At 39.2% G+C, this 144,179-nt stretch overlaps 2 protein-coding genes across 4 annotated transcripts; one reads left to right on the forward strand and one right to left on the reverse strand.

Annotated features, from left to right (window-relative positions):
- The first annotated feature begins 17,532 nt into the window (after positions 1-17,532).
- LOC124803000 (DDRGK domain-containing protein 1) lies at positions 17,533-41,738 on the forward strand. The gene is made up of 6 exons (XM_047264108.1): positions 17,533-17,777; positions 17,850-17,951; positions 24,219-24,355; positions 33,102-33,365; positions 35,084-35,189; positions 41,515-41,738. Exons 1-6 carry the CDS (start codon positions 17,684-17,686, stop codon positions 41,691-41,693), a joined length of 882 nt encoding a protein of 293 aa, XP_047120064.1. The 5' UTR covers positions 17,533-17,683; the 3' UTR covers positions 41,694-41,738.
- Positions 41,739-51,960: 10,222 nt separating this feature from the next.
- Positions 51,961-119,998, reverse strand: LOC124800765 (pre-mRNA-splicing factor Slu7). Of its 3 annotated transcripts, none has more exons than XM_047263021.1 (11): positions 119,861-119,998; positions 116,756-116,900; positions 116,395-116,580; positions 111,045-111,156; positions 81,863-82,053; positions 68,788-69,011; positions 66,780-67,086; positions 66,362-66,490; positions 66,141-66,272; positions 61,980-62,120; positions 51,961-52,297 (listed from the first exon to the last, which is right to left on the reverse strand). In XM_047263021.1, exons 2-11 carry the CDS (start codon positions 116,879-116,881, stop codon positions 52,121-52,123), a joined length of 1,725 nt encoding a protein of 574 aa, XP_047118977.1. In that variant the 5' UTR covers positions 116,882-116,900; positions 119,861-119,998; the 3' UTR covers positions 51,961-52,120. The 3 variants fall into 3 exon arrangements, with proteins under 3 accessions (XP_047118977.1, XP_047118979.1, XP_047118978.1); XM_047263023.1 differs by lacking the exon at positions 119,861-119,998 and adding an exon at positions 119,520-119,787; XM_047263022.1 differs by lacking the exon at positions 119,861-119,998 and adding an exon at positions 118,797-119,787.
- Positions 119,999-144,179: the final 24,181 nt, after the last annotated feature.

Below are 144,179 nucleotides of genomic sequence, written 5' to 3' on the forward strand. Positions count from 1 at the left end.
TATTATTATTTGACACAGTCTTATAGAATTTAAGTGACTTACCTTGCACTTTAATGATGACTTTATACAAATTTTCGTCTTTTTTCTAGAAATGCACTTTCTGTACAGGATATTAATTGGAACGAAAAGAGAGAAGGCGCCAAGCACGACCAAATAAGCATACAGCGTAGCAGCTTCCTACTTATACCGTTGAAATCAGCATTCCTGATTCGTCTTGTTTGTAGGCAGAATTTAATTTTAATTTATGCCTTCAATGCTTTTACCATTCCCAATCTCTTTAGACATGTAACAAATACAATGAAATTTTCATTAGTTCCTTGTAACAATAATGTGAATCATTTGTCTCAAAATTTTTTATCTCAACAAGAGAAAGGTATGTTCATTTTTCGCTCGGGGCCGTCCTTTAAAGTGTCGCCATTGAATAGGGATGTGGAAATGGATTAATAATTGCTTTAATAATTGGAAAAACTGATTGAAAGGAATAGTCGAAAAAAGTCTGAAGGTAATTTATGAATCTGTGCATGACCTTGGGTGAACTTTAACTGATACCAGTATCAACAGACCTTTAATATCATTACATTCTAGGTCAATAAAAATAATTTACCTTACATACTGCTGCTTCCAGCAGTGTTCCGTACCACATAATAACCACAACCATTGAAACTCTCGATCTGTTACATGAAGCACAATACTTTTAGTATAGGTAAACTAAGTTCAATAGGTGCCTATCATGTCTGAGTCATAACTTTTACATTAATTCTATTGTGTTTAGTCTTGAGTGTAACAATGTCGATGCAAGAACACTCCTCCAAATACGGTGTGAATTATTCTTGTTTGCACTGAACATCTTGAAGCAGGGTCTCGGTGGCGAGTGAAATATTAAACAGATAGGATTTGAACTTATAACCATGCGAATAAATATTCCTTTTCTAATAACTTTTTATAATACTTTTAATGAACAGTTGAAATACACATTTTTAACAATGCTGGTATGATGAATCCAAGTGTATGCCATACGCCACGACTTCCTGAAACAAAAGGGTGAAAACGCATAAATTAATAAATTGAAGAGCATATATCTTACTTTGTTTCATACAGATATTTTACGATGTATAGAAACATTATTCTTGCCACAAAACAAATCGTTAATTTACCTTTGGCGGTGTCTGTGGTTTATAGCTCATTCACTTTACATATAGCCTAAATATAAGAAAAGAAAGAAAAATAATATGATTCAATACCTACTGAATAAAAGCACTGTTCCATCAACAATGGATTAACATTATATTTAGAGGTATTTTTATGTCGCTGCTGTTTTAAATCACTAGGGGGATTTTGAATGTTTTTAACTGTTATCTGTGAAACACTTTTGCAATATAATTTCTAGAGTGAGAGATGAGAATATTAGCGTCATTTCTGGTACTGTGGCTATGGACATATTTATTTTGTCTTAGATCCCTTGTTTGGTTTAAATGATTTTCATTTGCAAACAGGATACACTCATATCACTCATATAAGTAATGGGTTGGCAGGCTCCCTATTTTCAGCTGAATGAAGTGTGGACAACATGTTTCCACTTTCTTTAAGTCGCAAATTGCCCTGACGCTTTTTTCTACATCTTAAAAATTTTTATCCATGCTGTGGCGACTTATAGTCGACTCACAGTAAACACCAACAGTATGGAACAGAATGCCAGGTGACATCAAATGGTTGAGTGTTCACACTATAGTCTGTTTACAATGTGCTGAACAAGAGCTCCATAGTTATGAGTTGTCAAGCTGGGCCACTTTGGGGTTTTATGTTCTGCCACTACCAACATTGGCGATCTAACAATAAATTATTAGCATGTGCTGTAGCCCTTATAAGGCGATTGCCATGTTGTGCCATACCAAACCAATATGCACATGTGTAGCGCCACAACTGTGTGAGGAAAGCGCAGCTTGTTCCCCCCACATTTCCACTCTCATAGTGGTTACAGGAACTTGGGGTCTATCAACCTGATAAACACTTCATACTAATCTACTAATGCCTGCAAAGACCTCCTTCACACCTAAGTGAACGTGCAACAGTGAACGAGAATTCTCTCTGCTAAAATGCTGGGTGCACATGTGCAAACGGTATTCGGTCGACTGGGGGTCGAATTGGTAGGTGTTTGCTTGTGACCCGTTGGTTGTAGGTTCCTCAGCGAACCATTAAAGATAGTTCACATCCTGTCCACTTCGAGCTAGCAGTACACAAAGTTTTCGTCTGCTACTTTGTCTGCTTTTGTTGTTGTTGACATGAATTGCATGAGTGATGGAATGGCCTGATGAGAACATAGATCGAAGAGATCCACCACACAGATGCTGAAGTAAAAGAAATATGATCAGTAGAAATTTGCTGAAGTAGTAATACATCCAACAGAGAATTCATTACATGCTTCAATCAGGCTGGAATGGACTGGGTAACCACAAGCTTCATAATTATTTTTGTTAAGAAGTTTCTTGAAAGTAAACAAGTCAAAATACATGTCTATTATGTTGATTAAAATTAAAAATACAGTGAAATGGGGTGTATAGGAACACGGGACGAATAGGAACATTTTATAAGGAAAAGTTTTAAATTTTTTAGGGCCTTTTTAATTTGAAAGTGTCTTGTACTGTTTCCTGACCTGATATGCTGCCAAAATCATTGTTTTCTGAGGTTACAGAGATTGTTTGAATGTTGAAGTACTGAAGTATTGAAAAATTATGCTGTTTTAAGCAGAAAACAAATAAGCAAAACTTCTTTCAGATACAGGAAGTTTGAAGATAAGTGAATAAATGCGTTAGAGAAAACATTTATAATGCTTACCAAAACATTATGTACATGTGATGACGAAAACAGTGGTCAACATAAACTTTATAGTTCGCAGAAAATGAAATAAATAGGGCGAACAAGAACACTCAAAAAATATACTTAAGAAGGCACAGAAACATACAAAAGCAGGTTAAAAATTTATTTTATGTAAAATTTAAAGTTGTTCATATTCGCTTAAATTTTTTCCTCGGATTCATACCATGCCAAGAATCTACCAACCTGATGGAATGGGGAAAATTCATAGAAAATATCCTGGGGATCTTATTTCCAAGGTCATAAATGAAACTGGGAATGGTTTATCGTAAAGAAAGATGCTCAAAGAAATATACACCAACAACTGTGCCATAGAGGCACTTTAAATGTACTAGCACACAAAGTCCTGCTAAAAAAAATGGTTTCTAAAGGTGGACAAACTATTTTGAGCGCCAAGGTAGAAAAGCATTTAGTGGACAGCCTTAAAACATGCTCTGCTTGGGGTTATCCCTTAGATACTTACCATCTTAAGTGCATTATTGAAGCTTATCTGGACAGCAAAGGTATCATTATCAAGAAATTCAAGGACAATATGCCAGGTTATGAATTTGCCCTAGGCTTTCTCAAATGTCACAGAACATCAAGTGAACTCAGGCTGCTGTCTCTCAGGAAAATGTAGGAAGCTATTTTGCTAAGTTAGTAGAGGCTTAATAAATGTGTCTGGCTCACAAGTTGACAGAGAACAGATTTTAAATGGCCAGACAATGAAGCCTTGTGTGGTATTAGAAAATTTGGTGAAATAGGTGTGGTGAAACATCCTAAAATATTAGGAATGGGACTTATCAAATTTCATGTTACTTTTCTTGACTGGTAACTGTTAAAACTAGAGGAAGTTGGTATTTAATTAAAGCTTAAGCCTTTGTTTGACCATATATCTTTAAATTCACCATTGTAAATTAGTTTTTTTAAAAATGCCTTAAGTGTTCATATTTGTCAGAGTTAAAATAGATTAGAAGTACACAGATAACTAAATGTCTGCTCCTACTGACCCTGGCATTGGGCTGAATGGGAACACTATTTTATTAAATTATTTTACATAAACCTCTCCATGGAATCACTTTGTTATTGTGGCATAGAAATACCTTAAATACATATATTTTAAAAATTAAAAGGCAACAAAACATAAATGATACGAAATTGCTTGTTCCATGTAGTTCTGTAATTCCCAGGTTGAGAGAGCTTCACACTTTTTAATCAGGGGATGGGTAGTATCTATTATTCGTTGTAAAATATAACGATCACATAGCAATGTTCTGCGAACATGCAGAGTCATCTCTGTTGCTTCCCATAGAAGGGGGGTAGTGGGGGAAGAAAGTATAGCATAGGATTTCATACTGCTGTATATCCAGCAGTCCTAGGAACTTTTTATCAGTGTTGTGGTAGACCATGCATCTGTAATCTATACCAGACTGTATAAAAGTGCAGTATAAAGTAAGCAGAATATTGGGGTGAGCTCCCCACCTTATCTTTGTCACTGATCTCATAACATTTATTCATTTTCGCATACACTGGAGACTTTTTTATGAGGGCCATAACTCATTCTTGAATGAAATATAATGCCAAGAAATCTAGCCTGGAATGTCTTAAACTGTTTAAAGAGATGGGTTGAGTTTGTTTTTTGAAATGCACAATTGCCGATTTTTCTGGAGAAATCTTTAAGCTGAAACCCATCGAGTAAGTCGATTGCCTCTGCTCACACACCATCTTATCCAGACTGTTGGTTTACACATAAATACAGCTATCATTTACATACTAGAGGTTTTTCATTGGCAGAGAAATAATTCTCTCAGGCTCATTAGTATCAGGTGCAAATACTATTGGGCTGAGTGCAGCTCCTTGTCGGAGACCAGTTGTAAGAATATGTGGTGCTTTTAATTTATTCTGAAAGCAATCTCTTATGCTTCTTTTGGCAAGAAGAGTGTTATTTCTGTAAATCAGCTGAGTTGGACTTCAGATGGTTTCCAACTTCTTTAGCAACACAGCTGTGTGAAAATTATCGTAGTCTCCAACAATGCCAAGAAATGTAGTTATAACATTCTCTTTTTCTTGTTGCTGTGTCATAGATATCAGAGGTTAAGATATTTAAATTACCAGTTACTCTCTTGAATTTTTAAACTCAAACTGACGTGATCTCAGAAACTTATTTGATTCCAACCACATTCCAAATGATATTTGCAATGCAGGAATAGTAAGAAATTGGTCTGTATGATGTGGCTTTCTCTTCATCCTTGTATGCTTGCAGTCTAGGTATGACTATCTGAGTTCTCCAACTCTCTATAAGATCATCAGCCATCCATATTTGGTTAAAATGTGTAAACGTTTTTCTTCATGCTATATTAAGGATATTTTCTGTCATTTGATAGCGTATTCTATTCTTACTGAGTGCCGAATTTGCCGCCTTTTTATGTTTCATCTGTTAATTGTATGAAAGTAGTAATATGAGAGGGTGTCTTATACCTTTGATATGAGGTTCGAATTGGGTGCTTGGCTTCAGCTGTGAAAACTGGTGATATTAAGTTCACAAATTCTTCAAGCCTTGTATTATTTAATAGCTGATTACTACTTGAGTTCTTGTTTCAGAAAAACGTTTACTTCCTCCATACTTCAGCTATACTAAAATTATTATTAAAGGATTCTGAAAAATTGTTCCAGCTGCTCCTCTGACGTTCTTTTAACATAAAAACTTTTTCCCAAGAAATCATGAGTTTGACACACTGTTCTGATCCATTCTGTTGAGGGCCTTTGTGAATGCTGTCTTCTGAAATTCATTGTGGAATGTTTCAATGTTCCATTATGTCCTGTACTGTTCGTCAAGTGTTAATCGACGATTAATAGCACAACAGTTGAGGAGATTGACATCCGAACAACAGAAAAAGATGGCGCAGATGGAATCCCACAACAAACTATTACAAGTTAAGATGAAAGAGACTGAACATGCAAAAAATACAAAATTGGAAAACACAACATCTTTTGTAGCGATTCTGAGAACTATGACATTCCCAAATTTGTCAGGTCTGAGGATGTTAATCTATAATCTTTTTTGAGAGAAGTTGTGTAAATTATTTTTCTTGTAAAATATAAATGACGTAATGAAAGCTAATTAACTTTTGCGTAACCACTAAGAACATTCCTTACTACGCAGTTTAATAAATAACCACCAAGATACTTCATTTTGAAATTCAAAATAATTATCTTGAACTGGTATATGAGTCGCCAGATGCCTGATAATGAAATGTGGATTGGTACAGAAATTGCATTATTTATAATGGTGTCTTACCTAGAGATTCTAGTTCACAGTTTCCCAAGCAAAAAATCAAACTCTTGCTGTGAAGTTCTTCTCAAATTTACAAACAGATCGTCGCTGTCACTTTGTATTTCTTGCTTATAGTACCTTTTTTTATTTAGATACCATTTCAGCAATGGTCAACTTTGTGTTTTCCTTTTCGTCACGTTTCTCACCACATTTGTGGCCCATGACGCCAACAGAACTTGTTGTTCCATTCTGAGTTACTACATACTAACAAAGTCGACATCTTGTTCCATGCCTCTTACACTTGACTGCACCTCATGGATTCCACTGAGTAATTTTTATTGCCAGTGTTTCCAGTGCCTTAGCTGACAAACAGTACTAAAATCTGAAATATGTGTGATAATGCATGCTTCCTTGCTTAATGTCGTATCTCTAGACATGCCACAACAACAGCCACCATTGACTGACCTACTGTTAGACTTGATGCAAGATTCAGACCCATCTACTCCAGTCGTGAATTCAGTGCTCGGTTAGCATTCATTACAACCGACCCTTTGACAATCATGACACCCACAACAGCTGCAACCCAAGCCTCAGTTAACAGCAGGACTATCTTGCACAATACAAGTCATCAGCTTTCACACCACATGAATGCCATTATGGGATCCACAGCCATGCTGTGAGTGATTCAGCACATCTCCTCTATCATACTGTTTTCCACTACTCCTGTACTACAACAATGTATGGCTCATTCAGCGCTTTGAGGGCTTGCCTCAAAACACAGACCACCACCATTTTGTCTGCAACAGCTGGCCCTGTGGATTGCATCAGCAATTTGGACGACACCTCAAAGTTTGTGACGTTGATCTGCCATCTAACTGAGCAGGCTGACATTGTCAGTGACGTCATATTCATGCTCCTCGTTCACAACAAATATGCCGTGGCCAAACCCGCCTTGCTTCAATACCTATATCGCAAACTGGTACAACAGTTTCTCCAAGGAATCTACAGTGAACAACTAGTAGATAAAATCTCATCTCAGCTGTGGTGCTGGCTATGAACATTATTGGACGTGAATCTCATGTCAGATACCATATTCTGGATGCTTTGGATTGTTAAACTGACTCCACCACTGTAACTTGAAACAATCCCATGTGAAACAGATCTGCTGCACAGAAAGTTCAGCCTCATGGATAGGTTATGCACCATACTACAGCATAGACGATGCACTAATTGCAAAGACATCACCCCTGATGAATGTTAGAACTCCGTTGACTGCCTCACATATCAGACCAACACAATCGGAGCCAATGACAACTGACAGTGACTTTACCCCACCTCCAACCTGGTCACCGACCTGCAGGCTGCAAATGACACCACTTTCACAGTTGAAGACACTACACCAATCACCATCATTGCCTTAAGGTCACAGCTTCCCTGGCAGGGCGCCCATCCATTAGTTTGCATGGAAGGCTAGACCGGAAGTATGGAGTATTTTTAATATTTTGGAAGAACAAATAGCGACTTGTAAGTAGCTGTAAAATAGTTCCAGTTCCAACCGTATCAAAAACCTACTTAACCAGACTTTCAAAGAATTTTTTTGAAGGAAAAACACCAGAGACGGTTGTGGGAAGCGAGTTGTAGCCCCCTGGCCACCGGATATGGTCGCCATTGTCTGATTATATCATGCCCAGTTCAGCAATGCGCCATGCAACTGCTGGTCTCCTGTGATTTCCCAAACTTCAAAAACGGCTCATCATCACCGCATTGGCTCATGTTGAGATATCAAGTTTCCATCACACGTCATTCTTTTTTATTGCATAGCTGACAGACCAATGATTGTAAAAGGAATATTGTTTTTGTTCTTCGATGGACAAAATTGAGTTTGATATATTTTTGTATTGTTTCTGAATCAATATTTTCTATTGTGAAGTCAGATTGTAACAAATCATATTCACTAAGAATGTAACTGCTGAGGACTAGCTGTTGCTTCAAATTGTATTCAGTCCTCTATAGTGTGTGTTCAAATCTTATTGTGTCCAATGTTAACACTACATGAAGTTGATTAGTTACCTTTCTCAGATTGTTGTACTCACAACAAGCATGCTTTTCTTCACAATGTTATGTGTACAATAATGACTGATATCTTTTACTTGTGAATGTGTGTGTAAGGGCACAGCTTTTTCGTTTCCACAGGAAGAAATTGCTATAGCTGATAATTCAAGAAGAAGCCAAAAGAAAGTAAAGAAAACAAAACGTGCTGATCAAAGCAAAGAAGAATGATGTGAGTAACTTGCTGCGTAAACGTTTTGGAGGAGCAATAGGACATTTAGGTTGCTATGCTAATATCATCAGTTCATTTGCCATGGTATCTGGCAGTGTGGAAAAAGTCAGTATAATAGCCAGTGGTTTCTTGGAAGAAGGTAGAAGATAAACCAAATTTGAAGAGAAACTAATAGAATGACCATCCTGAATATTCTGTCAATCAAAACGTTTAACCAGAAGATTTAGATTTTGCATTAACAGTGTTGTTTAATAATATCTAAAATAAGCATTTATATAATACACTATCTTGTTAAAGGATTATAGCAGAGAGACATTGTGAACTGCACACTTAAATTGGAAGGCACACACAGAAAATGTTGTGGGGAAGGCTAACCAAAGACTGTATTTTATTTGCAGGACACTTAGAAAATGTAACAGATCTACTAAGGAGACTGCATACACTACACTTGTCCATCCTCTTTTAGAATACTGCTACACAGTGTGAAATCCTTACCAGATAGGATTGACAGAGTACATCGAAAAAGTTCAAAGAAGGGCAGCACATTTTGTATTATCGCGAAATAGGAGACAGAGTGTCACTGAAATGGTACAGGATTTGGGATGGACATCATTAAAATAAAGGCGTTTCTCGTTGAGGAGCAATATTCTCAAGAAATTCCAATCACCAACTTTCTCCTCTGAATGCGAAAATATTTTTTTGATGCCTACCTACATAGGGAGAAACGATCACCATGATAAAATAAGGGAAATCAGAGCTTGTACAGAAAGATATAGGTGTTAATTCTGTCCATGCTCTATACAAGATTGGAATAATAGAGAATTTTGAAGATGGTTCGATGAACCCTGTGCTAGACACATAAATGTGATTTGCAGAGTATCCATTAGGATGAAGATGCATGTCTAAATGGTTAATGTGTATATTTTTGTTGTATAACAGCATAGTTTTCAATAATAACATGTTAGTTTGATATAAATTTTATTAAAGTCCAATTGGCAGCAATAAGGACGTTATGAACTCTCTATATATTAGAATGTTTGATTTTTGGTAAATGGTAATGTTATTCTATGGAAATGAGCGTTTGGTGTCATTGGGCGTGAGGCCCCTTACGGGGCAGATCTGGCCGCCTTGGTGCAGGTCTTATTACATTCGACACCCCATTGGGCGACCTGCGCGCCTGATGGGGTTGAAATGATGATGAAGACAACACAACACCCAGTCCCTGAGCAGAGAAAATCCCCGACCCAGCCGGGAATCGAACCCGGGCCCATAGGATGGCAATCAGTCACGCTGACCACTCAGCTATTGGGGTGGAAATGTTATTCTACAGTAATATCAAAATAATTGATTGGTTATGTATTTACCTTATTAATGGTTTTAATAGTCCAGTAGTGTCCTGTATCGCAGCTGAGCACTACATAACTGGTCACTCACATCTGACCACAGTCTCCATGACTGGGGACACCAATGTAATTTGGTTTTATTGCATGGTGCTCTGTATTAATAAAGAAGTGTTACTCTGTATTATTCCGCTTATGTTTGAGCTACATCTCCCTACACCAATTAGGGAAATGCACCACAAATGCATAAAAAAATTACCAGGTAGAAAAGTGCATGCACAACCGACTGCTCGTACAATGAGCCAACCTATAGTGTCGAGAGAATGCACACTAATGTACACTAATTTTTGCATAAATGCTTTTATTTCCATGCATCTGTATTTGCGCACTAAGAAAGTGACATCATGTGGTCATACCTTAAGATGTCTCTTTTATTTCATAGATACATATAGGTTTTGATATATTTATTTTATTATAGTGTTTTTAAAACAAAAAACTTAACATCATTTGTTGTACTTGTGTTGATGTTTGTAGTTCGAACATTCTTCTCTTGTGGACATTTCATTCTATTAAATTCATCTTATGTATTTCCCATAAAGATTTCTTTAAAATATTCTTTTCTTGGTGCAGGTGAGCACTTGTAATTTCTCTACATCTACATCTATACTCCAGAAACCACTGTGAGGTGCATGGCACAGTTAAGTCCCATTATACCAGTTATTAGGCTTTCCTCCTTTTCCATTCACATATGGAGCACAGGAAGAATGATTGTTTGAATGCCTCTCTGCATACAGTAATTATTCTAATCTTATCCTTACAACCCCTATACGAGTGATAAGCAGGAGGTTGTAAAATATCCCTAGAGTAATCATTTAAGGCCAATTCTGGAAACTTTGTTGGTAGACTTTCTTGGGATAGTTTATGTCTATCTTCAAGAATCTGTTCAGTTAACTTTCTTTAGAATCTCTGTGAGGCTCTCCCATAGATTAAACAAACCTGTGAGCATTCGTGCTGCCCTTCTCTGAATACATTCAATATCTCTGGTATAAATCCAACACTCTTGAGCAACATTTTAGAACTGGTCACAGGAGTGATTTGTAAGCAGTTTCTTTACTAGGCTTGTTAGACTTCCCAATATTCTACCAGTAAACCAAATTCTACCACTTGCTTCACCCACCACTGAACCTTTGTGATCATTCCACTTCATATCCTGCAAAAAGTTACACCCAGGCCGATTCCAATAGTGAATCATTGATATTATAGTCATAGGTTAATACGTTTTTCGTTTTGTGAAGTGCAATTTCTGAACCTTTAGAACAAGTTTCCAATCTCTGCACCACATTGAAATCTTGTCAAGATCTGACTGAATACTTACGTAGCTTCTCTCAGATAGTATTTCATTACAGATAACTGCATGATCTGCAAAAAGCGTGATTTTACCATTAATATTGTCTGTAAGGTCATTAATACACAACATGGACAGCAAGGGTCCCAACATACTTCCCTTGGGCACACATGAAGTTACTTCTACATCTGACACTGACTCTCTATCCATTGAGTGAGGTGGTGCAGAGGTTAGCACACTGGACTCGCATTTGGGAGGAATACGGTTCAAACCAACATCTGGCCATCCTGATTAAGGTTTTCCGTAATTTCCATGAATCGCTTCATTCAACTGTCAGGATGATTCCTTTGAAAGGGCACAGCCAACTTCCCTTCCCGTCGTTCCCTAATCTGACGGGACCAATGACCTTGCTGTTTGGTTCCCTCCCCCAAATCAACCAACTAATCAACCAACCTCTCCATCCAAGATAACATTCTATATCGTTGCCTTGATTCAAAGTTTTCAGTATGTCATGTGAGAAAAGTGCGAGTTGGGTTTCACGTGATTGGTGTTTTCGAAATCTATGCTTGTGGGCATTGAGGAGGTCATTCTGTTCAAGATTTCTCACTGTGTTCGAGCTCAGAATATGTTCTAAGATTCTACAATAAATCGATGACAAGGATAATGGACGGTAATTTGTGGATCACTTCAACTACCCTTCTTGTAAATAGGTGTGACCTGTGCCTTTTTCAAGAACTGAGCACGCTTTTTTGTTTGAGGGATCTACGGTAGATTATAGCTAGAAGAGGGGCTTATTCATTTCCGTGCAGGATCTGACAGCTATTGCATCAGTTCCTGGAGCTGTGTTCAATTTTAACAATTCAACTGTTTCTCTACACCACTGGAACTAATACTTGTTTCATTGATCTTTTCAGCGGTACAAGGATTAAACTGGGGCACAACTTCTGGGTTTTCGTTTGTAAAGGAACATTTGATAACGGAGCTAAGCATTTCAGCTTTTGCTTTACTACCCTCAGTTTGAGTTCCTGTCTCATTCGCTAGCTACTGGACACTTACTTTGGTGTCACAAACAGCCTTTACATGTGACCAGGATTTCTTTGGGTTCTATTTAAGATCTCTTGACAATATCCTGCTACAGCAGTCATTGAAGGTATCACAAATTGCTCTCTTCACAACTAGATGCGTTTCATTCAGCATCTCTCTTTCTTTAGCATACGCTTTGTTTCACACCTATTATGCAGTAAGCTTTGTTTTCTTAGAAGTTTCTTTACAGTGACTGTATACCATAGTAGTTCCCTCCCATTATGAACTGTTGTACTGGCTACATATCTATGAAGTGCATGGTCAACTATTGTTTTAAACTTGAGCCACAGTTCCTCTATATGCTCCTGACCTGTGCTGAAAGCTTCAGGTTCCTCACTGAGACATGATGCTACAGATTTTTTATCTAGTCTACTGAACATATATATCTTTCTGCTTGTTTTAGCTGTCCTTTATACTTTCTAATCATTGTTACAACAAATGTGTCATGGTCACTGATACCAGTTTCGATATGGACATCCTCAAAGAGGTCAGGTCTATTTGTTGCCATTAGATCGAAACTATCTGTTCTATGTAGTTTTCAGAAAAGGCATTTAGTATTGTTTCAGAGGATGTCTTATCATGCCCACCATTGACAAAACTGTAACTTTCCCAGTTCATTGTTAGATGATTAAAGCCTCCACCAATCATTACAGTATGATTGGGGAACTTATGGACAAGTGAAGTGAGGTTTTCTCTAGTTTTCGGTTACATCAGGAGATGAGTCTGGTGGCTAACAGGAGGACCCAATTACTGAGACTGGGTCTTGCCCAAACAATCTCCATGCAGCTGCAACTTCTGTCTCGGTAGATCTGAGTTTCTTGTCTACTGCGATGAATACATCACCTCCATTTCCCATTTGCCTATCCTTTGGATATACGCTTAAATTTTCCCCAAAAATCTCATTGCTATAAATTTCAGGTATCAGCCAGCTTTCAGTACCTAGCGTTTTGTGAGCTTCATTGCTTTTCATGAGCACTTCAAACTCTGCCACTTTTTTGCAAACGCTTCAGCAGTTTACCATTAGGATTTTAATACTATCACCTGTTGAAGGCATTTCTTTCTATCTTACAGTGATACTTCTGGGTGTCTTACAGCTATCGTTACCTGAACTGGATGGAGTGTTACCTAATCTAAAAAAAACCCTTGTATGCATCCCACTCACAGTCAGGTACCTGAGTAGCAGCACCATATGTGTACTGCACACCTGACCTATGTAGGAGAAATTTACAGTTCTCAACCCTGTGGCGTAAGTCCAGGAAGTTGCAGCCTAGCTTGTCACAAAGCCTTCACAGTCTCTGGTTCAGTCCTTCTCAGTCCCTGTTAGTTAATATTAATGTATGTCTATTGTTACTTTAACTCTTATTGAATTACACATGTTTAAAATATTTATATTTGTGGAAATATGTTCATGTCACATGTAAAGCTGCAGCATCCTACCATCATCAGCTTTGGAGGCCATGTGCTTACAATCCAAAATTGTACAGGCACTGTATTCAAGATGGTGCACATTGAAATAGGTCACATAGCTCTAAATAAAAGTGTGCAGATTTTAGCTCAAGAGCTCACAAACGTTAGTGAACAGAGTATGATTCATAATATCCTTAAAACGAAAATGAATTTCTTCTAGGAAATATTTAGGAGCGTCAAATATGCTAATAATAGTATTGTTGAAAGTGGACAAAGTGTCGTTCTAAAAGTAAATGAGCGAGTAAACTACTTTTGAATACTTTAGCAGCTCTATTCTTGTTTCAAGTAGAAGTCAGATATAATCATGCAATGTGACATGGCAGTGTGCTGTAAGTTACAAATAATACTCAGATACCTCTTTATTTTCACTGTAATATGCTTACTGTTTTCCTAAAAGTACTATTTCTAAGTTTTTATGTAAAATTCTGGCTGATTTTTGTCATACCCAGAAACTACATCACAAAGTAAGGCTTTTATTTCAACAGTTGCACTTTGTTTCCATTTTTAAAGTAAGACAAGGTTGTGAAGGGTCACAGATGCTGTGAATATAATGCTTCCATTACTTAATTTTGCTACCCATCTTCTTGCTGCTGTGCAGAAGAGTCCTCATTCAGTAATCGCTGCAATAGAAACACTATTATGTACTTATATGGGAATTAAATCAGGTGAAGACTAACTTTAAACCTCTAAAGGTACTATTACATTTTCTGTTTGCTATTTCTCATAACATTTACGCTTGCTGACTAAAGTAAAAACTTATTATCAATATACTGAAATTAAAATACCTTTACAACATTGAGTGCTTGGAAAGACATGATGAAAATTTTTCTGCTGCACTAGGATTTGAAGCTAGAACATGCCTTACGTGGAGACATTGAGGAGTTTGGAATCTTGAATAGACAAAGAATTGAGGAACTGTAGTGCCATGCAGTGAACAAATCCTGCAAAGGAAAGATCTGAGTTTGAATCCCAGGCAAGAATCAATATACTCAACAGCTCAAACGCAAATAAAAGATGGAATAAGTGTCCTGGCCGTTACACAGTGTTTGTATATTAACTAAAAGAAAATTACAAGTGTAATAAAGTTCACTGATGACAAAGTTTCTACATGCAGACAATTCTGTCTCTGTTGTAGACCAGCTTAACCTCTAGTTGATAATGAAGTGACCTCAAGTTTTTCATGAATTTGGGACTACAGTGCACACACACTTGGCGTTACCAAAGGTGGATAGGATTTCTTTGTCTCTTTTAAAACCGACACCTCTAGTGAGAATCAAACCCAGATGCTAAGTAATAAGACCTACCATCGATCCAACAGATCACTGAACTCCACATGTTACTTGGTAATGATTTTGACATAATGCAAATGTGCCACTCTGAATGAGCATTCTGACTCCCTGTTTCCCTAGAGCGGATTACAGTCATTTTCTTGTCTGGTCGAATCGCCTTTAAATAGCTGCCTCTGCTACCCAATATGTTCATTGAGTCTGATTTCATAATCACTGAAATAAAACCACATAACAGACATCGATATAGTTGTCTTCTAGTTGAGGTAACCCGCTCAACTAAAATGTTCTGCAGTGCAAAAGAAAACCTGTGTTACTGAACCGATTTTTCGGCAATTTAGTAAACCACACCTCATCTGTGTGTTTACAGTATCAACCTGTTAGAGGCTCAGAGATAAATTACTTCATTTTCTTATCCGCCAGTAGTAGCAAAACCACTGAAATAAACATTGCCGAGAAAGAGCTCCTAGCTGCCTGTCCTGATCAGAACATTTTCTGTTGCATTGGCTTATGGTCGCCTGACACAAGCTGGCATCAGCCCAAGTTATCATGTTGCATTGAAGCTTGACCCTGTGATCGACAGCAGACGTTTCTTCTCTCACATTGGCTAGCACAAGATTATTTAATATTGTAGCTTAATTTTCAGACCCAAATATTTTCGACAAACTGAATATACGCAACGCTGTAACAACGTTATAGCCTCACACAGCATATAAGTATGGAACCTACAATTGAGGCCAAAATTTATCTGGAGAAAACAGTTATGTGCATAAGTTCATAACTTCGTGGCTATTTTGTTTGGTGCATTGTTATGCGAGTTGTTAAAAGTGTATTTATGAATCATCATTCTTCATTTGAGGTTCTAATATTGTTCTTGCATCGACATCTTGAACATAGCACATTTGAAGGTTATGGGTAGCATTGTTTATGAGTTAGAAATAGGAGTATTACATAGAAGCGTTGTTCGCCACATTTAGAAAGCCCAACAGCTGAAACTCTGTTGCTTAAGATATGAAGTGCTGTTCCCCATAAGACTTGAACCTAGAATCAATGCAGCCTGTACTTTACAGCGCAAGGACGTTTCCACAGACATAGCGACCAACTGCATCATTCAGTGCTCCATCATTGTCTTAGTGATGAATAAGATATATAATTTGCAATTAAAATGAAGTTAGAACCGAATATAGCCAAGAAAAGAAGCACATTGGAGAGGAGTACAGACACACAATAATGTTGGCCGGTGAGTGTACTATGTTCAATGATTTCAAGGTGAATATTCCCATCCAACATTATGTCTCCTCACAACATAACACCTGGACACCAAAACTATCATGTTCGACAATGTTCCTGGTTGTGTTAAGTGTTTGTTCTCACCTACTGTCATATTAAGGTATGTCTAGCAATGTTAAACTTGATATACCTAAATTCTCATGTAATAAATGCTCATATAAGATTATATAATTTTACTTAACTTGTCTTATGTTACTAGTAAACTACATGCACAATATGTAAGTAAAGGATTAAATAAGATATCAATTAAAATCAAATCACTGAGGCATATCTGTCACTTTAAAATTCACCGTGCAATGTATAGGCTGATTAACAACTCACAGAACGAAACGGAATATGAAGTCAAAACATTCTACAATGTGGAGACGAAAAGGAAAGATAGTTTTGACATTGACATCGATTGAGAGAGACTGTGCTGTCATCTGATGACATCGGAAGTTAACCTGTTTTCGCTGCGCTCACTTAAGTTTTAATAGTTCATTTTATGCTTTTGCGTCTACTTAGTCTTTATTTTATTATTTTGCTTTGTTTTCTTGACAGATTGCAAATGCTACATGACGACTTGAATATTATTTCCATTGTTTGATGTTTCATAAGAGTGTCCAGATATCAAAAAACGAAAAATGATTTACGTTTTACAATAACTGAACAGCTCTGATGCTTATATTACGTATAAATAAGAACGTAAAATGACGAAGCAATTTTCATCAAGTAACCTTTTATTCAGTCAAAAAATCAGCTCTGCTGGAGAAGAAAAAAAATAATGCATAAGGCCATATACATTCGCTGATAGATATTGTTTTGTGTGTTTACATTTATACATTTTCACTAGCAAACAAATGTTGATGTGTTGAAATGTTGTTTCATTTCTCGCATTTACCATAAAAAATGTTCTAGAACATCTGTTATGAAGTTTAATTTGGCTATTAATAAATCTTATCGTTGCTTTTTCCTTAATTCCGAAATTTTAGTCACTTTTCTGAATGAAGAGTGGTCTCTCAGAACATATTTTCACTGTTCGGTATTGAGGTAAGCGAGGTCATGTCGAGTTGTTTTTCCGCGTGAATGTTTTAATGTTTGCCGATGACATCGCCTGACAGTCCGTTCCATTGACAAGTTGTGTGAATCGTCCTGAAATCTAGAAACACTAGACTGATAAGCATGCGTGTCAGACCCTTTTCATGTGACGTATGTGATTTACTGCCGGAGTGAAAATTTATTCACACAAATGAGAGTTTACATGCATGCGCAATTGGTCACTCATCGCGCTACGATTTGCCTGCACAGATATTGTTTGTGGAGTATCTACGTTCTTCAAAGTTCATCGTTCCACCTCAAGGAAGAATGTGTATTTTGTATTAGCATGTTGTGCTGTCGTTGACAGGGAAGGTTATGTTGTTTTGGAAGGAATGCGAAAAAAATATCTTGTTTGCAATTCGTTAGCGTTTACCCCCCGAACGAAAGAAAATGGACATTGTTATTTTGTTGACAATTGCATCTGGGCTTGTTATACTGCTAATAGCCCTTGCTTTATTAAAGCAGAAGAAAGTTGTACAAGATGGTACGTAAACAATACTGTTAACAGCTTAGTATCACACTTCGAAATCAGTTAAAAAATATTTTGATACAACAGAACCCAGGGTTAGAGCAGCCGGCAACCAGAGAGTTCAAGACAGACGTTTGCCGCGAAGAGCAGTAGCAGCAAGAGCGCGCCTGAGAGCCAGGGGAGAAGCAGGTAAACATTATTAACGTCATTTCGAAAAATTGTTGTTTGGGCATTTCATGAAGTAGTTTTATCAGCGTAACGGAATGTGTTTTCCAATAACTGTACGAAAATAACGTACTGACAGGGAACCTACGTCACAGTCCGTGATATGAGGATATAGGCCGAATTGTTTTCTGAATGCGATTTTTTTTTTTAAATCGTGGAACCACACTGTCAATTTTTCTTAATGCGTTCCCAAATGTGGGCTTCACTGCCACAGCACAAATGTAATACCGTAGTTACTTTTTTAAAATCGTGTCGCTTATAAAGGCGAGCATTTATCATCTTATGATTAATGTAAAGGAGAAACTAGAGGGTTTATTCACAGCCAAACGAAAGCACTGAAAGATCAGGGTTTACACTGAGGTGATAAGTCATGGGATCCCGCTAATATTGTGTCTGACGACCTTTTGGGGGTGTAGTTAGCAGTTTGATGTGGCAGTACTCAACAAATTATTAGAAGTCCCCTGCAGCAATATTGACCCATAATGCCTGTATATGAGTTCATAATTGCGAAAATGTTGCCGGGGCAGGATTTTGTTCACAAATCGACCTCTCGATTATGTACCATAAATATTAAGTGGAATTAAAGTCAGGCAGTCTGGGTGGCCAAATCATTCGCTCAAATTGTACAGAATATTCTTCAAACCAGTCATGAACAAATGTGGGCCAGTGACACGTAGTTAGCCATTAAAATTCCATCATTGTTTGGAATCATGAAGTCCATGAATAGCTGCAAATGGTCTCAGAGTAGCCAAACATAACCATTTCCAGTCAATGATCAGTTAAATTGGCGAGAGGACCCAGTCCATTCCGTGTAAATGCAACCCACACCATTATGGAGTCATCTCTATCTTGCACAGTGCCTTGTTGACAGCTTGGGTCCATGGCTTCGTGGGGTCTGCACTACATCCGAACCCTACTATGAGCTATTGGCAAATGAAGGCCATGGTTTTCCAGTCGTCTAGGGTCCAACTGATAGCGTCACAAGCCTAGGAGACTCGCTGCAAGCGATGTTGTGCTGTTAGCAAAGGCACTCGCATTGGTCATCTGTTAGCATGGCCCACATTTCTCTAACATATAGATTAATTGTACAACCCACAGTGATTTCTATAGCTATTTCATGCAGCGTTGCATGTCTTTTAGTGCTGACAACTCTACGCAAATGCTGCTGCTCTTATTAAGTGAATGTCTGTGGTGAGAGGTAACGCCTGAGATTTGGTGTTCTCGGCACACTCTTGACACATTCCGGAGTGGAATGTCCCATGTGTCTAGCTCCATCTACTATACCGGATTCAAAGTCTGTTAATGTCATGCAGTCATAATCACATTGGACTCCTTTTCAAATGATCCTCCCAGAACAAGTGACAATTCCATTAATGCACTGCCGTTTTAAGGGCAATACCATTGTCATCTATATATGGGCATTACAGAAGCGGCCGATTCCACACATCTGCTTTGCCCCATGACATCGTCATTATGGCAGAAACGACTACTTCCAGCGATACAAAATGACAGGGGCATCACTACATACACATGCCAACAAACATGAACAAAAATAAAAATGGTACGAATATGTCTCACTCCAAAAATAAAATGAAACCAGTGAACTGTTGTGTAATCTTGGGGCTTTGGGGTAGGGACAAGCTAAATATACAGCAATACAAAAACACAGCACCATCCCAAAATAACAAATATCTAAAAAAATGTAAAATACAGGTTCCACTATACTAACAAAACAACAGGAATCGGACATTTTCCTTGACCTATGTAGCTCAACCGCAGCTATCAGTACCAAAAAACCAACACCTACCACCCCAAAAAGTGGCATTGGACATTTTCTGTGACCTACATTTATCTCAGCTGCAGCTATCAATACAAAAAAATCAATACCCACAATTCTGAAAAGTGGAACCAAAACCTCAAGTATTGAAAGGCCCAGATACCCCATATGTACTACGTCAATTAAAACACAACCGACCTACCGTAAATATACAATAAACATCACAATCACTGTAGAATAAAACCAAAACAATAATTACTTACCAGCAAAAGCCTCAGCGTCCAGTGCGCACGCGTGCACACACACACACACACACACACACACACACACACACACACACACACACACACACACACACTCTCTCTCTCTCTCTCTCTCTCTCTCTCTCTCTCTCTCTCTCTCTCTCTGTGTGTGTGTGTGTGTGTGTGTGTGTGTGTGTGTGTGTGTGTGTGTGTGTGTGTGTGTGTGTGTGACAACACCACATATATGAGCCAGAACTCTTCTCAACCTTCATGGTGTTGTCACAAATGTGACACCTAACATATTCAGCAATAAGACCGAACATCTGCAGGAACTGTATGATAGACATCATATCATCCCTCATCTTAGAACATAATGATACACTTGTGATGTCACTATGATATCCATATCTAACAAATAAGCAATAAGAAAAATTTGGACTTACTTTGCGCTTCAAACACCAAACTAATCAGAGCCAGCAAAAATGTCAAACACACAAACGAAACAAAAAACCCGTAATAGCTCAATGAAAACACTTCCACAGCCCACATTACCAAACCAACTACCTAAACTCAAAACCACATTAGCACAATGACAACAAAAATTCAAATTAACCAAATACCGCGTGTTAAACTCGGCACATTCACCACTAGTAGTTACATCACACACACCACCACCATTTCCCAGATGGGTGGAAATCGGTCACTTCTGTTGACCCTATATATGTGCATACCAGTATTGCTATCCCAAGACTTTTGTTACCTCAGTGTATGTAGCTTAAACCAAAACTTCTACTGAATATTGCTGCAAACATAAATAAATAAAATTATAAATAAAAACAGACCAAATCATTTCAACTGATTATTGACATATAATTATTAATCTGTTTAACTATTTGTGTGTTTTGACTAGCACTTCTGATTAGATTTGCACTTCTCTTCTTTACAGTCAGGAGATATGACCAGCCAGTGTTCATTTAGTGGAGGGTGTAGTATCTACTTATGTCCATTTTTTCCTATAAATAACTTTCCTTTGACACATCACTTAGTTCCAGTTCGCTGCACACTTATACCGGATGAATTGTATGACTACCTGCCAATTCTTCAAATGTAACTCTTTCAAGATCTTTTTCTGTTATCTGGCCAGGTCTTCATGCCATTATTTTACTAGCACAAGAAACATTCCTGATAAGAACCTGTATCGTTAACCGCACAAGGGGGTTGTGCACGACTCAGTGCTAATGGTACTCATGAAGGACGCACCAAGGGTGGTAAACTCACTCTCTCTCTCTCTCTCTCTCTCTCTCTCTCTCACTCTCTCTCTCTCTCTCTCACACACACACACACACACACACACACCACACACACAGAGAGAGAGAGAGAGAGAGAAGAGAGAGAGAGAGAGAGAGAGAGAGAGAGACGAGAGAGGGGGAGAGAGAGAGAGAGAGAGAGAGAGAGTGTAGTTGGTTCCAAGGATAACCACCTTTTGCGAGGTTTTGTTAATAAACGCGAATTTGTCACAGGTGACATTGTGATGAAAGTCCAATGTCTCTGCAAGAAATTTTGGTGTGTTTTGATGTAGGTGATTGTTTTGACTTAGATGATGCAAATTGCCTGTTATGTGAATCCTAGAACAGACATGGTGCCTTGCACAAAAAGTTATTCATATATTCTACCAGTATTGTAAAAGATTTGGTTATCAGTATGCTACCATGCATTTAATTTTTCCTGCAAAGTAACTTCAGCCAGGGATTCTTTAATCTAGCATTTTTCACATAATCACCGTCGACAATGATTTGACATCCACTGTTGGGTAAATGCCTCCTCCAGACTTTCCCATGCTTGAAAATTTTCAACTGTGTGCCTCATGTTTTTCCTGCCTCATCCTTCTCAGCAGCAGCAGCAGATTTAGTGGTTAGGGATGTTCCATTTCCTTATAAATAGCCAAATCAAAATTGGGTAACAGATGCACAAGTGAAACATATATAATGGCAATCGCCCTTAATTTATCTAATTTTTGAACAATGTTGTATAAAATTGGCATTATGGAAGCGTCCAATTCCACTCATCTGATTTGACCATGACTTCATAGAGATCATGGACACTTCCAGCATATGCAATATAGGGGCCATAACGTCACTGCATACACAAGGGGGGGGGGGGGGGCATGAGAATATTTCACTCCTGCAATAAAATGAACTAACAGGACAACCACAGGAAGTAGGGGGTGTAGGATGGGGTCAAGCTAAATACATGACAACATGAAAATATGAACACCACCACCATCCCAAAAAAAAAAAAATTATCCACAAAATCAAACACAAAAAAAAATGTCAAAATATGTCATAATGCTACGAACCATAAAAACCACAGGAATATTACATTTCACTTGACTTATATAGCCCAAATGAAGCACTCAATACCAAACAGCCAAGACAGAAAGCTCCAAAATGTGGTGTTGCAAATTTCACTTGACCTTATAGCTCAAATTAAATCATTGTAGCTAGAACTCGAACACAATTCAAAAATCCTGTATCATAAATTTCACATAACTTACATAGCTCAAACGAACCCAACAGTACCAAAACCCACATGCAATCAAAAACCTAAAACTTCCAGATTCACTGGCCGAAGTAAATAAAAAAAAGCACAAAGCAAACAAACCATAAATAAAAGCACACACACAAACACCAACAAAATCCTGCAAACAATCCCAACTCCCTCTCCCTTTTTAACCAACCACAACCCACCTAATACCACTCAAGAAAAGAAATCTCAGAAACCGCACCAATAATCCCACCAACCGACTCAACTAAACTCTCAACGCTTGGCCTATACATGCTCCCCACTAATTGGAAGAGCACCTCTTCCACTTCCCTATAACAGATTCGATGCCCCCCTCCCCGAAGTCCCCTCTATTGTATTTGTACAAGCCCAAGTGCCGTAATTCTTAAACTCAATACTATGGTTCACTACCAAATGATCAAAACCTTGCAAGATGAAAAAGAATCACTCATGACAGTACTTCCATCCTCAACTTATTCATCTGTCAACCACACCAGCAACCTCTTAGTTCGACTTTGCAATACCTGAAAAACACAATTTGAAAACCCACCGTCATAAACCAGCACAAAAACCACCCCTCCCATTTTCCTTTTTCCAGACTGCAACTTTTCGATTTCCATTGCCACCCATGTGCACAAAGACGTGAAGATGAACAATAACCGAAATAATTTGCATGTAAAACAATCTCCCTGATGGCCAATCTAGATCTGTTGAACCAGGTAAAATATTGTCATGGTGTCGCTGCCACATATGCGGACTCCGGGTCAGAGAGGCTGGGTCTCTTGTCAACTTCATAAGCTCATTACAAACACGGCATCTCATGTAGTCTGCAATCAAGCCAAACCCCTGCAAAAACCTTATTGCCATCATCATATCACTGCCCAGCACAGCCTGGAGTGAGTGACTATTATGTTTCTCTATCATGTCCATTGCTTACAAAAAACAAGAAAACACTCTTAAACTTTGGTCTATAAGAAACGCACAACACAAATCATACCTAACACGCTCATATGCATAAACTTCCGAAACAGTAAATCAAAGTAACTCACTGGCCAACAGAGCACACTCCTCCAACAACTATGTCACAGAATTATTACACAAAGTCAAATGACCGAATACCACACATAACACAAACAAGAGCACGCTACCAGATACTACTACACGCCATCTACAAACATGACCCAACTCAAAAACACTGTGCCACAATGATGTAACACAAGACAAGTCACTTAAGTCACAGGCCAAAGCTGAAGGGTGGAGTTGGGCACCTCTGTTGACCCAAAAAATTCTACTTGTACATTCCACAAACTGTCATATGGTATGTGATGGGTATACTTCTGGTACCTCTCTCATTTACATTAATGTTAGCAGTTAATGGATAAGGTTTTTTTTTTTAATGAAGTGCTGTTTTTTTTTCAGTTGAGTGATCTATACTCTTCTAGTTGTTATTGTTTTGTATTATTAGCTTCTAAGACCAAAATAATCAATTTGCAGAGACTTAAATTTTATTTCTTTTTTCATGAAAGTGTTCGATAATAGTATTACGAAGCATCTCATTGCCCATTAACAATTTATGCATCTACTTAATTCATTTATTTTATGGTGATAACTTCAGTTTCTTGTGTGACATTTTGGCATTATTTCTTTCAGCTGTACACGATGACTCTGAAGCTGAAGATGAGCCTGTACAAGATACAGCTGAAAGTTTGGACTTGGGTGATGCAAAAGTTGGTGCAAAAAAGAGGGCAAAACTGGAAGCAAAAGCTGAACGCAAGGCTCAGAGGGAGGTTTGTGTTGTTCATGCTGTTCTTAGCACTTGAAAAGTCAGGCATCCCCAAAACCTAACCCAAAACCTAAATGTAAACATTCAAGTGAGAAATGGGGAATACACTATAGCCCTGCACGTGTTGCTACCATAGCAGCTGTGAAAACAAGAAGAGAATAATTATAGTGTTACAGGTACATTTAAACTGCCATTCTCCCTGGCTTTCATATATGAAGTTGGAATGGGAGGAAATTGTAACATATGTTTTAATGGGATGTACCCTTCTCCTTGCACTTCAGAGTTTTGCAGAGGTCAGAGGAGGATGGAGTCTTCTCTATACACATCCTTGTTTTTTATCCCATAGAGCACAATTGAGTAGTTTCAAGGTTCAGCATGTGATTGCTAGTTGGTTCTAGTGTAAAAAGAGGGCTCTAAAAATTAGTTATCAGTGACTGGAACTTCCTGGCAGATTAGAACTTTGCCTTTCGCGGGCAAGTGCTCTACTGAATGAGCTACCCAAGCACGGCTCACAAAAATGGTTCAAATGCCTCTGAGCACTATGGGACTTAACTTCTGAGGTCATCAGTCCCTGAGAGCTTAGAACTACTTAAACCTAACTAACCTAAGGACATCACACACATCCAAGCCCGAGGCAGGATTCGAACCTGCGACCGTAGGGGCCACAACCTGTCTTCACAGCTTCAATTCTGCCAGTATCTCGTCTCCTATCTTCCAAACTTCACAGAAGCTCTCCTGCGAGCCTTGCAGAACAAGCACTCCTGGAAAAAAGGATATTGCGGAAACATGGCTTAGCCACAGCCTGGTTGTTTCCAGAATGAAATTTTTACTCTGCAGTGGAATGTGTGCTGATATGAAACTTCCTGGCAGATTAAAACTGCGTGCCGGAATTAGAATCAAACTCTGGACCCCTGCCATAAGTCATGCTTAGATAGCTCAGTTGGTAGAGCACTTGCTCATGAAAGGCCAAGATCCCAAGTTCAAGTCTTGATCTGGCACATACCGTATTTACTCGAATCTAAGCCGCACCTGAAAAATGAGACTCGAAATCAAGGAAAAAAATATTTCCCTAATCTAAACCGCACCTGAAATTTGAGACTCGAAATTCAGGAGGAGAGAAAAGTTTTAGGCCGCACCTCCAAATCGAAACAAAGTTGGTTCATTTTAATATGAGACACAATTTAGGTCGAATGAATGACGATACAGCTACAGTAGTTTGGTTCGAGTCGTAAGCTTAGCAGTTAAGCTTTACCAGGTAGTCATTGCTATGCGTCAGGCACTCCGTCGGTATTTATACGGGTACCCTTCCTTTTTCACGTGCTTCGTCTGGTTTGAATCGATTGCTTATTTTTCTTTGATCTGATAAGTGCCGTTCTCTTTGTTATAGGTGTTACGTCACACTAAGCTGAAAATGCATTACTGTACTGTGTTGTGCATTGTTTCTCACATGATGATAATGAGTGTTTACGGCCTGTCGCTGCTCATGGCACGGCTTGCTTTTGTGCGCGCTACCGCCCCTTACAATTAAAAAAAAGAGAGAGAGAGGAATTGTCTCAGTAGCGAAACAATGACAAGAGACTGCTATTTGTTGTTACTTACACTGCTGCTTTCTTTGATAATGATCAACAAGAACCAAATAATAGACTGCGTATGATAGAAGATGTTCTGAACGAGAGTTTAGCAAAAATTTTTCTCCGTTTGAAAATCTTTTTAGACGCCTCTTTAGTACATTACATTCTCCACAGAAATTAGTCATCTTAGATTTAAAAATCTAGTCAATTGCCGTGCTTCATTTCTGACTGTATCACTATTAGGCATAAGAATAATACGAATATAAACATGACATGATACGTATATTGTTCCGCGTTTGTTGTTGTCTCACTCTAGTTTCGTAGTTTATTAGGCAGACAGGATTTAAATGAGATAGCAGCAACCACGAAAGAATACATGGCAAAATGTTTATATTCGTATTATTCTTGTGGTGAAGAGAATACTGCATGAGAATCACAATTCATAAAAGTTCCTGTCAACAACCATCTCTTCTCTCAGGTAGGAAAAAATTCAGAATGTAGAGTTGGCCATATTGACAAAAACCCCAAACAGTCTTGCCAGTCGGATTTTCGTAGTACATTGAAATGCTGCTATATTCGAAGATGAACAATACGGAATTTGTATTTACTTCGCTGGATAATGTACGAAAATTCACTGGTCAAAACTCGGGGCGGAGGAAAAAGTTCGTCTTCCATTTTTTTTTTAAAATTTATTTACTACGCAGAGGTTTTGGCGCCAGTATTTATCTTTGTGCCTGCAAAGCAAGCCTGTGTAGCGCTACATATATTCGATGGCAGAAGTTAGTTGTGGCGGGCCCTACGAACATTTTTCAGAACTTCCGCTTACTTTGCACTCGATTCTAAGCCGCAGGCGGTTTTTTGGATTACAAAAACCGGAAAAAAGTGCGGCTTAGATTCAAGTAAATACGGTAGTTTTAATCTGCCAGGATATTTAATATCGGTGCACACTCTGCTGCAGAGTGAAAATTTAATTCTATCATTGGCTGGCTGATTGTCTTCAATAGCCTTGTTGGGGATGTCATTTTAATCCTTTAAGTGACAAAATGTATTGCATAACAATGAAACACATATCAGCATATATTTGTTGGGAATAGTAATGAATAAAACTGCTCAATTTATTATTTATTTCTAAGTCCACCATGAGGTATAGGGTGGCAAACATTCATAGCAAAGAACTGGGTGAAAAAAATATGTATGATAGTTCCAGTGGCACATACATTTATCAGTGTCACTTGAAGGGTTGAGTGCACTAAGAACTTCGCTGTGTTGATTAACTTCATAAGAAATCCTAATGTAATAGGATTCCTTAGTTTTTAATGGAATCTTTTAACCCAGTTTCTGTTGAAGAATGAGGATGGTGATGTAATCAGAAATTTTAGTAGCAGTGTTTATTGTGCTTGCTGTTAGGTGTGACAGGACTTGTGTTCCATCACCTTTAGTCTGTTCAGTTACTTAAGGATTGATACTTTGGCAGGAGTAGGTGGAGGTGCAGAACAGTTGCCAGGTCTCGTACAGAACACATGCCTAATCTTTCTTTTCATTTAACTCTCTCAAACTTGTAAATTATTCAGAAGTACAAATATGGAACTGGCAATTTTATTTATGGTAAAAAATTATTAAGATGATATACAGACAGTTACAAAAATGTTTTCTGGCATTGTTACTGAAATTTTGACATGTGGGGAAACTTATTTGTTCTTGAAGTTAGGTAGGGTCAAGAGCAATATTCAGTACTAAACTTTGGCTTTTAACTGTGACATTATGTTAATGGATGCTGTGGCAGCACCTTTTGGTGCATATTTTCAGTTTAGTGTCAAGTTGGCAAAGCTGACAAATGTGAAATAAAAATCCTGGTTGTGGTAACAGACTGATCTCTAGCATAGCCCTTTTGAAACAGTCACCACAGATATCATGCTTGGTCATCATGTTAAGTACAATGTTTGTTGCATGTTTCCTATGTCACTGATTCAAGCCAACAACTTTAATTAACTATTCATTTTTCCATTAGTTGAATGCTTTATGCAAACATGATGCTAAATAGTTTTTATCTACTCAAAACTGGAACTAAAATGACAATTCCAGTTAAATGTGGTGCACACTGGTCTACTCACAAATCAAGTACTAAGTGATCACCTGTGTTGTTTTATTATGAGAAAGAGACTCTTATGTTTATTGTGGTGATGTAATGTATTTGCAGTTAGTTTCTGATAATGGCCTCTTTATTAAACTGTCAGAACAGGCCAAGAGAATGATATTGAACTTTTCCACTCATAACTTTCAACAAACCTGCATGTGGCAGTGTTCATTACCACACAACAAATAAAATAATTCATGAACTGTAAAAATTGAAACAAACAAAATATTGCCTACAATGAATGATTCCTTATGACAAAAATATTAGGCAGACTATGTGCTTGTGCTGATGAATTGTACCTAATCAATTACATACTGATCGTAATATTATCTTGTGATGTGCTATGTACTAAAAACAACACTGACACTTTGTTTGGAGACATTGTAAAGGAAAATTCTCATGTGAAAATGTAATCACAACCTCGGACTGGAGTATATATTACAAGAAATGGCGGAGAGCAAGAAACAAATTCTGAACAGTTTGGAAAGCTTTCACTGATAAGAGCACATCACTTGTTTTTTTTGCTTCTCATTGGTTACAAATAAAACTTTCCTTCCATTATTTTCTAGAAACTGACTAGTTGCCAGCATATGGGCAGTAGAGGAACAGAATTCTTATCAGCACTTCCAGTATTCTTGACTTAAACACAATTTTTACTTGCTAAATCAAATCTCTTTTTTGTACATCGAATTGTTGCATTGCAATAAGGTTTAACTTGCATCTCAAAGGTGGTGTTGCTCTGTATCATATAGTGCTTGCATTAATTTGAGGAACTGAATGTTGTCAAGCAGAGTTTGCTTTATAAGTGGAAGTTATGCCACAAAGTAGAACCTGTAGTGACTCGGCAATTACACATTAAGGGAGCTTACAGAGAAACAGAGGGAAGAAGTGAACAATCTTGATACTGTGATTTAGAAGTTTAATTTCCTCTTAAATAATTATTTTGACAGAACATCTGGTAATTTTCAGACAGTGTTAACTTGGTTGTAGGCTCCAACTGAACCATTATTGTCTGTAAAAAGCTGCATTTACTTGCTGTTGTAAGAGATTTTGATTAGTAGCCTACAACCAGAAAAATTTGAGGCAGCAGTGATGTGGGCACTGAGTGCTGAGTAGGCTGCTGCTTAGCACTTGGCAGATGCCATTCGGTATTATGGTCATGGTCTAGTGTTTAGCGTTGCTGCTTTCAGAACATGGGGTCATCGGTTTGATTCCTGGCTAGGTCGGAAATTTTCTTTGCTTGGGGACTGGATATTTGTGTTGTCCTAATCATCTCATCATTGATGTGTGAGCCACCACAGTGATGTGAGATAGAAAAACTTGCACTATATCGCTGAACAACAGCGGATGGGGTCTCCTGGTCAGTAATGCCACGCAGTCATTTCATTTTCATTTACCTTGATGCCCACATTGTTGCTGCCTCAAATTTTTCTGTTGATGTCTACTGATTGAAATGTCTCACAAAGTAAGTAAATGTGATTGAGACTTTTTTTTAGAACACTATATAGCAATCTCTGCAGTTCCATGGGCAAAATGTCTAAACTATTGAACTATTACTGTCCTTTGTTGAAGGCTGATGAAAATAAGTTGAAATCAATTTCTACAATATTTTTATACCATTTTAAAAAGCATTTAAACTGCTTCGTTACCGTGAGTCATAAACCACACGGCACTCAAGAGGTGGGTGGAAGCCAGCAACCCAGCAAAAAAATATGTTGATTGTGCACAACATTTTTTGAGTCTTCACATTTATTAATCTTGAAATGAGTAGCATAATAACTGGAAAACACTAGGCAATATTTCTAGAAAATTGGAAAAAAAGTGACATGAGGCCTGGGACAGAACTGCCCTAAGACGTGCTTTGGCAGTGTAAAAACAGAGTGAGTCCGATATGAATTCATGGAACAACTACGCTATTCACCAGATTTGTGGCTAGATAATATTTTGATTCCAATGAAGAGGTTATGAGCATAATAGATGGGTATTTTCTAGTTCTTCTGGAATCACCCATAAAGGATAGAATCAGTAGATAAACATTGGCCAGTTTTCATTAAAAGGGCAGCAGTGGGAGACTAGTAAGGAAAAAGATCAAAGTTTTCAAAATGTGCTCCTTTCTAGTAAGCTGGAAAATAGCTAAAGTCAACAAGGACATTGGGGAAATGTAGAATTAGTTCTGGAACACCCTCTGAGGGTTGCAGTAGGAGTGGATTTAATATCTACTAACATATAACAGCTTGCTGAGAGCTGTACCAATGGAAGGTGCTGTGGAGGAACATGAACAACAGCATAGGAATGCCTGGACAAAAGTACATTGACCATATTATAAGGACAAGGATGCAGCAGCTGCTACCAGCAAGAGACATTGGTTGCAGAAAGGGACCACTGGCAAAGATGTATAGCAAGTAAACACAAGTATTAAATACTCAAGTAGCTTGAGAAGTAAGACTAGATACACAAACTGATATTTTCCTGGCGTATTTTTAACTTGTTGAATTCTTGGATGTAGGTATCCATCCAGGTCACATCACAAGTTTTGCACAACATTTTGACAGACTTGTTGCCATCTTCAGGAGGTTTCAGATGTTCAGATGACTGCTGTGCTGCTAGGGTCAGTGTCCTATGTATCACTTTGCTCCTCCTGCTATCTGTGCAATTACTGCAGTGGATGTGGGAGTGTTAACAACCCCTTGCAACTGCAACCCTTGTCTCCATGCTACTGCAACCAGGTGCTTACCTCACTATACGAGAACGCATCCCTTTTTGTCAACTCAATGCAGGTTCCCACACCTGACATAGTTTGTCCATTATCTTCATTAATTAGATGATCTTTGAGACTGAAGGGTGATTGAAATTAATCATACAATCCAAAAAGTAGGAAGATCACCTAAGTATCTTGATTTTGTTGCAGACTGTAACCTGGCAAATTTTTGTTATGTTAGCCACAGTGATTGAGTGGTCTGGTATAATTCAGTGTGGCATCTAAGTCAATGGCACTTCTCTTCTACCATGTGCTTACAGTTTCCCCAATGTATTCCTTGCCTCATTGCCAGGGAATTGGGAGGCCCTCTGGTTTGGGAAGTGGAAACCAGAAGGCAAGATGGGGGGAAGGGCGGGAGGGGGCATTGTGTGCAGAAAGCCTTCACAAACTGATCTGTACCTACAGGTTTCCATTAGCCACATTTACTCCCAGTGTGACGGCATTTATGATCACTTGTTCAAAGGGCTTGATCCATCTGCAACGAAGACAGCTGTCCAATTGAGCTGAGGCACATGGAGACAACTTTCCAAAGAAATGGGGATACCAACCAGCAGATAAGAGCAGCAGGAAGAAAAAGAGAAGCACAAATCATTGGCATGCATCCTGTTTGTCAGCAGTACCTCTAGTAAAATCAGCAGAATTTTGGTGCGACGCAATGCTAAATGTGTATTTTTCCCACCCCTGAAACTGTGATACCATAGTGTTCAGTAAAGGATGATCTCACCGTGAAACTGGTGGTGCCAAAATCTTGGAGGGGGAGGGGGGATACATGTATTAAACATTGTATCGTTCCAAGATACTGCTGATTTCTAGAGGTATTGCCAACGGACAGGATGCACACTAATGATTTGTGGTTGTGCATGTGTTCAGACAGAGTACCTACACAGCAGCAAGAAGAAAAGGGTAGCACAAATCACTGGAATGCATTCCATTTCTCAGCAATACCTCCAGAAAAACCAGCAGAATGTTGGACTGACACAATTTCAGATGCAGTTTTTGCTCACCTCTTGAAGCCTTGACACAACTAGATTCAGTAAAGAATGGTCCAGGCCTTTGCAAACCAGGGGTGTGCCAAATTCCATACCAAAATAGCAAGGCATTCATTTAAAAACTTTACGCGGTAGAAGAGATGTGCCACAAACATAAGACCACACTGAATTATAGCAGACCAACCATAGTATAAACATTGGCCATGCTACAGATTACATCAAAATCAAGATACTTGCTCAATCTTCCCCTCATAAGATTGTGTGGTTTGAGCCCATTGACATTATGGTCAAAGATGTTCTAATTAACAAAGATAACAGCCTATAACTGAGTTAGGCATGGAACTCTGCACTGAGCCGACACAAAGCATAGTATTATGATACAGTGATTTGGCAGTGTCGGGGGGGGGGGGGGGGGGTGGCGGCGGCGGCACATCAACTCCCCCATAGCCCAATGCAGCAGCTGCACAGACAGCAACAGGTGTGGAGTGATCAAGCAGTAACAGCCAATGTATACAGCATGCTGACCTGAGTGGGGTGGTGTTCATCAGGTACCACCTGAAGATGGCATCAAGTCAGTTTGCTGAAATACCATGGAGAAGTTATGATGTGACTCAGGACGACTCTATGGAATTCTACAAATAAGACTGACATGTCCATTTAAATAACTGACATGCAGAGGAAAAATAGTCATCTATAAAGACTTGTGGTCTGCTCAGTTTTAAATTATAGTGATGGCAATAACTGCAGCAGGAGGCTTGTAAACAGATCCTCATGTTGATCTCGTGAGTAATTGATAACTGCCCCTTTCCAAGTTCACTCTATGTATGCAGGACATTCAGTAACTAATGCAACACATTTTCTCCCCTGAAAGCAGGTGGTGTTATTCAGGATTCCAATATACCATATTATTCAACACTCTTTTGGCCACAAATACCCTGTTTTTCAACATAATCTCCATTCAGTACGATGGCCTTATATTGGACTCAGTATCTTGCTGCATCAATAATCTCCCCATCTCTACGTATAGTGCGCCACATATTGGAACTTCATGAAACTACAGGCTGTATTCCACGATGTTCCACAATAAATTCTGCATTTTTTCAATCAAAATTGGCTGAGGAAAATGTGTTGCATTACTTATTGAACATCCCTTGTATGTTGCTGCACTTCTGTTTTCAAGCTGAATTCGAAAACTTAATTTCAAATCATTTAGGTGTAGCTGAAATAACGAGGGTAATTAATATTTGTAGTGAGCAGTTTATCTATGATTCCTAACATGAATTTTATTTGACTCCCAGGCAGAAGAACGAGAACGTGAGGAACGAAAGCGCCGCCAGGAACAGAGTGAAGCTGAAAGACAAAAAGAAGAAGAACGTGCTGCCTTAGAACAGAAACAAAAAGAAGAAGCTGAGAGACGTGCTCTTGAGGAAAAGGAACGTCAGGAGCATGAGGAATATCTAAAAATGAAAGCAGCATTCAGTGTTGAGGAGGAGGGCTTTGATGAAAATGCTGAAACTGAGGGCGAATCAAATCTGCTTCAGGAATTTGTTGAGCATATTAAAGTATGTTAAAAAATAAATGTTATGTTATTTAAGTTTGTTGCATATAATGTAGGCTTTTAGCATTACCTGTCATGTTCATACAAGGATTGTGTGTCTTGTCCATTCAAAGTGAGGTGGCACAGTGTTCATACTTATGTTCATGTGGATCGTGGTTTAAAACAATGAAGACAAATGATATCAACCAGAAGAGATACAGCTGATTTCCTTCCCCCATTTTTGTCCTGTCTGAGCTTGTATTCCAGCTCTAATGACATCATTAGTGATGGAATTTTCCTTTCTTTCTGTCATATTGGAATATTTTTCCCTTACCGAGCGAGGTGGCGCAGTGGTTAGCACACTGGACTCGCATTCGGGAGGACGACGGTTCAATCCCGTCTCCAGCCATCCTGATTTAGGTTTTCCGTGATTTCCCTAAATCGTTTCAGGCAAATGCCGGGATGGTTCCATTGAAAGGGCACGGCCGATTTCCTTCCCCATCCTTCCCTAACCCGAGCTTGCGCTCCGTCTCTAATGACCTCGTTGTCGACAGGACGTTAAACAACACTAACCTAACCTATTTTTCCCTTGTGAATGGGAAGGCAATTTAGATTCTTTCTTTCCATACTACAGTCTTTTTTTCCTCAAATTCTCACCCTCTGAATATTTTTGCACTTGTTCATTATCCTTAAATGCAATATTTATTCTTTGAGAACAATAAAAAAATGAAGTACTTGCAGCTAACTCGCAGTTCAGGTTTTATGCATTTATTGTTTTATGGAGATTTAGTTCTTGGTTTCACTGTGCCATTTGATCAAAATAGCAGCAGTACTTTCAGGGGCTACTGCTGATTTGTGTGACTGACACATCCTCAACAACTGTTCTGTGCCCAGTTATTTTTTGGGTCCCTTGTACAGTTTGGCATGTGATCGTCATCCACCAATTTATAAGCTTCTTTCTCACTTTGTGTGCAGTGGTGACAACTGTCATAACAACTCCCACCAAGCGGTGAAATGTTCTCATCTCAGCTGCATTTTATCTTCATTCTCCTTAGCAGTGTAACATTCAGAGCTATGTATCACGCTCAAAGGAAACCATTTCAACTGAAATCTTTTTCTTCATCCTGTTGATTTGACATATTCCTCTTGTCCACTGTTTAGTGCTGAAATGCTACCAAGATGCTTGAATTTTGCCCAACTTGCGTACACAAAGCAAGGTTGCACTGTCGCTAGTAGACAGCCATCAAGATTTACTTTTTTTGTGATTTTCCCCAAATCTCTCCAGGAAAATGCTGGGATGGCGGCTTTGAAAGGGCCTAGCCAATTTGCTTCTCCATATGTGTCTCTAATTTCCTTCTTGTTTACCACACTCCGAATCCTATTTTGCTTGGGATTCTAGGATCTCAGTGCATCCCACTGAATTGTAAACAGGAGATGGGCTGCGTGTCGCCCCCCCCCTCCCTCGCCGTACTCTCTCTCTCTCTCTCTCTCTCTCTCTCTCTCTCTCTCTCTCTCTCTCTCTCTCTGCGCCCCCTTCCCTCTCCAGGAATTCCAGGAATTGCAGAATGGTTAGGTTCAGTTCGACTATATTTTCGTCTATGTACATACCACTGCTAATAGCTCTTTTCTTGGTGCCTCTGTGCACCGCAGTGTCAGTTACTCGTCACCTGGGGAATGATTTATGCTCTTATAGGTCACTATGCTTAACTAATTGCTCAATTTTTCTCACTGTTTTATTTACAGAACATGAAGGTGGTGGTTCTGGAAGATTTGGCTGCAACATTTAAGCTCAAGACACAAAATGTTATTGACAGGATACAAGAACTTCAAGCTGAAGGAACTCTTACAGGTAAGAATGCAGGACAGTTGACTATCATGTTTCTGTATGTATTTCAAAATATATATCTAAAAACAAATATGATGTAACTTACCAAACGAAAGCGTTTGTATGTTGATACACACAAACAAACACACACACATACAAAATTCAAGCTTTCACAACCCACGGTTGCTTCATCAGGAAAGAGGGAAGGAGAGGGAAAGACGAAAGGATGGGTTTTAAGGGAGAGGGTAAGGAGTCATTCCAATCCCGGGAGCGGAAAGACTTACCTTAGGGGGGAAAAAAAGGACAGGTATACACTTGCGCGCGCGCGCGCGCGCGCTAACACACACACACACACACACACACACACACACGCACACGCACACGCACACAGAGTTTGGACAGAGATGTCAGTCGAGGCGGAAGTACAAAGGCAAAGATGTTGTTGAATGAGCGGCGGCAACTTGAAATTAGCGGAGGTTGAGGCCTGGTGGGTAACGGGAAGAGGGGATATATTGAAGGGCAAGTATCCCGGTAACCCGCACAGTGTAACACTGTGCCAAGATGTGCTGGCTGTGCACCAAGGCATGTTTAGCCGCAGGGTGATCCTCATTACCAACAAACACTGTCTGCCTGTGTCCATTCATGCGAATGGACAGTTTGTTGCTGGTCATTCCCACATAGAAAGCTTCACAGTGTAGGCAGGTCAGTTGGTAAATCACGTGGGTGCTTTCACACGTGGCTCTGCCTTTGATCGTGTACACCTTCCGTGTTACAGGACTGGAGATCCATCCTTCATGAAATCCTCCCCACTCCACCAAGAGTGTCTTTCCGCCGTCCACCTAACCTTCGTAACCTCTTAGTTCATCCCTATGAAATCCCCAAACCACCTTCCCTACCCTCTGGCTCCTACCCTTGTAACTGCCCCGAGTGTAAAACATGTCCCATGCACCCTCCCACCACCACCTACTCCAGTCCTGTAACCCGGAAGGTGTACACGATCAAAGGCAGAGCCACGTGTGAAAGCACCCAAGTGATTTACCAACTGACCTGCCTACACTGTGAAGCTTTCTATGTGGGAATGACCAGCAACAAATTGTCCATTCACATGAATGGTCACAGGCAGACAGTGTTTGTTGGTAATGAGGATCACCCTGTGGCTAAACTTGCCTTGGTGCACGGCCAGCACATATTGGCACAGTGTTACATCATCCGCGTTATCTGGATACTTCCCACTAACAGCAACCTATCAGAACTCCGGAGATGGGAAATTGCCCTTCAATATATATCCTCTTTTCCCGTTACCCACTAGGCCTCGACCTTCGCTAATTTCAAGTTGCCGCCACTCATACCTCACCTGTCATTCAACATCATCTTTGCCTCTGTACTTCCGACTCGACTGACATCTCTGCCCAAACTCTTTGCCTTTACATATGTCTGCTTGTGTCTGTATATGTGCGGATGGATGTGTATGTGTGTGTGCGCGCGAGTGTATACCTGTCCTTTTTTCCCCCCTAAGGTAAGTCTTTCCGCTCCCGGGATTGGAATGACTCCTTACCCTCTCCCTTAAAACCCACATCCTTTCGTCTTTCCCTCTCCTTCCCTCTTTCCTGATGAAGCAACTGTGGGTTGTGAAAGCTTGAATTTTGTATGTGTGTTTGTTTGTCTATCAACATACCAACGCTTTCGTTTGGTAAGTTACATCATCTTTGTTTTTAGATATATTTTTCCCATGTGGAATGTTTCCCTCTATTATATTTCAAAGTATAAATCTATGAGAAAAATAGTTTTTAAGCTAGTGATTAAATATTGTGAATTTAATGTTATGGTGATGTGAGTTTAGGTGGTCAAAGAAAACCTTGAACTTTTCCCTCCCACGGGGCCGTACAACAAAGGTGTCATCCATGTACCTAAAAAAGCATTTCATTCGTCTGGGACCAATGTATGTGCCTCCTCTTCAAATCTTTCCTTAAAGAAATTGGCCACCACTAATGAGAGAGGGCTGCCCATTGCCAACCCTTCGGTTTGCTCGTAGAATTGACCCGCTTATAGGAAATATGTCAAGGTCAATATGTGCCTGAATAAGTCCAGGAGAGCACCGTTGAACTTTTCTCCAATCAGCTCAAGTGAATCATTCAGTGGTATGCGGGTAAATTGGGGGACCAAGTTGAAACTGACTGTACTTTCACAGTCTGTGATCTGTAGCTGCCAGAGGCGTTGTAGAAAATCCTCAGAAATCCCAGACTTGGGGGTGGGGGGGGGGGGAGATTGTTAAGCTGCTAAGGACTAAAGCACCAGTACCACAAAGACTTCGTGACGTACCTAAGGTACACGAGGAAGGGGTTCCTCTGTGTCCAGTGGTCAGAAACATTGGCATAGCCACCTACCTCGCTGCTCAACACCTTAAAAAGGTGTTCTTGCCATATGTGGGGAAGTGTGCCCATCACATTCGCAACTTGCAGGATTTCCTACAGCACCTCAGACATCTACAGATCATGGACTCTGACATTATGGTCAGTTTTTGATGTGGTCTCCCTGTTCACCTGTGTACCACTGAATGATTCACATGAACTGATTAGAGAAAAGTTTGATGGTGCTCTCCTGGACTTACCGTATTTACTCGAATCTAAGCCGCACTTTTTTTCCGCTTTTTGTAATCAAAAAAACCGCCTGCGGCTTAGAATCGAGTGCAAAGTAAGCGGAAGTTCTGAAAAATGTTGGTAGGTGCCGCCACAACCAACTTCTGCCATCGAATACAATAGAGGTGGGCGAACTGAAACACATAACTGTTTCGAAACAAATGAAACAATACAATGTAATGTTTCGAAACGCTGTTTCGAAACAGTGAAACAGTTTGTGTTTTGTAATAGTACTGGAGGCAGGAACAAACTGCAGAAACAACGGATACGCTACTGGGATTCCCAAATTTCGTTAGTATGGATAATATGTACCCGGCCTGCTAATATTCATGCGCACATTGTGGAGAATAGGCACATTGACTATAGCCTCATGAAGAAAGCGACATAATTCGAAAAAATAACGAAATGTAAGAGAAAAAAATTTTTGTCCCTCAAGGTGTTTCAAATCATTACTATAAATCCACCATGCTTCCCAGCCCTTCCCGTTCACCATTATATCATCAATGATCCGTCAATCACATTGCCTGAAAGTACATCCAATTTACGTATGTGTCTAAAAATTGCCACACTACGCCTTTTCTAATTCAAAATGTTGTAGGTTTACTTGATTTTTTTTAATGTGATTACTGTACGTGAACAGAGAAGCATATTTTATAGGAGATGTGTAATTTAACTGAATGTTTTTCACACTTTTATTATTTTGAATGCGAATAGTGTGCTTTATTTTATTGTTTGTTAGTGTTTATAAAGCATATATTACGCTATTTCGGAATAGAGAAGTCAATTAGAAACAAAACTTTATTTTCGGAAATCTTAAGCATCATGCTGTTGTGTGTCAAAAAGATTTCGACACTCTTGAAAGAGTTTGATGAAGTAGTATATTAAATGTATTTCCGTATCTGTGCCGTGCCCGAATCTCGTCCGAGACAAAGCGAAATGAAGCATCACTGATTCAATACAGTTAGTCCGTCCAAGCACAAGTGGACTGAAACAGCGTTATTTTGAAACAACGATACAGTTTCTGTGGCTGGCTCGAGATCGAATCTGATCCCGTTATCCGACACAGTGCGGAATGAAACACCACTGTTTCGAAACAGTGAAACATAGCAGTTTCGAAACAGTGAAACAGTTCCACGTATCGATACACTGTATCAAAACATAGAAACAGTGGCCAAGTCTAGAATACATGTAGCGCTACAACAGGCATGTTTTGCAGGCACAAAGATAAATACTGGCGCCAAAACCAGTAAATAAATTTAAAAAAAAGGTGGAAAACGAGCTTTTTTCTCTGACCCGAGTTTCGACCACTGCACTTTCATACATTATCCAACGAAGTAAATAGAAATTTCGTATAGTTCATCTTCTAGCAGCAGTTCAATGTAGTACGAAAATCCGACTGGCAAGACTGTTTGGGATGTTTGTCAATATGGGAAACTCTACGTCCTGAATTTTTTCCTACCTGTGAGAAGAGATGGTTGCTACTAGGAACTTTTATGAATTGTGAATCACATGCAGTATTCTCTTCACCATAAGAATAATACGAATATAAACATTTTGCCATGTATTCTTTCGTGTTTTCTGCTGTCTCATTTAAATCCTGTGTGCCTAATAAACTACGAAACTAGAGCGAGACAACAGCAAACGCGGAAGAATACACATATCATGTCATGTTTATATTCGTATTATTCTTCTGCCTAATAGTGATATAGTCAGAAATGAAGCACGGCAATTGACTAGATTTTTAAATCTAAGATGACTCTAATTTCTGTGCAGAATATAATGTACTACAAGAGGCGTCTGCAAAGATTTTCAAACGGAGAAAAATGTTCGCTAAACTCTCATTCAGAACATCTTCCATCATATGCAGTCTATTATTTGGTTCTTGTTGATCATTATCAAAGAAAGCAGCAGTGTAAGTAACAGCGCACAAGAGCAAGCCATGCCGCGATTGGCGACAGGCCGTAAACACTCATTATCAGAATGCGACAAACAATGCATGACACAGTACAGTAATGCATTTTCAGCTTAGAGTGACGTAAACACATAATGGCACTTATCAGATCAAAGAAAAATAAGCAATCAATTCAAACCAGACGAAGCACGTGAAAAAGGAAGGGTACCCGTATAAATACAGACGGAGCGCCTGACGCATAGCAATGGCTACCTGGTTAAGCTTAACTGCTAAGCTTACGACTCGAACCAAACTACTGTAGCTGTATCGTCATTCATTCGACCTAAATTGTGTCTCATATTAAAATGAACCAACTTTGTTTCGATTTGGAGGTGCGGCCTAAAACTTTTATCTCCCCTTGAATTTCGAGTCTCAAAATTTCAGGTGCGGCTTAGAATCGGGAAACTTTTTTTCCTTGATTTCCAGTCTCATTTTTCTGGTGCGGCTTAGATTCGAGTGCGGCTTAGATTCGAGTAAATACGGTATTCAGGTACATATTGACCTTGACACACTTCCTATATGGGAGTCAATTCTATGAGCAAACGGAAGGAGTGGCAATAGGCAACCCTCTCTCACTGGTGGTGATGGTGGCCAATCACTTTATTATGGAAAGGTTTGAAGAGGAGACACTTACATTGGCCCCTTATCAACCAAAATGCTTTTTTAGGTACGTGAATGACATCTTTGTCATGACACCATGGGAGGGAAAAGCTCAATGTTTTCTTGGACCACCTAAACTCACACCACCCTACGTTAAATATACAGTGAACTGGAGAAGGATGGACTACTCCCTTTCCTGGATGTACTAGGCAGATAGTACCTTCAGTCACAGTGTGTATCACAAACCCACTCACACTGACTTGTACCTGCAAACCAGTAGCTGCCACCATTAGGCACAGAAAAATGGTGGACTCAGAACTCTGGTTCACTGGGCATGAACTCTGTCAGATTCTCATAATTTGGTGACAGAGATAGAGCATCTACAATCTGTGTTCTACCAAAATGGATGATCTTTTGAGATGTTCAAAAGGCACTGTGCCCTGTTTCCCCATCCGAGGTTCCTGAAGTACAAGAAAAAATACGGAAGGCTGCATGTTTGGCATGTCAGAGCGATATCCACCAAAATCAGCACAATTCTACTGGAACATAACACCGGAATCACGTTCCTTTCATCCACCAAGACTGTTTGGCCCTATTAGTGGCTGGAGCAGTCAGTTCAAAGGTTGGAGGCAAGTACATACTGCCTCAAACAGAACCACACATAGTGAAGTACTTCAGTGTTAAACCAACCTTTAGGCTGAGGATAGGTCTGTTTAGTAACAAGAGTGTGAATTAGTTAGATAGCTCATATCTTTCAAATAAAGTATAAATCAACAGTGTAGAGGCAAGTGAAATGTCTACAAGCATTTGAAATAGTGTAATGTTACTTTCATACTCAAAGAAATTCCAAAACAATTTAGCCAGTTTTAAAACAGTACAATTACTTCAGTGTCAACATGTAATTTAAAAAAAGTATCACTGGAAATGTGCCAAATAGAAGAGGAACTGAAATTTCAGGCGCTATTGTTAAAGTCAAGTCAGAAATGTAAGAGAGAAGAATTACACACACCGCATTCTTCTTGGTGTTGTACTATTTCTGCTTCTTTATTAATGCTAGTGTTCAGATGCAACATTTAGTTCTTAATTCATACAAAGACTAAGCTGCTAATATTATTTGTGACCCGTAGGATATGCAGTGTTAACTCTGATTCTAATGTTCCAGGTGTGATTGATGATAGAGGCAAGTTCATCTACATTTCTCAACCAGAGATGGAGGCAGTTGCCAAATTTGTTAAACAACGTGGGCGTGTGACTATTACTGAACTTGCAGAAAACAGTAATCGTCTTATTACCCTAACCCCAAGGAATACCATGCTTGAGAAAGGACTAGCAGGTTCATAAGCTAATAAGTAATTGTTTTGAATAAAAAAAGAGGACAAACTGCCAGGAGTGTATTGTAATTATTGTCCCTTACCAAGATACTATTATTCTGTTTCCACATAGTTTTTTAAGAACAGGCATCGACTCAAGGAATTCCTTCAGTAACGGAAGACTAATTAGCAAAGGCATTTTGTGAGTTTGTGATGTTCACCTGCTTTATTTCATCGTTGATTATCCTCAGTGTTAACGTACTGTGTTGCTATACTGGCTGAAAAGAGGAGGGGGAGGGTGGTGGAAGTTCAACACGACTACTTCAAATGATGTAGCTGACAGGTACACATTTGCGTTTCACAATTCTTTACTTTCACTGTTCACAACCCGCCAATAATACACAGTTATATGGCCAGTGCCTCATCAATAGTTTGCAGGCAAACATCAACATACTGCTACAATAGTTTACTGTTGAACATCTATGAGCAGTAAAAACATAGCCGCACATTCCAGTCTCTCAAATAACTTGAACAGACACTGTCACTGCTTTAACACACAGCCTATAGATGTACCACTTATCTCACAGTTACGTTGATGCGTTGTTGTTCTAACCAACACAGATTTCTTGTCTGAAACTCGGGCTTGGACTGACTGTCTTGGGCCTTTATATGAGGCACTGAGAGCACAAGCGGACTAACCCACACTTTTTGTGAATTTGAGGTATTGACATGTTGTGATAACAGTATACGAGTATTATGCAATGCATGTTGATCTGTTTGTTTATCTGAAGGTTTGTCTAATGTAGCAACGTAAACATTGCTGTTGCACTCAACCGCCGATAGATACCGTTGAGAGCAGGAGTGGACTATGCGTCATAGTCCATTTGTGCTCTATGCTCTCCGTCCACTGCCATTGCGCGTGACGCCGGCGAACGAAAGACTTGTGTATTTAGTGTGGAACAACGTATTGGACCAGTGACCACGTGGACGTGTATTTCAGTTGATCAGCATGGCAGCCCCTGCGAAAAGCGTGGAGGAGCAATTGGAAGGTTAGTTTGTATTGTGTTCCATTCCTTTTTTGCGGATAACATTGTCGATTGTACACTAACGCGTTCATATGCAAACACGTCTAGATGTACCGTATCTCGAATGGTGACTTTGTTCAGAAAATGCAGGTTGTTTTCCATACGAAAACAGAATGACATACAAACAATACTTTATGTATTGCTATTTTGTGTAAGCAAGTAACGATCACTTGTAATGTTATGTGTACAACAATGTTTTACCGCCCGCCGAGTTGTGTTGAGCAATTGCTTCGCCTGTGGATACCAATGCACACGTTGACCATTACTGTAGTGTAGTTAATATTACATTGAGGGATGGATATTGTTATTACAGAGATGTTTGCGTCCGATGGGGAAGTGCCGGGAGACGCGAGAGCGAGCACGGCTGCAGCAACAACTGTTCCAGAGGACGTGCCAGAGACGAACGACGATGCCGTGGTACGGAGCCGAGGAAAGAAGCGCCTTAGAAACGAAGATAAATGGCTTCGTAACGTTAGGAAAGAACGGAGAGCTCTAGGTGAAGAGTATGTAAACCGTAAGGGTAACCTTGTACCTCGAAAGGAATTGCGGAAAATCAGCGAGTGTACGTGCCGGTATGAGTGCCACAAACACATCAACGAAGAACAGCAGGAACAAGTGTTCAATGAGTTTTATAATTTAGGCAGCCACGATCTGCAGTCGGCTTTCCTGTTTACCATGATTAAAGTCGTTGATAAAGCACGGTCTTACGTAGGTCAGCAACATTCACGTAGGGAGAAGACGAGATTGTATTACTTGCTCAATTCAAATGGGTCTGAAACGAGGGTGTGCAAAAGATTCTTTCAGAATACTTCAGCCGTATCTGCTGGAAGAATCGATAGGGTACTCAAGAATAAAGAGGAAAAAGCCACCCCTCCTCGTGATGGTAGAGGTAAAGGTGAACCTGGTAATAAAACACCTCGCCACAAAGTTGATGTAGTAAAACGTTTCATAGAAAAATTCCCGGCGTATGAAAGCCATTATGCGTATCATAAAAATAACGGTAGAAAGTATTTAGGACCAGATTTAAATTTATCAGTCATGTATTCACTGTACTGTGCAGAGGAGCAAATGCCCGTTTCTCATTTTATTTTCCGCAAAATTTTTTACGAAAACTTCAATTTGTCATTTCATCCACCAGTGTCCGACTCTTGTCGAACATGTGATGCTTTGCAGGTAAAAATAACAGCTGCCGATAATGATAAGGAGAGGACGGAGTTAATTGCAGAACGTGAATTCCATCAGCAAAAAGCTGAGTATGCACGGGCAGGTTTACATAGTGATACATTGCTTAGCAAATCAGATGGTAACGTTACAGTGATAACATTTGATTTGATGAAAACTTTGCCTACACCGATCATCTCAACTGGAGTTTGCTATTACAAACGTCAGTTGTGGACATATTGCTTTGGCATCCACAATATGCACAATGATGATGTATACATGTTTCTGTGGCATGAATCCATTGCGTCGAGAGGGCCACAAGAAATTGGTTCTTGTTTGCTGTACTTCATACGCAATTTTGTCAGGACTGAAAAACTAATTATGTACTCTGATCAGTGCGGAGGCCAGAATAGAAACATAAAGGTTGCTGTACTGTGCCAATACATTGTCAACAGCTCAGAGTTCTCTGTGAAGGAAATAGACCATAAATTTTTAGTTAGCGGACACTCGTACCTGCCCTGTGATCAGGATTTTGGCTTAGTTCAGAAACGAAAAAAGTATTTTCCTAATATTTACCGTCCTAAACACTGGAATGATGTGGTAGTGAGTGCCAGAAAAAGGAATCCATTCAAGGTAATTAATATGAATGCGGAATGTTTCTTTTCAACAAAACAACTCGAAAGAAACATCACGAATCGAAAAATGTCTTCTGGCAATTGTAAAGTACAATGGTTGAACATACAGTGGCTGCGGTATGAAGCAACCAACAGATTCAAAATATTGTATAAATACTCGAACCAAAACCAAGAGCCATTTCAGGAAATTGATGTGGCCAAACGAACATCCACATGCATCAGCAATCTCGAACTGCTTTATCCTAATGGAAATGTAATTACAGAGGCAAAAAAGAAGGATCTGCTAAGTTTGCTTCCGTATGTACCTCCACTTCATCATGATTTCTACAAAACTTTACAAACGTCATCAAATGCTGTAGAAACATTGCCTGTGGATGATTTTGAAATGTAACACAATGCGTAACATTACAGAAACCAATGTAAAATGGTACATGTAATGTGTACAATGTATACTAGTAATGAATACTATTGTCACATGCATCAGCGTACTAACGGACCTGTCATTGAGAATGTTCAACTACTTGGAGCGAAAATGGACTAAGCCACAACAAAACTGCTAATATTCTACTATATAGTACTTTTGTAATTTATCTATGTCAAAATATTGTTCAATAAAACCACAGTTACATCATATGCATGTTACAAGGCTGCAATGTATCACAAACATACATTATTTGTGGGCCCGTATTATGAGACCTGTTTCCTCCATATTGACTTCTCCGGGGTTAGTCCGCTTGTGCTCTCAGTGCCTCATATATCCTCACAATAATAGGTACTGAAACTGTTTGAAGTTGCAGAAATAACAATTAAAACATAACAAGTTCAACTAACTGAATACATCGAAAAATTCAGTCTTTTTAACAGTTTCTTCTACTACTACAAGAGTTAGGCTGAATTATTTGTTTAAATCATAAAATTAACAGATATAGTTATGCAAACAATACTTTCGACAAAACTGGTAATTACTTTAGAATTAATTAAGAGCTGGCTTTGCCAACGTGTTTTCGAATAGGCCCTTTAAGAATACTATTAGTTGTTCCTCTTGTCCGTCCCCGGTAGCTGAGTGGTCAGCGTGACAGAATGTCAATCCTAAGGGCCCGGGTTCGATTCCCGGCTGGGTCGGAGATGTTCTCCGCTCAGCGGCTGGGTGTTGTGTTGTCCTAATCAGCATCATTTCATCCTCATCGACGCACAAGTCACCGAAGTGGCGTCAAATCGAAAAACTTGCACCCAGCGAACGGTCTACCCGATGGGAGGCCCTAGTCACATGACATTTATTTATTTAGTTGTTCCTCCAAAAGTTTATAATTAGTACAGAATTTATATTTGTTTACAAGTCAACAATAGAATTTAAGTTAAGAAATAATTACGGATTTCACCCTGTAACAAAAGATACTAACTAGGCATAGTCAAAATATCAATTACATACATAAAACTAAGCACAAAATTAGCCCTGGTGTTATATTCTTTAAAACGGGAGGCCAAATTTTCTTTTTCATGAAAATACAGATTATACTCATGTATGTTAATGGTAATTAGTTCAAAAATGAATTTTAAGGAGGTAGATGGCAAAACGAGGGGAAGTAAAAATATCCCAGCTTGCTTTGTCACAAGATCAGGCTATGTTCTTTGGGTTTAAGGTCCACAATATGATTTCATTTTAAAGTTTAGAGAAAAAGTCAACATAAACTATTCAGAGTGAAAACAACTAAGAATTTATTATCTGAGTATAATGACTTCAAAAATTCAAAGAACTCCAAAGCTATCATGCCCCAGGTGGTACACTGGATACAAATAACAGAAACTTCTTGGCTGTTATTTTTGGATACTTCTCTCTAAGCCAAACATTACATCCAAACCTGAAAACTAAGATATACTTGGAGATAATTATATAACTGCTGACATGCAGAGAAAATTCCCAAAGAATTGAAGTTAAAAATCTAATCACCATTTGTGTATGGCCACATCATTACCTGGATGACGTGCCAAGAGAAGACTGAATATGTTGATTGCTGGGGATTGGTGTAGGAGGGAAGGGGGTACCCAAATGTTCAAACATGGGCCACATTCCAACAGCACTGGAAGCTGCGAGTTCTGTAAGTGCGATATTGAATTTTGTAATCGGTTAAAAGCTATTCTTGTATTCTTATTGAGAATTGGGTATAATTAAAGAGGCTCAGCTTGTATTAAGTTCTGAATACCGTGTGGCTAGTACTGGGTTCAGAGTCTGAAATCAGTGCTCCATTTGAAAATAAATCTGAGAAACAAACTTTGTAACTTGCCTTAAAAGCATCACAAACCGTGCCCATTGATGCAATTGCATGCTTTGTAAGTTCTTGGAGTTCATGTTTCGTCACTATACACTGAGGTGACAAAAGTCATGGGATACCACCTAAGGTTACAAGTGCTGGACTTCTTTCTGCCCCGCATAGCGCAGCAATGTCACGTGGCGTAGTGTAGTGCTTCGAGAATTTCTGCGTAAATTCTGGAACGGCTTGGCCTTCCTCCGTCTCGAACTCACGATATTTTAAATAAAAGTGAGAGAGACAAATCCGACCTACTGCGCATTGCATGTTCGCATGTCTAAAAAACAGTCATGAGCAAAGTGTGGACACGGCGGCCGACAAGTACCTGCTGTATGATCCATAGAGTTTCAGCGTATGTGTAGAGAAGAGCCTGTGCTATTCTTTGCTGGTTTAGTGACTGTGATGATTATTAAGAACAAATGAGATTAGACTTTTAAGTAATTCATGTGTTGGACTCGCTAGAACTAAGACAAGTTCATATTTTCTGGTGGTTATTAAACCAACCCTGCTGTAAATGTATCCTAATAGTATTTAATGTTTGATGACTTGGCTGCTCGCACGAGTATGAATTTTTTTTGTGAAATTTGAAATATACTGTGACTGAACTAAAAGTATCCTTAGAGTACCAAATTATTTCAAGAATAGAGAGTGAGTCTGATAAATTCCCTTAACCAGCGTTATTCTTCGGAAAAGAAGTTTTTGGAGATTGACGTGGCCAGCTATCCAGAGATCGGCTGTGCATACAAAGTAAGTCAACCTATGGGAGAGAGGTGGGAAGTTTGCAAACCAGCTCCACATCACTTCTTGTCGTCTAAAGAATTAGAGTAGGTTCCACAAGTCGTTGGAAGCCCTTGCAGATATATTGAACCATGCTGCCTCTATAGCCACCCAAAATTGCGAAAGGGTTGTCGGTGCGGGATTTTGTGCTTGAACTGTCCCAGATTGGGCAATGTGGGTGGCCAAATCATTCACTCAAACTGTTTGGGATGTTCTTCTAACCAATCATGAACAACTGTGACCTGGTGCATTGTTATCCATAAAAATTCCCTCATTCTTTGGGAAAATGAAATCTATGAATGGCTACAGATGATCTCCAAGGACCTGAACATAGCCATTTCCAGCCAATGATAAGACTGGGTTCTTTGGTCCGTGAACCTATTTCATGTAATCACAGCCCACACCATTATGGAGTCACCACCGGGTTGCATAGTGCCTTGTTGACAATTTGGGTCCAGGCTTGGTGGGGTCTGCACAACATTTGAACCTTCCCATTAGCTCTTACCAAATGAGGTTTCTAAGCAGTTTTGACAAAATTATGTAAAGGACTTATTGCTAATCACCATATAATCATCTAATCAGGCCATGGTTTTCAGTTGTCTAGGGTCCAACCAATATGGTCACTAGCCCAGGAAAGGTGCTGCAGGTGGTGATGTGCTGTTAGCAAAGGCACTTGCATTGGTCATTTGCTGCCATACCCCTTTAATACCAAGTTTTGTTGCACTGTCCTAATGCACACGTTCATCGTATGTCCTACATAGATTTCGGCAGCTATTTTATGTTGTGTTCCTTGTCTGTTGGCACTGACAACTCTATGCAAATGCTGCTGCTCTCGATCTTCAAGTGAAGATTGTTGGTCACTGCTTTGTCTGTGGTAAGAGGTAACGCCTGAAATTTGGTGATCTCGGCACATGCTTGATACTGTGGAGCTTGGGATATTGAATTCCCAAACAATTTACGAAATGGAATGTCCCAAGCGTCTAGCTCCAACTACTATTCAGTGTTCATAGTCTGTTAACTTCCTTTGTGCACCCATAATCACAACTGACATTTTTTCACATGAATCATGATCACTTGAGTACAAATGACAGACCTGCCAATGCACTTTCCTTTTAATACTTTGTGTATGTGATACCATAATTTGTGTATGCGCATATTGCTATCCCATGGTTCAAATCTATATAGCAGATAAACAACTGTTGGTCTGGTACACCAGCCAGAGTGAGGTTTCTAAGCAGTTTTGACAAAATTATGCAAAGGACTTATTGCTAATCACCATATAAATATATTGAGTTGCAGCCAAACAAAAAGACTGCTGTACTTTAGAGCTTTAGGCCAAAAGGCATCCTAAACTAGAGGGGGAAAAAAACCACACACACGTAGTATCTCTATCTACTGAAGCTGGCCAGACACTGCTTGGCAACAGGAAAACCACGAAAACTACAAGTTTATAAACCTTCTTGTTTCCACTGAAACTGTATCAAACACCAATTACTCAAAGATAATGAAACCCAACTGACTTAGCTTATATTATGCCTTCTGTTTTCATCACAGATAACAGGTTCCGAAACTGGATTTTGCTTTCATTTGAACGCTAAAGTTATCTCCTTAATAATTCTTTATGAAACTGTATTCCAAAACAGAAAAACAGTGTTCTCTGGGAAAATAATCTGAGAGCCTTTCCTTTGATACATTTGGCTATCTGCTCCTACAATACAGACATTATTCAGCACGAACACTTTATTTGAACTTCTCTTTAATTTCTTGTAAATTTCCCTTGTAACTCAGTCTAAATAGCAGTGAAAACAATATCAAAATCTCTACAGTAGTTCCTTACATTAACCCAAACAGCAGTAGGTGACCTCAATTTTATATAGTGATGCAAAAAAGTGTTTACAAACTGACATGGCACATTGGGCATACAGCGAAGATGAGTAATTATGTAGGAACCAGGGGACGCAAACGCCACCAGAGGGCATACGGTCACATGTGGGCTGTCATCATCGGAAACTGGGCCATACATCCTCCCAGACCAATCTGTGATAATCGCATGTATCTCGTATTCCTAAGAGAGGTTCTGAATGATGTTCTCTTATCTATTCGTCACTCCATTCAATTTCAGCACGACAAAGCACCTTTGCATTTCAGCAGACAAGTGAGGACACACCCACAGGCAACGTTTCCTGTCCGCTGGACTGGTTTGCCAGTCACAAGGCCGCCTCATCACACAATCTGTTAACAACCAATTTTTTCCCTGTTTGGGTATCTAAAGGGCCTTGTGTATGAAACACCTAGTGGGCAAGCTTGATGTGACAGCACAATATCTTCGAGGACACGCCAGGTATCTTTTCGAGAGGGTGTGCCGTTCAATGCATCTGGACAAAGCTTTGAGCATCTCCTGTAGTGGGCATCCATTTGTAGCATGTGAGTAATAACAGCAACACCATTTAGTGGCTCCAGATAGCCTTTGCAATGCCTTGTTCCCATGAGATTGATTTGTCATGTTTCTGTACACATTTTTTAAAATCATTCTGTACATGTATAGATAACCAGAAGATAAGATATGTGGTTAATAATGCCAATGTTATATAACTTAGGCACACTAACAATTTATCATATTAAACAGGCTGATAACAAGAATACTCCAATTTCCACTTTTTGTTTATTAGCTATTCTTCCCCTTGAAGACAAGACATGCTGAATATAAAGGATGGAAAGGAAATAGAATCTCAAACTTGTTCCTTCCTCCTTCCACTGTTCCTTCAGTTAAAATTTTACTAGCAACTCTTCTTGTAATGCGCCCAACCAATAAAATGATATATAAAACCAAAGATGAGGTGACTTACCGAACAAAAGCGCTGGCAGGTCGATAGACACACAAACATACACACAAAATTCAAGCTTTCGCAACAAACTGTTGCCTCATCAGGAAAGAGGGAAGGAGAGGGGAAGACGAAAGGAAGTGGGTTTTAAGGGAGAGGGTAAGGAGTCATTCCAATCCCGGGAGCGGAAAGACTTACCTTAGGGGGAAAAAAGGACAGGTATACACTCGCACACACGCACATATCCATCCACACATACAGACACAAGCAGAAATATGTCTGCTTGTGTCTGTATGTGTGGATGGATATGTGCGTGTGTGCGAGTGTATACCTGTCCTTTTTTTCCCCTAAGGTAAGTCTTTCCGCTCCCGGGATTGGAATGACTCCTTACCCTCTCCCTTAAAACCCACTTCCTTTCGTCTTCCCCTCTCCTTCCCTCTTTCCTGATGAGGCAACAGTTTGTTGCGAAAGCTTGAATTTTGTGTGTATGTTTGTGTTTGTTCGGTAAGTCACCTCATCTTTGGTTTTATATATAATTTTTCCCACGTGGAATGTTTCCTTCCATTATATTGCAACCAATAAAATGACTACACAAATTAATATGCAATACATAAACAAGTTGTTTATAGGCCTATTCATCAAACCAAAATGTTTCCTGTCAATGCATAGCATACAAAGCATTTTTTCTTTTGCACTGTTGCGAGACAGTGAACTTTAAACAGAAAGATGTCTTTGTCTGAGATGTGTAGAAAACTGATGAAATAAGTGTAACGTTAATCCATTCAATAGCCAGTTAACTAAATATTTGTAGATATTTATTTTAAAAAATAGAAGGCTAATTGTGAAGTGGAGTTGCAAATTATTCCGTGTGGGCCACAAGTTTGATCTTTTTGGATTACATGTCCTGCACTCATTTTGTAGTATGAAAACTGCAAATGGCTCCGAGCACTATGGGACTTAACATCCGAGGTCATCAGTCCCCAAAACTTAGAACTAAGGACATCCATGCCTGAGGCAGGATTGGAACCTGCGACCATAGCAGTCTCTCAGCTCCAGAACTGCTCGGTCAGCACGAAAACTGCAAATTAACATGCTTGGTTACTTAATTTATCCGGTTGACAGTCTCCCTATCCCATTTACACTCATGGAAACAGAAATACAAATTCTGTTATGTGGACTGAAATATCACCATTAAAATTTCAACGTAAATATTTTTATTTCACAGTAACAATAAGTGATTTTCTCTACCAAGGTATAGGGAATCTTAAAAAAAGAAAAATTCATTATTTGTAAGAAATTGGATACCGACTGACAGGCTTTCCAACCTAAAAGTTAAACAATAAAAAAAATTCTACACTAAAATTTGGACAAGACTATATGTGGATAAAGAGGGGAAGTGCAAGTAGGTTTCACCTTTTGTCTCATCGTCACCATATTTGGCAGCAATATGATAAAGAATACTAGTATATTTCAAATTCCTCAAAAATAACTGAAATGGGAATAAAATATTAGTTAACTACAGAGCAGAAATATATTTACAAGAAACTTATTTTACAGTTGCGTATTACACTACTGTTAATCAGTTCTTATACAAAATACAGAGCAATTACTGTGAAAAATAAATATTTTATAGGTAATATATGCATGTATAGATAGAAAAGCCCAAGTTCTTTCACTTCATAAACTGAGTCATAGGATCTTCATCTCTTCTCTTTTTCATGTAATATGCCTCTATTTCTTCTTCAGTTGGTTTCTTCACTTCAAACATGCTATTGTACGGCCGTTTCCTTTCATCCATTGACAAAATGCGCTCAGCTTCTTGCTGGTTAAGATCTTCTTGCTGCAAGGCCTGCAAAGCACATTAAAATTAATAAAACTGCAATTTGAAACAATGTACTGGTCTCTACACAAAGCTAACATTTTTGTGACTACTGAAGTCACAAATACAGAAGAGATGTTATTGAGCAGTGAACACACAGTGTGTAATGGGGCGATCACTTCGTTGTAGAAATAATTCAAAAGCCAAGATCGCTTAACTAATGTTTACTGGATAACCAGTTTCAACACACTAAAGGTGCCATCATCGGATGTTATTGAAACACACTCAAAGAGAAAAATTGTGAGACAATAGAATACTCACTAAAATATTTGTGGTTAATGAGACACTTTAGACTCTTTTCTTACGTCTTCAATGAGTGGTGTAAATGTTCTGTTCTTTAAAAATCTTCAACGGAGCTTCAGTTCATACAAGTTATTTTACAAAAACTTTCAGTTTTAATACACTAGAAGTTGATCTTTCATCTATTTCTGACTGCAAAGCAGTGCCGAAGACTGTCCAATTATGTAAGCATTTTTACAATATATGAAATTTGAAAATAGAAACAAACAAAAATGTGAATAGAGAAACAATCACCTGTAACTCAATCATTAACATGTAGTATATGGAATAATAAACAGCAGAGGGATGTTACTACTTTCTAAACTATTGCCAGGGCCAGGAAAATTTCATATAACTGATAATGTGAAAAATAAAGCAAAATCTGTGATTTCAAGTGACTCACAAAACTGGCAGTTTTTATGAAATGTAGCATTTTTTCTTGTTCTATGTAAAAAATTATGTAAAGCTGAGGGCAGTAGTTTACCAATACTGGTAACCGATAGTTAACACTTTTCACACTAAGCCCGTACGCAATACCTGTAGACCTCACAAACAAACCTCTCTGGATGGTGCTCATATGCCGTACGTTACTTTGTTTCCCTCGTATATGTAATGCAAAAACGTATGCTGTACATTTATCGAATTGAACTGGCGGCAAGAGTACTTCATTTACTTTCAGACAGAGGTCACTACGAGTCTGCAGATTGAGCATAGGTAACACACAATCGGTTTTCACAGGCACAATCACACAATTTCCAATTTGGGCCTAGAGCACTTTGTGTGTGTGTGTGTGTGTGTGTGTGTGTGTGTGTGTGTGTGTGTGTGTGTGTGTTGTGCATGGAGCAGGGATGTTTTTGATGTTTCTTCTGGATCAAAGGAAGAAAACTACGATGTAGATATTTATTATGAACCTTCAGACATATTTTCTGAAACTTCCAACAGTTCAGCCACAGATTTATAACATTGTTACTAAATAACATGCATGTTACTATAAAAGCGAATATTGACTCAAAATTATTTGGATATTTCATAGTGGTTTATACGTGTACTTATTTATTTATGGACAGATGAAGGGTTCAAGTACTGCTGCTTATCCTGATACATCACAAAACATGATCCCTGATGTAAGCAACTGGTCAAGAGTTGACAACCAGCCTGTTTTACCAGTGTTCAATAGTGCTACTGATGTAACTTTGAAAGTGGATGAAAATTGCAGTGAATCTGAATGCTTATCTCAGTGTTTTTCCAACAATGAGTGGTAAAAACAGGTATGCAGGATTAAAAATTTGTGAAATGACTAAGAAGTCTACGAAAGGTGATCAACAGAAAAAAATAACATGAAATGTACATGTTTTTCTCTATTATTTTGCATATGAGCAGTGAAGTTGCCAAAAATAGGTGATTATTGGTCGGAGGATACATTAATAAATAATGGAGATAGAGTAGAGAGATTTACTTCAATTTTGTGTAAGTTGCACTTGAATGACAACACAAAATTCATAAAACTGTGTCAGCCAAAATATGATCCACTGCACAAAATTAGGTCTTTCTTCAGCTCTTTTGACACAAAGTGTTAAGAATAACTTCAAACCACACGGGAACACCTCAATTCATGAAGGAATATATCCTTCAGAGGCAGAATAGGATCAGAGTATATATATGAAAAGCAAACCAAATAAATATGGAATCAAACTTTATAGACTGTGTAACTTAACAACATGTTATGCTTTGAACAGTGATATTTACACAGGTAACTCAAACAATGTACACAATTTTATCTTCAGTAATTGGGACGGGCTGTGTGGAGATTATTTTGGCAAAGCACACTGTGTTTATATGGATAGGTTCTACATAAGCCCTGCTGTATTGGACTACCAGTGGCAGAATGAAACCTTTGGTGTACGTAGGAAGGGTCTACTTTATGAAAGGAAGACTGTGAAGCTCAGGCAGGGGGAAATGATGTTTCGGAGTAAGGAATATTCACTTGTGGTAAAATAGAAATAAACCAGTCATGTGTACTGTCTTTCAACCTAACATTGAGCAACTTTAACTGTTACTAGGACCAGAAACAAAGAGAGAGGCATAAAGCAGATGTTGTAATAGACTACAACATGCTTGAAACTGGAGTAGACAGGGTTGACCAGCTATCAAACTATTATCCTTTCTGTTACAAGACACTGAAATGGCGAAAAAATATTTTCTTTAACCTATTTCTTTTAGCAGTAGCCAATAGTTGGGTTGTGTACAAACAACCAACCAAAACGACAAATCTCTGGTGTACTTCATGGAGGCCTTAGGCAAGCATCTAGAACTCGTGGCATGGAGGTGCTTCAGGTCTCACAAGGTGGACCATCACCAAGTGCAGACAGAGTGTTTGGGTGACACTTCCCAGAAACGATTCACAGCTACAGCACGTAATGCAGCAAGGTGCTGTAAAGCGTGTGCAGGCAAAGGTAAAAAAGAAACTGGGAAAAGAGTAAGAAAAAACACGATGGTGGTGCAAGCAGTGTAATGTGGGTCTCTGAGTACCGGACTGTTTCAAAGACTACCATACCCGAATAAAATGTTTGATTAAAAAATGCTGCACTTCTGTATTGAATTTGTTTTTCAATAAAATATGTTCTTGCATACATGCTTATTTCTTTCAAACATTAAAAATAAAAAGGTTTAGAAGTTAGAATTGTTTTGTTCTGTGGAAAAACATTCGACTTTCAAAACTAGAAAAAAAATGTTATTTACATTCAGAAAAAAGTTATACAACAGCATCAGAAAGCAGTAGTGTCAAACTTTTAACATAAATGGCTTACTATCTTTATACTTTCTTCATGACTTCTATAAAAAGCCCATGAAATTGCTTGAAAAGTGTCAGTCCGCGGGAACAAAACATGTCTAAATGGCTCAGTGTAGAAATTGCTACTTGAATGCTGAAGTTCAATTTTGATTTTTTTCTTACTTATGACAATTTCATATAATCTTAAAATAATGGTTAATTTCTTGGTTGAAGCACTATGCCTTTAAGTGTGACATCAAACAAGTTACGTTCAAGTAACAGTTTTAACCATTGAGGCGACATTTCCCAACACTTAATCAACATGGCATTCTATACCATGCAATTTAACGTAGGTCCTGCCTATGCAACAGATCATGCAGTCACCACAAACTTTATTGACAAAATAGTAAAAATAATACTAAATCAATATTTAAACAAATATTCTCAGCATTTTGTTTTACTGCCAGGAACACCCTTGCATGTCAGATGTCCGTTGCTGTTTGTTTTGTTTTGCTTTAGGGCACAAAAAACAACTGGGGTCATACATGACCAAATCAAAACTATAGCACATGAACACAGTGAGGAGTTAAATGGCTACACGTCAGTCCCAATTGACAGAATAGAAGCCAACTAAATACAGGCATGGGGAAAAAGGGCTAAAAAAGACACATACAGAAATGGAGGTCCAAAACTAAAACTTAAATGGCCTTTGCCACATTGCTTTGGCGGATAAAAAGTAAAACGCAGTTGACAGCCCACGCGTCATTCGCTAAAACAGCTGATAAATCAGACGGTAAACCCTGAAACAAAAACGGTTAACAAAAAGGGCATTCTATCAGGAAGTGGCGTACAGTTAAAATTTGGATGCAATGTGTACCAAGTTGTGCGGCAGTGCCAATTAACAAATGACGCTGTGATTGGCTGACAGATGCAAACCGAGTGGGTACAATGTTGATTTACATGTTTGTGAAGTTAAATTTTATATTGGATGATTTTCATGTTAATACTTACATACCATGAGAGTACATAGTTCAATTAATGCACCACATTAAAGATCTCTCCAAACCACACCAATTTTGGTATGATTTGCTGCAGAACAGTATCAGGAACTCTGACATTTCTGGATAAAGCACTACTTGTGTTATAAGTGAAGGCTGCTTCATTAATCTACATCTGTACTCTGCAGACCACTGTAAAGTATATGGCAAATGTACTTCACATTATATCAGTTATTAGGGTTTTTTCCTCATTCCATTCACCGATGGAGCACAGCCAGAATGACTGCTTAAATACCTCTGTGCCTGCTGTAATTAGACTAATCTTGTCTCGCTATCCTTATTCAAGTGATAAGTGGAGGGTTGTAGTATACTCCTAGATTCATCACTAAGATTGGTTTTGAATACTTTCTAAGTTGGCTTTCATCAGATAGAGTGGAAATGATTTTCTGGTGATTAAACCAGTAAGCCTTTAAGAAGCATGAAGGCATACATACTTCAGCAATAGTTGAACAAAACACAAAAACCCACTGGGTTACAACTTCAAAATAGGCTAACAGCTCTTATGGCCACATGTCAATGTTTGCCCTATGCTGACATTCTTGATTGACCAAGATGGCCCCCTTCTGATTCACTTTCTGCTGCACGGGACACCAGTGAATGCCCAGCGTCACTCGCAAACCTTGACCACCCTTTGTCAAGCGATCAAATCAAAACAACCAAGCAATCTCACCCGTGGGGTCATTCTGCTCCACGACAATGCACAGCCTCATACAGCCAACACAGTCGTGGCACTAATGTAGAAATTCAAATGGGAGGTTCTTGGCCATCCTCCATACCGTCCCGAGCTCTCCCCCTGTGATTACGTTATTTTTGGTCCCCTTAAAAATGCTCCGAGGGTGAAGCGACTCACCTTGGACGACGACGTCGACAAGTGTCTCAACTGCCAGGGTCAATAATTCTAACATACTGGAACTGGTTTCTGTAATTATGCCTCTTTCTTCTTGAACGCCCCTTATAGTATCAGATGTGTAACATGTTCTGAAGGGATACAAATCCCTTTAGTGCTTACAAGGAGAGGTCCTCAGTGGGGGGATCAATTTTTTGAAACCATTTATACAGCCATGTAGGTTAAGGTCCCACGAATCACACCATGCAGCCATTGACCATGATGGACCCTTGTTTGTGAGTAATTGATGAAAGAAGTTCAAAATTTTGCACGATGCTCTACAGCTTAAAACAAAGGAATGTTACACAGGCTGGTATTAAATTTTTCATTTGCTCTTATTTTTCTGCCTATCATTCTTTTTCCACTTGGAATCCTTGTTCATGTGATTTTAATTATTTTTATGTATTAACTTTGAATTCATTTCTTCCTTTTTATAATCTGATATTTTTGTCCATGTTTTGCATTCATTAGTTATATTTACAATTTCTTCTTTAGTTTAAATCTTCATCTGCTTTACCGCATTTACTCGAATCTAAGCCAGACTTTTTTCCAGTTTTTGTAATCCAAAAAACCGCCTGCGGCTTGGAATCGAGTGCAAAGAAAGCCGAAGTTCTGAAAAACGTTGGTAGGTGCCGCCACATCTAACTTCTGCCGTCGAATATATGTAGCGCTACACAGGCATGCTTTGCAGGCACAAAGATAAATACTGGCGCCAAAACTTCTGCATCAGTTAAAAAAAAAAAAATAAAAAAAAAGAAGGGGTGGAAGACTAGCTTTTTTTTTCTCCGGCCCGAATTTCGACCACTGCATTTTCATACGTTATCCAAGGAAGTAAATACAAATTCCGTATTATTCATCTTCGAATGTAGCAGCTTTCCAATGTACTACGAAAATCCGACTGGCAAGCCTGTTTGCGATGCTTGTCAATAAGGCCAATTCTACGTTCTGAATTTTTTTCTACCTGTGAGAAGAGATGATTGCTAATGGGAACTTTTATGAATTGTGATTCGCATGCAGTATTCTCTACACCACAAGAATAATACGAATATAAACATTTTGCCATGTATTCTTTCGTGGTTGCTGCTATCTCATTTAAATCCTGTCTGCCTAATAAACTACGAAACTAGAGTGAGACAACAGCAAACGCCGAAGAATACACATATCATGTCATGTTTATATTCGTATTATTCTTATGCCTAATAGTGATACAGTCAGAAATGAAGCACGGCAATTGACTAGATTTTAAAATCTGAGATGACTATAATTTCTGTGCAGAAAGTAATGTACTAAAGAGGCGTCTGCAAAGATTTTCAAACGGAGAAAAATTTTCGTTAAACTCTCGTTCAGAACATCTTCTATCAAAGCAGTTTATTATTTGGTTCTTGTTGATCATTATCAATGAAAGCAGCAGTGTAAATAACAACAAATAGCAGTCTCTTGCCATTGTTTCGCTACTGAGACAATTCCTCTTTTTTTTTATTGTAAGCGGCGGTAGCACGCACAAAAGCAAACCATGCCGCGAGCGGCGACAGGTCGTAAACACTCATTATCAGAATGCGACAAACAATGCATGACACACTACACTGTACAGTAATGCATTTTCAGCTTAGAGTGACGTATGTAAACACCTATAACAAAGAGAACGGCGTTTATCAGATCAAAGAAAAATAAGCAATAAATTCAAACCAGACTAAGCACGTGAAAAACGAAGGGTACCCGTATAAATACGGAGGAGCGCCTGACGCATAGCAATGGCTACCTGGTAAAGCTTAACTGCTAAGCTTACGGCTCGAACCAAACTACTGTAGCTGTATCGTCATTCATTCGACCTAAATTGTGTCTCATATTACAATGGACCAACTTTGTTTCGATTTGGAGGTGTGGCCTAAAACTTTTCTCTCCCCTTGAATTTCGAGTCTCAAATTTCAGGTGTGGCTTAGATTCGGGAAAATTTTTTTTTCCTTTATTTCGACTCTCATTTTTCAGGTGCGGCTTAGATTCGAGTGTGGCCTAGATTCGAGTAAATACGGTATTTCATCTACAGTGCAATAAGATTTCTGTTTGTATGATGTTTATTATAAAAATAAAAAAAATTACATCTTGTAACAAAAATACATTTGACACCACTACACGGTCAATATAAAGAGATTTTAACTGTTTTTTAACCTACAGATGGGCATTTTTAAATGTCTGAATATTGTAACAGATAGATAAAAACAAATTTGCATGCACAAAGATTCCAAGTGGAAGAGAATGACAGGAAGAAAAAGAGAGCAGTTGAAATAGTTGACACAGTGATCAAAATGACGTGAAAAAGGAATAAAAATGAAAATTTTCATTTAAACCAATTAATTGAACAAAAATAAGTCATTTTGATAAAGATTTAAAAATGCAAAATTTCAAAGCACTTGGCACGATTCGAACCACAATCTTTTCCATGTGAGCACTGCACTTTAATCATTACAACACTACATAACCAGTCTGTGTAACATATTTTTTTAAAGCTCTAGAGAATCACATAAAATTCCAAAATATTTTTCCTGGATTACTCGCAAATGCTGCCCCCCCCCCCCCCAAGTGCGATACCTGGGACTTTAATCTACATCACTGTATAGGTAGTTTCAAATAGTCGATCGCACCACTAGGGATATCTCCTTGTCACTGGGAAAGCAATTTTCCATGTTAGCAGATACGTGTACACTGCCAAATGTATGGTGTTGTGCTGAAGGCCATTTGTATTCTGCGTTAAAATCTAGACTCCAGGTGGCTGTTTCCACACCACAGTGGATTGATAGCAGAAGAGTTCTCAGAAGAGAACTCTTTAAGTTATGTCAATGCTTTCATTTGAAAAACTATCAACTGTGTGTGGATAGTTTTACTTTATTTGATTAGATTCAATGGATTTAATATGAACAATTTCATATTTAATAAAGTAAATAAATGTGATTTGCAAAGCTTATAAATATAATTAATTGATGGTTACATTTTCAACAAAAAACAGTGAGGTAGACAAAAACAGGAACACACAATTCTTCAAAAATAAACTGTCAAACTAGTATCGAAATTGGGAAAAATAAAACCATTTTTTCCTGTCCTAGCAATAGGTATTCCTCTTATTTACAACGACACACAAATAGATCTACCTATGGTTACAGAAAACCACACGAAACAATCTTAAGCTTCCAAACCTAATTTCAAACAATGTTTGCAGGTTTAAAAATTTGTGAAGGAAGTTATTTTTTTCCCCTTCAATTCTTGCAGTAAACACAGATATCCATTCTTTAAATTTTTTGTACAAGCATCTTTAGTATTTCAGTTGTCACTCATGTAAATTGTAGGCTGGAACTAACACCCAAGTCATTTGATAAAGTATTGGCTACAGGCACTAAATAAGTAATAATTGTGCTACTGCCGATTTTCACCTGACAGTCCTACAACAAGACATAACGCAAACAACACTTCCCTAACCTCAATAGACCACTATGTTCTGTTATCACCCATGGAACTGGGTTAAAATGGTTTTGAATTATTGTGTACAATGCACGAAATCCAATCTCTTTGGGAAGTGCTTCTTGTCCTACTACCATGTACATTAATGACTAACACATTCTGATTTGTAAACCACACAATTAGATAATCTAATAGCTTCTCCATCCACTAGAAAGCAACACTTGTTGTCACTAAGCTAAAGGTGATTCCTTCAAAGTTGTGTTCAAAAGTTTCTTCATGTTCTCAGAAAAATACTTAATAAGAAAAGCTATGAACCAATATGGTACATTGGAGAAATATTCAGTAAGCTGTTCCAAGATCCTGCAAAGACAGTCTCCAATTACCTGTTTCACAGATACTCAAAGACAGTGAGCCCATTCCATCAGTGGTTTTCAGTACTAATTACAGAAAAAAAGGGTGACGACAAAAGAAATGTTTGTAATGTATGCAGTTAGAAATTTAATTGCCTGCAATTCTCACTTTCATTAAGGTAAGTAAAAAAGATCATAAAAAGGCAAATTAATACTATTCACAGTTCAACCCATTATTTCGTTCCCTTTATTGGTAATCATCCACAGAGGTATTTCCCTGCCAAACATGTAGGTCAGGATAAAGCTCTTATGTAGGATGGGTCTTTAGGATCCCTGCCTCAAATTGGCAACACAAGCTCCTCTAAGCACAACTTGTGGTCCAATTGGTGGCTCCAACCTCACTCCATCTTCCCTCCATGTCTAGGCATTGCAGTGGCCATCCCACACAGCTTGTCTCAAATAAAATAACTTTCTAATTGACAATATTCTTTTGGTATTTGCCCTAGTCTGACCAGGTATATTGCAGTTTGTTGGTTGAATTTATACACACACACTAACAATCGAATATGAAAGCTTGAGAGAGAGAGAGAGAGAGAGAGAGAGAGAGAGAGAGAGAGAGAGAGAATATGTTTTTAAGATCAAGTGAATGGGCTCTTCTTGCAAAAGATGGAAGACTAATTTGAGTCTCATTAGCTTCAAATTGAAAGAACACTTTAGCAGTGGCTAGAAATTAAATTATTTTATATATTTCTTTGTTACTGTCAATGCATTACTCACTATTTCTCAATTAGAACATAAAAGATTAGCAAGAAATCCCAGGCCTGTCCGATCTTACCTAAAAATAACTAAAAGCACTCACCATTTTCAGTTTATCTTCTGGAGAATCTTTCTTTCCTTTCCTCTTCTTTTCTAAGTGCTTCTTCTTCTTCTCCTTCTTTTTCTTCTTTTTATTTTGTTTTTTCTTTTTTTCTGTTTCTTCACTATCTTTATCAGAGTGATCCTGAAAAGAATGATTAATGAATGGTAAAACATATGGAGAGAGCGAGAGCTGTTTACTCAAATGTGAAATGAAATGCACGAGAGTACATTTGTGTGCACAATAAAGATAGGGCAAAATGAAGTTGAAATTTTTCAGAGGCAGAGGCAAGTCTGTGTTTTGATATTATGACATCTTGAATTTTCAGTCTTACGGCATCAGGCAGCAGTATGTCCTGTGTACAGCATTTACATTATTCACAAATAGAGAACTTGACCACAGGAATATTTGCTTTGGTGTATATTGATTGCCATTAACTGTCAAATTTATTCCTTTATGAAAATATTAATGTGTATTGGGTCAATGTTTGTACCTGGTGTGGAGGTGGAAAATTTAGACCTTTAACTCTAGAGCCTGCAATTCCTGGATAGCTACCAAAGTGACATCTATCAACAAAACAGGCAACCAGCTTAATGACAGAGTACAAATATTGTGTCACTAATCACATGGCAACAAATGATCAAGAGAGAGACTACTGATTAACGATTTAGGAGTAAATGAGACAATGCAGTGAATATTGGAGGCATTGAGTTGTCAACAAGCACGCAAAAAATAAGAAAAATTTGCTTTTTTTTTTGGATAAATCCTTTAAGGAGCTATAGTCCACATATTCATACATACATCAATGCCCCCCCCCCCCCCCCCCACACACACACACACACTCATTAAAGGATATTTTTGCTTCCCTTGTTCCTTGATGATATTCATTTTATAGGTTACTCAAAAAACTTTTGACTCGCAAAGTGGATTACACCACCCCTGTATGAAATTGAGCATAAATGGTTATAAATTGCCTTATGAAACTGGACTTAAAGTTCCCCTCCTCAGCCCAGTCAATGAAGACCAAAAAATATCAGCTGGGTGAAAAAAATTTGTGTAGTCACAAACTTTTGTACAGTGGAAGGGGAGTGAGGTGTCACACAACATACTAAAAATCCTGACCACTGAAGTGAGAGTGTGGGTGAGGGGCATGTAAAGAATTTTTTTTTTTTTTTTAGGATTTCTTTAATATTTCAAAAACTGCAGCAGATAGTGAAGATGTTTCCCATTACAAAATTAGACTACATTAAATTTCCTTCTAAAAGGACCCTATTCATTTTTCCTCTACGACTAAGTTTCCACACTGCAGGCAATCGAAAAAAATGCATATTATTAAAATTGAGTTTTAATGGCATAAAACTGTTTGTTGTCATATGAAGTGGGTTATGGACAAATATTTAATGTGTGTACCACATCTAAGTGAGTAGAACCAAATTAAGGGACAAATTGCGTTATTGGGGTTTAACAGGGTTAAAAGACTAGATGGAGGCCAGAAGTGCGAGGGAAGGCAGGTCGTCAGAGCGTGGTCATGCACTTCCCACCTTCACACGACTGCAGAATGAAGAGTGAGCAGCCAATTCCCAATTTTGTCTAATGCACTATTTCACACAAAGCAACTACAGATTGTTTCACAAAGTTATATGAACTCTTGAGCAGCTCATCTTATGAATCACTGGCGACACAGTATGTTGACATATGCGGGGATGTTTACTTTTCACAGTGTGTTAACACTACATGGAATACAGATATGAATTTTTCATAATTCTAATGCAAGAAACATTTATGAACAGAATCTTTGTAAATCTTTGCACACTTTTCTACACTGCTACAGGGGAAACTGCCTGTTAGTCGTTCTGTACAGCAATTGACGCATTCTTCCAGGAAAGGGGATTTCCTCCACCAGAGTGCTGCTAGCTTTTCAGTTTAGAGACAAACATATCCCCATTATTTCCTGCCCAGTTCTCTTCCCACAAATCAAAAGTATATTTTGCATGGTGGATGTCAATAAGTCTGATGGAACAGAATTGATCATATGTCTATCTCTAACAGTAATCTGCTATAATACATTGTTTGATTTGTGTTCGGCCTCTTCAGGTGGGAGAACAGAGGCTGGGGTGATATATTTGACACCCTCACACTGCAAAAAATATTGCAGCCAATGAAAGCAGAGTCAATGAAATACATACTGACAGTACATTACACATGGGGCAGGCTCTTCAGTGTGGTAGATAGTTCACTGCTCTTGATATTGAGGTTTTTTATGTAATAGTTCATATAACAACTACAAATACTCAAACTGAAAGCAACTCCACTACACAGACACGAGCCCTTTGAACTTGTTTTGTTTATTTGCATGAGAGAACCAGAGAGGAAATGCTTAGGAGGTATTGAAAAGTGAGCAGCACTCATAATGGGGTAAGTTGCCTTTCTTGGAAAAATCCTGCAACCACAGTACAGGATGACTAACAATCAATTTCCCTCTAGCATTATAGAACAGTGTGCAGAGATTTACATAGACTCTGTCCACATGTGTTTCTCGTGTTAATATTATTAGCAATTCTTATCTGTAATCCATGCACACACTTTATAGAAAATAAACAACCTCAGTCATGTCTGCATGCTGCGTTCTTGGTGATTCATAAGGCGGGCTGCAGAAGGGTTGGTATGACTATGTGAAACTGTCTGCAGTTGCTTTTTATGACAATGTGTCAGAGACAGCTAAGAACTGCCTGCTCATTCTTCATTTTGCAGATGTATGAAGGAGGGAAGTATATGGCCACAATCTAGCAACCTAATTTCCCTTGCACTTCAGACATCCGCCCCCGACTTTCGATGCTGAACATCTCTACAACACAATTTATTATTTTATATTGTTCTATTCAACTCATATGTGGTACAAACACTAAATATTTGTTCTGAACCCTTTTTATTTGAAAAGATATTCTAATTTTTACTATCAAAACCCTATTTTTAATAATCTGCAACTTTCCCAATCCTCTTTAATGTGAAACTACTAGCCCAGAAAAAAAAATAATGAATAGGACCATTTTTGTAGTAAATTCAATGTTGGTTAATTTTCAACTGGGAATCATCATCGCTAGATGCCACGGTTTTTGAGACAGTCAAGGAAAATGCAAAAAAAGTGACCTGTAAGCTGCCCCGCCTGCCTGCCTGGAGCACAGTCTGAAATTCTGAAGGTAGCAGGAGTAAAATACAAGGAGAGAAAGACTATTTTCAACTTGTACACAGACTACATGGCAGTTAGAGTTGAGGGGCATGAAAGGGATGTAGTGTTTGAGAAGGGAATGAGACAAGATTGTAGTAGATCCCCGATGTTATTCAAACTGTATACTGAGCAAGCAGTAAAGGAAACCAAAGCAAGTTTGAAGTAGAAATGAAGACAACACAATACTCTCAATTTTTATCAGTACACCACATTGAAGTGTGTCAGTCTTTCAAATTTGCCACCAAACTGTATTGGAGCCTGTGTCTTCAACATAAAGATATATTACACTTTATCAATTAACGAGGTAATCTGTAATGGGCTATACGATTTTTAAATTAACAGTACTTGCTATTTCTGAACTATCAGAATAAAAATACCTGTAGCAAATTGATAAAACAGGCCAGTGTCACAACATTATTTGTTGCTACTGTTCTGTTTACTGTTCCAAATGTGAGCAAAATAAAATTCCACGACTTCTTTACATAGTAGCATCTGGCAATTTCTTGTGTTGCAGTATTACCCAAGATGTGTTGCCCAAAATGGCAGTAATGTGCAGGGCTACCTACTATAGTCTGCAACACAACAATGTCTAGAAATAACACACCTCAGGTATATCAGGTTTTCGGGTGTAAAATGGTGGTTACATCCAATCGACATACTGTAACTGTGGTAAGAGTCCAGTTTTGCTAAGAATTGTGCATAAATCAATTACAGCCTCGCTACATTAATCACCTGCATAACACCCGTTTTTAAATCGTTTAGAAAAAACTACAAGCATCTGCAGGGTCAAAGAAGTTCAAATTACGAATTCAGTGATAATGAAACTCGGTGAAATATGCTAATACTGTATGTTATTCATTACTTGCATTTCAGATTAATCACCATTTGTATCACAATTTTATAAAACCTACCAAAAGTTTATATCAGAGACTACTTACATCTGAATCCGAGCTGTCTGAATCTGAAGAGCTGGAATTTTTTGTTTCTGCCAGGGGCTCTGTTTCAACTTTCATTCCTCTTTGTAAATCAGATGCAGCTGCTTTGCCAGCTTCACCAGTACAGTATGAATTCTAGTAAAACACAAGACCATGAAACATTAAGATAAAAATCAGCCCACAAATATAGTATTAACAAGACTTAAGATTTCACCCAAACTTACTTTTACAAAAGAATGGCAACATTTATATCCCCACTGACCATTCTGCCAGTAAGAACCCCAAACAGATGTATGGTTGTTTGGGAATATGTCTTCTTCATACTTTGATCGGATGATTTGTTTTTCCTGACCCTGAGAGCAAAAAATTGAAATAATTTCATCTCTTTAAATCTAAAATCAGTAGAAAAACAAAATTTCTTTTCTGAAACTCAACTCCTGGCTTTATCCAGTGTTTCACAGTAATATTCATTTTGTTTCGGGTTATCAAAATTTCTTGAACACAGAAGTTTGTATGAAGTGGGCTAAAGGTTACAGAGCACTTCCTCAAGACCAATGCAGCACAGATTTACTTTCCACATCATTCAGTATAACTCTTACTTTCTAGATTTTTCTGCATTACTTATTAATTAAATAACAATACCTTTATAAGTTTACCATAACGCGAGTATTCCACATAATCCTCTGTCTGAGCTAAAAGAAGAGCTTTGGGTGGTGCTTGCAGATGTTCAGCTCCTCCGTATTTCTCCAATATGCTACCCTGTGCTTGGCTCTTGAACTGCTCCTTCTTCTTCTCATACTCGTGTTGCAGCATTTCCAACTTAGTAGGTTCAGCTAGGAGATGGACATCCACTCCTTTCTCATATGCCTCCCAAGCAAACAGCTGAGCCACTGAGTGCTTTTGTGTGTCTCCAGTGAAGCGTACGAAGTTCTCGCCAGCATAGTCCACACTACAAAACAGTCAAGATCTCTGTTAATTACATGCACAGTAAAATATATTTATCTGGGTCATCTGGCAGTAACATCTATCTCGCACATTAAAGTTTCACTTTACACTTTCCGAGTAATTAACCCCTTAACATACTATTTTTTAAACATCCTATGGTGAATGAAATTACATACAGACATACAAAGACAGCTTTTAAAGCACAAAATAATGAGTTATAAAATTCTGAATAGCACCAGTAAACAAATCTCTGAGGATTTTGTTGGAGCACAGTAGACTTATTATTTTGTACCGTTGGAGCTCACTTGTCACTCAACTGACAAACTGTCATCACTTTCAGTCTCTACTGAGGTATCATCATATTCTTCTAAACTTTCTGAGTCACTAAATTCAATGTTGGATTCAGAATCACTATAGCCAGCCTTTTTTGAAAGCACTGCCAAAACAACATTACAGGACAGAGTCTGAAAGTGCACATTTTGTTATAGTGTATTCAAAACCGCATACAGTAAAGGCAATATAAAGTGGCAACCACCTCAACCAAAACATGATAGCCAACCTACAAATATAGTACAAGATGCTCTGAAGTGGCTGAACACTAAACTATCAATGTTGAAACCGACATAAGCCGGGTTTTATTTTTTTTGAATGGTCTGTCCTTATGTTGACCGAGTATACTGTCTAAATAATAAAAATGAGTGGGGTTTTCCACTAGTAATAATTACACACAGTTCTATTTGAGGTGGCAGATGAGGAGCTCGATACAACTTATTCCCACTAAGAAAATAACTCCCAACACTATTTCCTAACACATAAATAAATATCAGAAATGGGCTCAATTGTTAAAATGTACACCTAAAATCACTTACTCTGCATAGAGCTAGGCAAATACAATGCAATGCGCACAAAATAACCTGGCCCATATCTGCGCAGACAGGATGGTAGGGGAGGGGACAGTGGTATCAGTGGATGTTGCCAACAGCCACCTCACAGTGGTGGTGGTGGTGGTGGTGGTGGTGGTGGTGGTGGTGGTGGTGGTGGTGGTGGTGGTGGTGGGGGGGGGGGGGGGGGGGGGGGTTCAATTCAACAGTTGGAAGTCTACTTACAAGCTCATATCTCAAAATTTCTAAGATGCAGCTAGCAAGTCTGCATACTATCATATTATCAGGTTAAACAATACAACCAATAATTCGCAATAATTCGACAAGAGTCCAAAATGAATAGTCTCTGACCAGATTAGCGAGTACGAAAACCAATGCATCGTAAACAACAGAGACAGCTGCTGCTAAAAGACAAAGCAAACAGTCCAGGAGGCGACAGGAAATTGAGATGGCCACCACTTCGGAGCAAAGGGATGGACTTTCAGAATGGTCAGGACAGAAACGTGTTTCTGTGCATGGGCAAAGTTACTTTGTGCAAGCTTTTGCATAAAACACCATGTTGATACAAGGTGTCTTCAATTTATGTGATGCATAATATTGATCTGTCTTAAATTTACTGATCATGGCACGATACTCATTGTGCAGGATACTGATCCAGTTTTTCTGAGATGACATAGGAGTAATCACCCATACCTCTATTACATGGTGTCAAATTTCTACCTAATGCAGTTTTTAATTTTATTCAACGAAGTTTGATGTGGCTTTATACAGTTGTGAATAAATTACATTCCACTTAAACAGGACAAAGATATAAGACTACTCACTCTTGTTCATTAACTCCAGTACCAGCATGTGGATTGTCCCTCATGGAACGAGTTTTAGGATCATAATAGGCAGAATTTGGATCCAAATTGCGCAGGTATTTTGCAGTGTCCTCTCGAATACGTAAATTACGAACTGTTATACGTTGTTTTGAATCTACTTTAGTGCCCGGCATATCTACTTCATCGACATATTTATCTTCGTCATCTTCATCAATATCCTCTGTCTGAAAAACAAATAGCAATTGATCAAACCACAAAAGCTTGAACAAACAGTATATGCTGCTAGCAGCACCCGTTTGTTGAACAACAATGTTTTGTGACCAGATTAAATAAATCTATGATAGTAAAACAACCAAGGTAAATGACAGATATCTACACCTGTAGTTCACAAAATACTGTACAATGTATGGAGAAGGGTACAAAATCCACACATTTTATTCTGTTTGCAGATGGCACGCAAAGTTTGTCTAATCACTTCTATTTAAGCACTAATTTTACTTTCATGCTAACTTCACCACATTTAGATGAATTCATAGGATTCGACTTGTTTTTCATCACAAGCACTCCGACATTTATCGGTGCGGCATTGAGTGATGCACAATACAATTCTTGCAGAATCACTCACTGCAGTTTGTTGAGTGTTCCTGTTACACACACACACACACACACACACACACACACACACACACACACACACACACTGATACAAAGTGGTCCAGATTGTCTAACAATATTCCAAACTGGTGGAGTAAGAGTTTTTCTAAGCAATTCACTAAGTATACAACAGTCTGGCATCTAACTTCCACATGGCTAGATTCAAGTTTCTTTTGTATCATATATCATCATGGATAGATACTCTTAAATTTTTTATTATTGTGTCTGTTTCTAGGGACTCACTATCAATTACGTAATATAAGAAACCAGAGTTTTTCATAATTTTACACAAATTACATTTCTTTATGTTGAGAGTCAGTTGCCAAATTTCATACCTAAGAATTTCACTTCCTTGTAGACAACTGAGTCAAACATGAAAAACCTGACAGAGCTAAAGATGATATATGCAAGATCATTTACAAACCTCATGAACAGTAGCACTCCTATTGCACTTCCTTGAGGTATGTTGGATGCTACTTTAGCTTCTGATAACACATCCCCATTAACAATGATTTCCAGAGTTTTATTTGGTAAGGTATGTTCAATGTGTTTGCATATCTGCTCCAATATTTTGTTTATGAGGTGAAAGCTTTCTGTAAGTCAAGAAATAAGTCATCAACTTCACCTCCCCTATACACATTTTGCCTTCTTGCTCTTTTGACTGAACAGAGCGAACTGTGTTTACCACAACATGTTCTTCTGGAAAGAATGATAATTTTAGAATGGACTGACAAGAGAGACGCGTCTACAATTACAAGGGGGTATTCAATAAATAATGCAACTTTTTTTCTGAAACAAGGTTGATTTACATAGTACTCCAATTAACCATATTATTCCCCACTTTTTGGCTAAAAAAACCTATTTTCTCATCCCTCACAACTTTGCTTGGCATATACTTGTCTAAGGTGTATTATACACCACCCTTTAACATTGTCCACTGAGGTTCTACACTTATGGTCCTGGAAATGAGCTTTTTGCACTGATCGCTTGGGTAATCTGAAATCTGTCTTTTGTCGCTCTTGCTAAGCACAAGTATCTTCCTACTTTTCTTCAAGTTTTGGTCTGTTATTTGATCAACTTCTCAAGGTAATTTGTGGATAAGACATTTAGAATAACTTCACGATTCCCCGTCCCTACTATCCACCCTTATCACTTGAGTCTCCTTTTCTTAAGCTGGTAAGCTGAAACCTCCACACGATACTATAATATGACCAAGAAATTTATGCTAAATATTGTCCACACTACTGATCCTGAGACAGGGGCTCTATAAAAGCATCTGGTGACCACATCATCATCATCATCATCCAAATTAGTTCACATTGGAGGACATATATAAACCTCACTAGATATTATCTCCCCACCCCAACAGTAAACATGCCTCCACCACAGGTGATCAACCGATCTTTTATCCGAATTTTATTGCTATTCACATTTGACATTAGTCAGCTTTCTGTGTCTAGTACTATGTGTGCACTGTAAAAGTTCATAAGCAAGATTAGTTCTGCAACATTCCCATGCAGTTAATTAATACTATACTAACATTTTCCTCCTCTGATCTGGCTTGACAAATTTTACTCTTTTTAATATTCGTCTCTGTCCAAATTTAGAATGTATCTTATCAGACCTGTGGAAGTATGTCTATATCCTAAAAACAAAACCCACATGTGTATACCACATGTACTGAGATACATTACTAGCCGCTTCCTGTGCTTGACTAACTTATGGGGGGAGAGAAAGAATATAATTCTCCAACCGATAGCAGAGGACACTACACAATTGTCTGCTCTGGGAATGACACTGCAAAACAATAGCTCTGCCTACATCCCATGTGCTAGACTAGCTGTTTTCCTGAAAGCAGTCAGCCACCTACAGGAATTGAGGATGGTTGGAGTAATTTGTGATGACATAACCCACAATTTGCGATCAGGTGTGACCAGTGAGCTCAACTGCTGCCGGCAGAGCCTCCTCCATGTCTTGAACATAATCCCCCAGCAAATAAAAGTGAATGGACACTGGTTTTCCTCCATGGCCAGGCCACTATTTCCCCAAGTGGCTCCATCACCAACCTAATGTTGGAGGAGTTTTCAAAGACATCTGCATTTGTCTGTACCTTCCAGGAACATTGTCAGTGAGCTGTCCCATGCTGGCTCAGATGTACTTTTGGTAGTGGGTGACACCTCGAACCTGTTTCTGAGGTGTACAGCTGTGGCCAGCAACTACCATGTCCAGAAATTTACCACAGAGACAATGGGCTCTGAACAGGCTCTACAGGAGTCCAGAGCTTGGGCACTGTTTCCCGTACTCATTGTCAGGTTCTCTTCTATCTAATGAAGACTTCCTCTTCAAATTCGAGACTGCAGCACATCTGTGGAGCACCACAGTCAACCCTCCTAGTTGTGAAAATACCAGTTTTCACAGCCATTGTTGTAGTCTGACAAAAATGGTATGTGTTGGTACAACTACAACAGGGGCTGATGACGGCACCCTCTTCTCAATTTGTGTGTGCGTACCATGTATTCTTAGGTTTGAAAGTGAGTCAGTCTTCAAATTTATTTTATACTCAAATGTACATTTGCAGGCGTGGGTTCTTTACCAAAACTGATGTCTACGAAGTCCCTTCTACAATCTCTGGAAGCCTGTAATATGAATCGTGAAACGCCCTGTGCACGAAGTTACCATCAATATGACCAGCATAGCGAAGTATAGGATGCAGCTTAACAGTTCTCGAGTTACTGAAGCCTTTTGACTTTATGCTACTTCAGTGGCTATTATTTGGTCTTTGTTGTCTTAATGTGAGGTCAGTCAGTGACCTTAGTCACTAATCTCCAAACAACCTCCTATTGATCAAATATTCAAATTACTGCATCTGGAGTAATTAGAATGAAGAATGAATTTGAGTTTTCTTCCAATGAAACACACATACATATGTACATACATGTTCAAACTTTTTTTAGAAATTGATATTTGTACATTTTTACTTCTACTTATCACAGACACTTTCTTGTTACCATTGTGGAGGTTATTGCTGTTTCTTTACTGGTTTCATGCGTCTCTCACACTATCTTGTGACAGCCTCTTCCTCTCTCCAGAACTAATGCACCTCACACCCCTTTGAACCTGCCTAAGGTATTCTGTTTCCCTCCACAACTCCCCCGCCCCACACCAATGCCCCCCCCCCCCCCAAAAAAAAAAAAAAAAAATCTTTCCTCCAAATCAACTATGCCTGGATGTTTCAGAAAGAGTCCCTTCAGGCTATTCCTTTATTTAACTACACTGTGTCACAGTCAGTTTGGGTTGGGTTGTGTGGGGGAAGAGACCAAACAGCTAGGTCATCGGTCTCATTGGATTAGGGAAGGACGTCGGTCCTGCCCTTTCAAAGGAACCATCCCGGCATTTGCCTGGAGCGATTTAGGGAAATCGCGGAAAACCTAAATCAGGATGGCCGGACGCGGGATTGAACCGTTGCCCTCCCGAATGCGAGTCCAGTGTGCTAACCACTGCGCCACCTCGCTCAGTCACAGTCAGCTTCCTAAAAGCTGACCATCTCACTCAGAAACCAAATCTGCAAGAGTTTGGAATGATGTTACAGTAATGTTCAACAAACACAAAGGGAATTCAATTAAATCTTTAAGAACTATAGACAGCAATCAGGTTCTTATAAAATATCTTACAGACTTTGTTGTATATGCCGTAAGAAATACAGTATTTTCCCCAAATATTCTGAGTAATGTGGGGGAGAAGATGTGTGAATGATCGAAAAACAAGAATAATTGAGATATTTTTAGACATGTACAGTGAAACTCCCATTTTACATTTTCAAGCAGCCCAGACTTAAACAACGCAAAATTGAGGAAAATGCAGAATCAAGAACATTAAAACCTATAGAAAACAAGCAAAAACATATATACATATATACATAGGATTAAAAATTGCAATCCTCTTCAATACATTGTATAAAATCTGTATAAGTGAAGGAAATTATATTTACAATACAATGTTTATACAGCAATTTGTGGTAATTAATTTAATCAATTCTTTAAAAAAATCACAGATGTGTAACAGGAAGTATAAACTTATTAAAAAATTGAAATTTGTATCTAGGTATGAGGTAATCTAACTACTTTCCGATACATGCTACAACCACACACGTCAAAACACACTTCTTTACGAGATCTTTCCTCTGTGCTCACCCACAAAAAAGCAAAATTGATGAGCATGGTGAACAAACCAAAAACTGTGACATACGGTGAAAAACATCAGAATCTAACGTATGGGGATGTTTTTTCCATCTGTAGCCAATGGCAGAGCAGCATACTCTAGTGATGTGGAGGCACTGACCTCTAGTGTATTGCTTGTAAACTTTTCCTTGTTCATGGTGCCATATAGTTGAAGCGGAGCATTCTACAGTACTGCCAATGTGTGCCATTTGCACTTTGAACTAGTTACTTGCTGTAGTGTAAAAACAACAGGTTTCTCAAAAGCATGTACATACACACAAGTTTTCCTTCACACATGTGGTAATTATTCATACCAATAAATAAAAAATAAAGTTAATCCTGCCGGGATTTCAGTGTATCGCTGTCCCCGCAATCCATTACATTTATAACAATCTGTCTGCTACACAACACATTAAACACCATTGAGGACTGCAACAAAGATGAACAGTTGTTCACTGAACATGTCATGTTGATTGTGGTGTCGCACACAGCAAATGGAGTAGCCTACATTGGCTGCAGTTGGTAGAGGCACGATACATTCCAGGAGTCTATCGATAGGCTCTGCACAGAACTGCTGTAAGTAAAATTAATACATGGAAGTGAACTGCGTACAAAGTTTAACTATATAAATTAAACCTATGTGGCAGCCATGGTCAGTCCATTTGCTATACACTGATCACAGTCAGTCATTCTTTGGAACACGCCACCAAGTAAGCTTGCTGTTTATCACACTATACACTAGAAGCAACTGCATTAATGTGACATCGCCATACTATATTGCTATTGGCTGCAGGTGGAAAACAAACATCTGAGTTGTTGTAATGTGTCAGTTTTCACGGTATTTCACAGTTTTCATTTTATTTCGCAATGTAGGCTACTGCCATTTTTCAAGGTGAACATAAAATGAAAGAAACCTCAAAACTAAGTGCTTTAAGGTATAATTTGTGGCAGTTGTGTGTTGGGAAATGGCTCAGTTACATCTACATCTACATCCGTACTCCGCAAGCCACCTGACGGTGTGTGGCGGAGGGTACCCTGAGTACCTCTATCGGTTCTCCCTTCTATTCCAGTCTCGTATTGTTCGTGGAAAGAAAGATTGTCGGTATGCTTCTGTGTGGGCTCTAATCTCTCTGATTTTATCCTCATGGTCTCTTCGCGAGATATACGTAGGAGGGAGCAATATACTGCTGGACTCTTCAGTGAAGGTATGTTCTCGAAACTTCAACAAAAGCCCGTACCGAGCTAGTGAGCGTCTCTCCTGCAGAGTCTTCCACTGGAGTTTATCTGTCATCTCCGTAACGCTTTCGCGATTACTAAATGATCCTGTAACGAAGCGCGCTGCTCTCAGTTGGATCTTATCTCTTCTATCAACCCTATCTGGTACGGATCCCACACCACTGAGCAGTATTCAAGCAGTGGGCGAACAAGCGTTCTGTAACCTACTTCCTTTGTTTTCGGATTGCATTTCCTTAGGATTCTTCCAATTAATCTCAGTCTGGCATCTGCTTTACCGACGATCAACTTTATATGATCATTCCATTTTAAATCACTCCTAATGCGTACTCCCAGATAATTTATGGAATTATCTGCTTCCAGTTGCTGACCTGCTATTTTTTATCTAAATGATAATGGATCTATCTTTCTATGTATTCGCAGCACATTACACTTGTCTACATTGAGATTCAATTGCCATTCCCTGCACCATGCGTCAATTCGCTGCAGATCCTCCTGCACTTCAGTACAATTTTCTATTGTTACAACCTCTCGATACACCACAGCATCATCTGCAAAAAGCCTCAGTGAACTTCCGATGTCATCCACCAGGTCATTTATGTATATTGTGAACAGCAACAGTCCTATGACACTCCCCTGTGGCACACCTGAAATCACTCTTATTTCGGAAGACTTCTCTTCATTGAGAATGACATGCTGCGTTCTGTTATCTAGGAACTCTTCAATCCAATCACACAATTGGTCTGATAGTCCATATACTCTTACTTTGTTCATTAAATGACTGTGGGGAACTGTATCGAATGCCTTGCGGAAGACAAGAAACACGGCACCTACCTGTGAACCCGTGTCTATGGCCCTCTGAGTCTCGTGGACGAATAGCGCGAGCTGGGTTTCACACGACCCTCTTTTTCGAAACCCATGCTGATTCCTACAGAGTAGATTTCTAGTCTCCAGGAAAGTCATTATACTCGAACATAATACGTGTTCCAAAATTCTACAACTGATCAACGTTAGAGATATAGGTCTATAGTTCTGCACATCTGTTCGACGTCCCTTCTTGAAAACGGGGATGATCTGTGCCCTTTTTCAATCCTTTGGAACGCTACGCTCTTCTAGAGACCTACCGTACACCGCTGGAAGAAGGGGGGCCAAGTTCCTTCGCGTACTCTGTGTAAAACAGAACTGGTATACCATCAGGTCCAGCGGCCTTTCCTCTTTTGAGCGATTTTAATTGTTTCTCTATCCCTCTGTCGTCTATTTCGATATCTACCATTTTGTCATCTGTGCGACAATCTAGAGAAGGAACTACAGTGCAGTCTTCCTCTGTGAAACAGCTTTGGAAAAAGACATTTAGTATTTCGGCCTTTAGTCTGTCATCCTCTGTTTCAGTACCATTTTGGTCACAGAGTGTCTGGACATTTTGTTTTGATCCACCTACCGCTTTGACATAAGACCAGAATTTCTTAGGATTTTCTGCCAAGTCAGTACATAGAACTTTACTTTCGAATTCATTGAACGCCTCTCGCATAGCCCTCCTCACACTACATTTCGCTTTGCGTAATTTTTCTTTGTCTGCAAGGCTTTGGCTATGTTTATGTTTGCTGTGAAGTTCCCTTTGCTTCCGCAGCAGTTTTCTAACTCGGTTGTTGTACCACGGTGGCTCTTTTTCATCTGTTACGATCTTGCTTGGCACATACTCATCTAACACATATTGTACGATGGTTTTGAACTTTGTCCACTGATCCTCAACACTGTATGTACTTGAGACAAAACTTTTGTGTTGAGCCGTCAGGTACTCTGTAATCTGCTTTTTGTCACTTTTGCTAAACAGAAAAATCTTCCTACCTTTTTTAATATTTCTATTTACGGCTGAAATCATCAATGCCGTAACCACTTTATGATCGCTGATTCCCTGTTCTACGTTAACTGTTTCAAATAGTTCAGGTCTGTTTGTCACCAGAAGGTCTAATATGTTATCGCCACGAGTCTGTTCTCTGTTTAACTGCTCAAGGTAGTTTTCAGATAAAGCACTTAAAAAAAAATTCACTGGATTCTTTGTCCCTTCCACCCGTTATGAACGTCTGAGTCTCCCAGTCTATATCTGGCAAATTAAAATCTCCACCCGGAACTATAACATGGTGGGGAAATCTACTCGAAATATTTTCCAAATTATCCTTCAGGTGCTCAGCCACAACAGCTGCTGAGCCAGGGGGCCTATAAAGACATCCAATTACCATGTCTGAGCCTGCTTTAACCGTGACCTTCACCCAAATCATTTCACCTTTTCGGATCTCCGTCAATTTCCTTCAATACTATTGCACTTCTTATCGCTATAAACACGCCTCCCCCTTCACTGTCCAGCCTGTCTCTGCGGTATACATTCCAATCTGAGTTTAGGATTTCATTACTGTTTATGTCTGGTTTCAGCCAACTTTCTGTCCCTATATGGGCGTTGTGAGCGTTTATTAATGAGAGCAGTTCTGGGACCTTTCTATAGACGCTCCTGCAGTTTACTAATAGCACATTAATATTGTTATTCCCTGTTGCATTTTGCCTACTCCTACCTTGCCGCGTCTCAGGAGGCGTCTTGTCGGGCCTAGGGAGGGAATTCTCATATGTAATTAGCAAAAGAGATAGTCTTGTCAATTACATACCCTACAATATTGCAAGTGGCAAAATCCATTTTTTTTTTCCTAATAGGCCTACAATACGACATAAAAATTTGAAATTTCTTTCTCTTTTGTATACAGCTTAGAGATCTGGTTATGTCATTTGATGTTATGAGTGTTGGTAAAATGTATGCCTACGAGAACAACAAAATTCTCAAACCAACTTGGATTTATAGTTCCTTTGCCTTTTTATACTTTATAATTCAGTAAGTTAGGAACTTGGAACATTTCATAGTCTAAGGTTTATCAACTTATTACATGTGTTAGTGTGATGTGGTAGCTGCTTTGGCTGTTGGCGACTTAACAAGTCACCACCCAGTTAAGAGCTCACTAGCTGGAAATGACCGACATTTACTTTATTCTGACAGAGAATATCCTTTCAGACTCAGTGCCTGAATTTAAAAGGTTGAAGACTGATATTGCTGCTGAATACAGTACATTGGAAATACATGTAAAAAGGTGAGCCTGAGTTATACGTGGCGCAAGTAAAGATGATGTGCTCGGTCAGGAGCACTGCACATCAACTGTACTGTTTTTCCATTGCAACCTAGCAGTAGTTAAATCATAATTGCGCAATGAAGCTAAATGTTTCAAGTTACGTTGGCAACATCAACTGTGTATTATGTCAGCATTTCCTCTTTCACATCTCCCCTATCCACAATGGCTGAAAATATTCTCTTAACTCCACCACAACCTGCAGTGTGAACAGTCTCTTTTCTGTGCCATTTATAACTCGTTCAATCACCTGAGACGTCAATAGCAAGAGAACCAGATGAAGTCAAGCAAGATGTCAAGTAAGAATTTAAAACAGAGATGAACCTTACTAGGAAGAAACCTACAACCTGAGAAATTTTACCACTGATACGGGTTTTTTTCAGGGGCTATGAATTTATGGTGTAGAACTGCGAAAAATGTAAAATCGAAGTTCCACTTTATTCAGGGCAATGTGTACTGGACACGTAGTAGCAGCAGCTTCGACTGTTGACATCTGTGAGGGCCCAGGTGCAGCTTGGAGCAGCTGTCTTCTACTGTCAGTCTGGCTTAGCATCTGCCACTGCTCCTTTCAGCTGGCAACCAGTGCTGTCGGTTCCCGTGTTCTCTAAGCAAGTGCTTGCTTGCTTCATCTCTCTCTCTCTCTCTCTCTCTCTCTAAATAATCCACAAACCAAGTAATCTGCACACAAATAATCAGGAGCACACTGTGCATGAAAGATTGTGACAAGCAGCTGAGCGGCACGTAGTAATGGCGTGGTAATACAGGGCGTGTGCAGAATACTTAACAGCGGATATAAACACTTCTCCTCCAATGTGAGTGCTACGTCAGCATAATCCCAATGTGTTCAGTTAGATTTTTCCCCACATCAAGGATACCACTATTTAATGTTATCAGTTAGGTTCTCACAGACATGGAGAGACAGATTTGACCTCAAACATGCCATTCTCTTTAACAAATCATAACAGAAAGAATGGCTACCTTTTTGGTATCACTGCTTCCACTCTTTTCTCACAGATCTTACACCTGTACCCTATGTAGTGAGTGTGTCTTAATGATTCTTTGGGGGATGCCTACTTCCTATTTCCAAAAGCACGTCCAATGTTGCAATAAATAACTATTACTATTTGGTCAGAGTACAGCTGTATTATTTTAAGTACATCAAAAGTGTACACAGCATACTGAAGACCTCACTTCAGTACTATTAATGACCATTTCAGTATAATTAATTACATATACCCTAAATGGAGCACAGACAAGCACTGCAATGTAGGTAGAGAAAAAAAGAAAAAAAAAAACTAACTTCCAGTCCAGCAATTTATCTATCCTTGCAGTTTTTGTAGTTCTCAATTACATCATAGCTTCTTTTACTTCAAACAGACTGATTATTATACATTAAGCTTTATCAAACACACATTCAACCAAGGAAACTAATAAATTATGAGACTTAACTGCTGGTCATACTCACCTGCAACAGGGAAAATATTAGCATTGCCAACAAACACACACAAAAATTAAAGTGATGACACTAACCTAACATTCAGAACTATTATTCCTTCCTTAGGGAGAAGAGAGAGAGAGAGAGAGAGAGAGAGAGAGGAGAGAGAGAGAGAGAGAGAGAGAGAGAGGAGGGGGGGAGGGGGGGGGGGGCGGGGGGGGCGGGGTGTTGGGGAAGGTTAAAAAGTAAGGGCAGGTCAGCCACCACTTCATCCTCACTATAGGCAGGCCCCTCTCATCCTGGGGCACACATGACCTGCCCTCCATTAAAAAAAACCTTCACCAACCTAACCTTTCCTCCTCCCTGAGGAAGGAACTAATAGTTCTGAGACCTAGGACAGTGCTGTCACTGTATATCACCAGTATCACATATTTTGCCTCTTGAAGGCAAGTACTTCACTCGGATCTGTCTCTTAATTTATTATACATACAATGAGAGACAAACAGATTCATGAGCAACTGAATTAGATATAATGCAGTGTTGGAAAAAGCGCACTCATCACTGTAGAATAGTTTTTATTGCACAATGAGGGTAGGAAGGAGCACTTTGAAAACCACATCAAGCTTGACTCTGACCTTGTCTACGTTGGGTATGCTAAATTTCTTTTCAGTATTCCTGTATTTTCTAATTTGTTATGCCTTCTACATTAACAAAAATTTTGGGTAATTTTTTGTGCTTATGAGCAGTTTAATGTGTTGGTGCTTCAACCTATTCAGGTACAACAGCCTTATTTCCAGAACAGACCCTACCACCAGGTAGCACCCTATCTGTGTGGCTTGTTACCTAGTTTGAGACAAGCTATTTGCTGACTGCAGTGACTTTTGTAGAACAGTTGTGCGATCAGTTTAATCCTATCTCTTATCACAGGGATGAGAGTGAGCTTATGTAGCTCCTGCATTAAAAAGTTGCGTACGAGATGCATTGCCATTGCAGACATCGAATGTGACAGTCTGCTCCATTTCCTTACACTATGGCTGCATATTCTAGCACTGGGCATATCACTGCTAGATGCAGCTTGAGAGTAGGGTGGATTCAGGATTCAGTACCTGACATAGTGCCTGCAGTCTACTAAGAGCTTTGGGCCAGACTTCTTTCATGTGTGGCCCCTATCAAGCATTACACCCAGATAGTGTGCAGTGAGAGACCCCCTCCCCTCCCGCGCAATGATCAGCACTGGCTGAAGGTATACAGATACTCTTTTCCTTTTAATTATCAGGGCCCGACTGTGACATTATATTTCAGGCACCACTTAGTGGACCATGCTCCGAATGCATCACGTGCCATCTGCAGTTGGCGGCGCATGACATTTGCATTGAGACACCTCATGTACACGGTCATATCATCTGCGTACAGCATTAATGCAACTCCATCCATCTTTGGCATGTCGGAAGAGTAGAAGGAGTATGGCATGGGACTGAGGATGGACTCCTGCAGCTCCACTCCTAGTATTTGCGTAACTGTCGATGTGTGATCTCCGGCACTAACGTTGAAAGTCCTATCCTTGAGGTAGGATGCAATGAGCCTCACATGCAGCATTGGTACCACCAACGCAAATAGTTTGCACAGAAGGCCCTCACGCCACACAAAGTCAAAGGCCCTGGAGACAATGAGAAGCAGTTCCCCCGAGCATTCACAGTATTCCAAAGTATGCATCATGCTGAGGCGGACAAGGAGGAGATTAGTGTTTAACGTCTTCTCGACAACGAGGTCATTAGAGATGGAGCACAAGCTTGGATTAGGGAAGACATGGGGAAGGAAACTGGCCATGCCCTTTCAAAGGAACCATCCCGGCATTTGCCTGAAACGATTTAGTAAAAATCACGGAAAACCTAAATTAGGATGGCCGGATGTGAGTCTGAACTGTCATCCTCCCGAATGCGAGTCCAGTGTGCGAACCACTGCATCACCCCACTCGGTCACGCTGAGGCGATGCAACTTGGTTCCCAATAGGAAACCTTTCAGGCTGCTGGTGGAGGTATTGTTTTGTGGTGCACATTTACATGGGATGAAATGGAGGGCTATCATACATATGCCACTCTCATTCACTGTAAACTAATAAATGAATCCAATACTTCATAAAGTGCATCCATTTTGAAACCTACAGCATTGTACAAGTGGACTGTATCTTTTGTCAGACTCGTGTCCAATGAATCTATATGAGCAATCGTTGTGCTGTTGCTGTTACGGTACAGAATGGCTCAGTAACAATTTCAGTTTAGTATAGAGTGCAGCTGTCTTCAGGTCGAAATGAGACACTACCATGAATAGGTCAATGTATCCAATTTAACAGCTCATGAGTGTACAAGTCTTACCTCAGCATTTCCATCCACATTTGAGTTTAGTTTTTCTGCCCTCAGCTGCCTTTTAGCTTCTTCTATTTTTTGATATTCTTCAATGATTGATTTATGTTCTGATGGATCATAGCCAGCCCAACGATCTCGTTTGCCATCATAATCCATGGATAACTCAGGCTGAATAAATTCATCAGGGGCAATGTTTGTACCTAGAAAGAATTAAAAATAATTCATTTGATAGATTTTGTAACAGTAAATAATTTTTCAAATGTAGCTTATGGTTACGTGATAATAAGCAAAATTGTTTCACGCTTTAATGCACTTCATACACGATGGGAAAAAATCAAGTTACACAGTGTGATCCAAGTCATACAGCACTTATCTAATGCTGCACTGTCCACAGCTAACACTACTCATTCCTCTTACTTAGCAATGACAGAAGATGCAAATGCTTTGCTTTACTTTGTGTTACTGACTCGCCTAAACAGGATCAAAATCACAAGGACAGCATGTGCTGCAAATTACACTTTTGAGTAGATGGCTACTGAGCCTTCTTGTGACTAATCAAACAACTTGCCACTTTATTCACTGATCAACTTAATTGTTAACTGCCTTGTTATGGGCAAAACACCACAATTTATGGAGACTGTGTTGCTAATATTTCAAGTTGTACAGAACACTTGCAGCTGCAAATACTTGCAAGACTATAGTAACTATGGCTTGTCTGCTGAGCTGCTTTAAACTGTAACAGATTCCTCGTATCAACTACCACATATAACTTGCTTATAAAAAATGGGGTTTAGTAGACTTTTTTATAAGTCTGTGGAGAGACACTTATTTTATTACTTGTAAGGAGGATGTTAAAATCTACAACTAACACAAGGCAGTGGAAGCAGATTCTCTACTTATAATTTTTTAAAAACTGGCTTTCTCCTTCCTTACAATCTGACGCCATTTGTTTACGAATGGAGAAAGAACAGAAAGTGAATAACTGTAGTTAAAAAGGCAACAACAGCTAATGTTCCAGATATTTAGTTGTAAAACAATCTGCTTGTAAAAGTTACATGTTAAGTAAGATACAATCTAAGCAGTGGAATTATCATTAGCCCACATTGGAGAGCATTAGAATGGATAGATGTGCTGGTGCTCCATTTATGAAGCTGCTGGAGAGTACTGTGCCTCCAAGTTTTACAATAAAAATTTCTTTTCTAAAGCTACATCCACATGTGCTACTACCTCCATTACATTAAGTAAAATGTGGAGCTTTGCTATGTGAACTCGATGACTGTAATATGGACTCAAAAGTAAAGTAATGCCACCACATGCCATGTGGAAGTAGTCTTTGTACGAATTACAAATTTTCACACATTTTTTTGTACACAGCGCAACACAAAATCCTTTTCTTTCATCAACAGTACTACATAAAAAAAATGGTTCAAATGGCTCTGAGCACTATGGGACTCAACTGCTGTGGTCTTAAGTCCTCTAGAACTTGGAACTACTTAAACCTAACTAACCTAAGGACATCACACACATCCATGCCCGAGGCAGGATTCGAACCTGCGACCGTAGCGGTCGTGCGGTTCCAGACTGAAGCGCCTTTAACTGCGCGGCCACTCCGGCCGGCTAGTACTACATCAATAAGGGAAGGTTACCCATCTCTCCTTCCAATCCTGCCTGTACATAAGTTGCTCCCTTTGCTAAATACTAGAGCTTTAAAGATGGGAATGAAATACAGCACAGTTACCTGTAAATGATTTCTTGAGGATTTAAATGCAATGAGGAAGCAAAAACTTTGAATGCAATCCAACTGATACCATAAATTAATAATGTAAGAGGTACTGAGAAAGACAGCAGTATCCATTAGATGATGAGTTACTTAAACACAAATTATCTAATGAATATATAGGAAAAATTGAAAATTTGTGTAAGATTGGGACTCTAACCCCGAATTTGCAAACATTCACCTTATAGGTGAAGGAGTGTGGCCTACCATGCTGCAAGCAATATTATGAAATGCATTAAATGTACTGAAAAGCAATGAACGGATCAATGGAGATTTCATCAATAATATGCAAGGACATGGAATGATACCCGTGAAATCTTTTCAGACATGCTGAACCTGCAATATTGTCACGTAGAAGAAGGTGTAAGCAGATGAATGACGAACACTAACTTAACGAAGGTTTATTCAGCACTTGCACATACAAGAGTGCGGAGCGAACTGCCTCCGGCCAGAAAACATATGATATATATACAGCTACAGAACATTCCAGTACAATGATTCTTGCCATCTGTAGATACTTCTAGAATGTACTCTAACTGGATATAGAAATTAAAATTTTACAGTTCAGTTTTGAACTCGCGACACTCCATGCAACAGTCTAGTGTCATAACCACTACACTACGGCAACTGTGCTACTCACAAGGGAACCTCCCCATCGCACCCCCCCCCCCCCCCTCAGATTTAGTTATAAGTTGGACAGTAACTAGGCCTTGAAAAACTGAACGCAGATCAATCGAGAAAACAGGAAGAAGTTGTGTGGAACTATGAAAAAAATTAGTAAAATATACAAACTGAATAGTCCATGTGCAAGATAGGCAACATCAAGGAGAATGTAAGCCAAGGAGCGCCGTGGTCCCGTGGATAGCGTGAGTAGCTGCGGAACGAGAGGTCCTTGGTTCAAGTCTTCCCTCGACTGAAAATTTTACTTTCTTTATTTTCGCAAAGTTATGATCTGTCCGTTCGTTCATTGACGTCTCTGTTCACTGTAATAAGTTTAGTGTCTGTGTTTTGCGACCACACCGCAAAACCATGCGATTAGTAGATGAAAGGACGTGCCTCTCCAATGGGAACCGAAAACATTTGATCGGAAGGTCATAGGTCAACCGATTCCTCCACAGGAAAACACATCTGACATATTCTATACGACACTGGTGACGGCATGTGCATCACATGACAGGAATATGTTGTCGACCCACCTAACTTGTACACTTAGCGAATGGGTAAAAAGATTCTTCTACCTTGCCCCATTTAGGTTTTCCTGTGGATGTGATAATCACTCCCAAAAAAGTGATGAAAACTTAAGAGTTTGTCACATAAACTGAAAATAAAAAAATAAACTTTTCACTCGAGGGAAGACTTGAACCTAGGACCTCGCGTTCCGTAGCTGCTCTCGCTAACCACGGGACCACGGCGCTCCTTGTTCATTTGTCCTTGATGTTGCCTATCTTTCCATGGACTACTCAGTTTGTATATTTTACTAATTTTTTTCATAATTCCATACAACTTCTTCCTGTTTTCTCAATTGATCTGTGTTCAGTTTTTCAAGGCCTATCCACTGTGCAGACTTATAACTAAATCTGAGGGGGGTGCAATGGGGAGGTTCCCTTGTCAGCTTCTTCTGTGACAATATAATGAATATCCAGTAACCATTAGAAATTAGTGTTAGACCAGGAATCAAACCCAGATTTCTAACTTAACATAAGTAATTGCCCTACCGATTATGCAAACTCATTTCACGTATGTGGCGGCCCACAGACTGTTTCCCTAGTGGTATTGCTCCCACTATTTAGAACTGCTCTATTTACAATAAGATTACTTGCAACTGCTTCAAGGAGAAAATCCATAGGTTTTCATTCCATTTCATACCTGATGTAAACGGCCTCCAAGTATTTCATCAACACAAACAGATAGGTTATTGGATGATGGAGCAGTCAAAAGTTTCTGGTTTCCCCCCCCCCCCCCCTCCCCTCTCCATACACTTATTTCCTTATGTCGGTCAGAATTCAGGATGAGCTTATATTTATTAAATTAGTCAGAAATTGGTCCCAGTGCATCATCATGTTACTTGCCATTTTGCAATTGCCATATTTCACTGTGACCAAAAACAACAGGGGACTGCCACACATGCAGCCTACTGATTCACGAAAAGCTGAAGAGTAACACCTCATCAACGGTGAGGTCAATACACACACAGCATTAAGTCAGTTGAGGCAGATGGGATTTGAACTGAACTATGGTGTTGTGAATAGAACCATCCCAGCAGTCACCTGAAATGATTTCGGGAAATCAGAACAAAAAACGAATATCTTACTGGATATGAGTCCAGCGCCATAATCACTGTGTTGTGTTGCTTTGTTTTTGAAAGTAAACAGGATGTTCTGCTATTTAGAGACAGTACATCCCCTGTGTAACAGCAAGTAGAATTAACGGAAGACAGTTCAGAATTGATAAGCAAAATTAATTTCGCTCATAGAGATCAGAATTGATGAGCAAAATTAATTTTGCTTATCAATTTTGAACTCTTTCATCTAAGACTTAATTCTGTTACTCGCATGGCAGAATTCACAAGAGATGCAGCAATTTCTTGTCTGTGATGCCAAAGGCAACCTGTCTCTCATCACATGATGGCTTCTTCTTACAGTAACACACACACACACACACACACACACACACACACACACACACACACAGCACATGATGGTAGAAAAGTCACCTCCCTCAGTACAGTCATAATTTCTAATACCTTTTTAGCTGTCTGATTGGAAAGGACTATCTTCCTCAGTGCATAGTGGCTCCTTTCCTTGTGTGGTCTGAGAGCTATCCCTTAAGCATACTTGTTGGGTGTAGGTGACTGTAATGGATGTGTGCATAGCATTATGCCATGCTTGTGTTAAAAGATGGAGAGAAGGAAGGAGGTGAAACCTAGGGCCAGAACATAGTTTACACCTCTGAAATAGCACCAAAAGAGTTGCCAAGCTTAACATTCCCATCCAATGGATGGATTGCCATCAGCAGTCATATACCCTCACTCCTGGAGACCTGCAGTGTAGTCTGGAAATTAACACAAGACATTGCCACAAAGTCTGGTGCCCAGAAACTACACACCATTGTCTGTTTTCCTTTGCCTGCCAAATGTTATCAATGACAAATTCTTCCATCATCACCATTCATGAGGACCAGGTGTTCAAAGTATTTACTTGGTCTATATTCCCAATGAAACTGCAGTTTAAGGATCATTTACATGGACTACGAAGATATATCATAACCAAAATTATCTGTACATTCAACTAGGTTATCACCATCCTCAACTATGCATTTCAAGAGGAACAGCAAGCATTTCTGTAAGTAAGTGAATGAACAATTTAAACTTCATACAAACAGGTAGCCACATTTATACACGTGTGTGCGAGGGAGAGGAGAGCTTATGCAAATCTAGTGCTCCATATTTCTGGTGATTGCATGTAAGTCTGAAATACTTTATTAGCACTCATGGCTCCTAAATAAAATGAGACTGCAGTTTCAAACTGGCTGTCATGGTACAAGTATCTATAAGATTGAGACACTGATAAAGTACGAAATCTCTTCTGATAAATTAATAATCTGCAAAACTGTGGGATGAAAAATCTTTGTGCAACTGTTTAGACATGTTTCCAACTTTGTATCTCTGAAAACAGATCATGATCTGTGACTGAAGAACAGTTTATTGAGCCCAAAATCTTTACTAATCATTTTACACGAGCTACATGTGGAGATATCCTGGACAATGAGAGACTGCAAAACATTCCTTTGACCACAACAGGCACCACCTTGCTGCATGACGGAATCCATGCACTTTACTTCTGTGAGAGATCAGACAGTTAAAAATCTAACACTAGCATATAAATCATGTTCAACAGCTACCAAAATTACTACACTTTACTCTGTTAGATGGCTTTGTGTAGTGATGGGCAAGAAATGACATCTGCACAGAAAAGATTACATACATATGACAACTTAAGTCACATAATTAGGGATAGTGCCAAAGTCACTAAAGGACACCAACACACCCTCACAAGGACACCACATGACAACTAGATTTTTGTAACTTTTTATATTTATGATATGTGACGTTCAGAACTAATACCAATCACCCAAAGCCTTTCAATGCACATCTAAAAAAACTGAGCTTGATTTCTTTGAGGCATTTTAATACCACAAAGTCGAGGGGATTTCAGGAGAGACCGTATGGCTCAAATGGAAGCCAGAATGAGAGTGAAGAGATGCAGTGGAGTGTGCGCTGATATGTAACTTCCTGGCAGATTAAAACTGTGTGCCAGACCGAGACTCAAACTCGGGACCTTTGCCTTTTGCAGGCAAGTGCTCTATCATCTCTGCAATATCCTTTCTTCCAGGAGTGCTAGTTCTGCAAGGTTCACAGTAGAGCTTCTGTGAGGTTAGGAAGGTAAGAGATGAGGTACTGGCAGGATTGAAGTCGTGAGGGCGGGTCATGAGTCGTGCTTTGGAAGCTCAGATGGTAGGGCACTTGCCCGCGAAAGGCATAGGTCCCGAACTCATGTCTCGATCCGGCACACAGTTTTAATCTGCCAGTAAGTTTCAATTGGAAGCATTTGCGAGTTGTGAATAGATCTCTGGTTCATATCTCCCTAAGGTTTTTTTGTTTCATCTTTTTTCTGTTTAATTTCAATACTTACATCATATAAACATAAAATTCATTAAATACAGGGTGATCAATCATTAACATAACAGCTTTTGCAGCATGTGGCCAGCCAGCAAGGTTGGCTGCTGTGCCCTCAACGCAGGTGACAGGAAGTCTGCAATAAATATAGTACAGTTTGTCGTGTCACTTATTTTTAATATAGATAACAAACACTTAAAAAGAAAAGTAAATTACTCATATATATTACACAACGAGGTGCTGGAACTGCCTCCCTTCATTGTTCAAGAATTTCTGACACCCGCTTAGGAAACTGCTCATTACAATCTGTAGTTTCCCTGAGAAATTTCTTGATGAATGTTATAGTTCATCTGAAGTAAGTCAGTATGATTCATACACTTTCTCATTTAATGCTCCTACCCCCAAGACACATTAATTGCAGGGGATTAAATCAGGGGAGGCCATATGTTGTTAGTGATAACTATCTAGAAACACATCACAAATTTACTGTAATGAGAGGTTGGCTGTATGTGTTATTGCAGAGTCCTACTGTAAGGTCGTGAAAGCATGTTCTCTCTCAATTAATTGGGGGAGGGGAGGGGGGAGGAGGAGGAGAAGAGCCACAAAATGTTTTCCAGATCTCTCACTGTTGTTTCCTGGGCAAAAAAAGGCCATTATTCTCTCACTGCTAATAGTGCACCACACTACTATTTTTTGATCATGTGGGATTAGGCTTTTCAGAACTCCGGTAAGAGTTATTTTGTAAATTAATTTATTCATTTAGGTGGAACCATGATTTGTCTGAAAAGAAAGTTAGGGGAGGTTAATTTTCCTGTCATGCACACTATAAAAAACCCATTCACAAAACTGTAACTTTGTTGCACGGTCACCCAGTTTAACTTCTTGCACTGCTGTTACTTTATAGGGCTTTCAGTATCTTTGTAGACATTTGAACAGACCCATAGAAAATTTCCATTTGTTGAGAAAGACGTCTAACTGATTTTCTATGAGACCTTACCAAAGCATGCCCAATTTTACCCAGAGTTTATCCTGTAGTACTGTACATGATTTTCTATGTTTTCTGTCAAGAACACTTCCCCTTTCGTGAAATTTATTTATCAATCGGTAAATCTTACTTCAATTAGGAACTTTAACATAACGAAATTGATCTCTAAATAATCTTCTTACAGCAGGCACTGATTCTGTACACACATATGAATCACAAATGAATACTCTTTGGCCAATAGAATACTTTTATTCCACCATTTCATTGAAACACTTTCATTCACTAGACTGTATTGTGTCGCCTAAAGGCGACAACATGTTACTGTATGCTTGACAAGCACACTTGCACAAGCATGCACGAACTCCTCATGCCTCCACATAGTTCCAGCAAGTATAAACAGACCCAACTACAGGGTCATCAGTCCCTTTTTCATCAAGCAAACAAGTCTCACGGTAAAACAACCAAAACAAAGGAATTTGAGGAAGTAAAAGGGGGTAAAACTAATGGGGAACTACATTGAAAGAGAAAACAAAAGAAGGGGGAAGTGTACACAAAAAGGAAAGGCAGAGGAAGGTATTAAAATCATAGCAGATGACAGATTGGCTGACCACAAGGATAAAAAAGGATGAGCTAGCCACTCTGCAATGTACTAAAATCGCCAGCCTAAAAGACAAGGTGAGAAGAACACCCATTGGAAAAAGACAAACATTACGGTAAACAAACTGCAAAGAAAGATTGATGAAGAGATAAAAGGGAGGGAGGGTGGAGGCCTGGAAAAGAAGGCCAGGTGCCGAACCATAGATAGTATGATAAACACCCCTCCCCCTTTCACGAATAAAACATAAAACTAAATCAGCCATTGGGGTATTATCGCACAACACTGCTGGCAGAGTGCTGGGAAGGTTAAAAGTCTGCTGCAGAGTGGCTAGAAATGGGCTGGTCAACAAGAGGTGGACGGCAGTTATAGGGAGCTACAGCGACACCGAGCTGGCTCCTCACGACGGAGGTGGTGACCCTGTGTCAGCTAAGTATGGCCAATGTGGAGCCGGCAAAGGTCAACAGAGTCCCTGCGAGTGGCTCGCATGGATGACCGCCACGCATTCATTGTCCCCTTGATAACATTAGGTGTGTTTGGTGTACTGAGTGTGTGCCATTCAGAATCCCACATCGCGAAAACTTTGCAGGAGAAGACCAATTGGAGATCAATGTCCGGCAGGCCGATCTCCTGAGTTGGTTCACCGGTACCCTGTTTGGCCAGGATGTCAGTAAGTTCATTGCCCAGTATCCCGACATGTCCTGGAGTCACTGAAGGTCACCAAATGTCCGCTGTTCCCGAAGGCATAAAAAGACTCCTGGATAGTCATTACCAAAGAATGTCGAGGGAAGCACTGGTTGAGAGCTTGCAGGCTGCTTATGGAGTCACTACACATGACAAAGGACTCAACGGCGCAGGAGCGGATATGCTCAAGAACGCAATAGATGACTACCAACTCTGCAGCGAAAACACTGCAGCCACCCGGCAAGGAGCGCTGTTCAATATAGCCAACTTTAGCGTAAGCAAAGCCAACAAGACTGTCGAACATTGACCATTTGTGTAAACAATTACTGAGACCTCAAACTCGCTGAGAAGAGAGAGAAAATGCCAGTGGAGGGCCTTATGTGGAACGGAGCCTTTTGAGCCTTGTGATAGGTCCAGCCAAAGCTGTGACTATACATGGAGGTGTACGTAAGTGGACCTGCAGGAAAGATGGTGGAGGGGAAGCGTCGAGGTTATTAAGAAGCAAACGGACACGGACAGCGAGGGGATTCCAGTTCTGGGCTGCCGTTGTGGGAGATGGATCCCCATGTTAGGGAATAGAAGATGGTAATTTGGATGACAAGGCAAACTATGAATGTGGGCGATATAATTTGCAAGCAGTAGTTGCCACCAGAGCTCCAATGGAGGAATGCCAGCTTCCACAAGGAGGCTGTTCATGTGACTCATTCGGATGGCTCCTGTTGCAAGGTGAACTCCACAGTGGTGGATAGGGTCCAGCAGACATAGTGCAGAGGGCAATGCTGAACCATACACCAGGCTCCCATAGTCAATACAAGACTTTATGAGGGCTTTGTATAGCTGCAGCAGTGTGGGACAATCAGCACGCCAACTGGTGTGGCTCAGGTATCAAATAATATTAAGAGCTCCCAGCACCTGTCCTTACGCTGACAAAGATGGGGAAGCCAAGTTAAGCGGGTATCGAAGACCAGTCCCAAAAAGCGGTAAGTACCCACTACATCTAATAGTTGGTCATCGAGGTAAAGTACTGGATGGGGCCGGACAGTACGATGACGACTGAAGTGCATGACTCAAGTATTGGCGGCTGAAAACAAAGCCGTGAGCAAGGGCCCATGACTGCACCTTCTGTATAGCTCCCCGCAGCCAGCATTCAGGCACAACAATAGAAGAGGAGCAGAAGGAGATACAAAAATCATCAACATTTAGGAAGGGAGATACTGACGACCCTACTGCTGATGCGAGACCACTGATGGGAATTAAAAAGAGGAGGACATTCAGGACTGAGCCCTGCGGGACCCCATTCTTATGTACAGGGGGTGCACTGTCAGATGTACTGACATTGAGCTCTGAAAGCGCAGAGCGACAAAAATTTCTGTATAAAAATCTGGAGCAGGCCCCGGAGCCCACTCATGCAGAGTAGCGAGCATGTGGTTTTGCCAAGTGGTATCATAGGCCTTCGTCAGGTCGAAAAAGAAGGCAATAAGGTGTTGTCGCCAGTAAAAGGTCGATTGAATGGCAGACTCCAGGTGCACCAAGATGTCGATGGTGGAGTACCCTCGGCAAAAACTGCCCTGGAACAGAGCTAGAAGGCCCCAAGACTCAAGGAGCCAACACAACCGCTGGGTCACTACACGTTCAAACAGCTTGTACAAAATGTTAGCGAGGCTGACAGGATGATAGCTATCAACATCTAGTAGGTTCTTACTAGGCTTTAACACTGGGATGATGACACTTTCCCGCCACTGAGATGGGAAATTGCCATTGCGCCAGATGCGGTTCAAGAAAGCAGTGAGGAGGTGGAGCTAGGAATCCGCTGGCAGATGTTTAAGCATTTGTGAATGCATGCTATCTGGACCAGGGGATGCGTCAGGACAGTCGGCAAGGGCACTAAGAAATTTCCATGCACTGAAGGGAGCATTATATGGCTCAGGGTGGCGTGGAGGAAAAGGGAGGTGTTGTCGTTCCACCCGCTGTTTGAGGAGATGAAAGGTGGGATGGTAATTTATCAGACACATAATGCTTGGCAAGATGCTCTGCAATTACATATGGATCGGCAGATACGGCTCCATTTGTGGAAGTTCCAGGTACAACTGCAGATGTCTGATAGGGGTAAAGTTGACGGAGCTTGGTCCAAACCTGGGAATGGGAGGTTCATGTTCCAACGGTGGAGACTTAGCATTCCCAACACTCCCGCTTCCGTCGTCTGATGAGTATGTAGACCTAGGCATAGAGTTGTTTGAAGGCAATGAGGTTCTCCAGGGACAGATGGCACTTATGACATTGGAAGGCCCCCCCTCTGATAGCAGAAGGTAGAGGTCCAAGGGACCCCTTCCACATGAGAAGAACCAGAATAGGCTGTCGCTTCTCCGGCTGGGGGGGGGGGGGGGGGCTGGGGGGGATGCTCCCAAAGTAGAAGCTTTGGGAGCAACAGAGTAAGACATGACCCAGCCAGCTGGAGGGGGTTAAGATGGTTGGCCCTGAGGGCCCACAGGAGTAAGCTTAGATGACGGGAATATTGGCGTCATGGGTGGCAAAGCTGTCATAGTGGCAGCATAGGAAGACAGCATTCAAACAGGATTTAACCTTTCACATTTTAGTTTAACCTCGCAGTAAGACAGCCTGTCTAGGGTCTTGTATTCCATAATTTTCCACTCCTTTTGGAGTACTGTGCAATCTGGCATGCAGGGGGAGTGGTGCTCTTCTCAGTTGACACAAGTTGTAGTAGTAGTTGTTGTGGTCTTCAGTCCTGAGACTGGTTTGATGCAGCTCTCCATGCTGCTCTATCCTGTGCAAGCTTCTTCATCTCCCAGTACCTACTGCAGCCTACATCTTTCTGAATCTGCTTAGTGTATTTATCTCGGTCTCCCTCTACGATTTTTACCCTCCACGATGCCCTCCAGTACTAAATTGGTGATCCCTTGATGCCTCAGAACATGTCCTACCAACCGATCCCTTCTTCTAGTCAAGTTGTGCCACAAACTACTCTTCTCCCCAATTCTATTCAATACCTCCTCATTAGTTATGTGATCTACCCATCTAATCTTCAGCATTCCTCTGTAGCACCACATTTCGACAGCTTCTATTCTCTTCTTGTCTAAACTATTTATTGTCCATGTTTCACTTCCATGCAGTCTACACTCCATACAAATACTTTCAGAAACGACTTCCTGACACTTAAATCTATACTCTATGTTAACAAATTTCTCTTCTTCAGAAATGCTTTCCTTGTCATTGCCAGGCTACATTTTATATCCTCTCTACTTCGACCATCGTGAGTTATTTTGCTCCCCAAATAGCAAAACTCCTTTACTACTTTAAGGGTCTCATTTCCTAATCTAATTCCCTCAGCATCACTAGACTTAATTCGACTACATTCCATCATCCTCGTTTTGCTTTTGTTGATGTTCATCTTATACCCTCCTTTCAAGACACTGTCCATTCCGTTCAACTGCTCTTCCAAGGCCCTTGCCGTCTGACAGAATCACAACATCATCGGCGAACCTCAGTTTTTATTTCTTCTCCATGGATTTTAATACCTACTCCAAATTTTTCTTTTGTTTCCTTTACTGCTTGCTCAATATACAGATTGAATAGCATCGGGGAGAGGCTACAACCCTGTCTCACTCCCTTCCCAACAACTGCTTCCCTTTCATGTCCCTCGACTCTTATAACTGCCATCTGGTTCCTGTACAAATCGTAAATAGCCTTTCGCTCCCTGTATTTTACCCCTGCCACCTTCGGAATTTGAAAGAGAGTATTGCAGTCAACATTGTCAAAAGCTTTCTCTAAGTCTACAAATGCTAGAAACGTAGGTTTGCCTTTCCTTAATCTTTCTTCTAAGGTAAGTCGTAGGGTCAGTATTGCCTCACGTGTTCCAACATTTCTACAGAATCCAAACTGATCTTCCCTGAGGTTGGCTTCTATCAGTTTTTCCATTCGTCTGTAACGAATGCGCGTTAGTATTTTGCAGCTGTGACTTATTAAACTGATAGTTCGGTAATTTTCACATCTGTCAACACCTGCTTTCTTTGGGATTGGAATTATTCTATTCTTCTTGAAGCCTGAGGGAATTTCGCCTGTCTCATACATCTTGCTCACGAGATGGCAGAGTTTTGTCAGGACTGGCTCTCTCAAGGCTGTCAGTAGTTCTAATGCATTTTTGTCTACTCCCGGGGCCTTGTTTCAACTTAGGTCTTTCAGTGCACTGTCAAACTCTTCATGCAGTATCATATCTCCCATTTCATCTTGATCTACATCTTCTTCCATTTCCATAATATTGTCCTCAAGAACATCGCCCTTGTATAGACCCTCTATATACTCCTTCCACCTTTCTGCTTTTCCTTCTTTGCTTAGAACTGGGTTTCCATCTGAGCTCTTGATATTCATGCAAGTGGTTCTCTTTTTGCCAAAGGTCTCTTTAATTTTTTCCTGTAGGCAGTATCTATCTTCCCCCTTGTGAGATAAGCCTCTACATCCTTACATTTGTCCTCTAGCCATCCCTGCTTAGCCATTTTGCACTTCCTGTCGATCTTGTTTTTGAGATGTTTGTATTCCTTTTTGCCTGCTTCATTTACTGCATTTTTGTATTTTCTACTTTCATCAATTAAATTCAGTATTTCTTCTGTTACGCAAGGATTTCTACTAGCCCTCGTCTTTTTACCTACTAGGTCCTCTGCTGCCTTCACTACTTCATCCCTCAAAGCTACCCATTCTTCTTCTACTGTATTTCTTTCCCCCATTCCTGTCAATTGTTCCCTTATGCTTTCCCTGAAACTCTGTACAACCTCTGGTTCTTTCAGTTTATCCAGGTCCCATCTCCTTAAATTCCCACCTTTTTGCAGTTTCTTCAGTTTTAATCTACAGTTCATAACCAATAGATTGTGGTCAGAGTCCACATCTGCCCCTGGAAATGTCTTACTATTTTAAACCTGGTTCCTAAATCTTTGGCTTACCATTATATAATCTATCTGAAACCTTTTAGTATCTCCAGGGTTCTTCCATGTATACAACCTTCTTTCATGATTCTTGAACCAAGTGTTAGCTATGATTAAGTTATGCTCTGTGCAAAATTCTACCAGGCAGCTTCCTCTTTCATTTCTTAGCCCCAATCCATATTCGCCTACTACATTTCCTTCTCTCCCTTTTCCTACCGTCGAATTCCAGTCACCCATGACTATTAAATTTTCGTCTCTCTTCGCTACCTGAATGATTTCTTTTATCTCATCATACATTTCATCAATTTCTTCATCATCTGCAGAGCTAGTTGGCATATAAACTTGTACTACTGTAGTAGGCGTGGGCTTCGTGCCTATCTGGGCCACAATAATGCGTTCACTATGCCGTTTGTAGTAGCTTATCCGCACTCATATTTTCCTATTCATTATTAAAGCTACTCCTGCATTACCCCTATTTGATTTTGTATTTATAAACCTGCATTCACCTGACCAAAAGTCTTGCTCCTCCTGCCGCCGAACTTCACTAATTCCCACTATATCTAATTTAACCTATCCATTTCCCTCTTTAAATTTTCTAACCTACCTGCCCAATTAAGGGATCTGACATTCCACGCTCCGATCCGTAGAACGCCAGTTTTATTTCTTCTGATAACAACGCCCTCTTGAGTAGTCCCGCCCGAAGATCCGAATAGGAGACTATTTTACCTCCAGAATATTTTACCCAAGAAGACGCCATCATCATTTAATCATACAGTAAAGCTGCATGGCCTCGGGAAAAATTACGGCTGTAGTTTCCCCTTGCTTTCAGCCATTCGCAGTACCACAACAGCAAGGCCGTTTTGGTTAGTGTTACAAGGCCACATCAGTCAATCATCCAGACTGCTACCCCTGCAACTACTGAAAAGGCTGCTGCCCCTCTTCAGGAACCACACGTTTGTCTGGCCTCACAACAGATACCTCTCCGTTGCGGTTGCACCTACAGTACAGCTATCTGTATCGTTGAGGCATGCAAGCCTCCCCACCAACAGCAAGGTCCATGGTTCATGGTGGGATGGTAAGTCAAACCATAAAATGGGTCCTGAACTTATAGGGCTGGAAAGTGGGAGACTCCATTCAGTCGCCTTTTACAACAGGCAGTAATACCTGAGGCCTATTCTAACCCCGGAGGCTCAAGCGCGCTTGTAAAAAGAATCAGTTTGTTTATTAGAAAATGTTGAGCTCAGATAACAATGTTCTAGCTTTGGTGTAGTGATTAAAAAAAAAAAAGCCAAGGAGAAAATAAGAAATGTGGAGAAAAGAGTTTAACTATTGCAGTAGCGATGGTATGGAAGCAGTCTCTCTCTCTCTCTCTCTCTCTCTCTCTCTCTCTCTCTCTCTCTCTCTCTCTCCCCCCCCCCCTCCAAGTAATAACTTATTCTTCAACTGTATCTACATTACAGTACAACCTTTGTAGATAACATAATTTAACAGGACCAAATAAAAATTTTAAAAAATCAAATCACTAAACAAATGCTTGATTGCTAGCACAAGCAAGCATAATCTATATTAAATCACGCATCAAGCTGCTTGCGCAAATTTATTCCACTCTCCGTCAAGCATGCTTGGGCAAGCACACTTGCACAAGCATGTAGTTACATGTGTGGCCGCCTTAAATGTGTGCTACCTGTGAAAATGAAGGCCTTACAGTGGAGGGGAAATATACCCTCTGCCAGTGTGGTTGCCAGCAGGGCAACAAAATCCCGCATCTGATGATTGCTTTATACTTGATCAAACTGTATATGCTCATTAACACATACCTAATCATCACTTTTTATGAAAAATCTACACCACCTTGTTTCTAACTGACTAGCAAACATGTATCTTAAAAAAGATCATTAATAATTTTTTTAAATTTAAACTATCTTTATTTACAATCTAAAAGTAGATAATTAAGAACTATTTGCAATATGTGCAATATTTATTTACAAAGAAGATTAAGTACATTTTTCATAAAAATTATGATTAGAGACATGTTAATTAGCATATATTTGATGAATTTTATTTTTAAACTATTTAGTGGGAAAAAAAAGAAAGAACAGTGGGACTATACTGAGATTCGAACCAGAGGTTCGCTGATTACCCAGCCAGCATTCTCTTACACTACCAAGTGAGCCAACGTCAAAATCACCTTACTTTAATTCACTTAAATTACTTGGAAAACTTCAAAGTCAATTTTCTCAAAAACTGTGCAGCATTTCATCTGGGTGTTGATATTTGAGTTCTGAACTTCATGTACCATAAACATAAAAAAAATTACAAATATCCAACTGTAGGCTGGTCTCCTTGTTAGAAGTGAACATACCTGAATATTCTATTAAGTTCAGAGGAAGGTTTTTTAAATTTTAATTCACAACATTATGAGTTTTTGTGTTCTGCTTCAATAAAAATTTTAATTAAAAAATAAAAAACTAGACACAAATGTACATCAATGTTTAACTCTGGCCTATCCATCCTTCTACCACCTGAAATATTTCCATTCCTTCTGGGATGAGAGCGGTTGGGATGGGGGACGGGGTGAAATCTGCAGCGAGAATCTGCACATTTTGATGCAGGACATAGCATTTCATGTACGACAAGAAGGAACACAAAAAGAATTCCAGAATGAATTTTCTCACTCTGCAGTGGAGTATGCGCTGATATGAACCTGGCAGATTAAAACTGTGTCCTGGACTGGGACTCTCAATACAGGACATTTGCCTTTTGCGGGAAAATGCTCTACCAACTGAACTACCCAAGCAAAACTTATGGCCTGTCTCCACAGATATGCTTCCATCACTACCTTGTCTTCTAACTACCAGATGTGGTATTCGCAGAAGTGAAGCTTTGATGGATTGTGAGCCATAATTGGGTAGCTCAGTCAGTACAGCACTTGCCCTTAGAAGGCAAAGCTCCCGGGTTCAATTCCTGGTCTTTTACAGTTTTAATGTGCCAGGAAGTTTCACGAAAACAATAATTTACTTTATTTTTTGCGATACCTAATTTTTAATGTGCCAGGAAGTTCCACGAAAACAATAATTTACTTTATTTTTTGCGATACCTAATTTTTAATGTGCCAGGAAGTTCCACGAAAACAATAATTTACTTTATTCTTTGTGATACTGTATTTACCTGAATACAAGACGATCCCGAAAATAAGACAAGCCCTCACCCCCATCCTTTTTTTCTTTTTTAAAAAAAAAAGGCTACTTGAGAAAAATTATTTCTGAACTTTATTGGTGTAAGGTATCTGCCTGAAAAGTTAATATTACACTTATTTTCAACTTGCGCAATTTATTGATGCCTACATTTTGACAATACAAGGGGAAATAAGATAAACAAAACAAAATTGTTTACATTAATTTTTATCTTCACTGTCTTTTTAGTCCAGCCTGTCATCACCATTTTTAACCATCAATGCCATCATCCTAACAGAACAGCTCTGTATAGTTCCCCCCCCCCCCCCCCTCTCCCTCCATTATCACAAATATTTTGCTGTTTCTTCCAAATTTGTTGAAATTACTTTTTTCTTCTTCTTCTTCTTCTTCTTCTTTTTTTTTCAAAAAACCACACAATGGATTTCGCTTCAATACTGGCATGAGAATGTTACAATGGCTTTTGCTACAAAACTTATTGTCTTCCCCCAACTGTCTCATTGACTGCAGAACAAGTAGCTCACACACCCCCTACCATTTCTGTCATACCTCATGGTGACTGTTGACAACATTGCTGCCCAAAACACGTAAGTATGACCATCCCAATCTAAACTTTTAGCATCTCCTGCAGAAATGAATGCTATTGTTGAGTATTTGTCCAATTTCTAAAGTCAGTTCGATTCCAAATACAAATGGATTCAGGCCAACTGCAGTTTAAAGATGGTGAACATGGTAGGTGTTTATAAAAAGCCAAAGTACGCAATATAGATTCCCAAGGTTGGCAGCAAGACAAAATTAGTTCTCAGCCCACCACTCCTCTCCCCACACTCATTATAGTTCTCAGCCAATCTGGAGTCATTGTTCCCCGTCCAAGCCTTCTATAGTGCTGTTCCTGAGCAACAGCGAAACATAGACAGCAACATCTTCTAGGGTGTAGGTCATATGTAATAACAGCAACAAGACATAAATGAAAGATCACAATCATCATTCAGTCCAATTCTTGAACTTTTGTTCGCCCAGTGATCTAATGAGTTCTGTGGGTACAATGGGTCATTCCACTATAATTTATTCTTGTGATAACAATTGCAGTCAGTTTAATGTATTTTGCTTTGTTTGTTAGGCATTTAATTTGAGGTTAATTTTCTTTCTCATTTCATAAGAATGTAACAATCTTGTTCTTAGGTTTACAAAAAGCTATTGTCGTTTTCCCCCAGTACTTTAATACGTGAAAAGCGAACAAATCTCTCATTTGCAACTCACTTTGTAGATCATATTCAGAATCAAATATTGTTTTTGAAGGTCAATATTTTTGCCTTAGAATGCTACGTTCACTTGAAAAGTAAGCATAAATGTTTGTATATGCTATCCATTCAAGTATGAGAAATTTTACTTCAAGTCTGTTCAAATGAAACAAAAATATGGGAGTTGGCAGGATTGAGTACTATTTCCTTCTGTGTTTCACAAAACTGTTAACATTAGGCTGGGTTATAGAACACGCAACGAAAGTGTTGCCACAGCTAGTGACATACTGCAGTTGCCATGCAGTTGCATGTGTGAAACCTTTGTTTTTAGTGGCACAACTTAAGAGACGCTGCTTTTGTCACGCCATAAAAAGTTCAACTTGGTTGCAATTTGTTGCGCCACTTTCCTTCCACCACTGCTCCCTGGTCGCAGTATTTCGAAACACAAGAATTCTGTCGCAGTTATTGTGGAGTAATTGCTGATGTACTCTATATGGTTTCAGAGTGTGTGTGTGTGTGTGTGTGTGTGTGTGTGTGTGTGTGTGTGTGTGTGTGTCGCGCGCGTACAACTGATATGCCAACATCATTGGCTTCTCCGATTATGATTTGGCAGTTGTTCATAATCATTTCTTTCACTTTTTTTTATAATTTCAATAGTTAATGATGCACTGTGGCATTCAGGATAATCTTCACTGATTTCTCTGAAGAGTTGATACAACTTGTGATCCTTTGTTTCATTCATAGCAGACTCATAAAAAGCCATATTTCCTAGAATTTATAATATTCTTACACCAAAATTCAATACACAATCTCCGAGTCACTTTTATACAAAATAAGTAATAGCCAATACCACCAAAACATTACCTAGATAAAACTGAATGAATTTAATTAATAAAACATGTGAAATTACAAAATTCTCATTACTCCTTGAACACACCTCATATATTAATGTAAGCTAAACCGTAAACCAGCAAATTAGGACATAACAAATCTTTTCCTGTGAAGATATTTGGAAATTTCAACATTTAAATATTTTTTGGTAGCACAGAAAGCTCATTTTCATTTAAATTCAGAATTATTCTTAAAAATCAGGTTTGCCAAGATCGCTTGCAAAACCTGTTATTGGTTACTAGTTTCGAAACATCTGTGCTGTCATCATCGGATCTTTTAACGTATTAACAGGAGTGCATGATCTGTGGCATTACAAAATCCAATGATTACAGCACAGATTTGTCAAAACCAGTAACCAATCACGAGATTTACAAGCGGTCTCTGTGAACCTGTTTTTAACAATAACATAACAATTCAGATCGCCCGCAACAGTTGACACAATTGCATACATAAACACACTCAAAAAAAGTTATGTGATTGCCAATGTCAGTGCCAATGCCAATTCTTGCCAAGAACACTTCATGTACTTGGCATCACTATTCCATTAAGAGCATGAATGCAACTGCTAGGAAGACTGTCACTTCTCAGAAGTTCAAACTGTTCGCTTGTCCGAGATTCAATCCTAGATGCTTAGGATAGGGTCCTCCGGTTCTGACACAGTTAAAACACATTGTTTTACTCTTTCAAGTAGTATCAAATCTTTGAACTGACCTTAACATTTTCTTATTGATAGTGATTACAAATTACAGTTAGATCACAGTTCACTTGCACACTGGGGAAATAAATATACTTTCTAAATGAAACTTTTTTAGCTCAAACTATCACCACTGACAACTTATTTTTTTGATATTAACAGTTTACGCACACACACAATGAAGCTAGCTTTAGTGTTACCTATCATATAAATCATTGGCTATCCTGACGTCAAACACCAATTTAACTAGGCACCTTTTTCTTATCATGATCGAGGTAATATTACACTCGACTGGCCCCACATATTGACATTTTTATTCAAGAACAGGAAAAATAATAATTATCTTGTTATCGTTAAAAAAACTTTTGTATGTCTGGGTAAATGCAAATTGCTTTTGGAGGTGTGGTATTTGCTTAGAGATATTTAATCTTAAAAATATCTACCCTCTAGCACCAGAGTATTCTTGGATGTTCTCCACTGAAGACCCTTGTTATGGGTTTACTGGAGATTGGAAGGGTGTAAAAATAATGCTAATCCATGCGAAAAATTAGAATTTTTTATTTCAACTAAAATCAGTTTTTTACTCATCCACTTATTTTCTTATGAATATTCTTCAATGAACAACATTTAACTAATACACTAATTACACTGCATACTTTGCAAAAAATAAATTTACATACACTTCATAAAGACCATAGTCTAATTAAATCAGGCGATACTGAGGGTATTATATTACGAAAAGGGGCTCTTAATGTAGTAAATTAATTTTATTATTTGGGGAGCAAATTAAGTAATGACGGCCGGAGTAGAGAGAATGTAAAATGTAGACTGGCTATGGCAAGGAAAGAATTTCCGACAAAGAGAAATTTGTTAACATTGGGAACAGAGTTAAGACTTTTCGAAAAACATTTGTGTGGAGTGTAGCCATCTATGGATGTGAAACATGGACAATAAACAGTTTAAACAAGAAGAGAATGGAAGCTTCTGAAATGTGGTGCTACAGAAGAATGCTGAAGATTAGATGGGTAGACCATGTAACTAATGAGGAGGTACTGAATAGAATTGGGGAGAAGAAGAATTTTTGGCACAACTTGAAAAGAAGGGAACGGTGGGTAGGACACATTCTGAGGCATCAAGGGATCATCAATTTAGTATTGGAGGGAAGTGTGGAGGGTAAAATTTGTAGCGGGAGACCAAGAGATAAATACGCTAAGCAGATTCAGAGGGACGTAAGTTGCAGTAGTTATTCTGAGATGAAGAGGCTTGCACAAGATAGAGTAGCACAGAGAGCTGCATCAAACCAGCCTCTAGACTGAAGATCACCACCACCACCACCACCACCACCACCACCACCACCACAGCAGCAGCAGCAACAAACAACAACAACAGAGTATTTTATTTTGTACTATTTGTCTTGTTAAGTTTGTAGAGATATGAAAATAAGGAAGTATAACCATGTATAAGATATGAAATGCACTACACCAGAAAACAATGAAGCTAGAACAATTCAGGAAAAAAAAAAAAAATTAAATAAGTAAAGGAGATGTGCTGGAAACTCACTTTCTCCTGGCAGTTCACAGTCTGAAACTTAAAGATTGATTGACACTGAGGAGTGGTATGAATAAATTCTGGAATTTATGAATGGTTAAAATGAAGCTATTAATAGAACTTACTTGACTGGAATTAACACCTGCAATTAATTTAAAAAATTTAGGAGATACACCTAAAATTTGATAACAAATTTTCATTAATGACTACGGTTATCAGACATCAGCATTTATGAGACATGTCCTCATTTTATATGTTTAATGTAATGTCCACATACATTTTAACAATTTATGCTAATGTCCACATTTTTGAGTTTTGGGAATGAAGTTCTTTTCAGTTTTGTTTTCATCCCTTATCGTCAGCAATTTATGTACTTTTTACTTCGGTCATTGAATTACATAATTTGTTATTAGCTTAAAATTGATCTGTTGCACTCAGAAAACAGACAATATTCATTTATAATGCGTACAGATTAAGTTTCCACCTTTTTAGCTGTGAGACAGTCGCTTCAACCACAGGTAATAAATATATCTATGGTCAAAGGATATATGTGAGGTCTACATGCTCTTTGTTTTTGTGTCATGCATATGTTTTTGGCAAACTTTTTGATCCTCCAGCTGCACGTTTACTTTCCATATTCCATATTCGTCTTATTAGGTAAGTTTCGTGATTTTCAAAATATAGCTTACGGCACAGAAATATAGTTGTTTTGTAAGCAAAAAATTTTTCATGCGGTAGCTGAACAATGCATTTTGATGATTCTTTGTTTCACTTTCGTTTAAGGTAATTTCTCATCATATCAAAGAGAAAGTGTGGATTTACAAATAAACTCCGAGAAAAATGTCTGAACTTTCATCCTGGAAGAGTTCAATGTGAAGCAGAACGTCAGGTTTGTTGCCCAGGGATCTATGTATCTATAAAAGATGCTAGCAACCACTGGAATATTAAAATGATCCTCATTATAATTCATTTCTTTGATCACAGGAATGGAAGACTGCAAATTAAACTTCTTAATATAGAAAGTAGACCAAATGAAACTGCAGAAAATATTTCAACATGTATCACTGATATGCTTAACAGTTTAAAATTAAGGACAAATGTGTGGCGTTTGGTGCTGATAATTGCAACACAATGTTCGGTGGTATTAAAATAGGTGATGTAGTTAATGTACTTGCTAGCCTGAAGGGGAACTTCACATGGTATTGGTTGGAGTGGAATGCCGTAACTGTATTCAGCACAGAACTGACCTCCTTGAAATTGATTTACAGGGATTAATAATGAAGATATATAACCATTTTGAAATATATACTGTTGGTTTTGAGTCTCTAAAGAAATTCTGTGATATTGTCAAAATAGAGTACCAACAACTTCTCAGCCACAGCAAGACTCAATGGCTGTCACTATTTCCAACTATTCAGAGAACACAGATGTTTCCCACTCTGAAATCCTTCTTTCTGCTACAAAACAAACCTCCAACAGCCCTTAAAAACCTTTTTATGGGTCTTATCAATGACATATCTATGTCATATCCAATCTTTAGCTGGCATTTTTCATAATTATATTGGTAACTTAGAAATGGAAGAAAACTCCTTTACCTCTATAGATGTATTGGACTCCCTTCGTGGCATTCAACACAGAAAAGATGAAAATTTTATATCCTTGAATGTGGAAGAAAGATTATTTCGAATGGAAAAATTATGGTTATGCTTCGAAGATGAAGGATTTTTAAGGATACAGGGTACTTTTCCGGCTCAATATTACGTAAAAATCAACACCTATTTCTTTCAGGCACTGTTTATAATGTACACTACTGGCCATTAAAATTGCTACACCAAGAAGAAATCCAGATGATAAATGGGTATTCATTGGACAAATATATTACACTAGAACTGAATGTGATTACATTTTCATGCAATTTCGGTGCATAGATCCTGAGAAATCAGTACACAGAACAACCACCTCTGGCTGTAATAACGGCCTTGATACGCCTGGGCATTGAGTCAAACAGAGCTTGGATGGCGTGTACAGGTACAGCTGCCCATGCAGCTTCAACACACCACAGTTCATCAAGAGTAGTGACTGGCGTATTGTGACGAGCCAGTTGCTCGGCCACCACTGACCAGACGTTTTCAATTGGTGAGAGATCTGGAGAATGTGCTGGCCAGGGCAGCAGCCGAACATTTTCTGTATCCAGAAAGACCCGTACAGGACCTGCAACATGCAGTCGTGCATTATCCTGCTGAAATGTAGGGTTTCGCAGGGATTGAATGAAGGGTAGAGCCATGGGTCGCAACACATCTGAAATGTAACGTCCACTATTCAAAGTGCCGTCAATGTGAACAAGAGGTGATCGAGACGTGTAACCAATGGCACCCCATACCATCACGCCGGGTGATACGCCAGTATGGCGATGCTTCCAATGCGCGTTCACCGCGATGTCGCCAAACACAGATGCGACCATCATGATGCTGTAAACAGAACCTGGATTCATCCGAAAAAATGACGTTTTGCCATTCGTGCACCCAGGTTCGTCGTTGAGAACACCATCACAGGCGCTCCTGTCTGTGATGCAGCGTCAAGGGTAACCGCAGCCATGGTCTCCGAGCTGATAGTCCATGCTGCTGAAAATGTCTATCTGTTCGTGCAGATGGTTGTTGTCTTGCAAACGTCCCCATCTGTTGACTCAGCAATCGACACGTGGCTGCACGATCCGTTACAGCCATGCAGGTAAGATGCCTGTCATCTTGACTGCTAGTGATACGAGGCCATTGGGATCCAGCACGGCGTTCCGTATTACCCTCCTGAACACACCGATCCCATATTCTGCTAACAGTAATTGAATCTCGACCAACGTGAGCAGCAATGTCGCGACATGATAAACTGCAATCGCGATAGGCTACAATCCGACCTTTCTCAAAGTCGGAAATGTGATGGTACGCATTTCTCCTCCTTACACGAGGCTTCACAACAACATTTCACCCGATAACACCGGTCAACTGCTGTTTGTGTATGAGAAATCGGTTGGAAACTTTCCCCATGTCAGTACGTTGTAGGTGTCGTCACCGGCGCCAACCATGTGTGAAGGCTCTGAAAAGCTAATCATTTGTATATCACAGCATCTTCTTCCCAACTGTTAAATTTCGTGTCTGTAGCACGTCATCTTCGTGTGTAGCAATTTTAATGGCCAGTAGTGTATATGTTTTACAGATTTTTTGTTGTTGATATCATGTAATGTAGCACACTTTCTACACAAATTAAAAGTATTTGGAACATTTTTGAACCTGCTTAGGGTTATTTAAAAAAATTACAAAGAAATTGATGCAATTTTTTTTACCAAAATGCTTCCTCAAATTGAGGTACCATTTAAGCCAATGTTATACATCTGAAGGAGACCAAATTTTTACCAGATATGCATCACATGAGGGATGAGGTACTAGACCTATTTAATTCCACTTAGTATGGATAGTACAAGGATAAAAAATATCATTTCTTACATTTTAATTTTTATAATTTATTTCCAAGCAGCCTATACCATCACATTGTTTATATTCCGCTACATCCTTTATCAAAGAAGATAAAATGTCAACATCAACAACAACAAATCCCCTATAAACAGCATCATTGTTAACAAGGGAAAGGCCTCAGACACGGCCAACCAATTGGGCTCAAATTTGGTAGGTTGCTTGTGTACAACCTAAAACGAAGGACTCTTAAGATATTTTGGGTCAACACCCCCACAATTTTGAGAAAATCACCCCTATAGGTTATGACGAACAATGGACTCAAAATTGGAGGGATCGATAGATAATTGCAAATAGAGCTTTTCACCGACAGCGCCGATAGCGCAACGGCCAAGGTAACTGGCTGGGCGTCAGAGAACCCGGGTTCGAATCTCGAAAAAACCCAGCGGATCTTGTTCTTTTCGTTTGTATTTTTCCGTATCTTAATTGATAGTGATAAGAGGGTTAATAAGGTAAAATCAATAAGGAATGATAATAATAAGGTAGGCAAACTAATTTCCCAAACGCCGTGAGTTAGTAAAGTATTAAACTTTTAAGCCTTGTCACATGAAAACAACTACGAGAAAGAGTGCTTCGAATTCCTCACGGGGGACCACAGATAGCCAACAGTGCGACGCTTGTTTACAGCAAGGCACGGGACAGAATGCACGTGGGGAGAGTTATGTTGTCCCGGTTGCCTCTCCGTCTTATCATAGTTGTGAATCTGGAAGAAGGTGTCCAGCACGAGGCTTATAGCAGCCAATCGGAAAGAGTTGTTTTCCGTCATTAGGCTGCCGTGATCCTTGCGGATACATGTAGTGATTTTTCCATCATTAATGTGCTGAATGAAATAAGTTTTGTGAATGAATACAGTGTTATTCCGTAAGTAACATATGATGAGTACTGTATGTAGTTTGTAGTAATTAGCTCGTCTGTTTATGCCATAGTAACTAGTTATGATTTGTTGTCATATCTTTCAGGGGCATAATCTGAATAATGGAGGATGTACACCCTTCGACTAGCGCTGTAATATATAGTTGGGAGCCTATCACAGACGACGGCAAGGGGAAGTTACTGTCGCTGTGTTTTGGTTTGTTAAAGTGTTGCAATACAGATGCATTATCAATGTACTACCGGAAGCAGTCAGGTCTGTTTCTCAGCGTTCCAGATTGATAGGAGCGGCTATCATTGAGAGATTCTTTTGGAGCTGACGAACAAAATGACTTTTCTTGATACGTAAGTACTGTACCATGAAGACAAAGCAGAAGGTGATTCAGTGGAAGATATCCCGACTAGTGAATCGCAAAATGGTCATAACACTTTGGAAATCTCCACATCACTGGGAATATGTGCTTCATCTGTTCCCAATGAGTATTACGAACCGGTTACTAAACGATTTAACTACAGCGCTATACCCCTTGAAGTAAAAGTTAAGGCGGTAGTGCTAGCCAGGAATAATCCAAATTGGAACTTACAAAAACAGCAAAAAGAATGGAGCAACAACAGCCCTGAAAAGGAAGAAGGACTTTCAATTGTGGGAAAGTGATATCGTTAAAGGAGGGACAAGATACGACAAATACCAGGCGATAAATAAGTGGACATACGACCGATTTGTCGAATCTCATTGTCATAACGAGAATGTAACAACGAGAATACTTCAAGAGTGGGCTGCAGGTGCATTTCTTCAGTATACGGCCAACGAGGATTTTGTGTTTGTTGCATCATTATCTTGGGCAAGAAATTTCAAATCGGAGTATAAAATTCGTCAACGGCACATCAATAAATACGTCTCTCATAAGGAGGTACAAAATATAGAAGATATACAGGAAATGGCGGCTCTTTTCAACATGCAAATGGTGTCATTTATGACCGGTTTTAATTGTGATTAGGTGATCAACACCGATCAAACACGATGCGAGTATCGTGTGAACATTCGACGCACGTTATCGCATAAGGGAGAAAAACGAACCCTTGTCGCAGTTGGTAGTAAAAACATACTAACACATTCGTACATGGCGCAATATGCCATTACAGCCTCTGGAAAAGTGTTGCCTAAGGTTTTCCTGTGTTTACAAGAAACGAATGTTACATTTGGTCCTCGGGTTATAGAAGAGGTCAATCGTTTAACTGACTCGTTGAAAAATGTTTACATTACCTGCTCCAAACTGACGAATGCGATTTACAGAACATTTCTTGGGAATGTTTTAAAACCATACGTTTCTGATAACAAGTTTTGCCTAGTATTGGATTCCTGGAGTGGACAAAGTAATACTACAATATATGACACAATGTTTATTGATGGCGAGGGTCAGCCGACGTGCACATTAAAAGTAATGCTGCCAAACTGCACACCTGTGTGATGTTTATTTCTACCGCCAGGTTAAAAACTATTTCCAGGCTTCAGAATTGCAGTGCGCTTCTGGAAACCCAGCAGGAATTGCAAACCGCACGGATGCAATAACTGTTTACAGCATAATTCATAACCTACTTTCAGCACCAATTTTTCAGGCAACGATATTGTATGCATGGTACGCATCAAAATTAATTCCCGAAAAAGACATATTTTAAATGTAAACCACGTTTGTTTTCCGCCGACTCTTCAGAAGGAACACTGCAGCTTTCAAAAGATTGCATTCATTAGATGTTCTCGGTGCCGTGAGTATATTTGTTTCAAAATTTTTATATGACAAATACTATCCATCTAGTTGTTCGACGAAAAGTGAGGACACGTAACAGTGACTGGAAGAGCCATTGTAAAGTTACCTGGAGTAACATTTTAGTTGTTTCCTACCCCAAGAGGTTTGAGAAATTTATTTGCCTACCTTATTATTAATATTCCTTATTGATTTACTTACCCTATTAACCCTCCTATTCCTGTCAATTGAGATATGGAAAAATAAAAACGAAAAGAATAGCATCCGCTAGGTTTCTTCGAGATTCAAAACCGAGTTCTCCCATTCCCAGCCAGTTACCTTAGCTGTTGCGCTATTGGTGCTGTCAGCAAAATGCTTTTACCATGTGGGTACAGAAGCGACAGTTGTAAAAGTTTCTTTCCTCGATTTCTGGAATAGTATGCATTTTTGGATCCCATACCTGATGATGATAAATGCTCTATTTACAATTATCTATCGATCCCGCCAATTTTGAGTCGATGGCTCTTCATAACTTTTAGGGGTGATTTTTTCAAAATTGCAGGGGTGTTGACCCAAAATATCTTAAGAGTCCTTCGTTTTAGGTTGTACACAAGCGATCTGCCAAATTTGAGCCAAATTGGTTGGCCGTGTCTGAGGCCTTCCCTAGGTTACTTTCAACAGTGTGGTTTGCTTTGTTTGTGTACTGGTTAGCACAGAATTTCCTTTTATTGAATATCTTTATGTGTGGCATAGTTCATATTTATTGCACATGAAAGGATATGTACTTCCACAAATATACAAGTACAGCAAACATTCAGTAACACATGAACAAACAGCCTCAGCGTAACAAAAGTAAATGCTAGCAAAGATACCCATTTAAAGACACTAGAAACCTGCACTGTTGTCAACATATACAACGTATCATACATGTAATCACTGGAAATCTAAAGTCCAGTTTTTTCTGAAATAATACTGGTTTCTGTAACAGAAATAAAGGGGGCATGGTGGCATAAATGACCGTAACTTCAAAGTTTGGTATATAAAGGTCATTTCTCACTTGAAACCCTATGATGTATATATCAATATAATCAGGAAAGACTATAGAATTTAATAAAGTCATTAAAAAAATCGATTTTTTTTCACGATTTACAAGTATCCCATATCCTTAAATGCTATGTTGGTATCCTCTATGAAGGATGTTTGGACTACCTGAATATGTAGATGGAACCATTTTGTGAATTTTCTTGTTTTAAGTGGCTGGATTTTTCAGATATATCGTGGACATATGTGGAAGAATCAATCAAATTTTTGTTGAACAAAAACATTTAAACTGATGACAAAAAAGGTTTCAACCAGTTTTCAAGTTTAAAAAATTCACTGCCACCTATGATGGAAAATCATAACCAGCCCACAAAAAATGGTTCAAGTACGTTTAGTCGTGTAGTATCGAGGAACAGTTTAGTGAGTTAATTAAAATTGCACAGTTCTTCACATTGCTAGCTCATAATTCTTGTGCTGAGAGGTTGTTCTCCATAATACGGACACAGTGGACAAAGGAGAAAAACAGACTGTAAAAGGCATTGCAAAGGTGAAATTTGGACTGCAATAACTTTTTTAAAATGCGTGTGTCAAGAAAGGAACTTTTTCAAAAGATTTAGTCAAATGCGAAATACTTGAGTTCCTAAGTGTTGTAGGTATTTGACATATGTGTAATGTTTTTAATTTTTGTTCCTTATGTAATAGATCTAAGTAATAGAAAGCATCCTCTTTTTCTCATCCTAAAATACGGAAACTGACCCCTTTTTTAGCATTCTGAAATCTGGTAATCCTATTAATAACAGTTTACCTGTAAACTTGGCACCAACTCTCCGTGGCCTCTCCATACAGTCCTTTTTCTTATGTGTCATTGCACCACAGTTTTCACATGCTCCCTTCCTGTATTTTATTGCAGCATTAGTCTGGAATGATTAGGGATTTTACACATGAAATATATTTCACATTTTGCTACAATTAAGTACAAGGATAAAAAAAGCCTTACAAATTTAGCAATTCTGCTGTTCTAGTCGATATTTTTTACAGTAGTTTTGAAATACTGGATGTTCACACAAAACCTCTCCGCTCCCCCCCCCCCCCCCCCCCCAAAAAAAAAAAAAAACCACACAAACCTGTGACACACAGATATTTATGGTTTGCAGCATCACTTGAAGCAACTCAAAAAGTTTTATGTGGTTTATTTGTAAAATATTCCTTTTGTTTTGTTTTGGGTACAACTTTATCACAAGAAATGACTACACCTCAAGATAGTGTGGTATGGTATGCAGAAATGAAATCATGTGATGCTGCCCAAAAAATATTCTGAAGTGATCTTCAAAGCAAGCCACCAGATGTTAAGACGATTAAGGCTTGTTATGGCAAGTTCTTAGCTACCACGAATCTAAACAGTCAGTCAGGTTCCTGTTGAAAATTCACATGATGGAAAGAAACAAGAGATTGGAGGGTCCTTCCAAAGACACCCAGCGAAGTCAGTTCACCAAGCATATGAGAGCTAAATATTCCTTGCGCAAAGTTCACAAGGAACTGCATAAAAAAACTTTGCATGCATGCTTACAATGTCCAAACTGGGTAACTTTACATGATTCTGTAAACTGCAAGTATCCGTCTCTCTCTCTCTCTCTCTCTCTCTCTCTCTCTCTCTCTCTCTCTCTCTCTCTCTCTCTCCTCTCCTCCCCCCCTTTTTTCCTGTCACTGTAATAGAACAAACCATACTGCAAACAATGCAGTTTCGTGAGATCTTTAATGCACTCACCACAGAAACAAATGTATTTGAAATATGCAAGTACAAACATGATATCCACCAAATATGCCATGTTAGCTTCCTAAAGACATGAAATTAAAATGGCAGCTGCTTGATTGCTGCCATCAGTCAGTGACAGTGAGCACAGCAACAACAATGTGTGCGTATATATACAGTATAAGGATAAGCAGTGCTATGCATTCACAAATAATTTTGGTTCTCATCAATATTGGCCGCTTTTTTCTCTTTCAGGGATGTGGTTCCAGTCTAAGTTGCTGCAAATGATGCAATGACATTTCTATTCTTATTTGTGAGGAATATTTGGTTTTCTTCCCCTTTTTTCTCCCATATCGTGATTTCCAAAGGTATGGTTAGGTTTTGACATCTTAGTACAGTTTAAATTGCTGGGAGTTTAGCAGTTACATTTGCATTCCTCGCAGTCTTTTTGTCAAATTGGTTGCGATTTCAGATTGTGTGGTTGGGCTCAGAAACAAGAGGACAGCTTGAATTGCTGGAAAAACCTGGTTACACATAATATGTGATCTAATCAGCCGATTACAACACCACTTTTTTGTTGCACATCTACAAGTTAGTGTACGTAATGATTGGAGTTCCAGTATCAAAACACTGTTAAAAAAAACTGCTCAGAATGACTTCAAATTTGAATGTAAAATTCCTGGAGAAGGGAGAAACATTATGGAAAAGTGTAACAAAAATATAATCGCTAGATGGTGCAGCAAGCAGTAGAACATACAAAATAAATGATGCAGGATACATGGCTGTTCCTCAGTTCACGACCGAGACACTGTGAATGACTGTGTCAATGCAGTATCATGAGCTGCTGATAAATCTCTTGTACAAGAATGATGACTGTGGCCAGTTCTCTGCAGAAGTACAGAGTACTCAAGGGTATGAGAAAAGGCACTCCTCTGTTATCTGGCAAAGGTGTGGAGCAAATGACTATGAAATTTTGAAAGACAAGTTCAACAGTATTATGAAAAGGACAGATTGCTGCTCACCATAAGATGACATGTTGAGTTGTAGACAGGCACAACTAAAAGACTGTTACACTAAGCTTTCGACCATAGCCATCTTCAGGAAAGATCTCTCTCTCTCTCTCTCTCTCTCTCTCTCTCTCTCTCTCTCACACACACACACACACACACACACACACACACACACACACACACACACACACACACAGAGGCACACAGATCATTATGGCTGCAGCGTCTGGGGACAGCAGTCGTGTATGCACGAGTTGCGCCTGCTTGTATGAATCTCTCTCTCTCTCTCTCTCTCTCATGCACTGTTCTACTTTTCTGAAGGAGGATTTGGTCAAAAGCTCAGTGTACAACTGTCTCTTTGGTGTACCTGTCTTTAACTCAATGTGTCATTTCTAATGTGAGTAACAATGTACCTTACTTATAATAGTGCCAGTATTCCAACCTAGACTTTCCATTGTTTGAAAAGGCAGATTTTGAAGTGGAATGTGGCAGTGGGAGAAAACAATTCATTTGGTGTCAGTGGAAGATATGGCCACAGCATCTGTGGGGTTGGAGGGCAAGGGGTTAGAGCAGTGGTGATCTAACATACAGTGCATGATAAACTGCTCGAACTTTGGACTTGTCTGAGCACAGTGCATAAAATTCTACTTAACATCCTGCACTGCTATCCACACAAAATTACCCATATTCAGGAGTTCCTTAATGCCGAACTTCCAGTAAGACAAACATTTGTTCAAGAATTTCTGCTTGGATGGAAGTGGACAATGTACGATCATAGGACATTCTATGGACAGAAGCAGCCTACTTCCGTCTCCAATCACATGCCAATACACAGGACTGTAGACCATGGTAATGAAAAATTCCTTTGGACATCAACTGGGATGGCTTCATTCTGCAAAGGTAACAGCGTGGTGCCAGTCGACAGTACCATTTATTGTAGGGCCATATTTTTTCAAGGTTATGGGCCCTGTTCTTGTACCATCACTGGTACATGCTTTGAAAGTCTAAGTACACCAACATCAGCCAACCCTTCTACAGTGTGGATATGTGGGTAGGATCATTTGTATGCAAGACGGCATTTTGGAAACACTAGAATTATCAGCCATCATATCCCTACAAGCTGGCTGTCCAGATCACCTGATCTTAATCTGTCTGACTTCTGGATGTGGGCACACATTACACAACACTTTCTGAACATGACCCTTGAGACACTCCGATCTGTTGTGGAACATGCTACTTACCCCAATTTCAACTTGTGGCAAAGAACTGTAGACATCACATTGAACATTTCTTGCACCTGTCTCGTGACAAAAGCCAATTTCATTGTTTTTATGAGGTTCTTTGTCTCAGGATGATTAAAACCCGATTTTTTTCCATTTGATGTGGTGCGACCTTAGTGTGGTCAATTGGCTTACCTAACAGTACCACAACTGTTGAAAGCGATTGCACAGTATGCTTAGTTTAACATGCAATCTGCATCATTGCCATCGTATTACAATTCAACTATTGCTTGTAGTCACACCCATTTACATTATGACTCTTACAGCACCAGGCAGTGAGAAAGATTTTTTTTTTTTCCTTCTTTGACATTTTGTTCACATTTGATGTCATTATGAGCAGTGCTTCTTTGTTTACAGTATTTTCAACTTTAAGTATAATCACACTGTACATACAGAATACGAATAAGCAAATTATGTCTTTGCAAATAATTTAGGTGGTGACAAATATTGGATTTGAGGAGCACAATGTACTGCCAGAAGTAATTGACTTTGTCAAGAATGCCATGCATCATGTAACATTTTACTGAATGAGGACTCTTCCCTTTGCTGCCGCATACAGAAGACAGAAGTGTAATCACATTGTCAGGTCCACTGAATATTCAAGTAGAGTCCACGCATCGGTACTTGATTCAGTGATTTGCAAATGACAGTCTGAATAGTCTCCAACTTCTGTGCCATGCGGGTCTCTATGTTTTGGCTGAAGATGGAGAGACTTGTCACAAATTTTGGCACATTTAAGAGTATGATGACTGACTGGTCTTCCTTCTGTCATGAAGGGTGTATCAAGGGGGGCGATAAACAATTCCGAGCACTTACGAGATTAGAAACTGTTGAAACAGATAAGGCAAAATTTGGGGAAAAGCAAACACAGCAAAGCCCAAGAGTAAAAAATCTGCCTTGAGCCAGATGAATTTTGGACTTAGGAAGTCTTGGTACAAATAATCAAAGGGGATTAGTACTGTTCGCAACTGCTTCACTTCAAAACAATGAAGGCTTTTGGCACCTTAGAGTGAATCATATTCTGAACTTTGTACATTTGAAAGACCATTCTGTTCACACACACACACACACACACGATGGGATGTTGGAGGTGCCATCACATGATACAGCAGAAAGACCAAACATTCTGTCTGGTAACAAACAGAGTACATGTTCCATAAACTTTACCTCTCCAGCAGAACTGTTACCCAGTAATTCTTTTGAAGAATGCTGCAAAGCAACTACCAGCAACCACAATTTCATGCCTTTTGAGGATACCGTTGCTTTCACTTTCCTCACATTAAAGGTATGTGATGATATCTCTCTGTGTGTTACTGTACACACTGTTCATTTCTTTGCATCTACTCTATTCTTGTCTAATGCTTAATGCTTTTTCATCATTTGTGTGTTTGTAGACTAAAAATGTGATGTGATTGGCTGATTACATGATGTGTCCTGTGTTCTGATTTTATTAGACAAACACATCTTGCAACTTAATTTTGCGGTTTCCAAAGCTATGCCATATTTAGTAGATTTCATATTTATACTTCAAAAATATTCAGTTTTAAAGATACAGCACATTAAAGAGCCTTCCAAACCAGTCCCCTTTTGTACAGTTTGTTGTGCTATGGTCACAAGAAGTCGTGATATGGTACATAAAATTGTCTTAATTAAAGTAAGTTGTAAAATGCACTATTTTCCTATATTTTCAGAAAACATTTCACCATTTTATTTTGAAAATATTTTCTTCTTTAACAAACTGGGAATTCTGACTTACATTCATTTGTAATGTAAATACTTCATGCACAGTTCACAACTAGATGATAGTGTCAAGTTTGGTTCTATGAATATTAAAGAGAAAAACAAAATCAAATTCTTTAATCAAGACACAAGAAAAAGAAACTGACAACACCTCAACGGTCAAGACAAGAAGCTCACCGAGTATTTGCAAGGTGCAACTTATAACTAACTCTAGCATCATGAAACAAGAAAATGTTTAGAAATATACCAATGATAGGGCTACTGTTTACTGCAGGTGCCTATGGCAACACAGACACGAAATATTTTACAGTAATTAAACAATGACAGTAACAAAAAATGCTATTGGTAAAGTGAAAAAATTTTTAAGCCACTCACAGAAACACCTCTCTTGTACCACTCATCAACACGGGCAAACTGCTTCTCCCTCTCTGGCTGAGGCCGTTGATGTTTTAGTGTAGGTCCTTTTGAACCAAAATACCATGGTGCTTGTGATATGTATTGAGGAATGTGAGGATTGATATCTTTTCCTTCTTCATCAACTGCTGCTGGTGCTGTTCCTGCCTATTGAGAAACTACTTATTAATATATGCAAATAACAAAAACATCTTTTCATTATTTTTATAAAAATGTCAGCAACTAGCTGACACACTAACTTTAAATAGTAACAGGGTCAAATATTTAATACCAAATCTTGTTCATCAACATTTTCTCCTCAAACTTATTACTGTTAACTTACCTTTCTTGCTTCTTCAAGCTCTTTTGCTTTCCTCCAATCTTCACGAGATTTCTTCTTAGGTTCATCATCCCCTGAACTTTTATTTCTAATTATTTCAGAAACTGGCACATTTTGTGTGGCTGCCATTCCGTTTTACTATACAGATCTGGAAGTTAAATGAAAATGTATTAATATAGACAGGGGAACAATAGATACCATTCTGAAGCTACAGTTTCAGATGTCTGGGGCATGTTGCAGGACACAATTACCTGTGTTGTTATAGTTTTTAAAAATCTCAATGTATATATATAAACAAGCTAAAAGATCTTTGAGTTTGCTATCCATACACTCCTACTGCAGCTGTCTATGAAAGGATGCAACTTTCCTTTCTCCGTCCCTGTGCCTCTTGAAGGTTACAATATGATATTGTCTGGTGACAGATGGATCTTTAGGACAGCTCTAAGTCATTGTTAGTTCAGAAGGTAGTTGACCCCCTCTTGAATTTTTTGTTGTGTATGTATAAGTAAATAACATACATCAAATTACTCAAAGCCTTGTTCATTATTTAATCTTCATCTTCTGAATTTACCTTGCAAACCATTTTTACGACAAAAAGTGGGTTAAATATGGTGCAAATGTAAACATCAAGCTATGTTACAGGTCAATCTCTTACCACATCATTTATTTGACATTCACATTTGTTAGCTTCGTCAACTCACTACCAAATTATCACATTTCAACACAACTTGGATCTTGGGCTATGCTACAGTGCAGTCTTTCACTACAACCTTTATATTATTGCATGGGGGCGGGGTGTCCTATATCACACACTAGTCAAACACTGTAATACTGCATTGAATTTCAAGTGCAGTTGTTAAGAATTTATCACTCCAAATGCTACATATAAAATCTGTGTGTGTCAGTAATATCAGAAGCATATGGGTAGTATGGATTAGATAGTAAGGAAAATATAGATCAGTACCATTAAGATGTGGGATAAAAGTTTCTGCCAACTTATTAACCTACAGCCAACTATTCAAATACTATTGATACACTGAAGTGTACATTCAAAACAAATGGCATGTCATTGTACATGCTGAAGATGGCTCATTTCTGTAATTTTAGACATCATCCAGTAAATTAATTCATAATATTGTCAAACATTTTGCTGTAACATGGATGCCTGTGTTACGCCGTCACGACTATGTCAAGCTCTCACTTCTTAAGTGTCAACATAGATTTCAGTGAACTCTTACTGCTTTGCGACAATTATGAAGGCAGAGGGTAAACAAAAAACCAACCCTCAGGTATACCTTAACTAATTCCATTCCCAGCTAAGCTTAGAAGTGCATACCTAGGATTGCCACTTGAGAGAGGCAAAATGGTACACTTATTTCTTCAATGGGGAAAAACAAATAATATTACACACTGTAACGAATTAAGGATGGGTCCACCTTCTAGCAAGTACACAAATTATTGTTTTGTTTTACAAGCCAAACATGTTTCACCACAGTTGAGGCATCCTCAGTGCATCTTTTTTTTATTATTTTCCTTTTATCTGACACTGTGTGTGTGAAATAAAAAGAAAACAATAATAAAACACTGAGGATGCTACAACTGTGGTTTTGGCGATAAAACAATTATTTGTGTAATCGCAAAGGTGGACTCATTCCTAATTCATTATCATTCTTCTGCCAGCACGGGAACTGAGCTCAAAACTCCAATTTGATGATATTATACACTCCAGGAATGAAAAAAAGTTGGCTAAAATTCTATATGAAGTACCGGATAACATTGCACAATGATTAATTTTAGGTAATTTTCTAATTGTTTCTAACACAAAATGTCGTCACAATGCAGCTTTGTAATTTATTTAACACAATTATAAGTTAATTACCGATTCACTACTCTGCTGTAGTCGAAGACATCAAATTAGTTAATGATGCTTTTAGTGAAATGATTGCACAAAGATTAATGGCCTCTTCAGTTCATTTGAAGCAAACAACAATTTGGTGAAATATATTCTTAATTAGAATACTGCGCAATCAAATTTACATCTTACCTCTAGTAAATTACAGCGGTCAATGGTTGTTTGAAAGGACCTGGGTAAACTAGGGCAATGTCTTCTAAAAATCTGTCGAATTTTTCTCCTGTGCTCAGGTACTCAATAGGGTGGAAGTACAAATATTGAAACAATAACAGGTCTTGGCTTTTAATCTCCAGACTTTCAGTTTCAACAAAGCGATTCGTTTTCCGGAACATGCATCGTTTTTGGTTCGTTTCTCTATCGGGATTAATAGATTCGAAGAATTTTATCGGATGATCCGAAAATGAGTTCTGAAAATGCTCGCTGTTCAGTCTGTTGAAAGATTCCCACGCATCGGTTATCACGGATGATCCTGCCCTAACAAACTTTTTAATCAGTTGAACTACAATGTCTTCATCCGTATCATGAAGCTCAATCAAAAAGCATTCCTCTGTTGTCTTGTCGTAACCTTCTAGAAAACAAACTCTCTTCACTTGGGCTGGAAAAACCCTATCTACCTGAAACTCACTTATTACAACGACGTGGTCTGGCCCTCCTACAGGTTTTGTGCGATTACTGACAATAACGAAACACACTTCCCTACAGAACTGATAGTAGTCCATAACCGTGGTCTTGCTCAATTTGAGATTTTCTGATGCTTCTCCAATGCTATCTCCACGAATCCAGAAATAAATGAGCATAAAATTTTGTCGCAATGTTAGATGAGAACCAAAAAACCAAGTGTTTTTGGTAACTGACCACTTCTTACGACATCTTCGTCTGGAACATCGTAAGGAAAATGGCACCTTCAAACCATCATTCGATTTCTTGTACCACCCCACATTTCCTATGTTACATGCTGGGCAGAGAGTTTTCTTTCCTGGTAATAACTTTCGCTGTACAGCAAACTCTATCGCTGCACTCTCATTCTCCACGGCAATATCCAGTTCTTCTAGTTGCATTACACCACACACTATGTACTATGTACCACCATCGATTAACACTCCACCACAACTGAGAGTGACATTCCCAGCACCATAACAAGTTTATGACAACACAACATATTGGCGCCCCCAGTCATAAAGGTTACTGATAATTACCTTATAGTTAGTTCTGAGAAAAATTATACCACATTTACGTCATAGTGGCAAATTAAAGCCAAATGACATAAACAATTTCATTTTCTTTAATATTTTACGTGAAAACAAAAGCATTTCAAAAGCGAAGACTACACTCTGGGCTAGAACAAACAAGCAGCTACAAACAAATATGTACATTGTGATCTCTTTGACACTGAATGTTCGAAACGTAGGAAAATAAAATCGATGGCGACAACAAGATCTATCAGTCATATGAGCGAAATGAAAAATTAAACATAGAATATTGATACGGAAGAAGCAATCAGATAAATACATGCCAAATTATTATATATTAATTCAGCACATTGTTTAAAAAATTTCGTAGTCAAAAAGTTCCTCAACCGCGGATGTAAAACCGCCTCAACACGCAAAGTCCATCTGCGCAATAAGTCTGCGCATGTAACATCTGCACGGACAGATCGCTATCTGTGAAGAGGAGATTTGCGCAGATATGAGATGCCCGCGAACCTGGTACTTGGAGACTCAAACGAAATTTCTGAAATCTGTGGGTCACAAATGACACCTGCGCAGACATCGCCGCAACTCTGGCGCTCGAAACGTGTTTCAGTCAGCTGTTTGTTCAGTCTACTCTAGTGTTTGTCGTCTGCGTGTGCCTATTGAATTTTAAAATGGCAGGTACACGTCACTGCTCTAGAGAGTTCGTAGCTGAATTTATCGACTGGGGGAAAGGAATCAAAGAGGAACCCATGTGAAGAATTTTGCACAGACCATAATTAATCATAGCAAACACTTGATTTAAGAATCATTAAAGAAGGTTGCATACGTGAAAGAGACCTGGAGACATCAGAGAGTTTCAGATTGATTTATAATGGTAAAACAGAGATTTCGGAACCAGATTTTTAAATTGTAAGACATTTCCAAGGACAGATGTGGACTCTGACCACAATTTATTGGTTATGAAGTGTGGATTAAAACTAAAGAAACTGAAAAAGGTAGGGATTTAAAGAGATGAGACCTGGATAAAGTGAAAAAACCAGAGATTGTAGACAGTTTCAGAGGGAGCGTAAGGAAACAATTGACACGACAGGGGAAAGTAATAAAGTAGAAGAAGAATGGGTACCTTTAAGAGATGATTTAGTGAAGTCAGAAGATCAAGTAGGTAAAAAGAAGAGGGTAGTAAAAACCCTTGAGTAATACAAGAAATATTGAATTTAATTGATGAAAAGAGAAAATATAAAAATAATGTAAACGAAGCAGGCGAAAGGGAATACAGAGATCTGAAAAATGAGACCGACAGGAACGACTAGAGAACAAATGTAAGGATGTAGAAGCATATATCACTAGGGGAAAGACAGATGCCGCATGCAGGAAAATTAAGGAAACCTCTAGAGGAAAGAGACCCACTTGTATGAATATCAAGAGCGCAGGTGGTAAACCAGTCCTAAGCAAAGAAGGGAAAGCTGGAAGGTGGAAAGAGTATATAGAAGGTCTATACAAACGAGATGTAGTTGAGGGAAATGGGAGAGGACATACGTTAAGATGAAATGGGAAATATGGTACTGCATGAAGAATTTGATAGAGTATTGGAAGACTGAAGTCGAAACAAGTCCCCAGTAGTAAACAAAATTCTGTCAGAACTAGTGATAACCTGAGGAGAGCAAGCCATGATAAAACTTTTCCATCTAGTGAGCAAGATGTATGAGACAGACGAAATATCCTCAGACTTCAAGAAGTATATAACAATTCCAATTCCAAAGGAAGTAGTTGCTGACAGGTGTGGAAATTCACGAACTATCAATTTAATTAATCATGGTTACAAAATTCTTTACAGAACAATGGAAAAACTGGTAGATGCCACCTAGGAAAGATTAGTTTGGATTCCAGAGAAATGTAAGAACACATGAGGGAATACTGAGCCAATGACTTCTTATAGAAGGTAGGTTATAGAAAGGCAAACCTAGGTTTATAGCATTTGTAGACCTTGAGAAAGCTTGTGACTGTGTCATTCTGAAGGTAAAATACAGAGAGCGAAAGGCTGTTTAGAACTTGTACAGAAGCAATATGGCAGTTATGTGAGTCGAAGGGCATGAAAAGGAAACAGTGGTTGAGAAGGGAGTGAGACAGGGTTGTAGCCTATCGCTGATATTATTCAGGCTGTATACTGACACAGCAGAGTAATGGAGGAGTAGGTGAATGGAATGGATAGTATCTTGAAAGGAGGATACAAAATGAATATCAGCAAAAGCAAAATGGGGATAATGGAATGTAGTCGAATAAAATCAGGTGATGCTGAGGGAATTAGTTTAGGGAATGAGACACTTAAATTGTTTCCGAAGAAGAAAAATTTGTTACTGTCGAGTGCAGATTTCAGTGTCAGGAAGTCTTTTCTGGAAGTGTTTGTATGATGTGTAGCCGTATATGGAAATGAAATATGGGCAATGAAAAGTTTAGACAAGAAGAGAATAGAAGCTTCTATTTGGGTAGCAAATTAACTGATGATGGTCGAAGTAGAAAGGATATAAAATGTAGACTGGCAATGGCAGGAAAAGTGTTTCTGACGAAGAAAAAATTGTTGCTGTTGAGTGCAGATTTCAGTGTCAGGAAGTCTTTTCTGAAATATCTAATCTATCTAATTTGAAAGTGTTTGTATGAAGTGTATATGGAAACGAAATATGGACAGTGAAAAATTTAGACAAGAAGATAATAGAAGCTTTTGAAATGTGGTGCTACAGTAGGATGTTGATGATTAGATGGGTATATCACATAACTAATGATGAGATACTGAATAGAACTGGGGACAAAAGAAATTTGTTGCACAGTAAGCAGATTCAGAAGTAGTTGTAGTAGTTACTCAGAGATGAAGAGTAGCATGGAGGGCTGCATCAAACCAGTCTTCAGACTGAAGACCAATATAACATGTAGAAGTCATATATGTACAAAACAAATAAAAAGCAGAGAATACAGCAAATTTGATAAGATTGCTCATGCTTAAAAATTTTTAGTAGAGAAATTACAAGTCGTTCAGCCTACAGCAAATAGGGAAATGGTAAAAAAAAAAAGAATTGGTCACACACTGCTTACTGAAATGTGCGCCAGGGACTGCTAACATACTTTCAATCTGTACTGTCCTATGACGTAATCTTGTCAGACAGTGAAGCAAAAGAAAGTAGACTCTGTTTTTTAAAGAGAGAGTACAGCCAGAATCTTGTGTTAAGTGGACGATTAAATCATACCTAAATAACAGGCAACAGTTAGTCTATGTGAACGATGAAAGTTCAGAACTAATGAAAATTAAGAGAGGAATTCCACGGGGTCTGTTCTTGGACTCTTCCTCTTTATTGTCTATGTTAATGTCTTCTCAAACTATACAGCCTGCAAAAATGTCTTATATGCTGATGATATGACCACAATCTCCACAGATGAGAATATGCAAGAGGCGGTAATCAAAAATAATAAACTTTTTGAAAAATGTAGGGTGCGGTGTATTGCTAATGAGTTATGTATAAACAACACAAAAACGAAGGAAATGTATTATGATCTGAAGGTACGGAAAGAAGAGAACACAGTGTCAAGCTATTGGGTTTAAAAGTAGACCAAAGGCTCTCATGGCATGACCATACAAGCTATCTGACAGGCAAACTTGCAAGAGTGATATTCCTGCTGTATGGACTAGAGTATTGTCAGTAGAAGTTTATTGATGCTTTGCTACTATGCATTCTTTCAGTCACAGTTACAATATGGAATACTGTTATGGGATAATTCAACAGGCACAAACTGTGTATTTAAATGGCAAAATAACAATTAGGTGTATACAAGGATTGGGTCCAAGAGAAACCTGTAAGGACCACTTCAGGCTATTAAACATAAAGACCCTCCCAAGTCTCTATATCTATAACTGCTTAATATATGTAAAAGAAAACATACAGCAATTTACACAGAGAATGAATTTACGTCTGCACAGCGCTAAAAGCAACTGCACGCTTGATATAACATATTCTAGGCTGTCACTGACACACAACAGCCACAAACACCTAAGTCTAAAGTTACATAATAAACTACCACAATCAGCCAAAACCCTCACTCTCTCTCAATTTAAGGAGATATTAATACATGGTTTAAAAATAAAGCATACTACTCAACAAGTTCTATAATAAACTGCCAAAATCAGTCAAAACCCTCACTCTCTCTAAATCTTGGAATTAATTTGGAAGGAATATATAAACAACAAAATAATGTGACTATCATTAAATAAATGTGTAACACTGTATAATTAATTCTTGAATGTAAACTATATAATGATTATTTTGAAATCTTCTGAGTAGTAAATATTTTATGTATTTATGTGTATATGCAAAATGATGATGTGTGTAAAATGTAAAAATTACTAATATAAATCTCCATGCATAATGTATAATGTAAAAATTAGTAACAACTATACTTTTATGAATATGTAAAATGCATTTTAACAAAGCCAATTTGAATGGTAAATATGCTGAATAGCTAATAAATAAACATATATAGAATATAACACATAACATATAATCAAAGATCTTGAAACTGTGCCTCAAGGGACATAAGGATAATTACATTTGTTTTACTTCTTAATGTGTGGTTCATAGTAAGAGTAATTTAGAGCTGAATGGTAGAATTCACTGCCACAACACTAGAAGTAAAACTTTCCAGATAAACAATGACTCCCTGTGTATAATTGATAAAGGAGTTTTATATATGGGTGCAAAAGTCTGTCCCTGGTACACATCAGGCAGGAAATTTAAAATCCTGATATTGAATCAAACTAAACTGTCTATAGCTCATTGGCTATGTATATAATTTCTAAGACTATACTGTGTTTCAAACATATCTAGAACCATAAATATATTATCTGTAATTTGTCATAATTGAGGTATAGTACTTAAGTTACCTTCATGACATCCTTCAGGACAGTGTAAATAGCTTCGCATGTGTTGGGTATGATTTCACTCAGTGCTTGTTTCGAAACTGCAACAGAAAGTTCTAGATCTTTGTAGCTTCTTCTTGTTGCCAGGAATCTTATCATCACTGTCAGCCGCTCGTGTGGAGGTATTGCTATCTGCATACAAGTATTTTCTGTATTACACTAGCAGTTGTGAGCGTCAAACGATAATTATACATGTCCAAATCCATTTTCAAATAACTACATTGGGTTCCCCCTGCAACCCATGAAGTAAATTTATGTGCAAAAACTGATTTCACTCAAGCAGCCACCGTCCAGACTATAGACTATTTTAATCTGTCTTACCGTTTTTCGCATTTCTTTTCTGTTTCCTTCAGTTTTGAATGAAATAAACTTGAAGGTTACAAAAACATAGTCTCTTGGCATTGAAAATTCTTTTCTGCACTGACAGATGATGTGAGTGGTGGATTGGAACGTGAGTGGTGTGAACACGTCTCAGTTGTGGTGATCTGTTGCAAACATGTATTTTTGTGCAGGTAACTGCACAGACAGATTGATGCATTTGGATGGGTCTTGAAGGTCGATTCACACTCAATAGAATAGGTTGTGAGGGAACAAGATGTCAGTACAGTCTGCAATGTGTTTCAGACGCCTATCAACGGAACGTAACATCAGTCAGATGTTAATCTATTCTGCGTTCACTCACAATATGGTAGCGGATTTCGTGCTTTCATTTTGTTTCCTTGACACAGTGCAGATGTTTATTTATCTATTTATTCATCCAAGAATCAACTCACAATGCTATAGGAAATGTCATCATAATACAATGAAACTAGATAGCTCAAAATAGATTCCCACATTTAACAAAGAAGTATATCTTTAAAAGGATAGGACAGCTGGTCAGCTGTTACCTTGTTGAAGGGACCATCCCAGCATTTGCCTGAAATGATTTAGGAAAACCATGGAAAACCTAAATCAGGATGGCCAAGAAGAGCAAATTTCATCCTCTCATACATGAGATCAGTGTCTTAACAGCTACAGTGTCTCATTTGGCCAGTCCCTTTATAGATGACTCTTTCAATCATACACAGTTTGCAAAATGTAAAACCATTTCGCATCACATCACTGCATACTCTATAGACACATGCTCGTCACCACTGCCCCTTGCACTCCCTGCAGCCTGTTTGGAACACTGACCCCTGGAATGTAAACATGTCATGCATCCCATGCACATCTTCATATACTCACTTCAGTCTGTCTGAAAAATTGTGTCACAATCCCTCCACATATGTTGAGCTCAGGAGATTGATAACGCACTACTATCATATGTTATAGATCTTGGCATATGATTTTCTACAAAAAAGATTATATTGTATGCATGTATTGCAATGTGATGGTGTGTTGTAGCTGTCCCCCTTCATTATTAACCACTTCCCTGAACCCTCTAAATAATCTTTAATTGTGTAACATGCAATACTTATGAAGTATGTTTTAGCTGCCTTTTCACACAGATATATTTTAATAATAATTTTTTGGACCTTGGTCAATTTATGTGTCATGAAGACTTTGTTATTTTTTCCCATGGAATGTTCAACAAGATAAGCTAGATGTTCAAGAATGAAAAATGATATAGCTTTTACAATACCTGGGCAGAGGAAAGCTCTGCACTGTTTATGGATAAGAACATAAACTGATGAAGCAACTTTCATTAAATAACATTTTTGTAACAATAAGAAAGTCAGCTCTACTGAAGAAGAAAAAATATATTTGTTTTTCGTGTTATTTGGTACTTAGAAATAGTGAAAACAGATTAAAATTATACATTCTACAAAACGAGGAAAGTAGTGCCTTACGACTATAATATCAATGAGTTAAAGTTAGAATCAGTCAATTCATAAAAATATCAGGATGTAACATTTTGCACAGATATGTTCAGTCATGAGTAAAGCAGGTGGTAGACTTTGGTTTAATGATAGAACACAGAGGAAACACAACCAGTCCACAAAGGGGACTGCTTATAAATCATTCATGAGACCAATCATAGGATGTTACTGAAGTGTGTGGGACACCTACCAGATAGGACTAACAGGGGATACGGAATGTATACAGAGAATGGTAGCATGAACAGTCACTTTTTTTGACCCACAACATAACGAAGAAGAACTGGATTGGTAGGCCCTAGAAGATAGATGTAAATTGTCCAAGGAAACCTGCTTAGAAAGTTTCGAGAACCAACATAAAATGATTACTTTAGGAATATACTACAACCCCCTACATATCACTCACATTGGGATCCTGAGGACATTATTAGATTAATAAAGCATGGATTGAGGCATTTGAACAATCACTCTTCCTGTGTTCAATATATGAATGAAATGGGAGAAAAGCAATATAGTTCGAGCAATACAATCTATCCTCTGTCATGCTCTTCACAGTGGTTTGTAGAGCATAGTTGTAAGTATAGATGTAGATGTAGACATAGAAGAAAGTTTTACATTGATATAGGTGGAGGGGCATCTATTGCTGCTGCCCTCATGCTTGCTTCTGTGTCTTCTTAGTTTTTATCGAACTGTATACTTATTTTTCGCACATATCGTGAGTATTCCATGATGACTAGAATATTTTTCCATGAGTATTCTTCAACAAGAAAGGCCACATATCCGAAAGTGAAATATGATTTTAAGTTTTACAGTACTTGGACAGAGAAGTAGCCTATACTGCACATGGATAATAAAATAAAGTGATGAAACAATTTTCATGTGGATCTGAAAAGAAAAGCTCTATGCATTGCCTTATTAATAAGCTTGATGTGTTTATAGGTATATAATTTCTCTACCAATTAAATGCAGAAGTTTTGAAATGTTTTTACCACACATTTTGTATTGTTTCACTTCTCAGCAATTTACCACACAAACCTTATCAAAAACATTCATTATAAAGTTTGCTTTGGCCTGTGGGTAAGACTTATGGCCCATATAAAATACTGTACAAAGAATGTTGAAACATACAGAATTAATTTTTATTTTTAGCAACACAAATACACATATGTAAATGAACACATATAACTCTACACTGAGTGTAACTCTAAGGAACCCCTTGCGTCAGAGGAAACACACACTAGTCAGTTGATGGATAGAATATTCCCACACAGCCCCCTTCCTTCAACTGCCTTTTAGTGCAGAGCATCTGAGATGTAAGTAAATCTAAATGTTATTTGCTGCCCATCTCTTGTGCGAAGAACCAGCCAGGGAGTCGGTGCAGCTACTGGATGCAGTGACTGTGTAGTTGCTGACTGATGAAGGGAAATGGTAACCATAGGTGATGTCTGCATATGTGACTCTGGACATGCTAAGGCTTGCAGCTCTGGCATGGTGTCTTGTGACATTGCTGTTATGACCTATGCAGGCTTGACCCACTCAGTGGAGACCTTTGTGGTTTTACCATTTTGCAAGATCTTGATGGTGTGGTCTCCTCTTCATGACACTGGGAAGAAATCGGAGTATAGTGGCTGCAGTGGCAAGTTGACAAGGTTAAGCTGAGGTAATCAGTTGTGTTGGTAAGTCTTACACACAATATAAAACAACTGCAGGGAACTGAATCATACAGAATTACTTTTTATTTCTAGCAACACAGGTACATATCTGTAAATGAACACATATGATGTGACACTATACACATTCACTGATTGCTGGATCTATTATTTCAAAAGGCCATTAATAAATTTTTTCATAGTTCCTTAATTCTGATACTATTTTCTAACTTTTTGTAACATGGATGCGATCTCATAATCTCACTTTCATCATTTAGTATTGGGTTTAGCAAAGTGACATCGTGATGCTCCATCTAGTGTGAACATTCTGTCTTTTGACTGTGAAGTCGCCCAGTATTCTATATCGCACCATTGACATCCAGTGCAAATCGGCCTTGAAATAAGAGAATTAAATCTTTGTATTTTGTAGCAATTCCCAGCTTCAGCGAGAATCCAGTATTTATTGTTACTCTTCAAATACAAATTATGCAGTAGTTATGAACTGATTTACTCACCCCTGAATTATCAGAAATTTTATCAAGAATTTTAACTGCAACTAGATGTACAGCGCAGTTCCCATATTATGTTGAAACTACAGGTTGGCTGTTGGTTGTCCTTAGTTTGTACAACTGGCCCAACAAAGAGGGAAGTTTAATAGACCAGTCATTCAATTTCTGACAACATGCACTCTCGCCCATGGATGGCAAAAAGTATTTTTTATACGTATGTAGTGTGATATGTATACTTTTCTTTGCATTTCCCTTGCATTTATATCAAAAACTGTTCATACTGATAGTTGGAAACAATTTCCTCACATTCTGTAAATATTGCTTAGTTAGTTAACAATATTTTTTGCTTAGACACACATACCATAATGACTTACTTGCATACTGCTGATACTGTGATAATAAGAATGCAATTAAAGCTATGCCAAATCATCAGTTTATCAAAGATAATGACTGATAGTCAGACACACACATGGTTCACTTGTGTTGTCTGTGTAGAATGGGGAAGAAGTGCGATCTATCTGAATTTGACTGAGGGCAGATTGTGATGGCCGGGAGGCTTGGCACGAGTATTTCGGAAATTACACGACTTGTCCAGCGTTTGAGGAGTGTGTGATGAGTATCTTCAGCACATGGTGAAACCAATTTGAAATCACGTCTGGACATCGTGGGGCTAGGGGTCCACCTCTCATTGGAGACGTTGGACATTGTAGACTGGGCAGACTGGCGGCAAACTGTAGTGGAACTAACATCAGACTTTAAAACTGGGCAGACTACAAGTGCATCTGAACACACAGAGCACTGAATACTCCTAATGATGGGCCTCCGCATCTGATGACCCATGCCATGCCAATGTTAACAACATGACATCAGCAACTACAATTGAAATAAGCATGCGACCATTGGCACTTGGTGTTGGTGCAGTGACACAGCGTAGCATGGCCTGATGAATGGCAATACTTTCGTCATTATACTGATGGGAGGGTGCGAAATCGTCATCTTCCAAGGGACAGTTCCTCGACACTTGTACTGTGGGGCAGGGAAATACTAGTAGCGGCTCCATCACATGCTAGGAAACTTCCTGGTGGTAGTGCAAGACACCATGATGGCCAAGGAATATTATACACTGGTTACAGAGCACGTACAACCCTTCATGACGGTAATGTTTCCCAATGACAGTGGTATTTTTCAAAAAGATAATGCGCGATGTCACAAGGTCAAGAGAGTGATGGAGTGGTTCGAGGAACACAGTGGCGAGTTCCAATTGACGTGCTGACTCCCAACTCACCAGATCTGAACACAATTGAACACATCTGGGATCTGATTGCATATGGCGTCAGAACTCATTGTCCCCCTCCCCGGAAATGACGGGAATTAGGTGACTTGTATGTGGAAATGTGGTGCCAACATCCTCCAGTGACCTACCAAGGCCTCATTGTTTCGATGCCATGATGCGTAACTGTTGTTATCAGTGCCAGAGGTGGGCAAATTGGCTATTAAGTATGTGGTCATGACGTTCTGGCTGATCACTGTATATCCTTCTGGATCTGCTAACTACATTCATCTCTTGATCTCCCTCTACAATTTTCCTCCCCACACTTACCCCCAACACTAACAGGTGATTCCTTGATGTGTCAGAAAGTGTCCTACCAACCAATCCCTTCTTCAATCAGGTTGTGCCACAACTTTCTTTGGTCCTCAGTTCTATTCAGTACCTTCTCATTACTTACATGATCTACCCACTTAATCTTCAGCATTCTTCTGCAGCACCACATCTCAAAAACTTCTATTCTCTTCTTGTCTAAACTGTTTATTGTCCACGTTTCATTTCCATACATGGCTACACTCCATACAAATACTTCCAGAAAGCCTCCCGTGTGGCCGAGCGGTTCTAGGCGCTGCAGTCTGGAACCGCGCGACCGCTACGGTCGCAGGTTCGAATCCTGCCTCAGGCATGGATGTGTGTGATGTCCTTAGGTTAGTTAGGTTTAAGTAGTTCTAAGTTCTAGGGGGCTGATGACCTCAGATGTTAAGTCCCATAGTGCTCAGAGCCATTTGAACCATTTGAACTTCCAGAAAACACTTCCTGACATTTGAAGCTATATTCCATATTAACAAATTTCTCTTCTTCAGTAACACTTTTCTTGCCTTTGCTGGTCTACATTTTATATCCTCTCTGCTACGGCCGTTATCATTTATTTTGCTGCCCAAATAGCAAAACTCATCTGCTACTTTAAGTGTCTCGATACCTAATCTAATTCCCTCAGCATCACCTGATCTAATTCAGCTAAATTCCATTACCCTTGTTTTGTTTTTGTTGATGTTCATCTTATATCCTTCTTTCGAGACACTGACCATTCCATTCAACTGCTCTTCCATAACCCTTTGCTGTCTGAGATAGAATTACAACATCGGCAGACCTCAAATTTTTTTATTTCTTCTCCATGGACTTGAATTCCTAATCCAAATCTTTCTTTTGTTACCTTTACTGCTTGCTCAATATGCAGATTCAATAACATTGGGGATATGCTACAACCCTGTCTCATTCCCTTCTCAATCACTGCTTCCCTTTCATACCCCTCGACTCTCTTAACTGCCATATTGTTTCTTTACAAGTTCTAAATAGCCTTTCGCTTCCTGTATCTTATCCTGAGTATTCCTATCAACATAGTCGCAAGCTTTTTCAAGGTCTACAAATGCTATAAACCGAGGTTTGCCTTTCTGTAACCTATCTTCTATGGGAAGTTGTAGAGTCAGTATTGCCACTCGTTTTCCTACTGTTCTCTGGAATACAAAATGATCTTCATTGAGATTGGCTTCAACCAGTTTTTCCATTATTGCGTAGGGAATTCGTCTTAGTATTTTGCAAGCATGACTTATTAAACTGAGAGTTCGATAATATTCACACCTGTTAGCATCTGCTTTCTTTGAAAATGGAATTATTACATATGTGAATTCTGAGGTTATATCACCTGTCTCATACATCTTACATACCAGATAGAGGTGTATTGTAATAACTGGCTCTTCCAAGGCTCACAGTAGCTCTGATGGAATGTCGTCTATTCCTGGGACCTTGTTTCGACTTAAGTCTTTCAGTGCTCTGTCAAATTTTTCTCACAGGATTATAGCTCGCTTCTCGTCTCCCATTATGTCCTGTTCCATTTTTATAATATTGCCTTCCAGTACATCTCCCTTGTATAGACCCCCTACATGCTCCTTTCACCTTTCTGCTTTCCTTTGTTTCGTTATGGCTGGTTTTGCATATGAGCTTTTGATATTTATACAGCTGCTCCTATTTTTTCCAAAGATCTCCTTAATTTTCCTGTAGGCAGTATCTATCTTTCCCCAAGTGACACATGCTTCTAAACCCCTACATTCGTCCTCTAATCATTTGTGTTAGCCTGAGCCAAAAAGAAACATGTATTTCCTTTTATATGATATTTATTTATTTGGCATGTGGCAGCACTTTTTGTGCTATAAGACAGTTATAAGTAAAAGCTTGAAATACTGACAAATTAAAGACCATAATGTTCAGATGAAAGCATCTATTTCCCGTACTTTGTGACCCCCAAAATTTATGCTCCTCAAATTTACAAGATAATTATGAAGACCTCATGGGTCTATGCATGTGCACTGCACTTATATACATGTAAATGTAAATTAATTTGACTGTAACTTCACTTGTAGCAGTCTGTAAAAACCTGAAACACACAATGAGAGCCGATAAAATAAATGAAGTGAAAAGACTAATAAGAAAAGGGACAGATTACTTAATCTAATTTTATGTTATAACCAAAAGTGTCTGTTATGTTACATCATAAGTCAACAGTCATAAACAGTCACCTCTGTTTCATGTTAAACTATCTTTCTCAATATACTGGATGACTCTCCTAAGAGTTGTCAGGTATATTTCCTCTGATATTTCGGCAGATATTTGCAATTTCGTTTTTGCATTGTGTAGTTGGGGTCAGCCCACACAGTCACTGCTCTCCTCTTCTTTCATGCGGCGCCCAGTGACAACAGAATTGGTTTGTTTACCATTAAGAACAAAATTATTTTTAAATCGGAATTTTAAATACCCAGTCGATTACGTACTCCCAAATTATTATAGTTAGATATTCGTTTTATCCATATGTATTAACAGGAATAGTAAAACAAGAAGAATAAATAGCAATCCAGCAGTGATTCAGTAGTGCTGGACGCTCGGCAGTAGCAGCCAGTGTGGGCCAGAGCAGTGCTGTTACTTGGGAATGTTAGACTTAGCTAACATCACTTGATAATTAGAATGTGCAAGATCCCCATCATGCCGGGATAACATGAACATATCGATCCCAGTAGCGAGAGAAACGTCTTCCAGTAATGATGGGGAGCCTGTAAATGAAATGATCGTATTGCATTTATTGGCCAGGATATCCCCTTCAGGGTTCGGCCGCCGTATTTCTAATGGACGCCACTTTGGCGACTTGCGTGTCAATGGTGATGAAAATGATGATGAAGAACACACTACACTCAGGCCCCTGCCGGGAATCGAACCGGGGCCCCCTTGCGTGGTAGGCAGTAACACTACCGCTGCGCTACAGAGGCGGACGGTGAGCCTGTAAGACGATGAAATAACACAACAGCTCCAATCAACTGATCGTCTATCATACCACGCCACATATTCACAGAGAAGCAGTCTTAAAGATGTGTCTCCACAAAGGCATGTGGGTTTTCGTCAGATTAATGAACTGAGTTACAATTCTTATTGAAATGTAACAAGGCAAAGTGGGTTCTTCAGTAAATAAATTTAATGGGATTACGTGACAGTTTGCAATTAGCCAGTACTTTATCTGCATTTCCTTCTTGAATAAATTGAATTCGTCGTAAATTATAAGAACAGACACCCTGCAAACATATTGTCAGTCATATTCTTGTACACAGACCACCTATACATATATTTAGAAATTCTGCATGTACTTACTGAAGGACTGCTTGTATCAATCGAATAATGTCTTCTACTTCATCGACTCTCTGTTCATTTGCCGTTCAGATTTAGTGAAAACACAAGTCTGTGGTTAAGAAATCATCTACTGTATCCTCTACAGGCAGTAGCAGCGATACCATCATAAAACCAGTACACAAATAACATATCGTCATACTAAGCATTTGTAACTACATGTGGCACGCTTAACGATACGTTGTAATGGACCAACAAATCACAATCATAATCATAGTTGAAAAATCAGTTATGTAAGCTCAAGAACAACTTCACAACTTGGACTTCAAAACAAAACTGACAATCGATAAATAAACCTATAGCAATGGTAGTACCAACAAGCCAAATGATTGCTTGTGTCTGTAACCAATAACAACTGGACGCTCATTACACTAAGGTGACAAAAGTCATGCGTTACCGAGATGCACATATACAGATGGCGGTAATATCGCGTGCACAAGGTATGAAAGGGCAGTGCACTGGCGGAGCTGTCATTTGTACTCTGGTGATTCATGTGAAAAGGTTTCCTACGTGATTATGGCCGCACGGCGGTAATTAATAGACTCTGAACGCGGAAAGGTAGTTGGAACTAGACACATAGGACACTCCATTTCGGTAATCTTTAGGGGATTCCGTATTCTGAGATCCACAGTGTCAAGAGTGTGACGAGAATTACAAATTTCAGGCATTTCCTCTCACCACGGGCAATGCAGTGGCCGACGACTTTCACTTAACGGCCGAGAGCAGCGGCATTTGCTTAGAGTTGTCAGTGCTAACAGACAAGCAACACTCTGTGAAATAACCACAGAAATCAATGTGGGACGTACGAAAAACGTTTCCGTTTGGACAGTGCGGCGAAATTTGCAATTAACAGGCTATGGTAGCAGACGATCGGCGCAAATGCCTTTGCTAACAGCACAACACCTGCAGAGCCTCTCGAGGGCTCGTGGCCATATTGTTTGGATCCTAGACGACTGGAAACCCGTGGCCTGGTGATATGACTGATGATTTCATTCGCTAAGAACTGATGGTACTGTTCGAGTGTGACACAGACCCCGTGAAGCCATGGACTGAAGCTGTCAACAATGCACTTTGCAGGCTGCTAGTGGCTCCATAATGGTGAGGGCTTTATTATATATGGAATGGTCCAATTGAAGCGATCATTGACTGGACATGGTTATGTTGTGCTACTTGGAGACCATTTGCTGTTTTTAATGGACTTCATGGCTCTGAGCACTATGGGACTTAACATCTATGGTCATCAGTCCCCTAGAACTTAGTACTACTTAAACCTAACTAACCTAAGGACATCACAGAACACCCAGTCATCACAAGGCAGAGAAAATCCCTGACCCTGTTGGGAATCGAACCCGGGAACCCGGGCGCGGGAAGCTAGAACGCTACTGCACGACCACGAGCTGCGGACAATGGACTTCATGTTCCCAAACAACGATGTTATGTCACCGGGCCACAATTGTTCGCGACTGGTTTGAATACGTTCTGGAGAATTGGAGCGAATGTTTGGTCACCCAGATAGCCCAACATGAATCCCATCGAACATTTATGGGACATAATAGAGAAATCAGTTCGTGCACAACATCCTGCACTGGCAACACTTTCGCAGTTATGGACGGCCATAGAGGCGGCCTGGCTCTATATTTCTGTAGGGGATTTCCAACGACTTGTTGAGTCCATGCCATGTCGAGCTGCTGCACATAGCTGGGGCGAAAGGAGGTTCGACCAGGATTTTAGGAAGTGTCACATGACTTTTGTCACCTCAGTGTCCTGGAATGTTTTACTCGAATTAGTCTATTCTACCAACTCAAGATATTTACCATTCCTCTTGAAATAGGTAGTACATGTCATGTGTGGCTTAAAATTATGTGTTAAAAAGAGCAGCAATAACGAGTACTCCAGTAGCGACTGATTACCGCTGGTGCATGGCAATACTAGGCATACAGCAGACTGACATAAGAAATCTTTATTGGTCTTTGTGTGTCTGTGGGTCTGTTGTGATTATCAACTGTTTTGGTAACTGATCAAGAGTAAGCCACATAGCCACACTACAAAGGCACCTTGGCACAGTATCACTTTCAAGACATTTTCGCAAATTGTTTGTTCATTTCATTTTTCGCGTGATACACTAGATGCAAGACCAGTTGTTGTACCATGGACTGCATGAGCCAGCATTATTATGGGGGAATTCATAGGTGTCTTTGAGGTTTGAGAAGTTTACTCCACAGAAATTACAAGACATACAGAAAATAGACACATAGCAGTGGATACAGCGTCTCTCTAAACTTTTATTAGAAATGCTCTATGTAGGTACTGTTTATGACGTGGCGAACGTCAGTAGGGTAGTTAAACTCTCGCAATACATGTCTCACGACTTTATGGTTGATACCAGCGACCTCAGTAATTGTCTTTCCTTGCAACAAATGCTCTGTGTAGGTACTGTTTATGACGTGGCGAACGTCGGTAGGGTTGTCAAACTCTCACCATACATGTCTCACCACGCTATGGTCGATACCAGGGACCACAGTTATTATCTATCTTTGCAACTCCTCCAGATTAACTGGTAATGGAGGCAAGAATACACTATCTTTGACGTAACCCTGTTAGAAGAAATCACAGGGAGTTATGTCGGGTGACTGTGAGGACTACTTAAGAAGAGGTGAGTCGTGAGGGGAAGCACGCTCAATCCAACGCTGAGGTAGTTCGGTATTGACCTAATAACGAACGTCTGCAAGACAGTGCCGTAGAGCACTTTTTTGTTACAGAATGACGTTCCGACTGTCGTCCTGTAATTGTAGCATTAGCCGTTTGTACAGCAAGTCCAAGTACAGATTTCTCTGTAAAAAAGTGATCCATAAACTTTTACAACTGACTGCAGTATCAGTAGTTGTCTGCTTACACATGTCATTGATATTTTTTTTTTTTTTTTTTTTTTTTTTTTTTTTTTTTTTTTTTTTTTTTTTTTTTTGCATCGTGACGAATGATTCCCTCACATGTTCCACCATCGCTGCTGATGATCCTGGTGTACCACCCACGGATTTTTTGTCTGTTGCGGCTTTTATGCGATAACTTGTACGACATCATCGCTGAACAGTCACAGTCGGCTCGCATTTAGCGAACTCAAGGACACAAAACATTCGTATTGCTTCATTATTCGCTATTTTCTGAAACACCTGCCCCCCAATGGTGGGCTCTGCTACTGTGTCACTGTGCGTATTATAAATCGGAACTTGGAGAAATTCTCTTTCTACAGACATACGTTATCCACACAGTCGTCTTCTGAAACCCCGAAAGTACTAATGAACAAAGCTGCATAGTGGTGTAAAGCTAGGAAGGTGGGTGTTGGGACAATGAGCAGCAGTAAGGCGTAATCTACAATTTGATGCTCCAGCCAATAAGTTCATTCCGCCACATTTTTCAGTAGCTTGTGCTTTGTGCTGCATATAGAACATTTATCGTTGATTTTCATGTTGGCGTAGGTATGGCGAAGGTACTTAGCCACTGTGGTGTTCATTATGGTTGATACGAAGCAAACGCAGCACAAGAAAAAAACAATAGTTTTCTGAGCATATAAACGTTTTAGGGAGAGTAGAAAGCAGAAACAGTGGCACAGTGTGGTGCTCACTCCAACATTGCCAGTTACTTGAGTGGAGTGCATAACTTGTGACAGAGACAGAGAGTTCACTGGAAATGCCGCAACACAGTTTCCCATCTCTCTCTGTGCAGAACGCAGCAGGCAGTCAGCTGCCTTCTTAAAGCCACACCGCTAGAGAACACTACGTCTGGGTGGGGGAGACTAGTGAGTGACAGACGTTCCCTATCCCTCGCTGTCGTTGTGATTCAGTCTCACACACTTTCAAATGGGCGACACTCACCAAGTGAGACCTAACAGGTCACTGGCATCTTTCATGAGGTCAAGGAAACATGACAGTCAACTAAGTCATAACGCAACACGAGGCCTACAGAAGAGCATCAAGCTTACTGCAACTTTGTGGTATACGGGCTCCACGAGATTTCCGCGTGGCTACGCAAGCCGCCCAAGCGCCTGCACTACAAGTCGAGATAGTGCCAATCATCTTCGGGGTTTTGGCCAATGTTGTGTGAAGTTCATTCACCGCCTCCCTCACACATACTGCAGCCGAGTGAACATCACACGGATCGCACATATGCTTGCATCATTCCTACTATTACCTGCCAGAAGGGATAAAGTTATTTGGGTACAACGTCACTGCTTGTGGCATCCAGGTGGAGAAATATATTTGTGGCTTCCAAAGCTCTGCCATCCTGGACTGACTGCCCAGTCACATCGAGAGGTATTTTGCTGGCACTGGCATAATGCAAGATTTAACAATATATAGTCAGGAGAACTGACCTGAAAAAGAGCAATGTGAGTAATGGCACTGAGCCAGTTTCAGACCAATGATTTATGACCCTCTCTCCAACTTGTCACTTTCAAGGACGTCCTTTCCCTCTCCCCTTTGCAACCCTGTCCATATCTCTCCATAGTCTATTTGAGCTGTTATCCAGTGTTTATTTAGGATCTAATTTATTACTTTGAGGTATTATCCTATTGGTTGGAGAGCAAATGTTGGTGTTTATTTAGCATCTAATTTATTACCAAATTTATTATCCTTATTATTATAATATAAGGGGAATTCAGTAAGTAATGCAACACTTTTTTTGGAAAGCAGGTTATCTTTATTCAGGAATCCAGCTCATCATATTATTCCACACTCTTCAGGCCACAAAATCGTATTTTCAAAGTAATTTCCGTTCAATACAACGACCTTACACCACCTTACTGGGAGGGCCTGTATGCCCGCATGGCACCACTCTATTGGCTGATGTTCGAACCAATGTCTCGCTGCATCAATAATTTCCCCATCATCCACTGCTTCCCATCGAGTGCATCCTTCATTAGACCAAACAGATGGAAGTCTGAATTGCGAGACCTGGACTGTAGGGTGGATGAGGAAGAACAGTTGAATAAAGTTTTGTGACCACTACCAACAGAGACATCCAGTTGAGCAAGGAAGTGTTTGATTGTGATTTGTTGGGCATCGTGAATGAGAGTGTCAACATGTTACAACATTGCAGGTGTCACAGCTGTGTGCCACCATCCAGCACGCAGAAGATTGAACCAGTTTGTGTGACCTTTTTCTACGATAACGACAGGCGCCTCTCCAAAGGACTCACTGGGCTTTTGTTACTCCCAGTCTACGTATACATTCTGCAACTGCCTATTAATATCTGTGACGCTCTGGTTTTCTGCCAAAAGACACTCAGCGACAGCTCTCTGCATGGAACACCCCTCCGTTACAGACACCATTTTGAAGGCGATGATACAGCTCCGCCACCTGTCGGAACTTCACAAAACCACTGTGGCTGAAGTGGGAATGTTCCGCGATGTGCCACAGCAAATTCCGCTTTTTTTTTCAACCAAAACAGGCCAAAAAAGTTTTGCATTACTTATTGAACACCCATCATATATTACCCAGTTAGGGCCGACCGTGGGATTTTACTTCGGATTTTTATTGCTACGATTTATGGCCCAACATGGCTCCCACAACCAAACATGGTGATCCAATATGGCGGATGGTGAAAGGGCCATCAACACTTTTGATACCTACAGTGCCCCCAAGGTCACTCCAATGATGTTACAGTGGACGTAGCCCAATGTAAAAAATTGTGGAAAATTTTAAAAAAAGACATCCAAGTGCGATATCTTGCATACTGAATGGCCTATTTATTTAAAACATTTAGGAACATTTATTGGCCACTCCTGTCATCTATGTAGTAGTATTACCTTGAAAACACGCTCAACTCACACAAAGCATCGCCAACACTGTTAAAAAGGATGGGAAATTTAAAAAATTCTAGTAAGGTAGCTTGTTTGACAGTCGAATATTGGATCGTCCATTTGCTTAAAACAGTCAGGAAAGTTTCTGGGTCCCTCCAGACTTGTATGTAACAGTATTACTCTGCTAGCCCTCTGGTTATAGTTTTCATAATTGCCAGCAAACCCCAGACAAATGAGCAGCAATATTTAATTACCACTGTTCATAAAAGGAACACACGTGCAGATGCATGTTATGTGGTGCACAACACAATGAGTGGACATGCATCCCAGTACACCATGTGATGGTGGACAGCTGTCAACTCAGTCTGAATAAATGTTGTTCTTCTGGTTGTCTTGTTTTATTATAGTGTCCATCCACTTAAGGAGGATGGGTGCTAAGTTTACATTTTGTTTAAATATAGTACATTCTACAGCAGTTGCTGCACAAACTTAGATATTATAACTAGCAGTCACAGAACATTAATTACGTCTTGTTTTTTTATGCCCAAGTGCAGACATATTTTTCAGATGTTATAATACTATAATTTTTATTCTATCCATCAGCCATCACCAGAGCAGAGGTAAAAAATGGAATCAAGTGCATAATACAGATTTCTCATTTCGCTCCATTATGAGTATGTCCTGTTGTTAACTATGGGTTGAACAGTAACTTAACAATAACTATACATTGCTTAGTATCACATCTATAGGCCAGCATTATGTTGTACAATAGTATCCCCCACATGATGGCAGAACACAATATAGATCCACTACAAGAGTATGGAAACATTTAGGTTTTAGTGCGTGTATTGTTCGTTTTTCCCTCAGTCAAAAGCGGAATCATCAATAAGGCTGACACTGGTATGAGTTTTCAGCTAGATGTAGCATATATCTCCTGCAATTTGTGTAGTGCATATGCATGAACTTGTTCCCTCTTAGTTGCACTCAGTGTGCTGTGTGACTTACATTGTGTATACACTATCTGATCCAAAGTATCTGGACACCTACTAGTGGACAGTAATAGGTGGTCTGTCTGCCTTTGAAACGAACATTGTACTTACAAAGAAAATCGTGACAGCCAGTAGAAAAGAAAAAGTTGTTTTATAAGCAAAACCATTACTTATGTATGTCGGATTTACGAACATTTGTCTGGTACACGGGTCAGTCAGAGAGCATTGATTTGGGTGTTTTCTGACAACTGCATGCGCAATTCCTGGTACGCTTCTTTTGGAATCCTATCTGATGCAGCAGTACCTTCCAGTATATAAAAAGCCATGTTGACCCCTAAATTCCACTGACTATGTAGATCGCTGTCAGAACGAGAAAATATACCGTCAAAACGACACCCAAAATTTTATGGCCACATGAGGTTTCGTATCACAAACCCATAAACACGACACACAATGGAAAAAGAGTGATTTAATAAAAATAGAAACTAAAAAAACGCTGATACTTCAAGAACAATGCTTAACACTTAACAAAACAGTGTTTAATTAGAAAAACTTATTCAATGTACAGTTGCTACAGGTTCAGCTGTTTAATACACACATTGTCCTTTTTTCCCAATCGCTGATCAAGAGTGGAATTATCACTGATTCATATGGTCCACTTTGATATAGGTTTTCAGCTAGGTGTAGCATATACCTCCCGCCATGTGAACAGTGTGCGAGCACGAACCTGCTACCCTCTTAGTTGGTCATAGGGTGCTGTGTCATCTACATCGTGTATACACTATCTGATCAAATGTATCTGGATACTTATTAGTGGACATTAATATAAGGTGTGTCCACCTTCCAAATGAACACTGTTTTTAAAAGAAAAATCTTGACTGTCATTAGAAAAAAAAATTATTTCATTAACAAACCCATTTCTTACACATGTAGGATTTGCGACCATTAGTCTGGTATACAGGTCAGGCTAGGAGCGCTGTTTTGGGTGGTTTCTGCATTCACAAAAGCAATTCCTGGGTTTGTTTCTCATCTCTGCATTGTAGACGGTATTATATGCATTTATGCGTTTCATTTTCGAGGAAGTGTAGCGTTTTATTCTTGAATTCCTATCATAAAGCAACAGTATCATTCCATTAGATAATATTCCAACTTGCCACTGATTCCACAGCTTGTAAAAGCAGTAATGATTCGTTTTTTTAAGAAATAGAATGAGGTTAACCTTTATGTATTTTTTAAAATAATGCGTGTAATGTTACTACGCAGTTTGTATTTAAAAGAGAAAATTGTGACTGGTGGTAGATAAACAATATTATGTAAACAAACCCATTACTTACATTTTGTTCCAAAAACTTAAATTCCAGTTATTTTGTCATTTAACCCATTGTCCTGTTCCATTCGCGAATGGCGCATGGACAGAGTGATTGATGATAAACAGCCACATTAGCTCAACTCTTCAGATTTTCTCGTTGTAGCCTTTTCGCGAGATGTATGTGGGAGGAAGCAACATGTTACCCTCTTTTCCCAGAACGCACTCTCTTAGGTTGTCTATAGTTAACCTCTGTGATGCACAACGCCTCTCTTGTAGCGTCTGTCAATGGAATTTATTTAGTATCTCTGTAACGATCTCACACTGACTAAGCAATGGCCTGTGTGCCACTCTTCGTTGGATCTTAGCTACCTCTTCTATCAGTGTGAGCTGGTTAGGGTAGAAGACTGAAGAGCAATACCCGAAATCGGTCGAACAAGTGCTTTGTAAGCTACTTCTCTCATTGATGAATTACGCTTCCTTAAGATTTTTCCAATGAATCTGAGCCAGATATCTGATTTTCCTACATTCTGTTTTACATAGTCGCTCCACTTTTATTCACTTCAGACGGTTACTGCCACATACTTTAAAATTGTTACTATTCTAGTGATCTGTCTAGTGTAATAGTACAGTACTTAGGCCTATTTATACAGGCTACGTTAAAACGCAAACACACAAAATAGGGTAACTGGCCTAGGAGATTACAACTAAATTGCATGAAGAAGCACATGTAGAAGATGTGCCTGTAAATTATGTTGTGACCACATGAGCCGAAGTGCGGCCATTTTCGTTCTTTAGAGTATATAAGAAGCTTTGAAAGTTTGAAAGCAACTCTCTCTAAGATAGGGGATGTCTGACATATGGGGAAGTAAACCCACAAAGGCAGGTCTTTGATGAGTCAAATTACATGCCTCGAACTTTCTTCTGATTGATACTTGCAGCCGTTTTGTGTCTTACACTTGCAGCTGGTGCAGAGTGGAAACATGTCTGCGTTCATCTCCTGAACTAACGCAACTGGGCAGTTCAGTGCATGATGTGCGAGGCATCGTCACCTACATTGCTTAGCTAACTCTTAACATAGACCATATGAGGTGGCTGGTCATTAGCTATTAAGCAATGTCGAGACAAGCTCAGTGAAACAGGATTCTTTTTATTTTATCCATTTTGGCTGGAGAACATCACAGCTGTTATCGAAATTTACAATGTAGGAATCACTGCAACCAGCCACAAGTTCTTTTTAAATTTACCATTACTAGGTTTGAGCCTGAGCTTATCATCAGAAGGTAACGTTGACTTCTTTGCAAGTTTTACAGCTCTGTCCTCAAAGATAACAGCCTTTTGTGATGTGTGGTTTACAAAAGGGTTTACATTTGCGGCCTAAAACATAACAAAGTTTTTGTGATTACACAGTTTTGTACTTATACGAGGTGTGATTGGAAAGCTTTAAGAATGGGCTTGTAATTGTACAATGGTGGTACTTACATGCTACTGTGATGCATGTCCTTCAAAATAGTCCTCTTCTGACTGAACACACGGACTTCAGCGGTGTTTCCACTTTTGGAAACATTCCTGGAAATTTTTATCCTGAAGCATGTTAAGGAAGCTCTGTGTATTTGCCTGGATGTCTTCAATCGAGTCAAATCGCTTCCTTTTCGGTGAAAATTTCAGTTTAGGAAAGAGGTAGAAGTCCGCAGGGGCCAAATCAGGGGAATATGGCGTTTGTGGAAGCACAGGAATTTTGAATTTGGTCAAAAATTCAACGATGGAGAAGGCACGATGAGCCGGAGCATTGTCATGATGTAGCACCCAACTCTTGTCTTTCCACAATGCAGGCCTTTTCTTCTGTACCTTTTCGTGCAAAGGACGCATTTGTAGTATTCCTGATTAATTGTATGTCCTACAGGGGTAAATTCATGATGCACAATACCGGTAGAATCGAAAAAAATCACCAACATTACCTTCACCTTCGACCGATTTTGCTGTGCTTTTTTCGGTTGTGGTGAACCTGGAGTGTTCCACTGCGACCACTGCGCTTTGGTTTCAGGATCAATCCACACACACACGATTCGTCACCTGTAATTACGCTGTTTAACAAATCTGGATCATTTTTAGTCCGATTAATCAGTTCTTGGCACATTTCAAGTCGGTATTGTCTTTGGTCACTTGAAAACACTTTTGGAATGAATTTTGCAGACACTCGACGCATGTTTAGATCTTCAGTTAAAATTTACTGTAGTGCATAAAAACTTAAATTAAGTTGATCAGC

This window comes from Schistocerca piceifrons, chromosome 1, assembly GCF_021461385.2.
Source record: "Schistocerca piceifrons isolate TAMUIC-IGC-003096 chromosome 1, iqSchPice1.1, whole genome shotgun sequence".
Taxonomy (NCBI): Eukaryota; Metazoa; Arthropoda; class Insecta; order Orthoptera; family Acrididae; genus Schistocerca; species Schistocerca piceifrons.

Coding starts and splice junctions, on each gene's coding strand:
- LOC124803000 (XM_047264108.1), top strand. CDS start 17,684: ATGGACATTGTTATTTTGTTGACAATTGCATCTGGGCTTGTTATACTG. Junction 17,778..17,849: donor GAAGAAAGTTGTACAAGATG/GTACGTAAACAA, acceptor TTGATACAACAG/AACCCAGGGTTAGAGCAGCC. Junction 24,356..33,101: donor AACGCAAGGCTCAGAGGGAG/GTTTGTGTTGTT, acceptor TTTGACTCCCAG/GCAGAAGAACGAGAACGTGA.
- LOC124800765 (XM_047263021.1), bottom strand. CDS start 116,881: ATGGCAGCCACACAAAATGTGCCAGTTTCTGAAATAATTAGAAATAAA. Junction 116,581..116,755: donor AGCTTGAAGAAGCAAGAAAG/GTAAGTTAACAG, acceptor GTTTCTCAATAG/GCAGGAACAGCACCAGCAGC. Junction 67,087..68,787: donor ACTGGAGTTAATGAACAAGA/GTGAGTAGTCTT, acceptor ACTGTTTTGTAG/TGTGGACTATGCTGGCGAGA.